Source organism: Peromyscus maniculatus, chromosome 3 (genome assembly GCF_049852395.1).
Source record: "Peromyscus maniculatus bairdii isolate BWxNUB_F1_BW_parent chromosome 3, HU_Pman_BW_mat_3.1, whole genome shotgun sequence".
Classification (NCBI taxonomy): Eukaryota; Metazoa; Chordata; class Mammalia; order Rodentia; family Cricetidae; genus Peromyscus; species Peromyscus maniculatus.
The window spans coordinates 13,897,593-14,041,771 of record NC_134854.1 but is presented as its reverse complement, the minus strand read 5'-3'; the positions used below and the strand labels follow the sequence as shown (position 1 = coordinate 14,041,771).

At 37.8% G+C, this 144,179-nt stretch overlaps 1 protein-coding gene across 1 annotated transcript; it reads right to left on the bottom strand.

Moving 5' to 3' along the window:
• Positions 1-55,011: 55,011 nt before the first annotated feature.
• Vwde (von Willebrand factor D and EGF domains) lies at positions 55,012-123,779 on the bottom strand. Its single transcript, XM_016002756.3, has 30 exons — positions 123,602-123,779; positions 119,168-119,352; positions 115,095-115,326; positions 105,116-105,181; positions 102,465-102,712; positions 101,596-101,685; positions 99,628-99,772; positions 97,828-98,045; positions 97,317-97,390; positions 95,567-95,840; positions 93,146-93,354; positions 92,053-93,002; positions 90,436-90,572; positions 85,989-86,144; positions 85,780-85,884; positions 84,155-84,269; positions 81,984-82,234; positions 80,804-81,023; positions 76,444-76,581; positions 74,031-74,591; positions 72,565-72,660; positions 72,386-72,481; positions 71,135-71,230; positions 70,454-70,549; positions 68,657-68,752; positions 62,260-62,355; positions 62,072-62,167; positions 60,454-60,549; positions 57,896-57,999; positions 55,012-55,991 (listed from the first exon to the last, which is right to left on the bottom strand). The coding sequence occupies exons 1-30, from the start codon at positions 123,669-123,671 to the stop codon at positions 55,977-55,979; spliced, it is 5,331 nt and encodes a 1,776-aa protein (XP_015858242.3). The 5' UTR covers positions 123,672-123,779; the 3' UTR covers positions 55,012-55,976.
• Positions 123,780-144,179: the final 20,400 nt, after the last annotated feature.

The window sequence follows — 144,179 nt, the reverse complement described above, 5'->3', positions numbered from 1 at the left end:
GCCTCTTTCCTGCTTGCCATGCAATGGGCAGCTCTCCTTCATCATAGGCCCATGCACTGTGATATTCTGTCCAAGTTCATAGGATCAAGTGACCACGCATTGAAAACCCTGGAAGCCATGACCCAGGTAAAGTAATTCATTCCTCCCTTGAGTTTCTTTTCTTGGGTACCTGGTCATAGAGACACAAAGGTAACTAACCCAATATCCTTTAAAACTCCAAGAAGTCACTAGGAGAAATATAAATAGTTCCACTAAAAAAAAAAATCATCACTTTCATTATAAAAATCTTTTCACATTTAATGCAAACTTGAATCCCATCCTGACTTCAAAGCTGCTCCTAATTAATCCTAGTTCAGGCCTCATTTCCTCAATCAGAAATTATCTAGAGGGGAGAAGGGGCATCCATCCACTCACATTCTTGATCTACCTTGCTCTCCATTTTTTGGACTTGGAGATGTGGAGATTCAAAACAGGATAGTTAAAGAAAAAAGAACAAACATTTTCATTGTTTTGTTTTGCTTTGCTTCTTGTATAGGAGATGGTATATTTAATTACCCTTGAGTTGGTAGAGATTGGCTATTCATTCTACTTTGGCAGGGATGCATCCACTAGCTCATCTGTGGAGTCAGTTCAGGTCCTTGGGAATACCCATGGGGACCCATGAACTGTACTGTTCCCTGTAATTCCATTCCAGAGCCTGTATCTTAGAGTCCCTTTACCCCAGTAGGAATCTCACCTAGGGAATAGTAGAACAGTAGCAGAAACCATGTGTCATGGAGAAAATTTGTAAATACCAAAATTCGTAAGTATATATACCCATTTAGAACAGTGGATAGCTTAAGAACAGGGATTATGTATAATTCTAATTTTACTTTATTGCCCATCATAGTTTATATTTTTATATGGGTATATATAGTTTTCAAAGTAATATGTTCAAATAATACAAATCAGAAATGTTCCAGAGAAAGATACTTGAACATGTTTAGAAAAAGTGATGAGATAAGTGTATAGATAAGTCAGGTATATAAGAGGCCCTGGATTCTATCTTTAACACTGTGACACCGACACACACACACACACACACACACACACACACACACACACACACACACAAAATGATAATTCAGATAGATGATAGATAGATAGATAGATAGATAGATAGATAGATAGATAGATAGATAGATAGACCATCATTTAGCTCCAGCCAATGTAAGCAACAGTCACTAATGCTTAGTTCTATAATTGCTCATAATTACAATCAAAACTGATCCAAACTGACTATATTGGCAAAATATTTTTTCACATAAATACTTAATAAATCACTAAACTTAGGTTTCATAAGCAATAATATTTAAAGCAATGTAGTACATAAAGCATTTCAGGCATAAGATGGATGTTCTAGCTGAGGATGCTGTAATGTGTGTCCTCCATACTAGGAAATGATTTTCGGAGAGTAAGAACCATGAGATTCACTGGCCCAACAACTGAAGATTGTGGAAAAGCAATTTGATACTGCATGAAGCGTGCTCATCGAAATTAACATGTCATTTATGAATTATATCCAAACAGGATAATGTAGATGCATTATCCCGACACTGTAAAGGTGATTACAGCTTTTGGATTGATGTGAGCTCAATGCACAAAGCAGTTAAGGACTAATAAATCAGCTGCCCTTTGTGGGAATGTCTTCCTGATGCCTCAGTCATCTGTCCATCAGGATTGTCTCAGGAGCAATGGTGCAGCTCCTCATAGAGGTAGTGAGCACTCACCTTGCTGTGGTGAAGATTCTAGCCTTCAGTAGGGAGTGTGGATTGGGAAGGAGATTCCAGGGTTTAAGAAGAGTCCTTTAAGCTTTGCATCTCATCCTTAAACAAGCATGGGCAATTCTCTGCAGTCTTACAAAACTCAGATCCTCAGTGCATCTCAAATAGATTTGAGATTCCACACAATAACAGGGTTCACTGGGAATGAGAAGGTTAAATGAATCAGGAAGTGGCTGGTTGCTCCAATCACTTACTTGTTTCATTAACTAAAATTAAAACTAATTAACATATTTTGTCTTCTACCCCCATTCAGAGATCCCTGTCAGTTACATATTCGAGCCCAATTGGAAAACTATAAATTTGGTTTCTGAGGGGAAAATGACACAAGAAGAAAGATAGAAAGGTCAAGAAGAGACTATAATTGGGGATGATGGTAGGGAGTGGATGCTTGATGTTCATTCATAAATGAGAAAGGTTGGGGGCAGCAAATCTCTGTGGGTGGGGTTCAAACTGTGCTGGGGAGATTAGATACTGAGATTGTGTGGGGGCTCATACCAGGCATTGATAATGACAAGTTCTAGGTGTGATGCTGGGACTGAGTGAAATTAAGGTGGAAAATGAGATTTGAGAAGAAACAATTTAAAGAAGGATGGAAGTCTTCACTTCACATAGACTATTCTAGAATAGATGAATGTGTGTGTGTGTGTGTGTGTGTGTGTGTGTGTGTGTGTGTGTGTTCTTTTACAGTGGTAAGGATTAAACCCAAGGCCTTCCATGTGCTAATCAAGCACTCTACCACTAAACAACACTCCCAGTCCCATGGCATATTATTCAATAAATTGCAGCAAATACATCAATAATTTTCATTTCAAGCACCAAGTACTTTGAATTCCTGAAGCACTTTGCCTCATCTCTGCAGCTCTGAGAGGGGAAGAAATGGCATTTCAACTAGAAGTTTCCTCAGAGCCAAGCAAGCACTATTTCTGCCATGCTACCTGAAGCGGATGAAGCCTGGCATCTCACCAGAGACAATTCTAGGAAAAATGAGTTAATTTTAACAACTTGAATTGTGACTCTCTGATGCGGGATGTTAAAAAGCCAACACTTTCTGCAAGAGTTGTTCCAGACTCCAGGGGAAACTTGGTCTGTCTGAATAATAATAAACCATAATGGTAATAGCAAGTGCAGCTCTCGGGGGCACTAAGCTTTAATGACTCAATATTTGTGGAACCTTTTGAGCACCTCTGAAGTTATGTAAGCATAAATGAATAAGTAGAGACGTCGTATTCCATTGTTATTTCTGCATTAAATCTTTCCTGACAATTTCTTTTACTACTTTATAAGGTGGGCACTATATGAACAGCTATGGGAGAAATAAAATATGAAATAATATGTAGTAATAGTTCCAGGAGAAATAATTATACTATCATATCATTGAAAGAGAATGAGGTCATTAATTGCCCCTCTAAAAAGTAATTTCTATGCTATAAAGTAGAAGAAAATGAGATTCTGGAATGAAAATTTTTGATATGAATGTCTGTAAGACCTTGAAAACCAACTTGCTTTATTTTTCTTATGAGGGAGACAGAAGGGGTTTTTGGCAGTTCTTTGCATTGAGGAAATTTTGTTTTCATTGTTTAATTGTTCACTTGATAATAAATTTTACATTTTTTCCTTGTATGCCTTCCACAATGCCTCTCTATCCATATTCTATCACCAACACTATCTGTATGGTATCATAGTACTCACAGTTTGAGACACATCCACAACCCTATATATACATCATTAGCGTGCTTTCTAAAACATACTATTGAATTACAATGGTGTTTTAAATATCAACTGAGATAGCTGAAAATAAAGGTCAGAGGCCCAAACTATCTTCCAGCAAGCTTTATGGAACACCTAGATTTTCACCTTACAGAGATTCACTGAGGCCAAAACAGTTATCCTTTAACATGAAAACTCCAAGGGAATGGATTCTGTTAAGGCAAGAGCTATCCTCACCTGTACCATTTCCCCTTTCTCCAGCTAATACCATTTACCTCCAGACCAAAAAAAGAAGAAAAGAAAAAAGAAAAGAAAAGCTTCTAGGAGTGAAAAGAAATGGACAAACAGTTGGATCTCCTCTTTGTGAGGAGAAGAATTCTATGTAGAGCAACTCCTTACTCCCTACACAGTTTGGAGAAGGTTTGACTTCCTGTAGGAAGGCGGGTGTTGTATAGTGCTGCCTGCCAAGCCTCACAGCCATTAATAATGGAGCCCATTACCTGTGCTCAGATGCCTTGCTCACCCTTCATGCTGAGGAGAGGCTTGGTCCTGCCTCAACTGACTTTGTACCAGACTTTGCTGACTGCCCATGGGGAGGCCTTACCCTTTTGGAGGAGGGAATGGGAGTAAGCCAGAGGGGAGCGGGAGGAGGGGTGAGAGGGGGATCTCTAGCTGATATGTAAAATGAATTTTATAAAATTTTACATAATTAAAAAAAACCAATGTCATCAGAGCAGCTAAGCCCCCATTCAAGAGATTCTCAACGTTGGGACTGTTGACAGTCCCTCATACAGGGGCCTGGATTCTAGTCCATTTCCCTCCCCGACCCCCTGGGTCTCTTTCCTGGAGTCTCTTGCTGGCTTGCATGCAGGGATGGTCCACATACATAAATCCTAGCAGTAGGCAAGAAACATCTGTTAGTATAGGTGGCCTCTGATCTTGGCACTGACAGTGTCCCTCTGGCATTGGGCCAAGGTCAATCTAGGATGCTGTTGTATGAGGGAAGATGAGTAAATGGTGAATGTGGAAAGCAGAATCTAAAGAGCCCAGCTTCTCCTAATACTCCATTCGGTTATAGAACGAAGAGCCTGGCAATTCTGAAATGGAACCTGATTCCCAGATTCATGTTCCTCCATGATTTTGAAACACAAGCCAAGAATGGGTTGGGAAGTGGAGTCTCCAAGAGGGTAGAGGATTCCATGTGTAGACAAGGTCCATACAGACCTACCACGGAGCCACAGGAAAACATTTCCCTCACCGCTGCGTGTGCGCGCTTGCCCCACAGTGTTTTAGATAGACAATGGAATTAACTTTGGAATTGTACTGTTTGTTACGGATCCTTTGTTCTTATACGACTGTATTTGTTCATATGAAGGTGAAAGACAAACTATTTTATTTAATGTTTTTTTTTGATTCTCTGTGACAGGTTCTCACACAGCCCTAGGCTGCCCCTTATCCTCCTGCCTCCATTTCCCAAGTGCTAAGATTGTCATAGGTGTACACCACAATACCCAGCCTGGTGGTAATTTTAAGTTTTGTTTTGTTTTGTTTTTTATTATTGCTTGTTTCTGTAGTGGTGAGGATTGAAACAAGAGTCTGTCACAGGCTACTTTACCACTCAGCCTCTATCTCAGCCACTTTTCCCTTTTTATTTTGAAACAAGGTCTCTCTATGTTGCCACGCTGGCTTTGAACTCACTCTGAAAGTCAGGTAGGCCTTGAACTTGTGATCTTCTCGCAACAGCTCCAAACCCCAAGCCCAGTAGCTGTGATTCCTATCTGCATCATCAAGCCTACTACATTCTTTTCTTTTCTAAAGACCTGAACCTGATTATGTAAGCAGGTACTCACAGCTTTCCTTGGATCAAGGTTTGGTAGCAGTGAGAGGAAATTATTAGGTATATTAGTAATATTCCATACTACACTATGAAAGAAGAAAGGGAGGTAGAAGCATGTTATGCAGCCTTCGAAGTTTCCCTAACATCTTACTTTAAAATGCTTCCCACTTTCCATTGTGAGCACAGCACTAATCTACACATAAAATAAAAAGTGATAAAATTTCTAATAAGCCTGCCTAGATGAGTGCTTATTATGCAGACACTTGTAATACAGTAAATTTTAAAAATCATTATGTAACTAGATTTTAGGCAATAGAACTGTGGAAAGCACCCTCCATTGTACATGCATGAGGAGGCTGAGAATCAGAGCTCCAAATCTTTCCAGTTATTCTATATCCATGCTTATCCTTAATGCTTTGGTCTTTCCTAGTCAATTTTATGGCAAAAGCAGGATTTGACTTGCATGTCACAAAAATATACTGCTTCAAGAACTACAAGTATAATATAATGCAATATATACTATAAAGTAATTAATATAATATTTATGTGTATGCTGTTTTTGCTGTTCTCTCATGGGAAGTATTGTTTAAATGATTTACTCATAAATGATTTTTCTCTTGTGTATATAATAGTAGGGTTTTTTTATATTCTGACATGAATCTGTTTTGAGTATGTATGCACTGTAAATATTTTCTGTGTTTGACTTACCTTCGGTAAACAATTTAATGAATCAGAATTCTTATTTTAATAACTTTCAACACTTCTATGCTGCATGTATATTTTTATTCTTTTCTAACAAAAATTAGTCTTTTCTTTCAGCTTATAACTTTGCTTAATCATAAATAATTTGGTACAGAATATGAAGGACTGGGGTTTGTATTTTTCAGAAGTCTGACTACTAAGTGACCTAGCATCATTACTGAGAAAGCTGTAATGCTTCCACTGAACTGTGACATTATTATACTGGTCCACCATGTGTTTCCTGGTTCTTTTCATTTGTTCACTTGACTGGTCTAGAGAGAGTGTATGTAATAAATGTAAAGCTGTGACATTCACATTCATCTGGCAATAATAAAAAAAGCCTAATCACTGAAGTTTAACATAGATTAAACCTTCATCCCTAACATTTCCAGAGGTTGAGAGTTTAAGTGTACTTCTGGGTTGACACAATAAATCCCACAGTTTGTCATGTGTCCGCTAAGTATTTGCTGTCCATTTTCAGGCTTGCCAACTCATGTCCATATTGCAGGCAAGAGGAAAAGTAAAGGGGGATGAGGTGGTATGTCTATGAGGAAAGGAAAGGTGTTCTAAGAATACTTCAGCCTTGCTTTTCTGAAGAGAACTCTGTAAACGCAGGCAACAGTAGGGTGATATCCTGTACTTGGGCACACTACTACATGAACAAAACCAAGGCGTTGTGAAAAGGCAAGAAAGATGGAAATTGGGTATAAACTAACAGCATATGTTTAAAAATATATTAACATAGTGCAACACTACTTTTAGCACAAAATAACCTCAATTAGTTATCAGAAGTTCCACTGGGAAAGAACAATGAGTTACAGAAAAATTAATAATGTGTCTATATAATTACACAACATTAAAAAAGCAAAGGGAAAGGAAATAATAAATCTATGTGTTAAAATACTATAAACACAATAACAAATAATACTAATAATGATGTAACATAACTCACCATGTTATGCTATACAGGTACAAACTCAAATTGTCCTAATAACAGATTATACAAAATCAGCTATCACAATGGTAGAGAAAGCACTTAATATGTGGTGCTGTAAAGGTACAAAGAATTTTAAGATAGTGGGTTAAACAGAAGTTTTTAAATACAACTGAAATTTAAAAGAACTTAATTGTTATCATTATTTTTCAATCTCCATTATTATCCTGGAATATGATTTTTTAATTAGAAAGTGTGTTCTGGGTAATGTACAATTAACAAGAGATAATGCTGCATATACAAAACCGACTTTTCTTTAATACCACAATTTGCATGGAAAGCTGCTGTGCAATAAGACTTTAACAGAAAATTGAGGTTAAGCTATTTGTCAGAGAACATCTATTTCTAATTTCAAAGGTTATTAAAATCATTTGAAAAGTTCTCTTTCGCCACATCCTCTCATTCCACTTGGTAGAACTCTTATTGAGCCCCACAGGGCTTGGAAGCTCACGCCAAGCCAGTCCCCATGCAGGAATATTTTATTCTGTTGGCTTATTGCATAGTCATTAGGAAGACTGATACTTTTTCTAAAGTAATTTTCATATTTCTGATTAAACCTTCCGCTAACTTATTTAAGAAGTTGTGGGGTGCATTACAGATGTCTGATAAAGTAAATTAATTCTAAGTTGAAACCTCATTTCAACCACTATTGTATATTTTATTTCAATCCAGTTAAGTCATTAACAAAAAATTTATTAGAATTTTCACTCTAAAAGTAATTTTTTTTTTTTGATGCAGGTCTCTCAAATTCACAAACTTCCTTCCTGAGCCTCCTAATTGTTGAGCATGCAGGTGTAAACTATCGTTTTCAGCAAGAGGTCACACACACACACACACACACACACACACACACACACACACACACACACCAATGCTCCATTTCTGTTGCTATGATGGGTACCTTCTGAGATTCTTTACATGTACCATCTCCATCTTTTTCGCCACCGGTTTTTGGCTTCATTTGGTTAGAAAAAGGCAAGGCGTCCCACAAGTGGAGAGGGTGCCTGAACTGGCCTGTCCCAGAAACTAGATTGGTGAATACCCTAACTGTCATGATAGAGCCTTTATCCAGTAACTGATGGAAGCAGATGCAGAGATCCCCAGCGAAGCACCAGGCCGAGCTCTAGGAGTCCAGTTCAAGAGAGGGAAGGGGGATTTTATGAACAAGGGGGGGGGGGTCAAGATCACGACAGTGAAACCTACAGAGACAACTGAACCAAGCTTGTGGGACTCATGAACTTTAGACCGACAGCTGTGGAGCCTGCATGGGACCAGACTAGGCTCTGTGCATACGGGAGACAGTTGTGTAGCTTGGTCTGTTTGAGGAGTCCCTGGCAGTGGGATCAGGATCTATCACTGGTGCATGATCTGGCGTTTTGGAGCCCAAGAATTCACTCTTATTTCGAGATTGGTGATATGCATTACTTCTTGATGCTTTCTCTCTAAACCTTGTGTATTACACACATGAAGTCACGGTCCTCAGGTCTGCTTCACATCCAACCTTTAGTACACACATGCTCCTTGCTAAGACCCTGCGTCATAGTTTCTCCACAAGGATGTTTTGCTTTTCTTGTCTACTCTAATAGCTAAAACATTTGGTTATAAAACGAAGATGGAAAGCTGAAGTTCTTCACTTACAGGGAGAACACTTTTTGCCCTATTTTCTTAAATCAGTTACACACAGACACACGCACAGACACACATTATTATTATTTATTATTATTGTTATTATTATTAATTGCTACTACTACTGCTATTACATTGGCTTATTTATTTTGTGTGTATATGTCTGTCTGTGTCTGTGCATGCCACCTGTGTCTGTATCTGTGTGTGTCATCTGTGTCTGTGTGTGAGGGGGTGGTCAGAAGATGGCTTTCTGGAGTGGATTCTTTCCCTCACAATGTGGATTTTAAGGATGAAACTCAGGTCTTCAGGCTTTGTGCCAAGTACCTTTAACCAATGAGCCACCTCACTGACCCCTTTAAGCTACATTTCAACACCCTTCTGTTCACAGCACTTTTGGTAATAGGTAACTTTTATAATATAGACTGTATTTTGTCATTTACAAAAAATTGGCTTAGCAAATTCATATAAAGACTTGAAAATTCATTGTTCTTTAACAAATTATAAAGCCATTTCTTACTCTAATTTAAACATATCTTGATGCCTAATTAAAAATAAAGTAAGCATTCTCATGTGATGAATTTTCATATCACTTTATTTGCAGGATAAATAATTTTAAACTTTGTAGTCAACAACATGTTAGCTCTTGTGCTTGACCATAAAATCTTAGTTATAACTAAAATATGTAGAGATTACTTTGGAAAGTAATTGAGTTTATTAAAATTATTTTAGATCTTTTAAAATACAAAATGATTAATATTTTGTCACTCTGGATAAAAAGCAATTCAGTTAAGACATAGATTGCTAAATTTCAGAAAATATTTTTAATAGATCCAAGAGCCCTAAATCAAACATCAAGATGCTGTTTCAACAAAATTTTAGCTATCTATGAGATGGACTTAGTCTTTATTACTAAAAAAATAAGATGAGTCAATTAATATTTGTGTATGTGTATTCATGTGTGTGTTCGAGTGTGTGCTTTTGTGTATGCAAGCACATGTGTTCCACAGCGTAAGTGTGAAGGGCAGAGGGCAGCCGCAGTCTTAGACTTCTACTTTGTTTGAGACAAGGTGACTCTTGTTCACTGTTGTGTCTGCTGGAACGTCTGCCTGAAAGCTTCTGGAGATTTTCCTTTCTGTGCTTTCCTTCTGGTCCGGACATGATAGAATGACAGGAGCTTGTGAGCTACCACATCTAGCTTATTGCATGGGATCAGGCAATCACAAGTTAGATTGTCAGGTTTGCATGGTTTAGGCCTCATTAATTTATGAAGAACAAAAACTTGTATTTTTATGGTTCTGGTGACTCAGAGGTTCAAGGTGAAGGGAATGGGTTAGGTGTCTGGGGAGGGTGTTCTCTAAACTTCCAAGAAGTCACCTTGAGTGTTATGTCTTCTCATCAGGAGGGACAAAGCAAACAGGCACCATCTCCATCAAGCCAGCATTTTAACTGATAAGACTCTACTCAAGAGGGCAGATCACTCATGACTTAGCATCTCACTTCTTCAAAGTCCCTAAATTCTAATACTTTCATGTTGAATATTAAGATTCAACATTAATTTTAGAAAGGAAAGAAATCTTTGAATCATTGCAGAGACAATAAGCAATGCACAGTCTACATCCAGGTAATGATCAGCCTCTTGGGTAGACAAAGTAGGGAGTTATCTATCTGATGAGGCTTGAGGGCATCTCTTCAAAAGCATTCATATTAATTACTATGTTTTAAATTCCAGTTAATAATTTTAACCAAGTAGAAGGGTTTCATTTATATCTTGGTCAGTGTAAGCTCAGCAAAAGAATGGGCAAGAAACATATGGAGGACAATATCAAATCCTACAGCCCCATGTCCAGCATCTAGGGCTTTTAATGTAATGCTCTGTGTTCCAAACCACTTAATAGCACCACTACTTCAGCTCTACTGTCTGAGACATGCACAGAATATGGGAAGGTTTATTACTTGTGGTAGAGAGAAACTTCCAAAGTAATGCCAAGCAAAGAAAAACATGAACATTTTTAAAGGCTTTTATGTACATACGTACATATGTTCATATATGTTTGTGCCATGGATGACAAAGGCATAAGATTCCACTGTAGCTGGAGTTAACAGGCAGCTGTGTGCCATCCAAGCTGAATGCTGGAAAAGAAGTTCAGATCCTGTAACAGAAAAGTCAGTACTCTTAACCACTGAACCATCTTTACAGCTCCAGAAACACAAGGATTTTATCTGGAATAGCCTAAACATATTAATTCAGGAAATGATATTAGAAGCATTCACATGTTAACAATATCTCCAGTTTGAAAGTATGGCAAAAAGAAAACACATCAATTTCTGCGGCTGTTATTTTTAAGTTTTCCAGCCTTGCTTACAAATTTCTAGTTTAACTTCTGATGAATTAAATGATTAGGAGTCCTCACTTCAACTCTTATGGCAATAAAAATTGCTGAAGAAGCACCCCCACACCTTCAATAATCACTTTTCTAGGATTCATCAGAGAATTACAGTTTTGGGCAAACTGCTGCCCACCATCAGAAAGATGAGCACACAGAGTCTCCGGAGCAGAAGTTGCTGGAGCATAAACTGAAGGGAAAATTTCCAGGGTGACTTTGATGACTGGCTGGAGTCAGACCCTTAGCTAGTGGAGGAGTAAGGGATTGTGGCCACAGTCCTGGGGGAGTCCCGACACTTCCCTTAAGCTTTCTCTCCATATTTGCTCAATGCTGCTTAGTGCAGTGCTAATACTACTCAATAATTTATTAGTTTCAGTATATGTGACTCAGACTTTTCCAAATACACTTGGTAATCTGTTTTGGTTCCCTTGAAAGGAGAATGAGACAAGACTCAAGCGCAGGGGGTTATTTGAGATGCTCGGGTGCTCTGATAAATACGTGGGGCTTTAATTTGAGAAATGAAGAGATGATGTGCTTAAAAGAGAACTAATTAAGTATCAATTATCCAGTAAGTTGTCCCCATGACTACTGGAGCTTAATCTTGCTGGGAATATCACACAGATCAGAGTTATCTTCCACTGGTCTAAGGACACATCTAATATGTTCATTCCCTGGTACTTCTGGTCGACTGTGTATGGCAGATAGGATTTCAGCTGCCAGGGGAAACCATCAGAAGAGAAAAAAAGTATAAGAACTGAAAATTAAAGCAGATGAACATGCTTTTAAACAACGAAGGTGGCACATGATCAGCCCAGAGTTACTGTCACTCTAAATGGGAAAAATGAAAATATTTCCTCTATAATTTGGAACAAGACAAGAGTGTCTACTAATCTCTTATCTGACATTGTGCCCAAACTCTTAGACAGAATAGTAATATATGAGGGATATATAAAAAGAATAAAAATAGAAAACAAAGAAGCAAATTTACTTCTATTCAATGATTAAATGGTTCTATACTTGAAAGATCCTATAGACTCTCTATAAAGCTCTTAGACTTAATAAACACTTCCATTAAAGTTATAGAACCCAAAATCAACACATAAAAATCAAGAGTATTCATAAATGCCAATATCAGACTTACTGAGAAAGATATGGCCACTAAGCTTTTGCTCTAGCTGTCTTGCCTTTGCTCTGCCATCATAGAATCTAGCTTTCTGGGATCATAAACCCAAATAACCTCTTTTTTTCCCCTATAACTTGCCTTGTTCTTAGTCTTTTATCAACAGGAAATTTTAGCATCCTTGGCATCAGGGAAATTAAAATTAAAATCACCTTGATATTTTATATTATCCAGTCAGAATTGTTAAGATTGACAAAACAGAAATAAACAAATGCTAATGAGGACATATGCAAAGATAAACTCTCATCTATGCCTGGTGAGAATGTAGCAACTATAGAAACTATTATGGAGGTGCCTAAATAAACTTAAAAGTAGACCTATCATATGACTCAGCTCTAACACTCCTGGATATATACCTAAAAGACCCTATGTCCTACCATGAAGGTGCACATCATCCACAGAATGGATAATGAAAATTTAGCTGACAGCCACAATGGAATTTTACTCAGCTCTTAAGAAAAAAAAAATCCAATTTTTTTTTTTTTTTTTTTTTTTTGGTTTTTCGAGACAGGGTTTCTCTGCATAGCTTTGCGCCTTTCCTGGAGCTTACTTGGTAGCCCAGGCTGGCCTCGAACTCACAGAGATCCGCCTGCCTCTGCCTCCCGAGTGCTGGGATTAAAGGCGTGCGCCACCACCGCCCGGCTAGAAAAAAAAATCCAAAATTTGCAGAGAGGCAGATGAATGGAACTGGAAGGTATTGTATTAGATGAGATGACCTAGTCTCAGAAGGACACAGTTGCCTTTTCTCTCTCATATGTAGAACCTTGCTTTTAATGTTTGAATGTAAGTAAGAAGTTGGGTATAGATGATGAAACTAGATAGAAACCATGAGAGGGGAAGAAGAGGAGTTGAGAATGAAGAAGGACAAGGACACATAAAATGTCACATGTGACATGAAATTGGAAAAGGGGAAAGAGCAGGGATAGGGAGGAGGTAGAAGAAAGAAACAATAAAACAGATTTTGTTTGAAAAATATCATAACGAAATCTAATAAAACAAAATTAATTTAAAAATAGTTGAAATCTGGAACAACCAAGATTCCCTTTGAAAGCCGATTGTATAAATCTCTGTTTTATCCATGCCATGGATTATTACTCAATACTTAAAAAGATATGAACTCTCAAAGTCAAGATAAGACATGAAGAAACATCAATGGCATTTTGTTCAAGCAAAGAAGACAGTGAAAATAAGCTTGCATCTTTAAAAATCCCAGCTATATGACAGTTTTCAAAAGATAAAACAAGAGAGACAGAGAAAACATATGAGGGTGGAGTGGAGTGGGAAAAGGATAAATAAGTGAATTCAGGGATATTTAAGTAATGAAACTATTTTATATGATCCCACAATGATGTTGTGTATGCCATTTTGCATTTGCTAGGCACCTTTGTATACAAAGAAAGACCTTACTGCAAACCAAAGACTTCGTTTTACAACAATGGATAGTAATTATATGAAATACACCACAGCAATCAAAGATGTTAGTAATAGGGAAATGGGCCAAGAGAGAGTAGTGGAAGTGGAGTGTGTAGGTGCAATTCCAACATATACTGTCTGCTCCCTTGTTCTGTAAATAATCAACTACACTAAAAACAAAAACAAAATTAAACTAAGCACGAGGGTACATACATATAGTTTCAGCTACTTATGAAGCTGAGATAAGAAAAGTCCTTACATCCAGGAATGAGAGTCTGATTTGGGAAAGAATGGTACATCTTGTCTTAACTGGAAAAAAGAATTCAAATTTTATGAGAAGCTTTATTCCACTGTTGAAAATTTGAAAAAAACAACAGCATATATTGACATCTACCTTAGAAATTTTCTATATATTTTCTCATTTTTGAAATAAATATATATGACTCTTTTTAGAAATCCACACTACCTGACTGAGGTATTTCCTTCATAAGGACTTGTATGCCACTCCTTGAAGTCTAAGCGAGAGCTAGCTCAAGTTCCCAGCTTCTCTGGAGCTGTAGGAACTTACCCGTACACCCATTGTCCTAAGTTGTGAAACCACTTCATCATAAAGACAGGAGAGGCTTGATTTTCTTCTGAATAAGATCAAATAGATAACGTAACAATTAGGTAAAGTTATGATAAGATAGATGAGAAAGATTGTGCTGTGCAATACTCTTCCTTAAAGACTAGCTTTTGCTCATACGTGCCTGCTTGGTTACATCAAAGAGTGGAATTCCATTCTTGCTTTACACTCTTGGAAGATTGCCTGGGGTCATCCTCCCCTTAACACTTATTTAATTAAAGATGTGTTTTATTTCTCTTTATAGTAGGGATTCTGGTTAAAGACAAGGTTTTGGAATGAAACGAATTTTGTTTTTATTGTGTTTCCTAAACACAAGTCATCTTTTCTAGCAAAAATGGTCCATGGAGGTCTAGCACGAGCAGTTCTTGCTCACTCATGCATTCCAACTTTCGAGAAAATAACACTATCATTAAATTTCTGGCTTAAATTATATACTGCATTTCAAAGGATGAAATACAGCACTCAATCACATTGCAATTTATTTCTAGTTTAATATTGTCACTTCAGAGGCCATTTCAAAGTTTTCTTAGCCTAGCAGCTTTGCATAATGAGAAATACAATAGGACCACTGGATACCGTGCATTGTACTTGCTCCTGTTAAATGATGTCTTAGTATCAGTTACAGCTCAATCCCATCTGCAACAGTTATTGGAAAATCTCAGTATTCCCTTTGCCTCCACTTAGCTGTTACAGATATGTGGGTGACCAGAGTTTTACATTCAAACTCTGAGGAATCTGAGCTGAATATAGGAAGCAACAGATGTTAGAGAGCCCCCACCCACTCTCCTTCCATGTGTCTAAATTGAGTTTGCTTTACAAGACCAAGGGCACTTTCCCTTCTACAGAACAAAGGTCAAATATTGAAGACAAATTTAAACTCTCCTAGATATGATACCAGAGGAATTGACATTAGCTAGCTTTACTGGCTTGTCCTGTCTGTCATGTATTTGCCCTTTCAGAAATTGCTGCCTGAGAATCTGTGACAGAACAAAACAGTGCAAAGGTTCCCCCTTTGCATTCTGTGTTTGTTTACTTTGTTTTGGTATTTTAGACAGGGTTTCTCTGTGTATCCCTGGCTGTCCTGGAACTAGCTCCATAGACCAGGATGGCCTAGAACTCACAGAAACCCACCTGCCCCCACCTACCAAGTGCTGGGATTAAAAGCATTTGTATTCTTGCTGAGGCCATTTCAGGTTTAACTAGAATTTGATCTCCTTGATGGAGAATCCCATGGGAAATTAACCAACTCTATTCTAAGAACCAAAGGTCAGAATGTCCTAATTTAGTTTATGCTAAATTCTTTGATTCTGTGAAGCTTCCCTTCATCTGCCAAGTACAATATGGTTTCTGTCTTTAATACCTGTATTCTGGAAACTTGGGGCCACACATAACTCCCCAAACCCTTGGCTGAAGTCTCAGATGGCTAGAATAAAGACTTTTAATTGGCTATAAACTATGTCAGAGTGGTGTTCTTTGGTGGACTACCTCTAATATTTTGGAGGTCCCACTGAGATCCCAGGGAATGGATCCAGACACTTAGGGGGCCTCAGAACCCCTGGAGTAGAGGGACATGTACAGGCTAAAGAAGACTGTTAGGAGGCATGTGACCTGAGACATTCCAAGGTCCCAGGAAAATTGTGTCTGACCAATAGCTGCCATGTGCTCTGCAGGCACCTTGACACTTCCACACACACCCTCCCTCCAAAAAAGGTAAGTTGAAAGCCATCTGAACACCTCTGTAAGTAAGTTTGGTCTATAAGAGGCACCATCTGGTTAGGACTCAAGAGAATAGGCTAGATGCAGGCACAGATCTTGTGTCCAGAATTTGTGTGAGATGTTACCAGATCCTCTGGTCTGTTCAGGTGTATGAAATGTGTGGTAGCCACTCCTGTCCATTGTTTGTCTTTACTGTGTCTCTGTGTATGACTGTGTCTCCCTGTGTGTGTCTCTTTGTGTTTCTGTCCATTCTGTTGGTTGAAGAAGCAGATCTAAAATGGAAGGAGTGAGCCATCCCAAGACCACAGCCGCAGAGGTCCCAGAGGTGGCACACAATTTCCTGAAGGCTTACAGGCCACACCAGGTGCCCTTGTGGATATGTCAGCTGGCTCCACGGTTGCTATGGCTATGCTGGCTGTCAAGCAGTGGCTGTAGCTACCAGTTTCCCTCTAATAACCAATAGTTTCCCTGCTATAATCAATGGCTTTCTCTGCCACAAGAGACCCAACTTGACTTAAGACCTGTGTCCTCTTCAACCTGAATCCTTTTGGCCCAACCAGGTCACCCAGACAAACCTCAAAACTCTGCCTGTTCTCTCAGCCCTGCCTGTTGCAGGGACAAGAAGAGTTCCTGGAGCCATGCTATGGGATGATCTTTCTGTACACTGTGAATATGTGTTGTTGTCATTGGTTGATAACAAAGTAGTTTTGGCCTATAGCCAGGCAGAATAAGGCTGGGCAGGAGATACGGAGATATGAGAAGAAGGGAGGAGTCGAGAGAGATTCCAGCCAGCCATCAAGGAATCAACACATGTAAAAAATAGGGTTACAAACCATGAACTATGTGGCAAAGCATAGATAAGAAATATGGGTTAATTTAAATGTAAGAGCTAGCTAATAATAAGCTTGAGCCATTGGCCCAACATTTATAAGTAATATAAGCTTCTGAGTGTTCATTTGGGACTGGGCAATCGAGACAGAAAAGCTCTGCCTCCATTTACATATGGCATTCCAACACGATGCACGTACATCCACATAAATCCTGAAAAAGCTTAAAATAAAGGGTTCTAGATACACAGAAACAGAGCCGAGAGCAGCTTCATGGTTCATGTCTCTTTCCCTGGCTACCGTATATGAGCTTGAGCTACAGCTTGGCAGATTCCTGCTGAGATACACAGAGGTATCTCCAAGCTGAACAGAGTGCTGCATAGTGGATTTAGTTTTTGCTCATATGGACAAAAAAGTTTAAAGATACACAGTAAAGGAGTAAAGGCAAATTCAGATGGGAAAAATCTCTAAATGGGTGACAGTATATTTGAAAGATGTTCATAGGCTTGTAGGAGAGAGGAGAAAGGGCATAAATAGACATAAACTTAAAAAATAATTTAAATAAAGTCCTTGGGAGAGAAATAGAGTAATAAAAATTATGATAAGCCATGTAAGAATGAAAAATGTACAGAGTCTGGATTATGTATATATTGTGCTGTTTTGAAAATTTTTGACTGCTATAGACATTTGATTATGGAAGCCACTAGACTAAACCAACCTATATACTTAAAAAATCTTTACTCCAAAATTTAAGTCAGAAAGTATGTCACCTCGGGGGGAAGGTTATATTTTTGTTTCTGCAGGAAATGAGAGACTATGGATTCATTCTAGATTAAGAAAAATTAGGTTTGATCAAGGAAGACCCCCTGAAATCCTAGCTACAGACATGAGATAATAAACCCAAAGTAATTATAAGACACGTACATATATTTTACCTTCTCAAACATAAAATAAAAATTATATTTGACTGACTTATGTACAATACATAATTTATATTTGTATTAATACAGATATATGCTACCTTTAAATGTTTATACATTTTTCAGAACAAGGGGACAAAACACCAATATAAATGGATGGCCCAGATGATCTAACATTTCAATACACCTCTGTTACACTTTCTTCTGAGCTCTGCATCTAAAACAGCTTCCAGGTGCTGACAGAAATGAACCAACCACACAAAATACCTGAGTCAGGACTTGATTATAATTCCAGATTTTCTCAGGGACATTGGCCAACCATTTGTAATTAATAAAAGCCTCTGTGTGTTTATTTGGGACTGGGCAATCTGGACATAAAGGCTCCATCTCTGTTTACAGAACTGGTGGTTGTACAGGGGAAGAGAAAAGTAATTCCTTAGTCTTATGGCCTATGGTGTATGTGTGTGTGTGTGTGTGTGTGTGTAAGTGTATCTTCCTCTCCATTCATGGTTTATGTCACCAGTGACTTGTATAATTGTAAGACTCCAAGCCCTCTATTTTTTTTTTTGAAGAAGCCATAGGCTCCCATCAACATATTGAAACTATTTTAATGTAAGAGGGCATTGGACAAATTTTTCAACAAGTATTATTTGGAGGATTAAAGGTGACATCCGGAAAACCTAACAGCTAACTTAAGGCAACTCAAAGACTTTCTGGGTTTATGGAAAAGCTCTGAAGAATATCAGGTATTTACGCTCATAGTCTCAGATGTTCCCCCTCCTAACCAGTGAGCCACTAATACTGCCTTTGTCCTGCAATCAGCTCTAGGCATAAGAGGAAAGCTCCAGAAATTAGAGGGATTTGAAGGAATGAATAAATCTCTTTTGGAAATTGCTCAGAAAGTTACAACAGCTAAGATGAAGCCAAAAACAGACAGAGAAAGAAACTCTTCCATGCAGTGACCACTGCTCTTGGGGAAAGAGACAGCGTAGGAAATGTGGGAAATAGAGAAGGGACTGAGGGATTCTACAGCGTTATGGGGCCCTGAGTGCAGATCTGTTGGAGTTTAGAAAAAAAATATTCATGGAGCACTCTGCTCCAGTGGTGGATGACTACCTCACAGCTCCAACCACTGAGGAGGACTGTAAACAGTGAACAGAAAGCCTCCTTAGCAGTCCACATAGCCCTGTGTACAGAGTCTCATCCAAGAAGGCTGAGTTCTGTGTCCCTCAGGTCATGTACCTAGGCTATAATCTTGAAGAAAGAAAGCAAAAGCTTTCCCACGACTGTATTTCAGCAATCCTGCAAATCTCTGCTCCCACATTGACTTGGGCGTGGCTGGATACTGTCGGCTATGTATAATGAGATTAACTGAGATAGTCAAACCCCTCTATGCCAGCATTGCACTGGTGGTACACAGCCTTTGAAATGGTGTGAGACTGAGATTACAAAGCCCCCCAAAAGGCCCTAGTGTTTGCTCTGGCCCTTGCCTTCCCAGACATTACTAATTCATTACATATGTACAGGGATGAGGTTAGAGGCATTGCCTAGCAGGTTCTCAGGCAAACTCTGGGACCCTGGAAAATATCAGTGGTATATTTGTGTAAGAGACCTGACCATAACCAAATGGCCAGCATGCATAAGGGCCAGAGCAGCCACTGCCCTGCAGCTAACAAATTAACTTTAAGACTGGAACTATTCCTGACAGCCCCACACTCTGTTGAGTCTCTCTTGAGGTGGGCACCTGAGAGATAGTTATCTAACCCCCAGGTGACCCAATGCCAAGCTCTGCTTCTAGATCAACCCTGCATTCAGCTCCATAAGACCTTAGTCATCAGCCCTGCCAGTCTGCTGCTGGTTGACACTCCCACAGAACCCCTGCATGACTGTCTTGAAGTGACTCTCTTGATCTAGTCTATCAGGCCTGACCTGACTGTTGATGACACCAAATGAGGTATTGTTCACAGATAAGAGTAGGATCAGGTATTCAGGGTCAGTGGTGATGACCCATCCTAACACTATCTGATCACAGTCTTTAAGCAGGGTGGACCTGAGCTGAGCTTTTAGCTTTAACCAAAGCACTCCACTAGGGGAAAGGCAATGCTATAATCATATAACCTGATAGCAGAGACTCTTTTGCCATGGCCCATGCCCATGGGGCTCTGTATAGGGAGAGAGGATTGCTATCTTCATTAGGAAAAAAATTAGAAATAGAAAAGAAATCTTAGCCATATTGGAAGCTTTCTGGTTATCCAAGAGGGTGATCATTGCAAAGGACACCAAAAAATCAGAGACAATAAAGTTGTCTTAGTCACCCTTAATACAAGTCTTGGTAGCCCTGCTGCACCCTAGCTTATTAGACTTCCCAGAACGTAGGAATATAAACCCAGGGCAAAACAAGAACTGGCCAAACAGGAAGCACGAGGATTGTGGATGCTGCTGGAGGATAGACTCATCCGTACCTGAGTTCGGGAAGTCAACTGGTTAGGCATCTCTACCAAGCTACCCACCTAGGGGCCAGGAGAATTGCTTTACTTCTCAGACCCAGGTATCATGTTCCAAATTTGAAAAGCCTGATTAAAGACAACATTTAGATGTGCCACCTGGGCTCAGGTAAACTCCAAAGGGGGAAGGAAGATCCCACAAGAGATGCAGGCTAGAAGAAATGGGCCTGGGGAACATTGGGAGCTAAATTTTACCAAAATCTGGCCAACTATTTTTGGCTATAAGTATTTGCTAGTGTTTGTAGATACTTTCTCAGAATTGTAGAGGCCTACTCTACCCAACCAAGACTATTATTAAGAAACTTCTTCAGCAAATACTTCCTAGGTTTAGACTGCCCCTAGCTTTGGGATTTAATAATAACCTGGGCTTCATAGCCAGTGTCTAAAAATCTGATAAAGATATTAAATATTCACTGGAAATTACCTTGTGTGTATAGGCTACAGAGCTCAAGAACATGGATAGGATGAATAGACCTTGTAAAGAGAGACTCTGACCAAATTGGTCCTGGAACCCAGTGCAAAAATTGGGTTAGCCTCTTCCTTTTTGTCCTGCTTAGGGCCTGATGTATCTTATTGGGAGTAGCTTCCTCATTTTTAAGCTATATTTGAGAGATTGCTTCCCATCCTCCCCAAACTCCCAGGCATAAATGTCTAATCACTCCTTTCTCAGGTCCTTGGAGGCTTGGCAGGAAGTTCACTGGGCCATTAGCCTCACTTCCCTACTGTGAAGGGAACCCTGCCATCTTCCAGTTCCAAACCCAGCCACCAGTTTCAGTCAGGAAACTTGGTTGAATAAAGACAATCCCTGACCAGACACTGGAACCTGTCTGAAAGAGATCCTACCAAACATCTGGTGTTATCCCTTGAAAAAAAGACACTGAGGATTATGCATTATGGACCATCACTTGGACTTCAGGCCTGTTCAAGACAAGACTGGCCAGAGTTTATTAACCTGAAATACACAATTCCTATCAGCCCCAAACCTGGACATGAAAATTCAGATAAACCAGGAATGGGAAATTCAATCTTTCGGGTGGACCTCTGTTCTCTTATGTTCCTTACAGGAGTAGGACAATATGGGTCTAGGAAAGGGATGTGGTCAGTAAATTAGGTAATGTATAAGGCAGCTAGAAAAGGCCTTCAGAGACTGAAATTTTATGCATGCTTTTCCAAGGACAAGGTACTTGCATTGTGTCCTCAAATTACCTGTCTTGCTTATAATAACTAAATGAGCCTCCTCCAACTTACTGCAAAGTCACACTCCTATTCTATGTACACTGGTCTATGTTACCCCCAGGTATATGCCTATAATGGAGAAGAAGTGAGAGCTCCTATTGGCCTTGACTCAATGTTAATGAAGGTCAAACAATTATGGTCCCAATTCAATTAGGGGCAGGAATATTTGGTGAAATTGACATAGACACTTAAGCTTTGATATTTTGAGGTGATGCCAAGCTTTATGACCTGAACTGCAGGAGCAGAAAACAGAATATATTGCAATTTTTTTGGTGTGACTTTTTCCAGTTTTATCAACTAATTGGTTGCAGGAAGCAAAACCCTTGCTGAGTGACTGTGCAGGGCTCTGGATCTTCCCACAAAAGTTTCATGTCTTCTTCACATGGGAATTGAGGTTCCTGGGAGGTGATGGGGCAAAGGCTGGGCCAAATCTAGCTTTCAGGAGGCTTCCCTTGGGGATCTGTACTCTGTTGCTCTAAGGTAGGTGGGAAGAGTTGGGAAGAGAGCTTATGGGAGCTGGATGCCAATGCCTTGGAGTGGAGTATGTGCATGGGCAACTGCTTTAAAGAAGGAATGGAAAGAAGTAGTGAGGGATGATGAGTGAAAGAAAGGGGAGAGAGAAAGAAGTGGCTGGAATGGAAAGAGAAAGAGTGTGAAATAGAACAGATGAGAGACAGGAAAGGGTAGAGAGAGAAAGGAAGTGAGAAAACATCAAAGAAAAGAAAGAAAGAAGACAAAGATCAGATAATTGGTATCTGTGATAGCTATTCTTGGTTATCAACTTGACTACATTTGGAAATAAATAAAACTCCAAAAATGGAGGGACATACCTGTGAGGGAGTTTTGCTTAATTTAAAGTGGGAATATCACCACTTCTAATTATTGGAGTAGGAAGATAACTTTTAATCCAGATCTTTTGAGGTAGAAAGACCCACCTCTAATCAGGGCCACACCTTCTGTTAGAAGCCTATTAAAGGTCATGGAAGAAGGAAGCTTGGCTCTTGGCCTGCTAGTTCTTACCTCCCTACCAAGTCCCTTCCTTCACTGGCATTAGAACTTTTTTTTTTCTGGATTCCAATGTATACTAAAGACCAGCTGAGATGCTTGAACTTTTCATATATTGGCAGCCATTGTTGGGGTAGCTGGACCACAGCCTGTAAGTCATTTTGATTATATATATATATATATATATATATATATATATATATAGAGAGAGAGAGAGAGAGAGAGAGAGAGAGAGAGAGAGAGAGATTCCTTCTATGAGTTCTGTTTACTCAGAAAACCCTGAGTAGTCTCTGTTTATGTGGTCCCCATGGATGACAACATTAAGGTCAGCATTAGCTGAGTCATTGACTCTTATCCTGATGGAGCTAAAAATGGGAAGTTTTATCCTCAATGGTATGACCAACCACATCAAACATAATAAACCCAGTTAAGCTACTGGTCTCTAAGACCAACTATGAAGTCCTAGAACAGGTTGAATGAACAATTTGACTTCTGTCCATAGGATCAATGGGGAATATGACAAGGCAAGACAATGCAAAGATTCCCCCATCTTGTATTCTTGCTGAGGCCATTCAGATTTAACTATAATTTGATCATATTAATGGAGAAGCCCATGGAAACTTACCCAACTATAGTCTAGGAACCCAAGGTCAGAATGTCCTAGCTAACTTAGCCTCCATTAAACTGCTTGCTTCAAACTGCTTGCTGCTGTGAAGCCCCCTGCAGCTGGTAAGAAAGATAATAGGATATGGTTTCTGTCTTTAAAATCTTTAAGTTCTGGACACTTGGGGTTTCACCTTGGTCTCCAAACACTGTGCTGTATTTCCAGCCAGCTGGAACAAAGAATTTCAGTTGGCTAGCAATGGTATCTGGTTGGGCATCTCTGGTGGGCTCTCCATAACAACTGGAAATCTCTTTCACTTGTCTTGTCACTCTCATCAACATGTATTTATTTTATAAGGGGTTATACAATCAGAAATTTAAAGCTACCTTAGGTAACGACATATTCCCTAAATACCTATTGTGTATATATAGGATATATGTGTAAGTAAGCTGCTTCCTTTATTCTTATTAATCTTTTGTTACAGGGGTTCATTTTGACTAAGAATCTACAGAGGTTGGAGTTAAAAAATTATTTTCCACACTTATTAAACCCTCTGGTGATAGACTCCATAATAGTTCCTGTACCTTTTATGCTATCATAGGATTTTTTTCTCCCTTAAAGACACCAATTATCCCTTTCAACTGAGAGAGAAAACTGACTTAGGTCTAGAAATGAAGTAATAAGTCAATAATGTATCCACAGTGGCAATTGCTATCAGACTTGTATCTACCTGCTCTTGATTTGAAGGGGTTACAAAAGTCAAGAAACAACCTCATGGGCAGCCTTTGAATCTTGCTTCATGGACTCAAAGAGTACATTAACCTGACTTTCAGTTGTCAGCATCTACATTTTCTTATTCCAGAAATATTTCTTGCTGCTCTCCTCTCTCTATACAGACTGAAATGCTAGCGAATAAATGCCCTCTCTTCCCCCAAAACATTCCTGAATGATTAATGGAAACTTATGAATAAATTCCATGGCTCTTTTCAATTCTAAGTAACTTTAAGGCAAATATATAATACTGTGAGAGAAGGCTTCAGTTAAGAACAGCAGTCAATGTCTTAGCTAATTTTTCATTACTCTGAGATGCTTCCCAGGGTCATGTTATTATAATCTATCTGTGTTCAAATTCTTATTTGTGGGAGGGGTTGGGGAGGTACATAGAGTAGAAAGAAGCAAAATTTAGATTATTTGTACCCAAAGTAAGAATCAGGTATGGTAGTGTGTACGTGTAGTGCAGCAGCTACCCAGGAGGATGAGATAAGAGCATCACTTGAGCCTTGGAAGTCTAGACTTTGTATTTTCATTAAAAAAAATGACCATGGGTACCTAAAATCAATTCTTATGGTGATATAATAGAATTGAATAACTCAGCAGCTTAATGTCATTAAGGTCCCCTTACAATTGTCAAATAAGATTGTCTAATCCCTTGGGATTCTGCAGCATCATTAAGATCATTATCTATGTTAAGTAGGTATAACACATAGATGAGAAGTGATGCACAGGTATATGTAATGCTAGAACCTTAGGGGTATGTGGCATCACATTAAAAAGTTTGTTTAGCTAATTCATTAGAATTAATTGCCTGAAGTTCTACAAAGAAAAATAGAAACAATTGCCTTTGGTTGTTCAATTCACCAGTCAGTATACAGAAAGAAGCCACAGATATTTATAAAGATTTTATCTCCTAAAAATTCACTGTGAGCTCCCTGACCATCTTGAAATGGAAAAACACTAATGGACACTAGTGGATGCCCCACTAAGCATAAAGGTCATGAAGATGCCCATTCACAAGTCAAAATAATTTGAAAGAAAAAATCATACTGATAAATTTGTCTGGAATATTACTCTTTATTCCACACAGTCTATCATAAAAACACAGGATAATTGTTTTCTTTCTAAATATAAACTCAACTTTGACCCATAAAATCTGTCTATACTATTTTTGTAATTGTATACCCCTGAACAACGCAGAAACTTGAAAAAAAGTTCAGATTTTTTTTTAAATGGGTAATATTTCAAATCACAGTGAGTACATGATTCTAGTAAATGACTTGCGTTCTGGTCTCAGAGCTTATTTATGACAAAAATCCTTACACTCTTCAAACTCTTCTGTGGGACCAAAAGTGATGCCCTGAAAGTTGCTCCTCATTGAATAACTGAGAGTCATACTCCTTCATTCATATATATATCCAAGTTTGTTGGAAGCCTTGTGGCCTACTTTCAGACCAGTATATGAGTGCTTATCCAACAGGTTTCTAGAAGAGGCTAAAGCCCACAGGGACAGTCTCACTCAGCAAGGACCAGTGGACTTTGAGACAGCACAGAACACTGCTGGGACTGCTTGCTTGGCCCACATGCTCTTTTTTCTCTCTCACAATACTGATGATTCTTTTGGCAGTTTTAGTGTCATTTTGTCAATCATGTATGGGACAAATGTGATCATTTCCTGGAAACTCATTTTTTTTTCCTGCAGATTTTCCCCATCTCTTGTGTGAAACTCAGCTAGTGGTTGGGCTGACTGTAATGAGTTGGTTCATTTTTTGTGCCGACGCCCCTTCTCCATCCCAGGACCTGACCCCAGGCCGCAGTGGCACAGTGGCAGCTGGTAGTACTACCACTTATATTAGTTCTTCACTGTAAATTTTACATCTAGATTTTATAGTCTATGCTTTTATAATGTGGTTCATAGTATGCTTTAAAACTATATGAAGATGATGACCACATTTAAGAACATCTAGAGTTACCTTAATTCACATATCAATTTATTCTGTGAACCGTGTGTCAATGTAAAATTTGAATAGAATGAAGTGATCTGTTGATCCTTTCATGAGTCCACAGATGTTTCTGATCAGAAAGCATTAAGCTAAGAAATGATGAGCCTCAAAAGGAGGACACTACCCCTCAGGACATGATCTCAGAGCAAGACAGACTGGACGGTGGCTGGCATCCTAGAGAGTCTATGATCCTCTTGCACTTGTTGAGGTCCTGTATCATCTCAGTGCTGTGACAGGAGCATGAGCAGTTTCTAGCAGTTTCTGGGGTTTACCAGAAGACATTTGCTTATGTTTTATTGATACCTAAGTAAAGTAACTCTACTAGTTCCATATGTTGATCCACTGATGTTCCTACCATACCTATTCTGAGAAATGTTTCTCTACTGTCTCCTAATGTGCAGGCCACTTGTTGATAGATCCTGATTTCTTTTTTGCCTATGCCTTGATTTATCAATATAATTCTCCCTCTTAGGAAACAATGTGTTTGCAATTCTGTGTAATGTACTCGCTAATGTATACACAGTAAGTGTGGTGGTTTGAGTAGGTATGGCCCCCATAGACTCCTATGTTTGAATGCTTGGCGAATAGGGAATGGCACTATTAGGAGGTGTGGCCTTGTTGGAGTAGGTGTGGCCTTGTTGGAGGAAGTAAGTCACTGTGGGGGCAGGTTTGAGGTCTCATATATGTTCAAACCACACCCAGTGTGGTAGTTATTCCTTTGAAAAACTGTAGATCAAGATGTAAGACTCTCAACTCCTTCTCCAGCACCATGTCTGCCTGCCTGCTGCCATGCTTCCCATGATGATGATAATGGACTAAACCTCTGAAACTGTAAGCCAGCCTTGATTAAATGTTTTCCTTTATAAGAGTTTCTGTGATTAGTAGTTTCTCTTCACAGTAATAACCTTAACTAAGACAGTAAGAAAAACAGTCTCCATAGCTGCCACTCACAGCCTTCCTGTTGAGAAATTGCCACTATTAAAGATGAGATCATGGTCAGGTAAATAGGGTGGGAGGTCTTCATGGAAACCAAAATGGGAAACAAGGAAGTTCAGCTATTCTGAAGGGGAGAAAAGAATCACAAAAAGAAGAATTTTTACTCTGCTTTTGTAAGCAGAGAAAGAGAGGAAGAGAGGGAGAGAGACAGACAGAGACAGAGACAGAACAGAAAGCCAGGAAGCAATGGGAAAGTTGCAAGGCTGAGTTCTAGGTGGGGTAACAGGTAGGCTCAGAAGCCTTAGTGGTGGCAGGGGGTCTAGAAACGTTCAAAAACACACACAGCTAAGTGAAGGTTAGTGTTAAGAAAGTGTAGCACAAGCAACTAACAGAATTTCTGCCCATGCAAATCTTATGTTATTGGCTCAGATTAAAAAGAAGAGATAAACCAATGCAGTGGTGGTTTAATGTCATGACACAATGAAGGAATGATAAGAAACAAACAGTAACAGCAACAACTACTGTCCCTTCTACCCAGTAACTTGTACAGAATATTTGATGTTGGTTTGGATTAAGTTTGTGCTTGTACCCAACAGACTCAGGCAATAATTGACACACAGGCTAGAAGACTTATGATGAAAAGTCTGAAATTATTTTCTTTTGTTCTATAAATCAGAAGACATTTCACATTGATTCTTATTGAATACTATAACCCATTAACTTTCTTAATACAATTATCATGTTCCCTTATATTAGAAGTAAAAAAAAAAAAATGATCAGCCAGCTTATGCCTGTAATCCACCACTTAAGAGACCAAGGCAGGAGGATTACCATGGGTTTTGCAGAAAAAAAACTTGCAATGCCAAATGAAACAAAAAGTCAGCCAGTATCTGATTTATATGCTCTGTCCACATCAGAAATTGTAGAATAGATCTCTGTGCTTAAATGTTCTCTGGAGAAGCCACTCTTGTCTTGAAGATGATGCAGACTGACTAATTAGAATTTCCTGTTGTGGAGGTTGGGATGTTACAGAGTGAAAGCCCAGATTATTTTGGACAAACTTTCAGTTAGCTTTTTGTTACTGAAATAGGGGCTCACTTTCTATTTCAGATTGGCCAAGAACTTACTATATAGCCCCAGCTGGCCTGGAAATTGAGGCGATCCTTCTGCCTCAGCCTTCTGCATAAGTGTTGGGATTGTGACTGTGAACAACCAAACCTGGTTGGGTAATAGCGATTCACATTTGTAAGTCATCTTTGCATCTGACCTCATGTTCCCATTGAGTATCAGGTAAAAGCTTTGCAATGTCTTCTTAGACCACTACCATACACTGAACAAAAACAAGCCAAGGCGTCCATCATATAGCCTCTGAACCTGGAGCAGTTTCCTTTGATTTGCTGTGACTGCTGTCCCCACCAGTGTTTCTTTGTGAGTGTATTTGTGCACGAGTGTCTTTTGTTCCGAGGCTACAAAAGTTCATGCAACCACTTCCATGGTGGAACATGTCATTGTGGTTACCTGAATCCATATTCCATGCCATATCTCATTACATTTGATTCAAAACAAACATGTCTTCCTTATTCTTTTCTGTGTGAGAGCTCTGCTGGATGTTGACACATTGACAATTTTCTAAGAAGTTTCTGAAAACTTTTTGATGCTTTAAAACCTCATGACACAGATGGGGCTGATGCACACAGAGCTTTGTATGGGAAGTAGAAATTTACCCTGTAAATGTCGGGAACATCTGGGGAGACTCAGTTGGAAACAGAATGCCACCGTCAGCTTATAAGACAAGCCAGTACAAATGGAAAGAGGCGAATCTTAAAAAGGAAACCCATTTTGAGAATAAAAGCATACTAAAAACCTACAATTTATTCCTAATGGTGCTTCATTTTTCATTTTCTTCATGGCTGTGTTCCAGCCAGGGGCAAATACTGACAGACTATTCCTTACTCCCTTAATTTTAGCTGTCCCCTTTATGATGACTCTGGGGCTAGAATGCACAAACAGAACAATAAATCATACTTAACACAGAAGGGAAATGCTGAAAAACTGCACTGAACAAAGTCTCTTTCCATGCCTCCTTAATAATTAATAAAACATGTCTCATTTTCTGAATCCAGTACCATAATTTTCAAAGCATATACGTTTTCCTCTGGTTTTCCATAAAAGGCAGCAGTACTATTTCATGAGGTCATGCTGATGTTATTATCTACTCAATTTATTTAGAATGAGAATGAACTGGATTTGGTTTTAGAAATGTTCCTGCTTGCTATGTCCTCTGCACTTCGGAAACAGCACCTGACTTGGTAGACTTGAAGCAATTACTATGCTGTTGTATTAGCTAGTAAGATCTTGAATTTCGGGTTCCTACCTGGATAAATCTATAATTTCTAAGGTAAGTGTCACTTATCAACTCTGACATGTCAGTCTCATCAATCCTTAGCTTTTTAGATTGCTTTGAGTCAGATCTCACTGACTAGAAATAGATTTCCTATCTCTAAGGACAAAATTGTAAACTATTTAGATTAAAAGTCTTAACTAATTTAGATTCACAATTCTAGAATAGAGCAGTGTTTATATCACTTGTATAGATCCAAGTACTGCTGGGACAAAGCGGTCACATAACAGTTTAGACAGTAAGTGGAAGCACCATGTGGTCAGCGTAATTGCCTGCACATGGGTATTTACTCTGTTGGATCAACCCATCTAAGGTTGGTCCAAGCCCAGCAACTATGACTAAAATTCAACTATTTGTACCATTAATTTGCAGTCTAGTATGTGTCCACACAGTCTATCTACATAGGTATACAGGGAACTTGAGGCTTCAACTGAATCAATAGTTCCCTTAAATGTGTGATACTTTTGACTGGTGAATCCCATCTTATATTTGCTGAAAAACTATAGACAGTGATTTTCACATAAGTAGTAAGTGACATTTAACCTAGCACTAGAACTAGGCATAAAAGCATTTATTGCTGTTTATTTTTGGTTGTTTTATTTATTTAAAAGTGCAGTTAAGTCAGGGAAAAAAGCACCCATGGGGGCTACCTAACAAGGTTTGGATTCACAAACTGGCCTGGTAGTTTCTTTTCTCATGTATCAGTAACATAGATAGGCCTTTGGTTTGGGTTAAGCTCCTGCCTAACAGATAGAAGCAGAATGGAGTTCCCTGCTGAAGGCCTATCTACCAAGTGATATGCATTTGTTTGAGTTTCTAAAACATCAGGAGAGGGAAGGAGCAGGTAAGCATGTGTTTCATGTGGTGATCTGTAAACTTCGAGATTTTATCTCAGCTCAGTCTGAATGTCCAAGATTAACAAAACAATGAACAAAAAGTGCTGGTGAGGCTGTGGAAAAAGAGGTTCCTTCACTCACTACTGGGGGATGCAAATGGATGCAGCCACTCTGGAAATCAGGATGGAGAACTCTCAAAAACGAAAAGTAAATCTACGACGTGACCCAACTCTACCATTCACTGGCTTATGAAGAAGCAATTCAACATCCTATTGAGAACAATGAAAATGTGTTGTAAAGAAAATGAAGTCATGAAATTTTTAGGTAGATGGATGGACCTAGAAGAGATTGTATTGAGTGGGGTAACCTAGGTTACCAGAAAGACAAACATAGCATGCTGTCTCCCACTTGTTCCTAGCCCCAAATCCTGAGATGTGAGTATATAACTTGGGGTCAATTCTGCTTTTTCTTGATTCTATCAGAAGTTAACTCAGAACTTTTCAACTTTACTTATGTCCTATTAATATTGTGGCAGTTGCACATAAATAAACAATAAAAGATATAAGGAACAAGGAATGAATTTTTATTATCATCGTCCATATTTTATCTGAGCAAAATGAGAAAACTGATTTCAAAACTTGCCCCTCCATCTGTCTGCATTATTTCCTTTCGGGAAGCTTTTGATCACATTCTACAGTCACTGAACGTTTTTCTTTTTCTGTAACCGGTTTCCCCTTCTTCACTCAACAATGGCCATTCTCTTTCCAGATGTGGCGCATCTAAAGAGAATTGCTCTGCCTCTCATTTAGGGTGGAAAGAGTTTATTTATCTTTAACAGTTTCAAGGCAATTTCAAATAAAATAGTCATGATGGGTATGGTAATAGAAAAGTGAAGCAAAAATGTTTTCTGTTTTCATGTTTATTTAGGAATTGGTCATGATTCTGCAGAATTTAGCCTGGCCTTATTTCAAGTAAAGTACTCTTTGTGTCTTTCATATATTAAAAAATAGATCACGGCTTCTCAGTGAAGTATGTGTTAACTCTTAAAACACAAGCGTTTTGCTAACACAGTGTTAATGAAAGGACTAAAGAGCTTGACCCCTCCCTTCCTGACTTTGTCTTTGGGGATGTCTTTGGGGAAACTTAACTGTTTCCACCCTAGCAGGAAGTACAGCTGAGGCACTCTGAAAAAATCGGTCTGAAGAGCCAAGAAGCAGGTGCAGCGGACAGTGAGTTCATATGGCTGACCACCATTACAGAGGGGCCAAAGAGCAAACAGACTCAGCTTAAAAAATGAGGAGGAATCTGAAAAATAGATGTAAAGAAATTGTCCAGTCAATGTGCAGAGAGTGAGAAACGTTGGTGCACTCAATCTTAAAAGTTGTCTTCATCAAACCCTTCCCCTCCAGGCTTAAGAATCTCTACAGAAGAGCCTGCAAGTATGTAACAGCAAGAGTACTAATGCATATAAAATCACAGAGTCTATGACCATGCAGAAGACCTGTACAAGTTCAAACCAGACAAAATTCCAGTATTGTGAGGGTCAGTGATCATTAGGTCCCACCACTAACCAAGAAGTTTTTTGTAATAGATACCTGCTAGGAAAGGAAAAATCTGTTTTCTCCAATGGAGTGTCACTGGGTATACAAACACCATTCAAGGGCAAGTCCTGTGCCTAGAAGTAATTGGCCAATACAAAACAAACTCCACTTGTGTGTGTGTGTGTGTGTGTGTGTGTGTGTGCTTGTGCGCTTTGTATTCATTGCTGCTCTAATTATAATAGCCAGAAATTAGAAACAATCTAGATGTCCTTCAAAAGAAGAATGGATTAAGAAAACGTGATACATTTATACAATGGAGTATTAGTCAGATCTTTAAACAAAATGACATCATAAAATTTGCAGACAAATGGATAGAACTAGAAAAAGTCATGCTAAGTGAGGTAACCCAGACCCAGAGAGATAGAGTATGTATTCATTTATATCTGGATATTAGCCACTAAATAAATGAAAAGCAAATTATAATACATAAACCCAGAGCAGTTAGGCATAGACAAAGGGACTAGAGAAGCCTCTCAAATCTCCCTTGGATGGGGAAGTAGAATAGATTTTATGGGTGGACTAGAGCTGGGGGCTGGGGGGATGATAAAAGGAGCAGGTGGGAAGGGAGAGGGAAGATGGGGTTGAGGGAAGGAATGCGGACAGAGCTAGAGCTGAAAAGCATTTCAGGGGAGGTATGGAAACCCAGTGTAGTGGAAACTTCCTGTAATATATGAAGGTAATTCTGATGAAGTCTCTAAATAATGGAGACAGAATCTCTACTGGCCATCTCTTATCACCAAACAAAGCTTCCAGAGTCAGAACTGGGTTTCATCCAGTTGAGTTGATGGCCAACAGGATCCCATGGAAATCTCCAAACAACCCAGACTGCTGCCAAGACATTAGGTTGTTCTCCACAAACTGGCAGCAAAACCCCATTGCTGAAGACAACACCCACACAACTCATTGAACATGGAGAGATCATGTTGGTACCTGCATAGTCTCTTCACCCCTAAGTTCTAGTGTCTATGACATGGAAAGGTACTCTGCAGGATACCAAAAGAGAAAAGCAAACACCAACCTAACCATAAAACCTTTGATTTATAATCTCCCCTGCCTGCAAAATATGCTAGGGCAATGGTGGTAAAAACCTTGTGAGAGGAACCAAACAAAATCTGATTTGACTTAGGTCTACTCCATGAGATAGAATGCATACATGACACTGCTTGGGTGACCAAGAACCAAAGACTAGATAGCCCAGAGACCTAGGGTAAAACCAAGTACTACTGATCTAAAAAAAAAAAAAATGTATTACTAAAATGACTCCTAATGATACTCTACTATATTCATAGATCATGGGGAAGCTTCTTCCTGCAGCAGATGAGAAGAAATACAAAGACCTAGAGCCAGACATTTTGTGGAGGAGAGAGAGAGAGAGAGAGAGAGAGAGAGAGAGAGAGAGAGAGAGAGAGAGAGAGAGAGAGAGAGAGAGAGAGAAAGAGAGAACTTAGAATCCACAGTTCTAAATGTTATGTCTGTATCAATTCCTTCCCTGCCAAAGCACAGGAAGCCTGTGAAAGAGGAGGAAGAAAGAGTGGGGAAGACAGAGGGGATGGAGAACACTAGGAGAACAAGATTCTCTAAAACAATTGAGCAAAGCTCATATAAACTTACAGAGACTGAAGCAGCATGTACAGAACCTACACAGGTCTGCACCAGGTCCTCTGCATACATGCTATAGCTTTCAGTTTAATACTTTAATGCCTGAATGTGTAAACAAGTTGATCTCAATTCTTGTGCCCTTTCCTTGGGGCTGCTTTAATTTTCTGTTGGCTTGGCTTGTCCACTTTCAATATGATGGTTTTCATTTTGTCTTATTATATTTTATTTTGTTGCAGATATCTCCTAGAAGTCTGTTCTTTTGTAATGATGGAGGAAAGGAGTAGATCTGGATGGGAAAGGAGGTGGAGAAGAACTGGAAGGAGTAGAGAGGGAGGGAAAACTGTATTCAGAATATGTTTTATGAGAAAAGGATCTCTGTTTCATAAACAGGGGTGAACCATGAGTCCCAATGACCTGTTCTTACTGTCACATGTCATGTGATTTATTGGTCTCAGGGAATGTTATTTTATTCCTACACACTGAACATAGCCCTCATGAACTTAACAGTGAATTTTAATTCTGCCTCTTCATTGAAAAAATATTGATTAGTATTGCTATATTAGTGAGTCAGTCCTTTGAAGACATTAGAATTTGCAGTGAAAGATGCTCTTCAAGCTTACTAAAAAATACTGGTTGTGGTTTTATTTATGCCCATAAGTTTATATAGAAATGAGCTTCTGCTCAAATTGTTTGACTAGCTACTTAACTCTTTGTTATAATTGAGCACTTCAAACACTAAAACAAATGCAAACAAAACTATGTCATTTTGATTCCAAAGTCTACATATTTTTCTCCTACTAGTTATCTCTTCTAACAAAATATAGCTTAGTGATTTTAACCATGATAAAAATACCAGCCTATAGCTGATACTTGTCCAGTTTGGTTTTACATGAAAACCAAGTAATAAATCATAAGCAACTTCTCTTAATTTAGATAGCACAGTTTCCAAGTTTAAAACTTTTCAAACTAATATCCTAATGTTTGGGCATTATGCATCACAAGCTAAAACTTTACACAAATAACATTCATTTTAATTTATTAAGCTGTTTCCTTTAAGAAGAACAGTGTGGCTTATTGGTTTTTTGTTTTATTTTGTTTGGTTTGCCTTTAAATTTATTTTATTCAGAATGTGTCTAATTTTATATTTTCATAAAGACATCCCCATTATATTGGTCTATGGGCAAACCTGTGGTAAATTTCCTTTCTTGATGGATTGATGTGGGTTGGCATATCCCACAAGGTGTGGGTACCATCATTGTTCAGGTGGTCCTAGATGGTATAGAAATGGAGGCTGAGCCATCCACAGGGAGCACGCTAGAAAGCAGCACTCCTCAATGGCTCCTGCTTCAGTTCCTGCCTTTAGGTTTCTACCCTCTTTTGAGTTCCTACCCTGACTTCCTTCAGTGGTGGACTCTGAAGTGAAACTACAAGCTGAAATTAAATCTTTCCTCCCCAAACTCCTTTTGCTTATGGTGTTTTATCACAGAAGCAAAACACCAATTAAGAGAATAGCTCTAATTAGAGATGGGGGTGGGGGAAAGAAAGAAAAGGAAAAAAAAAACTAATTTAGGACCATGGTGGGTCTAGAGATATAGCTCAGTGATGTAACTCCTTCTAAGATCACACAAAGCCCAGAATTCAATGCCCTCTCCTTCCTTCCCTATATCAATATAATATAAAAATGTAAGCAATCAAGGTTGGAGGGGAGATTGCTCAGTAGTTAAGAACACTTTTTCTCACAGGAGACCCGGATTTGATTCCCAGAATCCACATTGTAGCTCAACATCTGTAGCTCCAATTTCATGGGATTCAATGGCTTTTTCTGATCTTCTCGGGCATCAGGCACCATCACAGTGCACGCACATACACACAGGCAAAACACCCATACCCATAAAATGAAATAACTAACTTAGTAAGCAATACAGCTATATATCAAGTAGTATGTCTCCCCCATTTTCCATGGTCTCACAGTCCTATTCTCTTGAGATAACCAAATTTCAAAGTTCTTTTATACATTTACTATGACTCTGAGAAAACTATATGTGGTTACATATGTGTACATGTGTGCTTTTCATTTTGCAACTAATTTTCATGTAGTTCAGGCTGACAGGCACTTGCTACATAGCTAGGATAACATTGAATTTCCAGTCCTCCTGTCTGATTTCCCAAGTGGGAGGATTGCAGGACTGTAGGCGTGTGCCTTCCTAACTGGCTGAAAAACATGTTCAGAATTAACGTGTATTTTTACTATGTCTAGAAACTTTCCTCTATATCTGTGATAGTTAGGCATCAACTTGTCTGGCTCTTGGGTCAAAAGAGAAGCGCCTTCCCCTGCACATGCAGCATCAGACTGCTGCTGTCTTGATACAAGAGGTCTAGAAAGAAATCAGTGTCGCTTTTGCCAGTTGGCCTTCCAATCCTTGCTAATGAGGAACCCAGCTTCTTTCACTTCAAGTACAGACTGAAGCTCAGTCACTCTCCACAAGCCCTCCCAAACTTCCATGGCAGATTGACACTCCTGAGGCAGCCAGCCTTGGGGATGGAGCAGTTGCCAGGTTTCTCAGCCTCAGCCTCTGCAGTGTACAGTCATGTAGCCCTACCCAGATCGTATTGTGTAAGCCAATATAATGCTTGCAATATCTATTCATTCTTTCAGTTCTGTTAATCTAAAGAAACTCGGATTAATGCCATGTCTTTTTCATCTAAATTAGCACAGACCTCTTTATTGGTGAAATTATTAAGGCCACCCCACGTAGTTAAAAGGGAGGTTTATTTTCTGGGGTAACTCACAAATGAAGGGATAGGTATCAGGATCTGGGAGAGGTGTGACACAGTCCAGCAGTGTTCTCTGGAGAACTCTGCTCAGTCTACCTCCAGCATCCAGGGTCCAGGAACCAAGAGAGCCGGGGCATCCAGATCTCGGGTCTTCAGGGTCCTCTCTTGATCCCGCCTCGTAGGTGTGACAGTTACTGAAGCCTCAATGGGGGTTGGAACTTCCAGATCAAAGCTGGAATGGCTACCCACTACACCTCTTTGTCTGATCAAGCCAGTTTTACTTTGTCGTTGTTGTGGTAGATGCATAGAAATTCTGTTGCTGGATTTATAATTAGTTAACTACTTTCCACTTGATGGTTATTTAAAAGTCTTTGATACTTGTCAGTTTTCATTTTGTAAGTTTATACTACTAGTTACATTAATTTTGTTACTTGTTCATTTTTATTTTATATTAAAATGAACACAATACTGTTGGTAATACAGTTGTCATTGTAAGAATAATATTTCAGTGAGTGTGTCAATAAACATATGCATATGTATATATAAAGAGTTATATCTCCAGCCAATTTTACTATAACTTGTGGTACTAGAGATTGAGGTTGGAGCCTCTCACCAGCTTAAATTTTTTGTTCCCTCCCTAAGTAGTCAGAGTTTCCTCTGATGGGTCCTTCATAGCATTGAACCCATAGTGGTCTTTCTTCCTAAATTGATCCATAACAAAAAAAAATTACAAATCTTAAATTTAGTTTTCAGTTGTTAGTTCAAATGCTGGTAAATATTAGACAAAGGATTTATAATATTATGACACTTTTACTCATACCAACAGCTGAATAATGACATTAAATAAATCTTATAAATAGTTCAGCACAGAAATTGTAACATGGCAGCTTAAGCAGGCTTACTTAACGTGCACACATAATAAAGAATTTATGCAGTTTTCTTTTTAAAAAGTAATGAGTGGCAATCATTTTAATTAATTGCAATGTGGCTTTTAAGAAGAACTTGGGGCCTAATTAGCTAGAGATGTACATGCATATTTTCAGCATGAATGTTCTGTGGGATGCTACAAACTGGTTATTCATTTTTGCTTCGAGCATGCCTGTCAGGTTAGCAGTCCCTGAGGGAGGAAAGAGAACATCTTCCTAGCAAGTCTTCTCACTGCTGCTTAGTAATAGAGACTGGCAGAACTGTGTCTGCATTTGGAGGATTTTCACAATGAAGTGGAAGTCAATGCTTATTCACCTGGAAAGCAGTCATGATGTAGAAAACAATTAGAAACAGCCATAAGATTGGCTCATTTGAGTAGGAATGATAGGCACAGCTCTTGATTCTGTTCTCTTATTTTAGACCAAAAAATGATGAAGGATTGCTTGGCAACCCACTCCCTTCAGACCTATGTTTGGAAGCTTTTATACCTATGTTGAGCATCTACATTTAACTGTGATCCATTTTCTTTTTTTTCCATCCCCATGTTCTTCTTGATGCAACCTTATGGCTTTAGAAAACCCCATTCATAGTGAACAGAGCCAAGCACACAGCTGAATGACAACCTCAAAATGCAATTCAGGCTTTATGTTTGTGTAGTGCAAATTCCCATCTCTTACAGTTGCTTTGTCCTTTACAGTGAGGGACTGAAAATAAAATTGTTTCAAAACATTCGCTTATGAGTCAAAATTTTCTCAGCAAGCTCTCTGGCTTCCTCCCAGTTTTCTCCTAACTTAAACCACTCGACTCAAATCCTCTGAGCAGACTGCTTCCTACCATAAATGAAGTGATCATAGACGATGTAAACTCGTCTATGTTATCTATTTCATCTGTAATGGTAATGTTTGGATAATGTATTGATGCTTCAATATAGGGAGATGGGTCTCGGTTGAAATCTGAAGAAAGCATTGTCCTAGCTCAAGAAGGGATTTAAAGTTTGTTGTTGTTGTTGTTGTTGTTGTTGTTGTTTTCTCTTGAATCCCGTAGTCACCAGAAAATTCCAGTCATCAAAGGACCAGCAGTGAGGGCTGACAGGGCATAGAGCAATAAGATAGTCGAGTGGAACTTGTGTACCTCCCTCAACTCAGTGGACACAGAGCCTGCCATATAAATTAATTGATAGTTCTTGTTCCCTAATAACTCAACCTTGGTCCATGCAGTATGAGTTAACCCAAGAATCTGTGTTTAATAGTCATCAGAGCTGTTAGCCAGGAAAGGACCTCAGCTTGAACAACATGAAACCAAGACAGTGAAGGAAAACAGGAGTTTGTGCTGAGCTCCCAAAATAGAATAGCAAAGTAGACAGTTACAAAAGCTTTTGACCATACTAGGCAAGAGTTGTCACTGATGCTTTGGTGAGGATAATTCAATTTGATATCATAACTCTTCATATATTTTATCTAGATCTATCATCACTTAAGTTGAAGACTAATAGCTAAAGGTTTGACTCAGTAGTCAAGGCCTTTCCTAGCAGGCATTAGGCCCTGCTTTGATCACTAGCACTGATTTTAAAAATTACATATAATTATTGCTATAATAAAAATGACTGTAATTTTGCTAGTTCTTAAACTCATAGTGTCTCAAATCAAAGACTCCCCAGACAGGAACAGTTATCCATGGGAAGTGCACTTACTTTTGACCAAAATGAAGTGACAAAAGCTAGATATATTGATTCACGTCTTTAATATCCTGAGACAGGAGGATTACCTTGAATTCACTGCCAGCTTGTGGGCTACACTACAAAAACCCTGTCTCAAAATAAATGAACAAACCACAGTAGAGGGGAGAAACACATCTAGGTGCGCACTCTCCTTTATAGAGGTTATTTTCATCACGATGTCATACATATAGCCGGGATTATATTCTTTTTTAATGGCACCAGAAAACAGACTCTCAACTTCCTGGAACACTGTCACTTTTCATGAATCAATGTTTCTAAATTGACAGGATAAAGTGGAAAATACAGTCTGTCTAACTGAAGATTACTCAAGACCATGTAAACCTCGGATGACTTCAAAACATCACTGCATCTTTACATGGACCCAGCATCCCTTACAAGCAAAATGGGGATTGTGAATTGCCAAGGCAAGTGCCTACAATTATCAGGTAATCACTAGCTGTAATGGAGATGTCTAGGCTTGTAAATAATTTTCTTATTGAAAAATGTCATGTTTGCATTAAATGCTGTTATCAAAGGGGTTGCCTTGTATTTAGGATGCATAATATGAGAACTGTGGCTCTGGCACCATCTGCAGGGCAAATCTGCTAATTTCACTTCACCATAGAAATACATAAGGTAACAATGGAGATTTAAATGGTGTGAAGAGTGGCAGACATGGCTGTCTTACACACACACACACACACACACACACACACACACACACACACACACACATTGGAACAGCACCTAGTTTGCTCTTCTTTTTCATTGCTTGAAATATCTTCCGTGGATGTATAAAGAGTGCTACACAGAAGGGGCTTTAGTGTGAGGCTGCCTTACGGTGTGAGACTCTTTCCACAGAAATAACACAGCATGACACCAAAGAAAAGCTGCAAAATCTGTGAAGCCATGTGCTTAAGTCTACCTCACTCTTGCAGCAGGACCCTTCCTAATCAGGAGAAAGGAGCAGCAACTGTGGCTGAGGATGTCTTAAAAGGCCTTGGGGGCTAGAAGAATCGAACTTCAGGTGTAGTTCTTTAACACAACACTGATGCAATCATCTTTGTATCAACATAACTACACATCATAATTTTCTTTATTTTTGGTGCTGGGGATCAGAACCACAGCATCTTGAATGCTATGTTTGTACGCTCCCTTTGAGCGCCACACCCAGGGTTAATTTGTATTATTTTTAAATAGAGAAAGCATGTGACATCAAATGCACTTACGGCCCACTAAAGCCACACAGGTCTCACAGTTCAATTACTAAATGCTGATAAACTACACAGGAAGCCTCATGGATCCATGTAGTAGAATAATTTAAGGTGTGTTACTTTTGTTTATGTAGCATTGTGATACCTCAGTAAAACCCCCCACTCTATCCCCTACAGACAAAGAGAAGCTTAAACCAGGATTCCTAAGTGTAGAAAAGAACTTAGACCCCTTTTCCCCAGGTGGCTGTATCTGCTACAGGGACTTTGGAAAACACAGACAGGATATTCGACCAAAGGACAAAAAGGAGAGGCGGCTTAAATAAATTATATGGTCTGTGCCTTTAAGAACTAGCCTCACAAAGAAAGGGGAGCGCTCCTTCCAACCTTCCTGCTGTGAGTGAGTGATTTGGAAGAGCCTCCCTGGAGGCTTGTAAACTTAGAAAACACCTTACTTTTGCATTCTGTACCTAAAGTCTCCAGTGGCGGCTTTGGGGACACATCTAGGCACAACAAGACCCTCACTCTATTGTCTCAAAAAGGGAGCCTTAGACAAAGATATCTCAATATAGATAGACCCAGGCCAGTTTCAAGTCCCCAGAAATGATGGCGCCAGCCCCAGGAACAAAAGAACAGAGTCAGGATGTCTGATGGTAACCAATTAACCACAAGATGCCCCTCTCTGGAGATAACATGACCAGACCCTGGAGAGGAGTTGTAAAACTCCTGACAGGGCAAACAGATAAGCTAGAATAAGATAAAGTCCAGGCCTGGGAAAAACTGGACCAATCAAGGATGGACCCGTTCTAACCTCCTCCCCTCTAAGAAATTTTATGGGTTTTGCCTATAAAAACTAACTTCCCCAAGAAAGAGTAACTCTTCCCTGCCTCACTTGAGATGGCTTGAGTTGAGTTCCCTGTCATGACTTGTAACACATAAACCTTGCTTTTGCATTCTGGTATGCTCGTTCTTGGTGGTCTCTCTGGGGGTTACAATCTGGGCACAACAGCATTTGTTTAACTCTGTGATGCTGTATTACTGTGCCTGTATAAAATACCTGATGATCTAATAAAGAACTGGCCAATAGCAAGGCAGGAGAAAGGATAGGCAGGGCTGGCAGGCAGAGAAAATTTATATAAAGAAAAATCTGGAAAGAGAAACAAATCCAGAAGCAGCCAGAGAAGGGAGAACTCCAGGGGCTAGCCACCCAGCTACACAGAGTAAGAAACAAAGAGAGGTATTTAGGAATAAAAAAGGGAAAGCCCAGAGGCAAAAGGGAGTCAGGATGAGTTAAGTTAAGAAAAGTTGCCTAGAAACTGATCCAAGCTAAGGCTGGGCATTTGTAACTAAGATTAAGCCTCCATGTGTGATTTATTTGGGAGCTGGGTGGAACGCCTCTAAAAGCATAAAAATCAACAATAGTCAATACAGCCTCACAGACTACTACCGCCAAGATTTAATTGTAATTCTTAATTGTCTCAGGATCCCCATTATAGATTACCTAGGGTCTGGGGAAGACACTATGTCTGGCATGGGATATCTGAGGGAAAAAAATCCACATATACAATACTCCTATGTCTGTTGACTTTATTCCTCTATGACAAAATTTTGTCTACACAGTTACAGCTCCATCAGCATTCAGGGCAGTAATAAATCTAGATATACCAAGCTCTTTGTCCGTCTACTTTATTTCTCTGGGATTGTTGTGCCCAGATCGTGACCCCCAGAGAGACCACCAAAGACGAGCATGCCGGAATGCAAAAGCAAGCTTTAATTCTGGATATCCAAAAGCAATACAAGCCTAGGTAGGGACTTCGTCCAATACATCCAACGCAGTGGAGGCTGGAGGAAGCGCCCACCTGTCTGCAAGCTCAGTTTTTAAAGGGAAAAGTCACAAGGTTACATCATTTAGGGGTGCTAGTACAGGTACAATTCTGATTGGCTCTTTTCTAGGGACTTCTAGAAATTACTTCTAAGGGAGTGGTTGCCCGCCATCATTTCTCATTGGCTGCCCTCAGGTGGGGGCATTTCTGTGGTCAGTTACCCTGGAAACCAGGGAGAGGACATTCCATAGTCTGGCAGGCATTACCTCGTGACTATCTTGTGGCTCTGTACTTTTATACTTCCTGGTTTCTGGACTCTGAACTGACTGGTCTCAGTAACTTATGGCCTGTTCCAGTAACTTATGGCCTGTAGCTAAAAGGAGCAGTCTTAGGCCTTTAGTTTTGGGGTGAGAGCATTTTGGTCTTATTTCTAAGATGGCTCATTTTGGTCTCACATTTCCCCCTTCTCATGTGCCTAATGGAACCCAATCATGGGTTTTGGACAGTTAGCTCCTAAGTATCCCTCTCTAATAATGGCCATGTATAGTTAGCCATCTTGTCTCTATGCCAGGGAGTTTTCTTTTGACCCAGCATTTCAGCCTTTTCTGAACAGGGAACATGGGTGACGTTCTCTTCTGGAACTGCTTCGAGCTGGCATTGGGGTGCCGATATCAGGGGGCCCCAAAAGGCTGAAAAGCTAGTCAAAGACTGGGCAGAAAAGCTAGTCAAAGACTGGGCAAGGGGGCATTTGTCAGAAGCATGTAGCTGCCTGACCCCATAGGGACAGGGAAGAACCATGTTAGCTGGGCTGGTCAACGTCAGCTTTTAGCAAGTCTGGAGCTCACAGTCATCTGGAGCAGTGGAGTCAGCGACTGAAACCTAGAGGTGACTGCCAGCTGAGTAGAAATCTGTTGAGACAAATTTAAACTAGGAACAGAAGTTAAAATTTATGAACTTATTTGGAACCCTTAGGTCCATACCCTTAGTAATGGGAAAAGCAGTAGTCCCAAGACCAGGAGAGAGGAAAAATACCATGTTTAGGAAAACTTATCTGGGGTCCTTTTGACCTCTGTGAAGTGGGACTAGGTTTTTATGACTCTTTTGATCCTTTGAGGCCTACTTACAAAATGACATAAAAGTTTTAGATACTTTAATTACCAATCTGTACTGAAATCCATATTGTAGACAAATCAGGTAATGGGTATCTTGTAAAACAGCAGAAGTGGACTCATAACTTTGAGTCCCAACAAGTTACATTTAAATATGACATCTAAAACAAATCCAAAATATTGAGCTTGTGACTGAACAGTAAGTAGTCATTGCTCTACCAGCTCATCAGGACTCCTAAATGTTAAGCTCTGAACCATAGAACAGGAGAGTAATCTGAAACTTATCTCATTTTAGACTCATATCTGAACCTTTATGACTTAGAACATTTTCCTAAAAGTGAGCTAACAAGATAGCTATAGCCTTGCATGAGGATCTGGTTGATGCTGCCATGCTGACAAAGTTAGAGCTAGCCCAGCCATCAGTACTATCAGAAATCTGAGAAGGATAAACTATATGTGAGTGCAGACCAAGAAGCTTCCAATCCTATAAATTACAGGGACAAATCCCTACCCAGGTCTTCATAGCATTGGAGGCACCAGTCAGAACAGCATCAATCTTCTTCCACCATCAGGTCCATAAGGCAGAGTATTTTTCCTGTGGAATAGGGACATGGAAGACTGACCTTGATCAGGCAAAAGGGTGCAATCAATTCCAGTGTCCTACTGCTCGTCCACAGTCTGGGCTGGGTCCTGGCGGCAGGCGTTGCACTGGGGCATCTTGCCCTGTGGTCAGCGTTGTCATATTTCAGGCAGAGACGTTGTGGTGCCTCATACGTAATCTTCTTTGGAGACCTTGGGTCACTGCTAGGATCTGGAAGCCTGTCTGATATAGTAAGCTTTTAGATCAACATTTAAATGCCATATTCTTCAGATCTCTGAAGTATGAGGGCTGTCCAGGTATATCTGAATAGACAAACTTTGTTTCTAATTACTTGTTTTAAGCTCAACCCTAAAAACATATGCAAGAGACTGAGTAAATGAGTAAACTTACATCAGTACTTACTTACCCTGACTACAATTAAAAAACTTGATTACTTATGACTGATTATTTATGTTCTCTAACAGCCTACAATAAGTAGCCTAAAAACAATGCTTTTAAGTTGAAGCTCTTCTAGCATCAAATACAGGTTCAGTAAAGAAACCAAAACAAAATATCAATATAAGGAGAAACATTTTTTCAAGCCATTGGATTTTAACTATAAAAACTGTTCTTAAAAGACTAAGATCTCTCAAATGTCTTCTACCACTGCAACTAGACTCTTTTTGGAACTCTAGTCCTGCCATACATTTGCAAACCTCAGGTGTTTCCTATGATTCCTTTATGTTGCAAAGTTTGGCTGCCAGAGCAAGGTATATTCCTGTGTATAAAAGCATTGATGTGCAGCTTTAATATTAATCAAATACCTTATTTATTAAACATATGTTGCTATCTATTTAAATTCTCTAGACACTTGCTGTTGAACACTTGGTAAAGACATAAGTATTAGGTGTTAACCCGAGTAGATCTTTATAACCTTAGTAAAAGATGGCTACCAGCCACATGGCTGCCCATGAGGTCACCAGCCAAGATGGAGGGAGCCATGTGGTTGCTGTTTAAAGCTCGTTTTTCTAAACAATAATTACTTGCACACATACACACAGTTGGATCCAAGTTATACACATACATACATACAATTAAAGCTTGCTTACATTTTCAAGTCACATGCCTGTATACATACACACATAAGCAGTTTGCAGAATCATTAGCCATTTTTAAGATGAAAACCAATAAGAATTAACTTTCAAATTCAGTATTTGCAGGTATAAGAAACCATAACAATTTACATCACATCCCCTCTGACCTTCTACAACCTTCCATGTACCCTCAGTCCCTTCCTTTGATCCCTCAGACATTTACTCTAGACAAATTCCACCTTTTCTTTTCCTTCAAAACAGAAACTCTTACCAAAGTCTTTCTTGTGATTTCCCTCAGTACTCTAGATTATATTGTAAAGTTACAATATTTTAAACAACAACAGAAATACATGCATATACCATAACAAGAATAACTCTCAATTTGCATCCGCACTGTACCACAGACGAGAAACTGTTGGTGACATTCCATTCTTGGAGCCAGACCTAGATCAGGTTTTAGCCCCAGGGCAGGTCTTGGGAGCCCCACCCAACAGCATGGAAGAGGAGGATGGGGAAAGCGGGGGAAAGCATGCACCATGGAGACAAAAGATGACTCCACGCCCTGGCTAGGCCCACAGACCTGTAGGCCACTCCTCAGCTGTGACCCTGGAGGGACAGTTAGTTCTCCACCAGCCCCCACACTGAGCTCCTTGAGGCTCCTGCTGGCTCCCGCCAGCTCTGCCCCATGTCCACACAGGAGCCCAGCCAGAACCTGCCGGTCATATCTGGGCCCCACAGTGCTCACCGCCCGCTCTAGCACAAAGCCATGCCTAGTTCCCATGCAGCCAAGCCTCTACTCCACAGCTTTTTGAGCGAGCTGGGGCCCCGAACCCACTGCATCTAGGCCCCGTGATGCTCACGGGCCGCCTAGCCCTCTCAGCAGCACCCTGGGTCCCCGAAGTAGCAGCTGTGCAGCCGCTGCCTGCACTCATTGCAAGCTTTCTGCTGCCTGCTGCCTGTGCTCTGGTCAGACAGAGCAAGGAAGCAATGTTAGGTTAGTCTGTGCCAGTTCAACCACCGAAGGGGTCTCCATCCCTTCGGCTGGCAATTGGCCCACAAGTCCCAATACACACACAAGCTCAGGCATAAAACACTCACACATGTGGCCACAGTTCTCACACATTTATACATTTATGAAGGTATAACAAATAACACTGACGAACAAGATAGGCAGACAAAAAGGAAGAATGGCCAGATCAAACGTGCCCTCCGCTGCCCAGCCAACATTAAGAGTTGGCCACTCTGCAGAGCAAAATCTCACCCACTTGCGCTTCCTGGCATTCACACTGTTGTTCGCCGTGTCTCGCACGTCCTGCCAGTGAGCAAGGGTTAAATCCAAGGGGGAAGATGGAGTTGTCCCCATGGTTAGTTTAGAAAGCTAATGAACAAAGGGGAGAGAAACAAAAAACAAACACAAGAACAGACAATAAAGAAATGACAAGGCCTTAACAGATTCCTGGGTGCAACAGAGGGTCTCTGGAACCCGTGTTGATGTACACGGATCCAAAAACCATACAGACGGGGCCACAGAACTCTAAGATTGGTTCCTGGTCCCCTTAAACGGATGGACTCCACACAGGAGTCCTCTGACGGAGGAGGGGTCCTCTGAGGCTCCCCCCCACGTCCTGACGAGGGGTCGAGACGTCTCTCGACTCCTCCAGGGTCACCTTACAGGCGCGTCCGCCAAGGTGAGCCTGTCAGATTCAACCGCTGGCTTCGGATAAGAAAAGGAAAGCAAAGACAAGAAAACGGAGCGCTCTTACCGATCGGGGCAGATGGACCTCTGGAGCTCTTAGGGGTCCCGGCGGGGGGTCTCTGGGGATCCCGAATGAGCCCCCAAATGTTGTGCCCAGATGGATGAAATCCTGTCTATATAGCTTCAGTTCCATCCTGACACTCAGTTCCTCTTTGTCCCCTCATTTATTGCCCTCTCTTAGTCCTGCTAAGACTAAGTTCTTATGTTTCCAGCCTCATCTTCGTCCTCTGTTTCTTTGCCCTCCATCTCTACCTGCTCTCTACTCCTGGCTCTGATGAACTCTACAAGAGTTCTGCCTTACCATCTACAGAACCTCTGTGTCCTGTGGGAGCCCATTCTCGGGTTCCTTGTGGCTTTACCCAGCAGGTCCACATGGAGGATGATTAAGACCACGGGCCTGAGTGCAGGTGTCTGAGATGCTCTGCACTTGGCTGTGCTGGTGGAGGAGGTCTTTTGCTCCACCCCTTGGCGTCTCTATAAAAACCCTGGGCCAGAGACAGTTGGGGCCCATTGGAATAGGTTCCAGGCCCTCTTGAGGCTATCCTTTATTTTCTATCTGTTTATCTCTGCGATATTCTCCGCAATAAATCCTTCTATCTAATATTTCCTGCTGATCGCACTCAAGAAAACTCTGGGGAACTGTGGGGGTGGTGGGTAAACGCCCCACAGTGTCCTTCCCTTCTCCCTGGTCATAATTTGCCTGCTTCTACAGAAAATGCCTGTTCCTTCTTCCCCTAGTCATGTGGTTTTCTGCCCCCTCAGGAATGTTGCACCACCCTACCTTCCTCCTTGATATGTAAAAACCTCTTTTGTTCTCAGTCAATTGTTTTGGAGAGCCACTGGGCCTCAAGGCAAGTGTGAGCTTCATTAGCACAAGAAACAAAGCAACAAAGCTATGCATCTCCAGCCAGCTTGTCTCCTAGGCTCAGGGAGGGAGTTAGTTACCTAGAAGTTCAGTAGGTCTGAGGAGCTGAACTGTTTGCCAAATGATTTGGGAATATTTGGGCCTGCAAGAATTTCATAGCAGAAGACAGCTGAAATATTAAAAGCTGGATAACACCAAATATTCATAATAAATGGCTTGCCTTTTGACAGACCCTTGGCCAGTCAAAGTATAGCTTTAATACACAGCTGAACTCCTTATAACAAATTCTTGTGGCTCATCACACCCCATAAGATTGGCAGCATCCCCAACCAGCAGGAAGTAGTATGAGAAGCTATGCCCAAATTACCAAAATATTGTTTATGAATGTTTGTTTTTATTTAAAGAAGGTTGATTATAAATGCAATCTCTTTCTAAAGAAGGAAAGGATATATTATAGATATGATGGGATGAAAGGGTAGATTATTAAATCTACTTTTAAAGAGCAACAACTTGTTTAAAATGTTTTACATTGCTATGGATTTTGGTCTATTGATGCAAATTTGAAGTTAATTTTGTTATAATGTATTTTTTTCTACTCTTGTTAAGAGTATTATGTTTGTGCAGCTCATTTGAAATTGTAGTGTAGCCAGGCTTTGGTGGCGCACGCCTTTAATCCCAGCTCTTGGGAGGCAGAGCCAGGCAGATCTCTGTGAGTTCGAGGCCAGCCTGGTGTACAGAGCAAGATCCAGAACAGGCACCAAAACTACACAGAGAAACACTGTCTCAACAAACAAACAAACAAACAAACAAACAAACAAACAAACAAACCAAAAAAAAGAAAGAAATTGTAGTGTATATGTAGTGTATAGTTGAGAAATGCAGATTAATAATTAGTCATCTACAATAATCAAACTTGTAGTTGTGTTAGTTAAGTTTTCTAAGTATATATATAGATATATTTCAATTAGGTAGATAAACTTCAAACACTTCAAAGACTTATAGAATATGGCATTTAAAATGTTTTAAAAACTTACACTTTCCTGGACAGTGAGACATGCCTGCTCCTGGCAGCATCTGTTTACTTCAAAGAAGAAGATGGGCACTGAAGACACTCCATACAGAGTTTATCTTCTTATTGGCAAAGCTGGCCATTTGGAAAAGAAACTACTCTTGCCTAGACTGCTTGACAGTATGTTATATAGACTGGACATGCAGTACCCATGGGAAAGTGACCACTAAACTTTGCCTAAACAGGATGAGATGGTCCTTTAGGTTCCTGCTTCACAGAGGAGACTGCCAGATATTCTGCAGGACACAGAAGAAAGTGACTGATGAACTTTGTCAATAGGCAAGATAATCCTTCAAATTTTATGCTTCACTAAAATGTCTGTCAGAGACTCTAGGCCTGTAGGCTGAAGATGGATATCCCAAAGTTGCAGAGAATTTTGAGTGACTCTCCAAGGCACCAGATGTCTCTGTCATTTCTAGACCTTTGGAAGTTGCATACAATGCACTTTCTGTTTATTAAGGTAATATTATATCCTTCTGGGGTCTTTGATGGAGTTGAAGATTAGATAGTTATAATTATAGTCTTCCTTAGTTATGATAAAAGATAAATTAGATATGAAACTTTAGACTCACAAAAATAAGGTAGATGATAGAGTATTTTTTTAATTTTGCTAAATACAAATAGACTAGATGTTGTAACTATAATTCTTGCTTAATAACTATTTTGTTATATGTAATTTTACTATGTTAAAGTTAAAACCTTCTTTTTTGATTAGACAAAAAGGGGAAGTGTCTTTCTGTATGCTGTGAATATGTGTTGCTCTGATTGGTTAATAAATAAAGCTGTTTGGCCAATGGTGAGTCAGAATAAGGTTAGGCAGTACATTTCAAACTAGAGAGAGAGAAGAAAGGAGAGTAGAGATATGCTGCAAGAAGCAAGATGTGAAAGTATCAGAAAGTCACAAAGCCATGTAGTAACATATAGATTAATAGAAATGAGCTGAGTTAAGTTGGAAGAGCTAGCTAGGAAGGACCCTGGGTCATTAGGACATACAGTTTGCAAGTAATATAAGTCTCTGTGTATTTACTTGGGTCTGAGCAACTATAGTACCTGGCAGGAGACAGGAAAACTTCTGACTACAGATCCATCAACTGAACACTTGTCAGCTACACAAAAAAGCTCAGTACACACTCAGCTCTTCGGTTTTTCTCCTTATGTGTCAACCCTTGTTAGTCTTTTTGTTGTCTAGTTACTATGAATTGTGAGATACTTTTTCTGTATACTTTAAAGATGTGTCTCTGCCTAAGGCACCTTCTGATTTGTTTAGGCAAGATTTCTGGGGAGAGAGAGGAATTCTGGAAGAAGAGAAGAGGAATGATATCAGCAAGACACAGAGCAAGTAGGACATACAGAATGGGAGAAGGTAAAAGCTACACAGCAGAATGTAGATTAATGGAAACAGGGTAATTTGAGTTATAAGAGCTGCTTGAGAACAAGCATAAGCTAAAGGCCAAGCTTTCATAATTAATGATAAGTCTCTGTGTCATTACTTGGGAGCTGGCAGCCAACAAGAAAGACTAGCTACATTTGATGCCCAATATGTGGCAAATAAATTCACATAGGGCCTGAAATGGCCAAGGAAAAGGTTCCAAACATGGAGTCAGCCATGGCTTCCTGGTGACCTCAGTCTCTCAGGTAGTTCCTATGCTTGAGATGTACAGAGGCAGGACTCCTTCAAAAGGCCCTGCTGTGCAGCCAAGCATTCCAGCAGCTGGTGTGCCACTCAGCACCAGGTACATATGCCTGCCTAGTGCAGACCCAACTACCCAGAACCGGAAAGGTTAGGTGCTGCTGAGATGGTTAGACATGGCCTTTGCTGCTGCCTGCAGACCTGAAAGGGGTGGGGCCAGCCACAAGTGCCATGTGCTAAGCTAACCACTAGGAGGAAGGCCTAGCTACTTAAGGTTTGGCTCACACAGTCAGAGAAGACTGCAAACATGTATAAATTCAGGTCCAGAAAACTTCCAAATAGGTACAATATGTTTGAAAATGTATCCATGTGCTAAAGAAAAAGGAAATGGGTATAAATAGTCATAAAAAGATAGCTTAGAAATAATAATGTCTTTAAAGAAAGAATAATATGGTATAAACAAAAAACCATGTAAGGATGGAAAATACACAGGATATCTGAATCCTTTATGGTACTTAACTTTAAATTTTTTAGATGCTAATAAAAACATTACAGCTGATGACAGACATTGGATTGTAGAAAACAACTACTAAATTAAACCAGCCTATATATTTTAAAGATCTCTTAACTTTAGAATGGGAGTCAGAAAATGTGTTACGTTGGGGATGAAATTATGCCTTTATTTCCACAGGTGAAAAAAAAAGCTATAGATTCCTTCAGAATTAATAAAGACCAGATTTGATCAGGGGAGACCTCCTGAAAATCTTGGCTATAGTCCTAAAGGAAAAAAAATAAAACAAGAAAAATACAAGACAGGTGACATATAAGCTGATCCCTCGACATGGAAACAACTCTGAGGCTGGATGAGACATGATAAATCTTGTTGGCTACAGTGCCCTTATTACTTATTATTACATGCCATCCTTTCATATGGCATGTCTAAAATTTTATATTACAGTTTGGTTATGCATACCAAATTAACTTATAAAGTTACAGATGTCTTTTACCTGCTTTAACATAGAACAAAAAAATCATCTTTAACTGACTTCTGCATGGCCCAAATTCCATACTTATGTTAATATACATATGTATGTTACCTTTAAAAATTTGTGTGCTTTCAGAAAAAATAAGAACCAGATACTAATGAACTAGCCCATGTGATCCAGTTTCTAGAATGTCTCTGTTAGTTTCCTCAAAAATCTACATCCAGAACAACTTCAAAACTGATAGCTGAGGTGGTCCAGCCTCTTAGACTATTCCAGTTGGGATATCAGATAAATCCTGCATTTTCCCATCACACCAAGACTGGAAACAGCTAGCCCTCCCAAGACTTGATCGTTATTCCAATTTTCTCAGGGTCCCCCAAAGATGTCATCACCCCCAGACAACAGGAAGCAGTCTAGAGAACAGGACACAAACATTCCCAAGAGGTCGGGTTGGTGTTTTTGGTCATCTGAGGGAATATCAATGCTTGTCATAATTTGGGGTATGGGGGAGTTGGTTGCAAGTTGTTATTGGTCATGGTCATGGAGGAAACTAAGCATAGGAGATTAGATTCAAGGATACCTTTCTAAAAGACAAAAAGGGTGGGGGATATAGGAATGATAGATATTGCTGCCATGAGGACCAGGCTTCAGTAGCTCAGGGATTGAGGGGAAAACCATAGAGTCAGTGAACTCATCACTCAACTTGACTTTTCTATCTGAGGGAGTACAGTTTCATTTTTCTCTGGGGCCAGTTATGTGGGCTAAACAACTTTATAGGGTTGGAGAAAAGGGGAAAATACACACACACACACACACACACACACACACACACACACACACACACATCTTTAGGGTATCTCCATCATCTTCTCTCTCTGACTTTATTTCTTTTCTTACCTCTATCCAGATGTATCCCTTCTGTCTCTCTTGATGTCTTCCTTCTAATTTTATTTTTTCTTATAGCTTATATACCCCAGCAAAATCAATCAGTATAAAAATTACAATGTGATTACATTTTATTTTTAATTGAATTACTATAAAGAATACAAGTAAAAAACATGTTTTACGTTCCCCTTACATGATTAAACACCTACATATTATAGATGAAAAACAAATTATCACAAGAAGCCACATATATTCACACCCAAGCAACTTGTTATAGATTAACAGAGTGTAAGCAAGAAAGATATTTTTCTTAACCAGTTCTTTTTCTGGTAGGCTGCACTTTGTGGTTACAAAGAAATTACCAATCATTTTATTACTTATCTCAAAAGATAATCACATAAGAAATCTTGAAAGAATCACAAATCTAACCTTTTATATATGAAAAAGAATCAGTCATCTCTATTTTAAATCCTCAAGGTTCACACCCATTCTTCTACAGGTTTTTATATAAGGAAGCTAAGGACAAAAATGGGTATAAGGAATTAATCATCACCTTTGGTCACCAACCCATCCTAGCAAGAAATGCACATCAGCTAGCAGTAGCCAGGCTACCATTGTTCCTGCTCCCTGATATCTATGAGTCCCTCACTCAGCTATTAAAAGTATGCCTTTAAATTGTTTTCCAAGATTTTTTTTACCTCAAATCCATTAACAAAAACATCTTATTCTAACCTTAAGTTATTTTTTTAAAACTTTGTTATATCTATGATGCACATTGAAACCTGTAAGCACATCTCTCAACATTAAGATTAAAGTAACTTGAGCTAACTTAGCTTCTGGGACACAATTGTTTTTCTTAATCATTAACCAAAGTCACACTCTATATGGCTCCTCAGGAGAAACTAGATGTGGGACATTTCCTTGCTTTAATTTTCTATTCTCTGCAACCCCTGTTTTACCAGAGGTGGGGGAAACACTATATCTTACTTTTACCTATATTAGTTTTCCCTCTAAGCTAACTTTTATCACAATCCCTTACTATATTTATTAAAGATCCTCAATCATCAAAATTCTATTTAAAGTGACACTATTATTATACAAAAACATTGGTACAGTTAAACAGTACAGCTTAGAAAGAAATCATCTTGATAATAATCCATAGGTAAAAATGTCCAGTAAAATGGGATGTTTCCATGAGATTATCTCACTACATTAAAAGCAGTAGGACTGTCCCCATGCCCATTCACACCTTGTCAGATACCAGAGAAAAATGGCAGTGGCAAACATTTAAAGGCACAGCAGTAGCAAGACACATTCTTGGGCCAAAGCCCTCGGGGCCTTGCCTATCCAAGATTCACCCATCAGAGCTTTGCTTCCTGGTGGGCAGACCTCTCAAACTTAATTGCCACATGCTGTTCCTCCCACATGGCCACTGGCAGATAGAATAAAAGACTAGATTGAATCTACATTTAAATTAAAAAGCAACTATTAATCTCAAGTAGTTTATATTGGTTTGGATTTTCGTATATTGACACAAATTTAATGTTATTTTTGTTATACTGTATATGCTTTTACTCTTGTTTAAGATATTGTACCTATGCAGCTCATTTAAAAATGTAATGTATAGTTCTAGTCTTTAAAAGCTATTATTACAAATTATTTAGGATAATTAAGAAATTCAGGTTAGTAGTTAGTCATCTATAACAATCAAATTTGTGGCCATGTTAGGTATGTTTTCAAAGTCAAATAGATATATTTTAGATAGATGGTCTTCAAACACCTCAGAGACCTACAGACTATGACATTTAAGATGTTTTAATAACATAAGGCTTTTCATGACAGTGAGACATGCCTGCTCCTAGCAGCATCAATTTATTTCAAAAAAAGGTTCATGGACATTGAAGACCCTCCATATGGAATTTGCTTTCATTGTGGCAAAGTTAGCTACTAGCCAAGAAACTGCCATTGCCTCTACTGCTGGCAGTAAGCTGTCCAAATTGGACAAGCAGGACACAGAAGTATCTGTCAGATACTTTAGGCCTGTAGGCCAAAGAGGGATGCTTCAATGTTTCAGAGGAACCTTGGGTGACTGTCCAAGAAGCCAACTGTTTTTGTTATTTCTGTAGTTTTGGAAGTTGCTTGTTCTGTATTTCTTGTTTACGCAGGAAATATTATAGTTTTATAGTTTTCCTTGTTATCAAGTTCAAAAAATAAATTTACATAAGAGATATAAAGTTTATAAGGTTGAGAAATATAAAAGCTTAAGTTGTTTATCTAAGAAAATGTTTTAAGGTCTAAAATAATAATTTTCTATTGGTAATAAGTTATAATTGAAAATGGTTTGTTTAGGTATAAAACTTTGGACTCATCAATATAAGATAGAGAAATTTCTCAAAATTTGCCAAATACAAATGGACTGAACAATGTGAATGTAATTCTTACTTGATAATTGTTCTTATTGAATATGGTTTTATTGTGTTAAGGTTAAATCCTTTCCCTTTTATTTAGACAAAAGGGGGGAACATTATGGAAGAATATTTTCTATATACTTTAAAAATTTGTTTCTGCCTAAGGCACCTTCTGATTTGTTTAGGCAGGATTTCCAGGGAGAAAGTGGAACTCTGAGAAGAGAAGAGGAACTATGCCAGCCAGGCACAGAATAAGTAGGACATACAGAATGGGAGAGAGATAAAAGTCACACAGCAGGATGTGGATTAATAGAAACAGGGTAATTTAAGTTATAAGAGCTAGTTTGGAACAAGCCTAAGCTAACAGCCAAGATTTCAAAATTAATGATGAGTCTCTGTGTCATTATTTGGGAGCTGGCAGCTGACAAGAAAGACCAGCCACAAAGAATTGTCTGCTTGAGTCGACTTAAAGTGTGTGCTCACTGGCTTTACTTGTGTAGCTCACATATTGCTGACTTGGTTCTTCTAAGGAGTAAATATTTAAACTTGGCAGCAAATTATATCTACTAAATGCAGTAATCATTGAAAAATATAAAACCAAATATTGATATCCACGGATGCCCCAGCATATTTAACTGATACATTTTAGCAGTAATATTAGTAATAACAAGACTTAGATGCATGTGCTGGGCTTTGTTTTTCCTTTTTAGTGCTGACGATTGAACTCAGATCTTCATGCATGATAGGCCAGTGTTCTCCACTGAGCCATACTCTAGCACTTTGTTCAGTTGCTGTATGCTAGTCACTGTAAAATTGACATTAACCACATTTTAACTTTAAAATTACCCAGCAGCCCTGGAAATAAGTATGATCACCATTATGTTATAAATGAATAGATTCAAGAGTACAAGACGGTTAAGTTTTCTATATAAGTCCACATGCTTTGGATGAAGTAGAGCCAGGATTTGGAGCTGAACTGCAACCATGGTCTGCCTGTCACAGGCTTCTGCTAGGTGTGTCCTCTCATGACTATCCTGTCTTAGTCCTTTACTAACACTGTGATCTTAGTAATACATCTTCAGGTGTGAAAAGGTATTCTGCATCTACCCCCACTTACACTTTCCAACTCCCAACATTCTTCCCAACAACACCCCCACCCCGCCCCCACCACCAACTTTCCATCTTTTTGTTTCGATAGCCCAGTCTACTTAGCACTCCCCATGTGTGTTCGGGTCTGGAATGATCCACTGGAGCATGAGAAGTCTAGCAGTGGTCAAACCCTTGGAAAGAAATTATTCCCTAGCAACTATCCACTACCAATAGCTAATCAGAGGTGGGGCCTGGAACCCATCTGGGCCATCCATGCTGGAATTTTGGCTAACTTGATCATCTGTGGCTTGTGTGCAGTGACTGCAGTTTCTCTGAGTTCATGATTGTGATACCAATGTCTTGTCCAGAAGACAATATTTCACATCTCTCCTCCCATCCTACAGCTTCGATGTGTTTTTCACCACCTTCTTCTTGGTGTTCTATGATCCAAGCTACTATTAAGCTACCATTTTCTTCCACTGGTATGTACCTAGGAGCTGGGATAGTTGAAAGCCTCTTGGCAGCGATGCTATACATGCTTCAGAATAACCCACTGTGTCTGAGAATTGGTGCTAGAGTTTGAGGATGATCAAGGACTGCGTCAGCAGTAGCAAGGCTTCTAGAAAGCACTGAGTTGGTGCTTTATGCTGGAATCTTCAGTATCAACCTCTCAGACCTTCAGCAGCTGCTTTCCCAATCACTACCTCTCCATCTTCATGTGCAGTTCTTATAAAAGCCTTGACAGTCTCTCAATTCCACATTAAACACTGGGTATCTAGGAGACATCAAGTGGCATGTCATTCTGACTGGCCTCTTATAAAGACATAGTCACAGCTAGAACTGAGAAAAACACAAATTTGCAAATATGGTGTCGTATCAGAAACATCAACTTAATGTGTAAATATCAAACCACACTTCAAAGCCAAATTCAAAATACTGAAAGTAATTATTTTGTTTTCCTCTAATATTGACAACTTAGATCATTCCATATTTTATTAGGTTTTCCAGTTTTTATAATATTTTAAAACAATGTTCAAATAAATTTCAAAAATTATCTTCAACTTTTTCTAAATCAAGTTTCATATCTAATGGTAAAGGCCTTGTAAATAGAACATGTTTCTCAATGATGTTTCATCTGTAATAAAGTCAAGTTCCAGTATGACCTTTAATAGCTATTTATTTTCTCTTCCCCTGACATGACACACAAAGCCCTTTCAGTTCTATTAGCTGCTCCACTCAGCGCTGTTTTCATAAAATAGACCTTAACAAGAGCAGGTGTGAAGGTAAACTGACTTACATATAATGTGACCCATTCTAAAAAAGTATCCCATTAAAATACTCAGTGTCCAATAAAACTGCCTTTTATATCATTTGGGAAAGGCTACATATTCAGAGTATTTTATGCATTTCTCTCCAGTATTTTACACATTCCTCATTCCACATCCTTTTCTTTCTCCTTCACTCCCCTCTCCTTTATTCAGTGGAACACACAATAGCAGTCTTATATAGGGCTTGTTCATATCTAACCAGGTCAGCATTGAACAACTTCGCGTTTTGAATTTCACATCACGGCTCTATTTTGTTCCTGCTATTTTCAGGACAGGACCATACTCTGGTGCCTGGAGAAAAACGTACAGAAACTGACATTTCACCCAACACAGACTGATCCAGTTTCAAGCTTCAAGAAGATTTTCTTATCATTTCCAGCATTATAATATTTCAGTATATTTAGATCTTTCTGACCTCTGGGCTGTTTTTTTGACATAGTGTCGCACAGCTAAAGATGAAGTCAAGCCTCTGATCCTCTCATCCTTGCATCTGAAGGGTTTGCCCCTCCAACCTTTTGAAGGACTAAGTAGCATATAATGGCTTTTACATTAAAACTCACAGGGAAAGACATCTTTGAGGAGACTGCCAGATGTGCACACGTATGCATACCTGTGTGTCACCACTACACAACTTTATGTATGTATATCAGAACCAAACAACATCTTGATAGTCTGGAATCTGAGCAGTTACTGAGCAGGTATAGTGCAGACTTTTAGAGAGTTGCTTTGGAATAAATGTGCTACAGCAGCTGCCTTACAGGTCAGTGTGAGGCCCTGTCTCATACATCAAGGAACCCTGTTCATGCCTTGGTTCTTCAGTTTCTGAAATACAAAATTCAGTGATTCTAGAAGGCCTGATTCTAGGGATTGGCACATTTCTTTTCTTAGAAATGGATTTTAATAGACAACAAAAAAGAGAAATATTTTTTGTCAGGGAAAATTATGAGAACAGACTTGATTTTTGTGGTACATGACCACTAAAAATGTATAGGGCTGGACTTAAATAAGTGTGGCAGTGACTTCTTAATTTAAAGTGGTGGGAAAGGTGGGGCTGGCTTTTCAATTGCATTTGACCAGAGCATGAACTTGTTATGTCCTGTGTCCTACTGCGGAGTAGCTACCTGCTGGGGTCTTGAACCCTGCATCCCACTGTACAGTGGGACACAAACGTTGCACTGCATTAGATGCACAGAAGGTATTTGTGTGAATGTAAAATGGCATTAGCTTTGGCTTTGGAGGCAAATATTGAATGTATGCATGCTCTACTTTGGGAATAAATGTTAACAGTAGTCAGTTACCAAGTAGAAGACTCACAGAGATGCTTCTATCTAGTATTTGTACTATCAGGTACCTGGATCTTCCTTTCACATTTGATTCCAGAGTATCCAGTGCGGCAAGAACATACACCAGGAAATGCACATCTTCCTCCATGAAGACACTTCTGGGTACAAATGGCTGCAATATACAAATGTTTTTTTATTCACCGTGTGAATCCTGTAATACACAGTATTCCACTGGCCTGAAGCTATTTTGCGATTGGAGCCTTTACCATGATTCCCAAAGTCATTACTTCATATGACACATACATGAACTGAAACACCACACAGAGATATGTATAATTTCCCTGTGCTACTTAAAAATAAATAAAATAAATTATAATTTTACATAGGAAAGAAATGCATGGGAAGCAAATGCGTAACTTACATTTTCTGGTGGGTGCATTAGAGTAGAAAAGAAACAGGTAATGAAAAGGAATCTGTTGGTGACCTGACTATGGGCAGATCTAATTCATCTATGTGCTCTCTTACTTTAGAACCTACACCCCCAATTCAAAGTATACTTTATTAAATTAAACTAAAATTGTATTAGTTATGTTTTAAGGTATTTGAAATACATATATATATTTGGTTTTTTGAGACAGGGTTTCTCTGTATAGCTTTGCGCCTTTCCTGGAACTCACTTGGTAGCCCAGGCTGGCCTCGAACTCACAGAGATCCGCCTGCCTCTGCCTCCCGAGTGCTGGGATTAAAGGCGTGCGCCACCACCGCCCGGCTGAAATACATATATTTAAAGGATTCCAAAGAGACCATTGGTACTAGCATGTTTATGAAACAATTTATATCCTACTTTGGGCAGTATCTAGTTGGAGGCTCCCTGACTTCTTCCCTCCCTTCCTGTTGTTTCTGGAGACAGGCTCTGGCTATGAGCCCTCACTAGCGTTATACTCCCGGTGTAGCCTGAATTGGCTCAAACTCATCGCTGTCCTCCCAGGCCAGCCTTTCAAGTGGTTGGATTATAGGTGTGCACCACCATGCCCAGCTCATTCAGTAATTTCTTAAACATATTATCCCTTGCCCATACCAGAAAAAGTTTCATGGAAATCTCTCTTAAGGTAACTTTAAAAATACCTATATTTATCTCAGTATCTACTTGTGCATCATCATCTATAAAAGTGTTTATAATAAAATAATCACTTGTAAGTAGGTAAAATGGCCACCATAAAGGGAAAGGTCATTGCATTAAATATAAATACCATGCAGTAGCATTAAAAATTTTAATGTAATACTTAAAATGATGTTTTAGGACAGGTAATATGTTTTTAAGTAATACTGAGTAAAAATAAGCATACCATAAAATTTTATATATGTAGTTATTTTTCATGGGAGTCATACTGTTATAGTATGTAATTTTGAAAGTTCATATAATTCAAGAGTTGACAAGCTGTTTTTATCAGGGTTGCTATATGTGGTTGGGTGGGAATGTAATGTTCTACACTAAGAAGTTCTATAATCTAGGTATAATAAAATTGAATGGGCATTATCAGCATTTTCTAGAAGATAGCAATAACATTTATGTTCAGTTAGCATTGTCAGTACATTAGATAGTTTCTGGACAATTGGAAAGAAAGCATTTTGAGGAAAAGGGTTTGTTTTTTGAGTTACATAAAGGCCCTGCAGTGTGCAGAAAGCATATTCCTATCTTCAGGCTGTGCTTAGAGACCATCAGTCTATAACTACGGGAAAAGCTTCCAAATTCATGCAGGATCATGAGGAACTGGGGGGACAAAAGAAGGCAATGGGAGGGAATATGATCAGAAGACATTATACACATGTGTGACACTCTCATAATGAAACCCATTATGTGTGTGATTAATATGCTATTTTAAAACTTTAAAAGGAAATAAGAGAAATAAACCACAAATAAATTTCTCACTTATTTTAAATGGGTGTAACATTAGCTAACATTTACTTTTACTTCTAAATTTTTAATTATATTTATTTTTATTTTGTGTGTGTGACAGCCGTAAATGTCAGTCTTGACATGACCTAGGACCGCCTGGGAAGCAAGTCCTAACTAAGTTTTGCTTAGATCAGGTTGTCCTACGGACATTTCTATGGGGGATTATCTTGATTAGGACTTAAGTGATGTGTGAACACCCAGCCTGACAGAAAGTGGATGGCACTATTCCCAGGTTTAGGACCCTAGACTGTTGAAGTGAAGAAAGCTATCTAGGCATTGGAGTATTGATTTCTCTCTTCACTGTGGATGTGATGTGAGCTTTAAGCTCCTGCCACCATGACCACTAGATAACAATGAAATGTGACTTGTAATTGTAAGCTAACATAAAAGATTTCTTCCTTAAGTTGCTTTTTGTCAGAGTGACACAATGAAATTAGAATAGTATATTGGCACATATCAAAATCAGAAAACAACTTCTGGTGTTCTGTTATTTTCAGCCTGGGTGAGAATTGCCTCTACCCACTGAACCATCTCGTGGGCCCATCTTTTCAGTTACAAAGGGATCAGTAATCTAAAATTTTATTTTTACTGTGGATTTCTCCATGAGCTACAGATTAATTATTCCCATAGGTTCATACTCAGGCCATCACGTAGAGAAAGGCTCCTTACGTTTCTCACACTGTACCCCTTCCCAGGCAGAAGGGCAAAGACACATGCTGGGAGCTATGCATTCACCACCGTTTTTACATTTCTGAAGGCAGATTGCTGCAAATATAAAGGTAAACAAATTAAAAACTTAAACTGCTAGTCTAATTTTAACATAAACTACAAAAAGCAATTTTAAGAAAGAGAAAAATTTGTAAACCAGGAATTAAAAGATCTTTGCCTAGCTGGGAATGATGGAGCACACCTATAATCCCACCATTTTGGAGTCTAAGGCAGTGGGATCAGGAGTTCAAGCACATCTTCAGTTTCATAACAAGTTCAAGAACAGCTTAGATGATATAAGACCCTGCCTTAAATAAAACAAAAGAAAAGAAAACACATTTATCAATACCGTTTTATCAGTTAATCATATTCTTGAAAAAAAAATCTCATCAACATGTCTTGCTAAACAAAAGCTGACCAAGGAAACAATAGACATGCCAAGATGGATGGGGGAAAGACCAGAGGCCTTAACTTTACATAAAGAACTGTAGTCAACTAAGGCATGCTGAGAGTGGGAGAAATAGTCTTCCCCAGAGAAGAGCACCTGATTCGTTATCAATACCAATTGGTCATCCCTGAAAACATACATACAAGAAATACTATACAGACTGAGCAGGTTGTATTTAGAAATCCATCCATCCATATCTGTCTGTCTATCTATCTATCTATCTATCTATCTATCTATCTATCTATCTATCTATCTATCTATCTATCTATCTATCATCTATCTACACACACACACACACACACACACACACACACACACTCAACATCAATGATAGAGGCCATGAGTTTGGAAGAAAGCAAGGAGGAGCACACATATGGAAGGGTTTGGAGGGAGGAAGGGGAAGGAAGAAATGATGCAATTATATTATAATCTCAAAAACAGCAGAAAAGAAAGAAAAGAAAAATGTGATTTTAATGATCTCCAGAGCACCATGGTTCATCCTAACTTCTCCCCCAATTGTTGGGGTTTTACAATGATTTACATGTTGAGCAATATACTATAATAACTGTTAATTCAAAAAAAATTAGTTTATTTGGAGACAGAGTCTCATTATGTAGTCCTGCCTGATCTGAAATTCACTGTGTAGACCACCTTGATTTAACAGAGATCTGTCTGCTTTTGCTCCTGTGTTGGGATTAAAGGCATGCGCCATCATACTCAGATCAAATAACAATTTTATACAAAGAATAAAGAAAACATTTGAGGGAAGATTGTCATCACCATCTCTGCAGCTGATCTGCTGGAATGGGTAGAATCCCACCCTGGAAAGGCCTGAACTGCTGAGCCAAAGTGGAGCTAAGAAATCAGTGCTTTTTTTCAATCCTTTCTCTCAACCTAACTTCATACTATGAGTCCAGACCTGTAGCTTATGCTAGCATATGTGGTTACAAAACTGTCTTCCTGTGACTCCATCTTTCACTATTCAAAACGCTATCTCCCAAAAGTGAGAATGATTGAGCAGAAATAAAAGTGAACAAATGAAAACAAAAAGACTCTGTCTCAAATCCTGCTGTACACCGTCATGAAAGCAGGCCTTCCCACTCTGAGAGTCATAGTCTTTGTTTTACTTACGTGTGTTACACCATTTCCCACTCCAACCAGAAGCACAAGAACAAATATTTGGTCCCACACATTTTCCTCCATTCATGCACATAGGCTCACAGATGCCTTAGGGTTAAAAAAAAGAAAAATGGGGGACTTGTGAAACAGCAAAAATTCAGTTTTACCTGTAGTATGTAAATATTTTAGTGGTGTCTTACTTTTTTGGCATCTCTTCCCGGTGTACCCACCACGACAGGTGCACACATTATTTCTCATACAGTGGCCACCATTCTTACAGGGAGGGTGACAGACAGCTAAAAGAACACATGACAGTAATGTGTGAACAGTCCATATTCAATTATTATATACTGCACATTGCCTCATGGGCTTGTTATCTATGAGGCCATAAGATAGAGGAATGTGCTATAAAAATAAAAGATCACAAGTGCAAGCCATTGCAGCTGTCCTTTCTAAATAATAAAATGCAGAACTCAGAGCCATCAGCCTCTAGCAGGTTAACACCATTAAAATGCCTTAGCATTGGAGTCTTCACTATAATACTGCATGCATTATGAACCTCAAATTACATTTACCAGTGTGAAAGGAAATCATGAAATGATCTGGACGGAACCAAGAAAGTGAATCAAAGCTTAGCTCAACGTTCGAATATATTTCCTCCTATGCAAATTAGAATGACGCCCACCATTTGCTACATTAATTCATAAAATCATTAGGATATACTTTAAAATGGCTTCAATATGATCAAGCTATGAGGCAGCTTTATATGACTGGTTCCTATGAATGTTGGGTAAAATCTTTTAAATGATTAGTCTTTGGCTTTGTTGGAAATATGTGTTAGCTGTTTAGTGTACACTTTCCTGGTATTGACACATGGGTGTCTATACTAGGAAACAAATCTGAATTTTGTCATTTTAATGAGATGATAGTTATTGTTTTGTGTTTTTTCCATATATTAAAATTAAATGGTATTTTATTTCTTTTTTTTTTTTTTAAAGATTTATTTATTTATTAATGTATACAGTGTTCTGCCTGCCTGTAAGTCTGCAGGCCAGAAGAGGGCACCAAAGATCTCATTACAGATGGCTGTGAGCCATCATGTGGTTGCTGGGAATTGAACTCAGGACCTCTGGAAGAGCAGTCAGTGCTCTTAACCTCTGAGCCATCTCTCCAGCCTGGTATTTTATTTCTTATCCAGTGCCAAGGACTGAGCCAGGGTCCTATAAATCTAAGCAAGTGCTCTACCATTCAGCTACTCTATAGACCTTAAATATTGTGTTTTCTTTTCTTGTTTATTTGTTTTGTTTAATTGTACCCAAGCTAGTTTGCATGAACAAATTTTAATTTAATTTCTCACTGGACACACTTCTTCCAACAAGCCCACAACTACTCCAACAAAGTCATACTTCCTAATAGTACCACTCCCATTGGGGGCCATTTTCTTTCAAACTACTACATTCCACTCCCTGATCCTCAAAGGCTTGTAGCTATATCATAGTGCAAAAACACATTCTGTCCAACTTTAAAAGTCCCCGTAGTCCATAACAATCTCAACTTATTGTAAAGTCTAAAGCTCAAAGTTCTCTGTAAAATCAAAAGCAAAAAGCAGGTCACATATTTTTAACATATAGTGGCACAGCATATACAGTACCTTTCCAAAAGGGAGGAAAGAGAGGATAGTGAGGAAATACTGGACCAAAGCAAAATTGAAAACCAGCTGGGCAAATTACAAATTCTGTATCTCCATGTCTGATATCAAAACGCTCTTCAGATTTCCAATTTATTTCATCCTTTCCCTGCAACACACTTCTCTCTCTTCTGCTGGTCCCACTCCTTGTTAGCAAGTTTCCCACCATTCTGGCATCTCCAACATCTTGGGGTCTTCAGGGCAATCCAGGCTTCAACTTCACAGCTTCATGCAATGGCCTCTTTAGGCCTCCACTCAGGAATACCCCTGACACATGCCTGGCCTCAGCAGCTTACCTTAGTCATGAAGGAAGATTCCTTAACACCTTTCTTCTTTCCTTGATTCTAAAGCCAGAACTTTAACTGCCAAGTTCTGCTGCTTCTTAGGGCTAGAACATGGCCCCTCATTCAACTAAATCTTTACCACCTTTCTGTTTTCAATAGTTTCCTTTACTGCCTAAGCTTGTATGTCCTGAAATTTGATCTATAGACCAGGCTGGCCTCAAACTCAGAGATCTCTTGCCTCTGTCTCTAGAGTGCTGGAATTAAATGTGTGCACCACCACATCTGGTTCTAAACTTTTCTTTAATTCCTTTTCTAAAGTTGGAAACATGACTGTGTGGGATCTAGCCCTGAGGTCACAACTCCCTTTATTCCAATTCTTAACCTGTTTATCTCTTTGAATACAGGACTTATCTCCATTCCACCTCCCGGTGCTCCTTTTCTCCTCAAATTGTACATTTTTTATTTTTCCTTATTTAGCATGCTCTTTTCCATTATAAATCTTCATTTATAATAACCACATGACAGAGACTATGCTAGACTGTTTTGAAATTTCCTCTGCCAACATAATTATCCCAAATCTCTCCACATTAGCCTCAGGTAGACTATTTGAACAAGGGCAAAAGGCAACCACATTCTTTAACCAAAATTGGCAACATATTAAAATTCTTCACCTTTGAAACCTCTTGATCCAGGCCCCCATAGTTCATCAAATCATACTCAGAACCATTTTCTTCCATGTTCCTACTAATATGGCCCATTAAACAGTGCTTGAAGCATTCCACTGCTTTTCTAACACAAACTCCTAAATTCCTCCAAACAAAAGTATGGTCAGGCCTATCACAGCAATATCTGAGTCCCTAGTATTTCTTCTAGAAGTCTTCGTTAGGGTTACTATTGCTGTGAAGAGACACCATGACCACAGCAATTTTTTAAAAGGAGAATATTTAATTGGGGGTAGCTTATAGTTCAGAGGTTTAGTCCATTATCACCAGGGTGGGTGGCATGCAGGCAGACATGGTGCTGGAAAAGGAGCTGAGAATTCTATATCCTGATCCTCCGACAACAGGAAGTAAATTGTGACACTGGGCATTACTTGAGTATATATGAGACCTTATGTGTGTGTATGTGTGTGCATGCTTGTGTGTGTGTGTGTGTGTGTGTGTGTGTGTGTGTGTGTGTGTAATGTATGTGTGCCGAGGGGCATGCAGATCAAATAAAATTTCAGGAGGCAATTCTCTCCTTCCCCTGTGTAGATTCTTTAGACTGAATTCTGTTGTGAGGCTAGATAGCAAGCACCTGTACTCCAAGATCCATCTCCTCAGTTCTACTGGTAGATTTTTTTTTAATATGTATCTAACATAATTTGTTAGTCATGGAAAAGAAAAATATAAGGTGTGTTTAAACATCTGTGGTGGTTTGAATAAGATGGCCCTCATAAGCTCATATATTTGAATGCTTTGTTACTAGGGAGTGAACTTTGATAAGATTAGAAGGATTAGGAAGTTTGGCCTTGTTGGAGGAAGTATTTCACTAAGGGTGGGCTTTGAGGCTCATGGCAGGCCTGTGTTTCTCTCTCTCTCTCTCTCTCTCTCTCTCTCTCTCTCTCTCTCTCTCTCTCTCTCTGCCTGTGGATCAGGACACAGATTGTAACTCCTTCTCCAGCACCATGTCTGCCTATGTGTCACCATGCTCCCTGCGATGATAATAATGGACTAACCTATAAAACTGTAAGCAAGCTCCAGTTAAATGCTTTCTTTTCAAAAGTTGCCTTGGTCATGATGTCTCTTCCCGGCAACAGATAAATGGCTAAGACTACATTTCTCAAGCCATACATTTGAAGCCATGCTTATTGAGAAAGTAATTTTTATGTGATATTTGCAGCTTAATTTCACTCTTCTCTTTGAAATTCCACAGTGCCTATGCCAATCATATTTACTTTCAACCATATCCTGTGTAATTTGATTCAGTTGCTCTCAGTGTGTCATCCACCTTTTCTTCCCCCATATGATCAAATATCATGAGGGGATACAATCTCATCACATCAGGCATGACAGCCAGAAAATCGGAGCCCTTACAGTAGACTTATAGTAGATTTCTAAGGTCCCAGCCTGCTCTGTTGAAACTAGTTTCCAAAACCTGCTTTCATTTCACAGCAAGTTGTTCCCCAGTCCATTAAAACAAGACACATGTTTCTTTTGTTCAACTTAATAGATTAGAGATCATCTCCTTTATTACTCAGTGTTGGTACCCTTTTTGGGGAGGAGTATTTTTCTTACAGCCCTACCCCTACTGCAAGTAGCTTGGTACTGTGAGCTTGTCATTTCCCCTTCACTTCCTCTGCTCGAAACTATATTTATAACTCTTTAGCATACATTTAGTCATAATCCCTTAGTTTTCAAGATTTTCCTTAACTTAATCCTCTTTCTATTTCACAAACTGGTTCTTCAGAGGAAATCTGAATTAAAGGAATACTATCCCAATGCCCATCTCTCTATTGTTTAAGTGATATTTTCTTCTTTGTTCCAGTTTTTTCCTGTGAGCCTGAATCAACTGCCCGACAAAAGATATGATGGTAAATCACACCATATAGCAGAATGTCATTAGGAGTCATTTTATTACAGTGTTCCTTTAGCAGAACAGTAGTATTTGCTTTTCTTCTAGCTCTCTAGCCTATCTCACTTCTGGTTCTTGGCTACCCAAGTAGTATTAGGGTTCTGCTATATTCATGGATCAGTGTTTTCCTCAACTATTATCAGACAATCTTCCTCCTTCAGTAGATGGGAACAAACACAGAGACCCACAAGCTTGACAATGTGCAAAGAAATCTCAGAACATTCTATCTTAAATTCCATATCTCCACAAATCTCTCTATTCAGGGCTCAGGGAACCCTGTGGAAAAGGAGGCAGGAAGACTGTAAGAGCCAGAAGTGATGGAGAACACCAAGGAAGGTCTTCTAAACACAGAGTGACCAATGCACATATAAACTCAAGGAAACTATAAAAGCATGCACAGTGCCTGCAAGGATATAAGACAGATGGATGGAGTCCTAGCGCCTCTCATTCCTAACCCAGAAGATATGTCCAAATGATAACTAACCACAAAAGAAAAATTAGTGGTTTTGTTTTTGTTTTTTTGTTTTGTTTTGTTTTTAGTGGAGTCTCACTGGATATACAAACCACTCTTAAAGTAGGGCCCCTTGCCCAGCAGTAGATGACTAACATGAAATTAACTCAATGGCATCTTTGGAGGTCTTTTGTCACCCGGTGTTTTGTCAAGGCATTTTCTTTTCTTTTTCTCTATGGGTTTGTGTGTGTGTGTGTGTGTGTGTGTGTGTGTGTGTGTGTGTGTGTGTGTGTCTGTGTGTGTGTGTACATCTATATGTGTTTCTTGTGCTTTTATTTTTAAAGTTCTTTTCCTTCTATTTCCTTGTTTTTTCCTATTCAAGTTTATTTTTATTTTATTATTATTTTCTAGATACTTGTTTGTTTTCTAATAAGAGAAAGAAACAGTGTGGATTTGGGTGGGAAGGGAAATGGGGAGGACTAGAAAGGAATCAGGGGAGAGAAAACTGTAATCAGAATATATTGTATGAAAAAATTATTTTCTACAAAAAATCAAATTATATCACATAAAAGTGTTAATTTTATTAATTTAATTGTCAAGATGTTTAAATGTGTTCTAAAAAATGTTTGGTATAACTCTAAGACTAAAGTTAAAGGAAATATTTGAAGCATTTAATTTACTGTCATTAGTTCCTAGTTCATACCTATATTCTCATGCCTGCAACATTTCTATTAACTGGAGAGAGAGAGAGAGAGAGAGAGAGAGAGAGAGAGAGAGAGAGAGAGAGAGCAGTGGTTTTCAACCTGTGATGTAAGTCACAACCTCTTTGGTGTCTAATGACCATTTTACAGGGGTCACACATCAGATATCATTCATATCAATTCATAACAGTAGCAAAATTAGTTATGAAGGAGCAATAAAAGTAAGTTTATGAGTGGGGATCACCACAACATGAGGAACTATATTAAAGAGTGCCTGCATTAGGAAGGTTGAGAAACACTGCTCTAGAGGGTTAACTAGATGGGGAAAGGCATTCAAACATGGTGCAGAAAAGGAAAATGACCCTTGTGTCTCCACACCATTTTGCATAGTGTTGAACACAGATGCACTTCACAAATGTTTAATAAAACTAAAGTCAAGAAAACATTAGACGTTAGATAAAACACTTACATGGGAAAACATCAGACATTAGATAAAATGCTAACATGGGAAAACATCAGACATTAGATAAAATGTGTCAACAATGATTGAATTGAAAGCAATGGAAACTCCACTGTTCATTATAAACTGCACTAGCATGTTGAATATTCACATCTTAGCTTGACAAAACTTTAGAGACAGTGCCCATGCTGTTAACCTAACATATCTTGAATATTTGGCAACTCTGGCACATTTGCTTGAGTTGGCTTTTGTGGCCTTATCTACATAATCATAAGGAATAGAGAGGGAACATAGTCTTCTTTCACCTGAAACTTGGTATGTATTTCTGCAAAACTCACTTTCTTAATTTGTATTCCTAGTTTTCCAGTGCCCTTTTATACTTATGCAGAAGGAATACTTACCATTCTGGCACTGTGCACCAAAGAATCCATCAGGACAGAGGCAAGTGTTTGGTTTATAACAGGAACCACCATTGAGGCAAACAGGATCACACAGAGCTAATTAACAACAGGAGGAAGAGAGATCACAAAGTGCTGTTATTTTAAAACTAAGTGTGGCACAGGTGTATGGAAGGAAGCACAGTGATATACTTTAACTACAAGTAAAAATAGCCCATATTTTAGGCTTCAACAAACAAAAAGAAGCAAAATAACTTTGTAATTGCTTTGAAAGTATGCTCATTTGTGGTGGTATTGTGTTCCCCAAAATATTGTGTACTCTAATAAATTTATCTGGGGTCAGAGAACAGACAGCCACTAGATACAAAGGCTAGAAAATGGTGGCACTCACACCTTTAATCCTAGCATTCCAGAGATAGAAATCCCTCTGGATCTCTGTGAGTTCAAGGCGACATTGGAAATAGCCAAGCATGGTGACACACGCCTTTAATCCCAGAAAGCCAGCCTTTAATCCCAGGGAGTGGTGGTAGAAAGCAGAAAGATATATAAGGCGTGAGGACCAGAAACTAGATGATTTTGGCTGGTTAAGCATTCAGGCTTTTGAGCAGTAATTCAGCTGAGACCCATTCCTGATGAGGACTCAGAGGCCTCCAGTCTGAGGAGACAAGACCAGCTGAGGATCCGGCGAGGTGAGATAGCTGTGGCTTGTTCTGTCTCTCTGATCTACCAGCATGGACCCCAATAACTCACCTCAGGTTTGATTTTATTAATAAGAACTTTTAAGATTCCTGCTACACTCATTTGTTGCATTAATAATATTAACAATAAAGCGAAGAATGTGGATTGAGTGTGATTAAAATTCAGAATGCTTTTGGTAATGATCCTAGGCTACGAAAGGGAGAGTCAACTCAACAGCACTGACAAAGGCACACACTTGATCCCTCTGCAAATAAAACAGGGGTACTTTACTCAAGCTCCTCCATGCTCAAAATGGCTGGTGCTTCATCACTTTGTTTTGCTTTGATAGTTCTTCTAGTTCTACTTTTAGCCTAGATTTTATCCAGTCTCCAAGGTGTACTACGGGTACAGTTCTCTTCCAAATTCAACTTGCGAGGATTAATTGATGTCTTCACTTCTTGTAATATGTGGTCTATTTACATATCCTATCATAAAACAACTTGCTTCACAGTCTTATTTTTTTTAAATAATTACTTCTCATATCTTTTTCATTAATGATATGAAACATGAAATAATCTTTGTTTTCCTTTCTAACAGGCTCCATGTATAACCAGCACATTATAAATGGTGGGTTAAATTTTCATTGAGAAAAGTCATTAGATCATAGCAAATTAGAATAGACAGACAAACTGCAAACCTCTCTTTTAAGGAAACACATCTGATACTGATAAATGAATGGATTGCCGTGATGGCTGTGCTTAACAACCAGAACCAAATAAATGTTTAATTAAGTAGCATATCTATGACCTGATTAGAAAAAGAGAAAGAAATTTAAATGAAGAAATTGCCCCAAAGATTTGTGTCCCTATCAGGTAAGTGAATGACGGAAATACAAAGACAAGACAGTACTGATTAGGAACATAACATGTAAGACAGCATTAAGGTTCTGGATAACAGGAAAACATGAAGATGAGATGTAAGAATTTTTAAAATGCATCATACATAACCATCTCATATCTTTCTTGTCAGTTCAGTTTTGTTTTTGTAGGTGTGACTCTCACACCTGTATTTGAAGTTTCTTTTTGTTGATGTGTTTATTGTACACAGTTCTGATATTTTTACCTGTACTGCAGGTGGGTCCATACCAGCCAGACTTGCACTGGCAAATATCTGGTGCAACACATTCACCTCCATTTTCACAGTGCCTGTTACAGACCACTAAGATCAGAAAGACAAAAGACAGTCAAATTTAGCTCACAACTGCCAAATACTTCTAGTAATGAATCAGATCACTGAGAAAGATCAGAATGATTCCTACTCTGGCTTGGATGCATTCCAGTTCTCGTGTTCAGTTATTTTCTTACTGATAGAGATGGAGAAAGTAGAAAATCATTAGCGCTGAATGAGAATTAGTTATTTAGGGAAATTATTAGTAACTGGTGAGCATAATTAAAGATAAATTAAATAAAGTTACATACGAGGTAATAAGTCTGATTTTTAATTATTTCAAAGAATAAGGTAAGTTACTATTCAGAACAAACTTCTTTATCCATTTTCTTGAGACAGGGTTTCATTATATGTAACTCAGATTATTTCTCAACTCATGATTCTCCTGTCTCAGCTTCCCAAGTAATAGGATTACAACCATGCCCATCCAAACTTCTTTACCTCATTTCTGGTCACTCCTGGTTCCTTTAGTGAATCAACTCTATTTGGGGTTGGGATTGTTTTATTTAGCATTAAAACCATCAACTCATCAAGGGAGAAGTTTATTGTACCAGATTGCAAGAGAGCTTTACTTACATGTTTCACATCTTGGTCCCACAAATCCATAAGCACAAGAGCAGAGATTGCCAGGCAAGCATGTGCCCCCATGTTGGCAAGGAGGGATACAATGTTCTGTAGACACAGATATTAAGTCAGGTTTTACTAATCAGTATACATGCATATATACAAAATGGCCACAATAAAGCCCCATTATAAAAGAAAAATTTGGGGTAAACCCTTTTAATGTGTAGTTGGGATCCACTACATGAATTCACAATTCCAAAGCAATCATCAATCAGCACCATGTTTTGGTTTATAAATGAAATCTATAAAACACAATGTAGGTGTGTGAAACGTTTATAAAACTTTGGTTAATTGGATAATGATACTTGAACTTCAGCTTCTTTTAAAATGTGAGTCTAGACTTATAAATAACTGTCCTAAAAATAAATTTTAATATTTCTATAGTTATTTTCATTTGCTATTAGTGTTGAAGATTTCTGTTAGTTCCAGATTTATCTTGTTACTCTGTGGTTTCCTTTGTCATCAAGGTAATAAACAGGACTCTAAGATCATTCACAATTATATGTATCCTCTACTAGAATTTAGTCTCAAAAACTTTTTAAAATAGCAAATTCATTTTAAAAATTTACACTTATTTTATCAGCTCTGTTCTGTAGATTCTTCATTTAATATTTCAGCCTAAACCATGCAACCTGTATATGGCTGCAGATGTTTTGTTTTGTTTTTTAAGACCACCTTTTAGGTTTCTCCTTACTACACAAAAGTCATTTAATAATTACCTTTTGCCAAAATATTTGTAGGGATGTGTTACCTTACACCTAACTCTCAAAAAACAAAGGTTTTGAAAGACAAAAATTTGCTCTTTGGATCTCTAATTTCTGAAGTTTTAGTGATCCAAAATTAGGGGCTAGAAAGATGGCTCAATGGTTAAGAGCTGTTGACTGCTTTCTAGATTCCACATATCCCAGCACGCACCTTATAACCGGCTGTAAATCTAGTCCCAAGGAATATGACACCATCTTCTGGCCTCTACAGGCATTGCATGTACATGGTGTCCGACATACAACCAGGCTAAACACCCATACAGTTAAACCTCTAAAATGAATTATTATAATAAATATTTTTTAGGACTGTGAGCTTTTATACAAGCACTGGTAAATACTTGTTAGCAAAAACACAGTATGAATATTATCTTTCAAAATATTTTCAAGGCAATAACACCATATTTAGTCCCATATTTGAGATTTTATTTGTAATTATCACCTTCACTGCAGGTTGCTCCACCAAGCCCTGGAGGACATTCACAGATGTTAGGCTTAATGCATTTTCCATGTTCTTTGCAAACAGGGTGACAGATGGCTACATAAAAATAAAGCCCATGGCTTAGAAATATTGATTATCAAATAAAACTTATTATACAAACTAATGAATCACATACCTACCAGTTTGGCAGTTGGAACCAGTGTAACCGGGTTTGCATTTGCATATGTTTGGGGCAACACATTCCCTGTTTCTTCCACATGAATGTCTACAAAATGCTGCAAAAATCAAGGAAGAAAGTCTGATTTGTAGATGTGATATACACACACACACACACACACACACACACACACACACATATATATATATATATATTGCTTTCAGATTCAGTTGTATCAAAAAAGTTTTTTCTAAAGTTTTCTAACATGAACATTTTAATGAATTATTAAACCACAGCTACTACATTTAATTATAATTCTTTTCCTTATACTGGCTTAATGATTAAAATAATTGAGAAACACGATTACTAGACTAAGAAAAAAGTGTACTGTGTGGCAATTATTCCAATAGCACTAGCTCACAGGGTAGGAAGCAGCCAGCCATGCACTCATGTTGTAGAATGTGATGGAGTTTCAGAAGCTGTAATGTTGATGATAGGACAGTGATGGTCAGAATCCCAAAGAGCAAGGTTCCAGGAAGTCAAAAGTTAATGGGGCTGGAATCCTTGGATATCTTCAGCCACTTGACATATACCATGGCCATCTAACACTTCTCATGTAACCATAACACATGAGATTACTGTGTTTTATTTGTTAACAATAAGCAACTTTATGTTATAAACATACAAGTCTTGAGACTTCATATTTTTGCAGGAAAAAGAAAGAGGATTCATTTTTTGTTTTGGGTTTTTTTGTTTTGTTTTTGTAATATCAAGAACATAGAAGTATTGAAATGTTTCTTTTCTTTAATTTTAGTCTCAAACCAAAATGAACAATAACAATAAAACTAACAAAGAAATTGACAGGGACAATGACAAAACACCTAAATTTTTATTTGCATTAAACAAAAACAATGACTATACAGGGCAAAGATATAAACAGTGCTTGTAAAATTAAAATGACAGAACAATTGTTTAAATGTCAAAAGCATTTGAGAAACTACAGAAAATTGCAGTTTGTGAAAATAAGCAGGTATGTCAGAATCAGTAATTTGAGGTGTTAACTGGCAATGGTGGACTGAAAAGAAACTAGACCACACAATACTGATCAGGTTTGTACTCACAGCTGTGACTTGTCTCTTCAGCTGATTGGTACCAGACAACTAGACTCACAAAGCTCTATTCTCTCATCAGTACACATGGAAAACAACACTCAGTATATGAGGTTACTATAGATTACATGATGGTTAAAATAGAATGTTGCTATAGAACTTCGAATAGAGCAGGTATCACTGTATTAATAATACCTATATAGTAACAATATTTTGTAATAGTAATGGTATTTTTAAAAAAGCATTTCAGAAAACTCACATCTTCCAAAAATGTATTAAACTAAACAGAATGAATAGAAATCAGCAAATATGGAAGGATAACTGCTAATCACTTAAGTTCCATGTTTTCATTCTGTGTTCTGAAATTTTTTCACAGTACCTCTGCAATTGATTCCATCTCCATAATACCCAGAGGGGCAGCGTCCACACTTGAAATGACCGTCTATGGTTGGCTCACAGGAAACACCCGGGAAACAAGATGATTCTGTACAATTTGATGTTTTGATTGATTCAAACTTCTTTGGCAAAATAGTGATTTCTTCAGTAGTCGATGATGTAAAGTCATGCTGAGTGAAACGTTGGAAAGGGTTGCTGATTTGAGCATTATGCCCCCCTGTCTCGGTTTGAACAGTGCCCTGGAGAGCATCTCTTATTTGCCCAAAAGAATTGTTAGGATTGATGCTTAAAGAGGTACCATTATGTGCAGGAATTTCTAGCTCGGTGAGAGTAAGATTTGTACTGAGAATGTGATCCACATGCTCATAAGCAGGTATCTGATGAGAAATTTCCTTCTTTGTATTATCCATTTGAGTTGTAACTGGTTTTACTGAAATGTGAAAGGTGCCTATTGAGTTTAAGGACTCGGTAGTTGTAGCAGGACTCTGAGTAAAGCTTGGACTTGAAGGTAAATGCTCCTTTGATGGCAATTGAAAGCTTGAATCTAAACAATAGCAAAAATGAATAGAAATGTTCATCAGAATGTTTATTAATTTCTACAATATCCACAATTTTGTGCCAAGTTATTCATTCCTTTATGTGGGGTTTATAACATGTAAGACTAGGAATCATAAAGTAATGATAAGTCATCCTAGTGTTCCAGCCTTCAAGGATGGTGTAACCTATTTGGATACACAAGGTAACACAGGAAGTAAGCTAATTTGAAAGTAAATTCTAATAAGCACCCCTGAAATTCCCTTTGTTCATTTTTCTATAGTATATACCCAAGGATTCAGGAGATTAGCAAGTATAAAAATGTATTTCAAGTTGCATTATATAACCCTTAAGTTATCTTCCTAAAAATTGTGAGACATTTGATTACACTGTAAGATGTGTCACTGTGATTGGTTTAATAAAAAGCTAAAAGGCCAATAGTTAGAAAAAGGTTAAGCAGGACTCCAGGGACAGAGAGGACTCTGGGAAGAAGGGCAGAGAAGGTATTGAGGTATAACTTGTTAGTCTTAGGAAAAACTATTGTGAAGTACTCCGCATTAGGCTTCAACCAAGACCATGACTTACTGGGGACATTTCCATCTATTGGCCTAACATGATTTTATGTTTTTGGCAGTTTTACCATCCTTTTCTTCAATGACACTTTTATCAAGACTCAGGAGAACCGGAGAACCATAGTTTTTGTAGTAAATCAGTACATGAAGCACATCAGAGTTAAACTTTTGCAAACTAAACCCAATGAATCATAATCTAGGATTCATGAGTCATTTGAATTTAATTCTTTCCAAATTAGATCAAAGACACAGTTAAGATATTATTCTTTTTCACCAAATCCTCAGATGTAGAATGAATTGTGTGCCTAAAAACTCATATGTCAAAGTGTAAATCCTAAACATGGCTGTGTTTAGAGAGAAGGTCTTTGTAAATGGAATTCTGGTTGCACAAGGTGAGAAGAGTAGATCTGTGATCTAAGTTGTTATCCTAAGAAGAGGAGGAGGTACCAGGAAAGCACAGGCAGGCAAAGAAGAAAGACTTCATGATGACATGGCTGTCTGCCAGCCAAGGAAACAGTTTCCCTGAAGCCAACCAGACTAGATCCTTGCTCTTGAACTTCCAGGTGCCATATATATAATATGTTGCATTATACAATTCTTAACTTTCTGCAAAATAAAAATACCTCAGGGGTAATTTTTTCATGGAAAACTAATGAAAGGTTGATATTGACTTCCTCACTTGTCACCTCGACAGACAGGCCCATCATGATATAAAGATTGGGTGATCAATTTCCCATCAAAAGCAGATCATTATTCATTTAATTGTACCACAAATATAGCTCTCTAATGCTGTCTCCTAGAGCTCACTTCTAAAATATTGATGCTGCTTAGTTTCTTTTGTCCCCTTTCCTCTAAAATCTCTGTCTCCTTGGATAATAATCATAAAAGTTGCATCAGTCACTCAGTCCTCTCTCCTTGACCTTCACATGAATATTACATAGTCTCTCTATATCCATACTCAATCCATGCCTCTTTTAGGGTCTCTGTCCTTCCTGGCAGGAATGATGCCCTGTGTACTACTCCTGTGTGTCTCTCAGGCACATCTATCAAAATACACAAAACATCTTTTTGGCACCATGATGCTCCTAATCACATTTCTTTCTACAACATGATGATCTATTAAGTGGGAGGACATATGTGATATACTTCTGCATCCTGTGCATCTAGTTCTACATGCAGCATGATGCATGTGTACCAAAGGAACATGTGAGTAGAAAAAAAAAAGGCAGTTGAATGACCTGAATTAGATAAATGCAGCACAAAGCACAGCAGCAAGCAGGGGCTTTTTACCATGACATGTGTTCCCATCACCATGGGATCCTTTAGGACACGAGCCACAGCGATAGGAGCCAAAGATATTGAGGCACTTCACTCCTGGGGAACAAGGCCAGGAGTCACACTCATCAACATCCTTCTCACAGTGCTTGCCTACAGGAAGTACAAATCAATAGTTCAAATTATTTAATTTGAAATACATTATATGTCTATCATCCTGTTGTTTGGTTACTTATACTCCTGTTTTATTCTGTTGAATTCTTAGAAAGAGCTTGGTATGTAGGCTAGGTTGGCCTGGTACTAGCTATGTACCTCAGGTAAACCTAAAATGTGTAACACTCATGCTTCTTGAGTTCTGGGATTGCAAGCACATGCCACCACATTTGGCAGGTTCTCCCACTCTTTATTTAGCCAATCCAAACCTCTGCCAAGGAAATAATTTAATCTTTATTTAAGAACTACTATAAAATCAAGGATAAAATTATTTATACTTCTTTTAGTAGTAAACTCAAGTCTTCACACACAAGAATTTGTTTTTCTATAAAGAAGGTGAGTAGTCTCATCACTAGGGAGGGCCAGGTAGGAGGACCTTGAGTTGGTTGGCATAAGTAACATAACCAGATCTGTCTCAAGAAATAGATTATTAAAACTGAGGTGAGAATTACAGTATATAACATATAATTATATACAATATAATGAGAGAATTTGCACTTTTCTTTAAAAACTCTGTAACTTTTGGAAAGGTTGTTTAGAACATTGCTTGCTTAGCCTAAGGGTAATTTGTTCAAATTACTGCACTCTGAAAATTTTAATTTTACATGTTAAAAAAGTCAAAGTTTTCTCAATAAGGTATTTTGAAATTATATAGTGCCCTTTGATAAGCTTAACATCTTATTTGAATGAATAAATTCATATCAAGAATAGATATTAACCCTTGTTTTATACATATGTTTAAGGCAATTAATATTTAAACATTTTCAAATATAGTCTATAACACAACACAAAAGAGATATCTACATTTATATGTCTAAGTGGTAATTTTAAAATAATAAAAAGATTAAAAGACAAGAAAATATTCAGCTTGTTCATATATTTTAAAACATGTATTTCAGAAAAGTCAGCTCAATGACTGTATATTAATCTCACAATTACATCTATATAATTGAAGAACTCTTTATATAAGACCTTTGAATTTTTGATTTAAAAAAAAGGTACAGCTGGGAGTTTTCCTGTGTCCCACCTGACCCATGGTCAGGAAAAATCTCTCACTCACAGTCCCACAGCCTTTTATAAAATAATCACTCAGAGGCTTAATATTATTTATAACTGCTTGGCTATTAACTCAGGCTTATTGCTGATTAGCTCTTACATTTAAATTAACCCATAATTCTTAGCTATATTTAGCCACATGGCTTGGTACCTTTTCTCAGTTCTGCCTTGTCATCTTTCTTCCTCTGTGTCTGGCTGGAGACTCCTGACTCAGCCTTTCCTCTTCCCAGAACTCTCCTTGTCTTCTCGCCCCACCTATACTTTTTGCCTGGCTACTGGCCAATCAGTGTTTTATTAAACCAGTGTAGCAAAGCATTATCCCACAGCATTTCCCCCTTTCTGTCTAATCAAAATGGAAGGTTTTAACTTCAATATAGTAAAATTACATATAATAGAACAGTTGTCAAGTAAGAATTATAGTTACAATGTCTATTCTATTTTTATTTTGTAAAATTAAAGAAAATATTCTATCATCTATCCTATATTTGTGAGTCTAAAGTTTCGTATCTAAATTATCTTTTATCATAACTAAGGAAAATTATAACTATCTAGTCAACTAGATAGTTCATCAACTACATCAAAGATCCCAGAAGGATACAATATTACCTAAGTAAATAGGAAATGCATTGTAAGCAATTTCCAAAATTCTGGAAATGACAGATAGCTGCCTGCCTGAACAGTCATCCAAAGTTCCTCTTCAATGTTGAGGCATCCATCTTCAGCCTATAGACCTAGAGTCTCTCAACTGCTTCTCTCTGTGTATAACATATTATCAGCAGTCCAGGCAAGAGCAGCTTTTTGTCCAAATGGCTATTTTTGCCAAGAAGAAGATAAACTCCATTCAGAGTATCTTTGATGGCCATCTTCCTCTTTGAAGTAAATCAGTACTGCCGGGAGGAGATATGTCTCACTGGCCAGAAAACCTAAGTTTTAAAAACGTTTTAAATGCCATATTCTGTAGGTCTTTGAAGTGTTTGAAGATTACCTACCTAATTGAAATATATCCATGTATATCTAGAAAACTTAAGTAACATAACTATAAGTTTGATTATCATGGATGACTAATTGTTAATCTGTATTTCTTAACTATACATTATGATTTCAAATGAGTCGCACAAACATTCTACCTTAAACAAGAGTAGAAATATGCATACAGTATAACAAAATTAACTTTAAATTTGTATCAATAAACTAAAATCCATAGCACTGTAGAACATTTTTAAACAAGCTGTTGCTCTTTAAAAGTAGGTTCAATAATCTACCCTTTCATCCTATCATATCTATATCCTATATTTCTACATCATATCCCTTTCTTCTTTTAGAAAGAGATTGACTATGACCAATAACAATTTGTAACCAACAACGTAAACAAACAAAGAAGTCAGGCAATAGTAGCACATGTCCTTAATTCTATCACTTAGAATGGAGGATCTCTGTGTGTTCAAGACCACACTGTAAATAGAGCCAGGTGCTGTGGCACATACCTTAATTCCAACACTAGTTAACCATGCAGGTCTAGAGGTCTATATAGACAGACAGAAAGTACCAGAGCTGTGTAGGAAGAGGAAGTGATAGCTTGACAGAGAGCAAATCAAATGGCAGAACAGCAAGGCATATGTGTGTGGGTAAGACAGGAAGTAACTTGCATTTGAAAGCTGCAGAGTTGATGAGTTAAAGTTGGCTGGTGGCTTTATCTCTTTCCCTGGTCTCTCTAAGGCTTTCACCCCTATGTTTTTATTTAATAAGACCATTTAGAAATTAGTCTAAAATTGACACCCAACATTGGGCGCCAAATATAGTTGGAAGTTTTCCTGTGTCCTGCTTGGCCCATGGTCAGGACAAATCTCTCACTCACAGTCCCACAGTCTTTTATAAAATAATCACTCAGAGGCTTAATATTATTTATAACTGCTTAGCTATTAGCTTAGGCTTATTATTGATTAGCTCTTATATTTAAATTAACCTATAATTCTTAGCTATATTTAGCCACATGACTTGGTACCTTTTCTCAGTTCTGCCTTGTCATCTTTCTTCCTCTGTGTCTGGCTGGAAACTCCTGACTCAGCCTTTCCTCTTCCCAGAATTCTCCTTGTCTTCTTGCCCCACCTATAATTTCTGCCTGGTTACTGGCCAATCAGCGTTTTATTAAACCAGTGTGCAAAAGCATTATCTCACAGCATAAAGGCATATTTTTTATATGTTTATTTTTAGAACCAGACATTTTAGGGCAAGTCATGAATTAGTGAGTAAGCTAGCATTTCATTTGTTTTCAACTCTGATTTAACCCATGATATTTCTAAGTTAGTAAATTAGTAATAAAGAATTCCTTATGTGATAATATTTGTTTTCTCCCTGAAATATTTTTGTTATTCTATGATATATATGTAAATGTTTCTCTTTTTAACAAAATAAAATACAGTAAGATAAAACAAAAATCATCACATTGAAGTTGGACAAGACAAGCCAACAGAAGGAAATGAGCCCCTAGAAGAAGGCACAGAAATCAGAGATCCAATCATTCATACATTCAGAAATCCCATAAAAATACTAAACTGAAAGCTATTATATATATTCAGAGGACTTAGTGCAGACCTGTGTAGATTCCATTCTTTCTGCTTAGTCTCTGTAAGTTCATATGAACATTGCTCAGTTGATGTAGAGGACCTCATTCTCCTAATGTCCTCCATCCCCTCTGGCTCCCACATTCCTGCCTCTTGTCCACAGGGTTCCCTGATCTATGTCATATTTCAATATCAATACATTTAAATGTATTTTATTGCAAAATAGATGTAACAATTATTATAGACATACAGTAGAGTTCCTTGATTGCTGTTAGATTTAAAAATTGGACTAAATTGCAAGAATATATAAAAGCAAAAGTATGTAAAAGTAATTGAAAATAATTAAATAAATTATAATTAAACAATTACAAATAATCAAGATATAAGCAGTGTATTCATCTGTGATACTTTTTGCCAGACTTTTAAAAATATGCATCACAATCTTAAGAACGTAGATTTGCATGGTTCCACAAATAATATTCCAAGGAACTTTTCCTTTTAATTCATTCACGTTCTCATTTGGTTCATAATGAACCCATACCAACCTGATAGCCCAGAAGGACAGTCACAAGAGTAACTGTTTAAGTTACTAATACATATGCCAAGACCACAAGGGTTTGACTGGCACCCACTGGCATCAACTTCACAAAGACCACCATGGAAACCAGGCAAACAGACACACAGGTATGCTCCACTTCCTGGAGGAAATTTCCTATCAGACACACATGAGCCACCATTCAAGCAGTCACAAGACTTCACAGTTACCTGCAAAAGACAAATAATAAATGCCTTATTTTGAATAAAATTATGTTTAGTTAGTACCAAGTGAAATCATGACAGGCATAAGGGCTTATGTACTTGTATAATCAAATTATGTATCTCTGCAAAATGCTTGTTTAAAAAATTATATCCACTCTCAAGAGCACAATTCAAATATATGTACTTAAAAATATTTCAAGTAGAATAACTTAGTTTTGTTTTCTAATTTTTAAAAAAGATTCTATTTGGTTCCAAGTGGCCTGTGACTTATATTCCTTCCTCAGCCTTCCAAGTACAGATTTTTTTAGGTATGTAACACCAAACCCCATGGATAGAAGGATCAACTTCTATAATGCAAACTGAATACTAGGAAACAAAATCAGAAATGTTGAAGACAGTAAGCACTCATGTATCTCCAATTTAAGGACAGACCATGACTTCAGTTTCCAGGCAAATATGGCCAAATACAATTATCTTCCATCACATGTGTCTGTGTGAAAGCATACATGTCAAACTTTAAACATACATGCACATCACAAAGAATTTATAAGAATTCAAGCCTTATGCCTGACGTACTACATATATCAATAAAGGAAAATTGTCAATTAGTTATTTATGTCTTCTTTCTATACTTTTAGTTTCTAATTCAGCATCCAAGATTCTTTCATTTGAAGGAAAAGGGTGTAATTGTCAATCTTATTTTAGTCAGGATTTCCATGGGAGTGGAAAGGAATGAGATTCTCATCCTTGTCTATCAAGTACAAAGTACAACGTCAGCTATCAGTTTAGATCCATGATTGTGACTGTCGCTAAGGTGCTTTGCTGCTACAAGCAACAATCAAACATGGAACATTTAATGACTTCATTGTTCTTTGACATTAAGACCGTGACTTGTGCTTGGATTTAAAATGAAGTGGTTGCATTTATAAAAGAGCCAGTGACATTTAGATAATTATAAGCTATGACCTCAATTGTGACTGTAGTTTCAGCCTCACAGTCATCCTTAAGACGGAGAGTGAATCTCTGAGGAGTCAGTGACTCTGTTTTCCATGTAAGAAGTCCTTTGGAGGAAACTCTTGCCCCATCAGGACCGGAATCCAGTGTAAAATGTATCTCAGAGCCTTCTGGATCCCAGGCCATGAACTGGTATTCAAAGTCTTCTCCATAAAATGCCTGTAATTTATTTTGCAGTGCTTGAATCACAGGAGGATGGTTGTCTGTACCAAAGTAAATAGGAAGGGAAAGAAGCATGATTCTGATAGTCCCCATAGAGACAAGTGTCTAATAAGGACTTAATTCTGCTTAAATTTCTATTAGCTGCTTTTTTGTTGTTGTTGTTATTTAAATGTTATTCCATTCAGTATAAATGCAAAAGTAACTGACAGGTTCAGGGTCAATGTTGTCAAGCAAATCTGTAATATTTTGGACACTGCATAAAACATATAGGCAGCATTGCACTCTGTGTTGGAGACACTCCTCTTTTGTCTTAAATAGCTGTGTTGATCATTCCACTTCTTGGGGAGCCTGGCACTCTCAGACTCTCTCACTCTATCTGTGCATACTTGCTCTTTCAGCCTCACTTTCTTCCTTGGCACCTCCCATTACTTTCTGTGATTATACCCCTCCATCTACATCCTTAAGTTTTCTTTATTCTACATACTTCCCCATTTGTAACAATTGGTAGGGAACAGTCAGACCAAATTCCTGTTCCTATGAGCCTCTTCCAGTGGCCAAGCTCACACCCTAGTGAAGCTGTGTCAGGAATAGGGGATGTTTCCTTTATATGCAGAAAACATTCCAAAATATAATTTATACTGTCTTATATTTTAACATGTGTACTTCCCTCGCCTGCTAGTTAAACACAAGTAAGAAAACCAACTTCACTACGGCATCTGGGCTGCAAGTGCATTATGTGTACACAGGATGCACTGATGCCAGGAGACCCCAGATCCAGCTCCCAATCTATACCTGTATATCTTTAAAAGCAGCCTTACTAGTGATCTTATTTCCCTCCCCTTCCACACGAGGCTTAAGACTCCTCATTTCATTGAACGCTATGGCTTACTCACAAATCTATCACACTATAGCCATTAAAAGACAGACTCCAACTCAGAAGGTGGTCTCCATTTTCTTTATCTCTTTCATCATTTTTCCTTAAACTTTCATTCGCTTTGTCTAGTATTCTGTAAATCTTGTTCCTAAACAGTGAATAGGGACAGTTATCTAACAAAGCAATGGAGTTTACATATAAGATGGCATGTATATCACAAACTACTGTGTAAATGTAGTTTTATATAGAAAAAGTTATACAGTCTCTGAGAATTGTGTCTTGCTGTATCTCACTTACTAATCCATGTAACTAATAACACCGGATCAGCACATGAGGAAGGAATTCAGACACTCATATGAAATCACTGTAGTACTTGGGAAAGTGAAGAAGTTATGTCATGTGACCACACTTTGTGGTACCATTTGAATGAAAATTCATCTGTACACAGGATTATATTCATAGAATCACAAAAGAAGGGTACTAAAAGGCACTTTATTGAGTACTGAGTATAAATACCATAAATGAAAAATGATAAATTCATGTCTGTTGGAGATGAAATAGCTGAATTCTTTGTCATAAAACTGAACAGAGTAAAGTTAGATTTAGAACATGATGTGTACCTGAATTAAGAATTCCCATTTCTTTCTTCCATGAACAGTTCAAATATTGTTTCACTATTAAATGTTAGAATATATATCTTATAATCTATTTCAGTATGATAATATAAATTATATGTAGTCATGTATCATTTAACATTAGAACAAGTTCTAAGAAATACATTGTTAACCAGTTTTATGATGGTATCATCATGTAGTATATAGTCACAAATTAAGACATCTATGAAACCACTTGGTGATATGAACACATGTGAAGCCTGTTGTTAACCAAAATATTGTTATTTGGCGTTTGGGGCCATGTATTAAAACATATTCCTGTCTTTTTTTTCTTAAGGCAAAGAAACTTATAAAGTAATTATAGCTAAATTAAATAAATTGTTCATCTATCTGAAATACATTAGTATCAGTTATGGCTTAGAATCACCTTAAAACTTTTGTACAAGAAATAGTTGCAGTAATAAAGAACTTACTGTCTAAAAATGACCAAGTAGAATTTGATAAATGGGGTCTACAAATCAAACAAGAGCTGGTAGAGTTTTTATCGCCTTCAGTGTAGCAGAGACCATCAATAACACAAACATTATCCTAGTGGAATTTGAACAAAGAAAATGTCAATAAGACATCCTTACGTCTAACGTCTAATACACAGAAACTAGAAACAGAAAGATGGCAGTGTATATATTTGGATTTGGAAAGAGTTTTTATAAACAACATGAATACATCTTTGAAAACAAATTATTCATTTTACATAAAAAGCAATGTAACTGATTAATTTGGAGGAATAGGAAAATGCAGGTAAGCCATGAGATACTATTGCATGGTTTCTGAGTAACAAACAGAGAGTATAGCCACCATATCTATCAGTCCAGCCCTCCCTGTCAGTGTTTTATTAACAAAAGTGGCCTTTTCCTGTACATCTGGAAGAATGACATTAATTTATAGATATCTTCTGTTTCCCTTTGTTGCCTACTCTGTCCTTTGAATTCCACTACCAGCCCAGATTCATGATATAATTACCTGTACTTCATAATAGATATAGTTATAAGACATCCCTGAAAGAGATGCTGCCAGGGAGAAATCAGCAGAATGCACCAGTTCCTCAACTCACTCAGAAGATTCACATTTATTTATCATTTTTGCTCATTTTGTAGCAACTCTTTTGATACCACTTACAATGCTGTACAAAATAGACGAAATAGCTGAGAGGCCATGACAATCTTGAAAGTCATCATTGAAAAAAATTTTAAACTAGCAGAAACAAAATATTCCAGAGAAAATAAAAACAAATCACTCTTCTACAACACAATTTCTTGTTGACATAATCTGAATGCTTATATCATGAAATAATAAAGTATATAGATTGTTTTATTTTCATATGTATATGTGTGGATACTTGTTTTATGTTCTTTGATTTTGAAGAGTCAAATGATATTAGATCCATTGTGTTCATCAAGTCATCAGTTTTCATGTGAGAAAGCCTTCTAGGTAACCAAAGAAAAAAAAATAAAACCAGCTCAAACAAGCAAAAACAATACGGCTTTTTCTAAAAGCATTAGATACATTTTATAAACCCTTTTCAAATACAAACCACTTCCTACAAAAAAGGACTAGTTAATCACAAGGACAAATCTTACTGAGAAAAAATACTATTACTACAGAGGAAACAAGGTACATCGGATCACATGAGTGAATGATCCAATATGAACTCTCTTCTCCGATTCTTTGGGAGGGGTACAGAGAAGAGGGGCTGGGTCTCACATAGCAGGTTGTCCTCCATGATGGGACATCCTCAAACTTCTGATCTTCCTGCCTCCATCTCCCAAGTGATAGAATTAAACTATCTTCTACTTTTATATAGTTTCTCCATCAATGCTTCAGGTAGAAAATATTCTGCCACTTTAAAATGTTAAAGGGAGAAACATCTTCCTTGCTACACCAACAAGAGTTACAGGAAGATGATTAATTTTAATTAGACTAACACAAATGTGAGTTAAGAATTTGTCCATGCCATTCTAACATAAGGTTGGAAAAGTACAGCAATATGCCAAAGACATGTGAATATATGTGTTATATGCTATGAAAATAAGAAACATACCTTCATGATGCATGAGTCATTTACATAGGGGTCACAAACTTGACAAGCACCATCATATATGATTATTATCTTGGGATTACTGAATGCATAACCATCATTAGATACCTGTGAAATATAGTTTTACAATAAGATTATTTCTCCTAAACATTGCCTCATCAATTCACCATGAAATTTTGTTTATGCATGAAATGATATCTTTTATTTCTTACCTTTAATTGAAACTTTGCAAAGGATTTCTCCCTCATCAGATCCATGGTATTAGAATGCTGGCCATCTGTGGGCAGGTGACAATCAACCATTCTGCTGTCTTGAAAGACTGTCTGTGTGTAGACACTTGCTCCGAGCACCCACTTACTGTCATTATACTGAAGATATAATGGAAAACCAATTAACTACTTCTACATTGTGATGTCCTTTTGTTACTAAATTATATATAACCAACTTAGAAATTGTAAAATATCTATACCATATGATGGGGTAAATAATTTTTTTAAATCACATTAAAGTGGTAAAAATATACATAATTTGGTAATAAAAAAAACCTCTCTCAAAGCATACATTACTGATAGATTCTATCAAAAAAAGTTGCCAAGGTTGGTCATGAATAATGGATTTCAGAACAAGAGGGAAAGTAGTGGAATGCATAGCTGACACATGATAGATGGATTTTCCGTGTCAGAGTTTCTTTTCTGAGAGTTCCCACATTCATCCTCCTGGAACATGTCTCTAGTTGGTACCCACTGGGCTTTCATGCTGTTATATGATCATTGAATGGTCCAGAGGAACAGCTAAGTTGCATCAGTGCTTCAACTATTTGAAAATTTTTTAGCCTTAAAATAAAGTCTACAAAGAATAATAGGACGAAAATCAGATGTGCACATATATAATTGTGTACACACTAATTTTTCATGGCATCCACATCCCAAGTTAAAGATTTTTTCCCATGAGGATTCAGCCACATTATTTTCTTTAATTCTCTAAGAAATATACTCTCCTCAGTAAAATGTTTCATTTTGCTTAATCTAGTTTTTGTCATTTGAGTAGAATTCTAGCCAGTTTATCCTACTTAATAACAGTGGGATGTCATGCTTAAGTTACACTTTGGGTATTATTTAATGTACTGTAAAATGTCTTGGAGTGTGAAAAGGAAGAGGCAGAATAATTTTCTGAGCACTGATAACTATATTGAAAACTAAAAGGATATATTGTGTTGATAACATCTGAATTCATATTTATAAAAATATATTCTGACTGAACAATGATTTTCAAACATGTAGCATTGGTCATACAACTCGATAGTGCCTCAGCATTGTTGGTCAGCAAGAAAGGGCAAGGGCAGAGACATCACTCCAGTTTGTGTAGAACAGAGTCTACTGAGATTTGAAGACTTGGTGATTGACAGACTAAAGTTGTTCAGATATCTATAGTCAAGGAGGAGCAGTCCGTTAAAGCAGATCTGTCAATGGGTTCCTCTAGCAGAGGAGGAAAGAAAGGAATGTCTCAAGGCTATCATTATAGCTATGCTTAAGGAATGTAGTATCTCTTGTTTTCCTGTGTGAAATCAGTCTGCAGCCAATGACTGGTCCTTAAGATATGAATTCTACTCCTCTATGAAAAGGTAGACCCAAAGTTATAAATAAATATGGTTCTACGTCCTTTATATTCAATATTTTGTGAATGTTTATTATGTGCTGAGAATATTCTTTTTAACTATTTTAATTTTTCAGAATTTCATACATTTGTACTGTACCTAAATGATATCCATCCAATCCTATGTGGTCAGTCCTATACACATATACACACTAGCTGTTGGTATTCTGATGAGGGAAAACACAACAGAAAAGACATAGAATATATCATTTTGTTGTGATAACTGAAACTGAGGTTTAATACAAAAGCACCAAGTCTAATCTAGTCAAGGAAGACATCAGAGGATGGAGGTTATATATTTCTTCCTGAAGGATAAAGAGAAATCCAACATGGCTGGAGAGATCAGCATTTGAAAAGCAAAAAGGTGTAAAACTTCATGGTCTGTAGTAGAGCATGAAGAGAATGAGGGGGATGTCTAAGCTGCCCACAAAAGGAGACAAGAGCTAGAAAGCCATCTGCCCACAGGGTTGCTGGTTGGACTTAATCCTGTGCATCAGCAGCTTAAAAGCTGGGTTTGGCTTTTAGAGGAAACAATGAAGAAAATGGTGGCTCAGGTGGCTGAATTTCTAGACCAAGGCTTGTTTAAAATTGCTACTATAATAGTAGAAAAGAGCTGTAAGTGGTGATAGTCTATTCTCTACATAAAACAGGAAATGTGTATGTGTGCCTTTGTGCAAAAGAAATATAGTAAGGGTTACCTAGAAAATGGCAGTGGACACATATGTCAGTATATGGAGAGAACAGTATAAAAATAAGAGATAATGGGAACCCATTACTCAGGACAATAAAACAGACAATGGAAGAAAATGGGTGATATGGAAGAGAAGAAATGAACTGTTCTCTGTACATAACTTTCATACAGATCCAACTATTAGAATTATGAATTAGAAATATTAGAATTATCTATTCCAGATATTCTCTGATTATTTTTAATGTAAATCAAGTAGAATGTATAGGAAACTCAAAAAGAAATACAAATACAAACATTCAAACTAATTGTATGAAATACATAACTACTATGAAGAGGAAGGTAAAGAAAATAGTGTACATCATTTTGGGAACATCACTAGCTGGTATATCATTATATCATTTTATACATTTACTGTTCAAAGGTAGAGGGTAAAATATCTGAAATTTATATATATGTATATATATATATGTAACTTATATGTATATATATATGCAAAGAATGGAAAATAGGCTTATATATTGGAATGATGAGAACTGTTTTTTACCTGCAAAGAAAAGAGACACAGATAAGGAAAGGAGACTAGAGTGAACCTGTGCCATTCCATTAGAATTAGAGACATTGCTGTCAGCTCATGAAGATGGTAGATTAGATAGATGAAGATGATGAAAGTAGATGATAGATACATAGATGACAGACAGATAAATGGATAGACGATAGGAAGATGATAGATGATAGAGAGACATGTGTGCATGCTCTATCCATTGAGAGCACTTACAAGCAATAACTAGCCTGTAATAAATAATCAAACTAGGAGAAGACATTAGCTTAGTTTAAACATAGTGTCATTCATACAGATGAAGCCTGGGGCTTTCAACAAATAGTTGCAGTATTTTTAAATTTTGCCAATTTATGCATGATAAAGAGTGAATCAAGAAAGTCCTTAAAACCCACGTTGGACAGGTTTTCTGTTTAGATGTTAAGATTAGGCCTAGTTAATTGGTTTTTCCAGTACCAAGTGGACAGTCTTATACATGTATACATACAAGCAACATTAAATGAACTCTTATTTGATTGATATGTAATAATAGTAATTAAAAAATAAGAGACTAGGAATTTGAGAAGGACCAGAGAGAGGCACATAGGAGAGGTTGGATATAGGAGGAGAGGGAAGTAATGTAACTATATTTAATTTTTTTAATTAGGCATAGCAGAGATTGATTCAACTTAATGTAACATAAATATTTGCCATGTAGGCCAATCTTGGGTTTGGCAACTAAATTTCTTTCTTTCTTTTCTACTACAAGTCATTATAATGTTCAGGGAATTCCAAAATTCCATGTCAGATGTTTTGAAGGGAGAGAAGTAAAAATCACAACGCATAAAACACATCTAAGAGTAAACATAATATGTACTTTCCAAGAGAATATACATTTGTAAAATTTTCTTCTGATTAATCATTGACTGGTAGCATGATCTCATATTATCAAATCTGCTCAGGCCACATATCTACTTCACTGACAATGAAATTCTAGAGGTTCTATGAACAACATAATGTAATGAGCATACTTATGCATAACTCGATAAGTAAAATATATGCAACAATTGTTTCCTTCAGCAAATTCTCAGTATCAGATTCACAATTCACTTCATCAATGTAGAGATAAGGTAAGAATGCAAAATATGATTGACTGTTTTAAGCTTTCAACTTGTCCAAATTTCAAAAAACGGCCTTACAATAAATGTTTTACTTAAAAAAGAAAAGGGGGATCATATAATTCACAACAATATGTATAATTGGATGTGACACATTTAAATTGAATAATGTTCTGCTTTTATAACCTTGAAAACAACTGAAAGGGGATGGACTGGGATTATTTTAAAGTCTGAAATCCGTAGTACTAGTGCAGGAGTTGTGAACAAAGAGCACAACAATCCCGTTTCTGCTTTGAGGGCATATTCAGACATCGCCATCTCCTGCACTCCCTGACAGATACCATGGCTGAAAACCGTTGCCACTCATTGTGTTTACAGCTCAAGAAAAGAAGATGCTTCCCTAAACAAGCTTGATGTTCTTTTAATTTTTATTAATCAGGAATGAAAATCAAGACCCAATATCTCAAAAAATAATATAAAATACTTAGTAAAGTTCACAGGGTAGCTTTTCTGGAGAAGCAGCTTGGTCATTTTCCTGTAACTCTTAGTGGGTCGAACACCCTGAGATCATGTTGGTAGCTAGTAGACAAAATTAACCTACAGAAATCACAAATTAAACCATTTTCAACACTGCACCTGCAGCCTGTGCTTATCATACATACCTCCAGTTTAGTAACTTCACACCTGATGGAAGGCGATTCTTTGAAGCCTTGACCAAAAACTCTCACTGTAGCACAATTCTGCTTCTGAATATCACAGAATCCAGAATTCTCAAGTTCTGTAACTTCAGGAGCTATGTCTTTAGAAAAGAAAATGATAATAAACAGCACTTGCCTTGTGAATTGCAGTAAAAACACAGCATCATTATTTTGAAGGTCTAAATTAAAAGTACAAGTCGAATAACATTTCAAAGTATACTGAAAATAATATTTATAGTAATTAATCAATTAAATATTTAATAATCTTGTTTTTAAAGAGGTACTGTTAACCATCAAAATAAAAGCATTGTTATAACTGATAACACTCAAACACAAATTTCACTAATATTTCAGTAATATTTGTTATCGATAAAGGGTGGATGTCAATAAAGTATTACTATCATAAAATAGATCTCTTTGGCCACATTCGTCTGTATCAAATAGATGGATTAGAGGTAAAATATGCTTCTGTAATAAAATAGTTCAGTCAGCAGTACAATATTTACATTTCAAAAATTATTTCAGTATTAGAAAAAATTATCGAAGTGTACATACACTCCTACTCCAGTATCGTCCACATTTTTTACTTTCCGATGAGCATAATTATGAGTTTATTAATCACTGGCAGGGAAGGCTTTTCTTAGCACTCAGAGTTAATTGGCTTTCATGTGGCCCCTTTTCCAGCTGTGGTCTTAGGAAACACATCTCACCTGCCTCAGGGAGAGCGGCTTGTTAAAAGGAGTGTGTGCACGTGAAACAGCTCCGAGCCTGCTGAGTCCTGCAAAGACCTCAGCGAGTTAAGCAGCCCGCCTCAGGGGACAAATTGTGAGCATATGGACTCAGAAGGCTCAAAATCCTCATGAAAAAAAATTGTATTAGTTTATCCTGTCACGTCTGTAACAAATGTCTGTTGACCGATGTATTCGTTACATGAGGCACAGTAATAAACCAAATGAAGCCCGCATATAACTTCAGTTTTTGTCATGGAAGGACAAAGATGGTTTAAAAAGTGAGAAAACATAAAATGTAGGAATGTGTGTTTTGCAGAAATTTTATATTAATTTTATATATTATAAGAAGAAATTTTATATATTATAGGAGATAAAAATATGGGGTTGCGTGAGAAAAAACTACTAGGAATTTTTTAAGTTAATACTGAGATAAAAGAGCTCCCAAAATTGACTTAAAAATTTTTAAGCAAATTAGTATACTTAGTAAAACAATAATAAATTGTGCTTAAGATATACTGAATATGCATGTGGTCTAGGCAAAAGGTTATTCTCTACAGACAGGAGCACCCACTGTGTACAAAGGCCCTGCTCCTGGGTGGGCCTGGCAGTTCCAAGGGACAGCAAAGGAGATGAAAGCAGCTGGAAAGAATCATCAGCTGTCAGAAAAAGGCCACCAAACGGCAGGGTGCCAGTCAGGAAGCTACAGGGACATCTGCCTTGACTTTGAATAAGATGAAGTAAGTGTAGTAACTAATACACTTTTCACTAGAGACTTAATAAACACTATAGACAAGGGCATTTTAGTATCAGATGTCACCCTCAATATTAAAGTTTCAGAACATTTGCATACCATATGAGTCACTGCAGTCATAGGAACTGTAGCCTGGGAAACAGGCACAGCCCCAGTCCATACACTGCCCATTGCCGCTGCACAGATGGGGGCATTTTAACACTTCGAGAATGCCTCCTATTGACTTCCTATATTCTTCCATGTTGTGTTTTCCTTCCTCTAAAATCCCCCTCTCGCACTCATTCTCTAACAAGGCCACTCCTTCATCTGCCCAGCTCACATCATCCTTCAACAGAACATCCTTCACACACATGTTCACGACATGGGTTAGCGCCCTGTGAAGAAAGGGAAGGCAGAGCCTTCCGATGCTGGAGTTAGCTAATGTCTGCTGACAGAGAGCCAAGATGCTCAGTTCAGTGAGGCCCGAAGCTGTGGGCCATGAGGGGACAAACTCATGATGGCTGTCCTCGGTGTGGTCCTCGGGGAAAAAATAAGAAAACTCTTCCAGGTTGGCTTGTCCGAGACTCTGGAAAGCAAATATGGGAAGAAAGTCCTTCAAGTTTTGTCGTTTCCATCTGTTTTGTGGATTCTTCTTCATCTCCCGGTCCTGCGCGTGCCTCTCATTACTGAAATACTTCAGTGGGTTTTGTGTCTCATTCCCAGGATGCCGCAAACCTAACTCCAGTTTGGTTAGGTTTGTATGGGCTTCTTCTCGTAGTAAGAAATTCAAATTATCTTCTTCCTTGGGTGCATGAGTGCTTATTTTTCTAACAAGAGCTTCTGAACTGATATATTCAGAGGTGATATCTAGGTCTGGTATCAAGGAAGAGAACTGGATGTGCTTGAGGTCTTTGCAGCTGGAAGCCATTTCTAAGTGAGATCCACTGTCCAGATGGTGAGAAAGCAGTTGCTGCGAGGCAGTACCCAGCAGGCAGCCGCAGTAGGAGGGTTTCGCCGGAAACTGTCGGGAAGCTGGTATTTTGTCAAACATGCTTCTTCCTGGTAAAAGCCTTCCAGATGAAAAACAGGATGGTTATTTGAATAAGCATGTTTTCAGCCACTAATATATTGTGGAAAAGGCAGGATGTTGAGTGACCCACTGCTTAAACTTCATATTAACACAGTAACAAATGAATAATAGCTAAATTCTCACCTCCATTCATTGATAAAAGCAATATAATTGTTGACGTCATGTTCAATTGTGATCCCGTTTTTGTCATGGAAATCGTTTTCCGGGTTTTCATCGAAGGTGCCACAAAGCCCCAATGTGTTTCTGTAGTCTAAACTAGGGGCCCTGAGCGTTATACTCATACCCCACTCACTGAGGTCAGCACGGATGAACGCTCCGGAGGAAAACCAAATCTGAAAGCAGAGAAACCAACCGTAGGATGGAAGAGGCTGAATTCAGGCGGTTATGAGGAGTGCCACGTATGATACAAGAGAGTTATTTGTCCGTACATACAAAGAATGAAACACTGATTTTTTTCATGAAAACTTTCATTTAATATTGCATTTCAAAGCAACTCATTTTTACATTATGCTAATTTGAAATTTGGCCACAATTTCAATTTTTTTTTAATTTTAATTTTTATGTGAATGGATGTTTTGCCAGCATGTATGTCTGTGCACCATGTGTGTGCCTAGTACCCTCACAGGCAAAATAGGGTGTCAGATCCTCTGAAACTGGAGTTGAAGACAGTTGTGACCCACCATGTAGGTGTGGGGAATTGAACCTGGGTCCTCTGGAAAATCAGCCAGCACCCTTAACTATGGAGCCATCTCCCAAGACCACATCATTGAAACAAATGGTTTGAGACTACTTTAATAATTAAAATGTGATGTTTTATGTGAATGAAACAGTAAAAACCAGTAAGGGCAACGTTAACAAAGTCACATTTTGGATAGTAGTAATGCAATATAGAACTGCATTGCTAAGTCGTTAATTTACACTCACAAACGTAATTTGAGAGGAACACAAGTCCTCATAGCGATCAGTCTCTTTTTGCTGCCACCCGGCAAAACAGAATCAACAGCCAAGTTATATGGTGGTCTGGGAAAGTGGAAACAGAGCAAGCAGAGAGAGATTAAACGACCCCAACAGCCTGTGCCATCTGATTGGGAGCCGCTCTTGGTCCCACAACATCCCGAGGCCAGCCATCTGGAAGTATAATTGGCAAAATGACTTTTCCTAAGAACACTAAAGACACATCACTGTGTTTCTTTTTTAGTTTTAACATACTCCTTGTCTCTTCATTTAAAAAAAAAATGGTGTGAACTCATTATGGGAATTTCTTTTCAAGAGTAAACAAACTTTACATTCCTACTCACTGAAATAGTTAAAATCATTACAAAGTCTGCATTTTGTATTTTTGCCTAGCAATCAACAAATGCCCACCCCTTCATTTTCTTGACCCTAATGTTTTCTACTACGTGTCTCATTTTATTTAGCTTTCATTAAACTCTCCTATAGGTACCTGTAACTCTCCCCCGCTACAGGGGGAGATGCAATGAACGTCACTGGTGTTAACCACATCCTTAATTACTTCACTACAACCAATTCCCAGAGTTGAAAATTTTGATCCGATGACGTATACATAGAGTCCCTCAGAAAGGCTGTAATTTTTTCCGTTGTCCCTACTCTTGGCAGTGTTATATGAAAGCTCGTGCTTTTGATTTATTTAATTACTGATGCGGTATTTCAAGGTTTTGTTGATTATTTGTACACTTAGACATATTTCAGTGTTACTCCTTTGTGAATTATCTTTTTGTTTTTATTTATTTGTTTACTTGAGACAGAGTCTTGCTATGGAACCCCGGCTCATTTTGAGCTCACCATTCTCTTCCCTTGGCTTCCAAAGTGTTGGGCTATCAGGTATGTGCCACAACACATGGTGCCTTTTGATGTTATTCTGGTTTATAATTGTTTACTGATTTTATATATATATATAATTATATATATATTATATATATATAATTCATCTATATATGTATCAGATATACAAATGTTTTGTATACTTACTATGTTATACATATAGCAAATGATTTTCTAGTTCCTGATTTACATTTTGGCTTTGGATGAAAAAATTCAGATAAATAATGCTTTGTTTGTAAATTATTATTCAGTAAGTGTTATAAAACCATAACACATTTAAATTTTAATTAAATTCAAATATAGCTACCAAGAATTTACTTTTTGAAAGATGAAAAGGTGAGCATGACCTTAAGATGTAAATATCTTGTTCACTGGTATGAAACAGTATCTTTAAAAAGGTAAATGAAAAAAAATTTTTTAAAATGTGTTCCATTTTGAATAGCAGGTTATAAAAGAAGCTTTCTTTCAATATATGAGTCAATCGAAAGCCATTTTCTTTCCCTTTTCATACCAGTGAGCAAGATATTCTCATACACATATATATTTTAATCATATTCATCCATTATCTTTCATGTGCTATTTTCTTCAACGACTAATATCAAAACATAATAGTGCCTAATTTTTAAAGATGAACAGAAGTTCATCCAAAATAATAAAAGGAAAATTCTTTTTAATATTAAACTTTGACCTCTGTTCACATACCGTGATCTTTCTTCCTAAATAAGATTCAGTTATTCTGATATTGCTTGATGATGAATCTTGGCTCTTCACAAATAAATGTGGTGGAGATTCATGTAATTGACCACTGCACATATCAAAAGTAACTACATCGGCTTCTTCTTTTGCAACAAAACCACAGTTACATGACACAGGGTAGTGAAGTCTTCCGCAGTCCCACTGACGTACATGTACTTCAAAATCACGTGACATACTCTTATAAAGCACAAATGTCCCAGTCTTGAAGTTATCATATATCCTAGTATGAACAAAATTTAAGTACATTAAGAATCAGGATAACATATTATAACAATATAAATGTAATTTTAAAAAGTTCTTAGATGTATGTATTAGTAGTCAATGTATTTTGGCCTGAGACTAAGAAATTTGTATTTCCAGTACCTTTATGGCTCTGAAGACTGATTTGTGTTCATGAATGACTCAACAGGACCCTAAATACCTTAACTCTTCCCCACATGTCTCTTTCTCTTTGCCCACTCAACAGACTCCCTTCTTAAGGGAGAGCATGCTTGCTGAGTGTGCGTGCACTTGGCTGTCTTTCTTACCAGGAAATGCTTGTCCAGCTAGCCCGTTACTTAATGGCTTTTGATAACCAGACTCTTTAATAAATCATGAGCTCTACTTCCATCCCTTCTTCTCTACCTGTTTTAATTCCTGGCATGTATTTCCTCACAACACTGTTTTATTACTGTTGCTGTTGTTAATAATGTTCCTGTATCTCTTCTTCTATCCGAAGTTCAGCATCAGGGCAGAGAGAGTTACTGACTTCATTCACTGCCTTACCCTCAGCACTCAGAATACGGCTTGTCACCTGGATATTTCACAACTAATCTCACTGAATGAACACAGATTAAGTACATCACACTATGCTTTCTTGAGGATTCCTCACCACGGCTGCTAAATCTCCAAATACGGCCATAAAAGATTTCTGCATAAGTGATCAGTGCTGACAACTTCTCAGTACTCTCTGAAGTCTGTACAGTGCTTTTTATAACAGAGGGTTCTACAACTGTTCACTCATGAATCATTTTGCTGACAACTATCACAATATGTTTAGAACACCTGTCAGGTATCATGAAGACAATTTTTTACTAGACAAGGAGTTGTCTTTCTTAAGAATATCTTAGACTCATGAGCAGCATCACCAAAATGAAATCTTTCTATCCAGACATTAAAAGCAGTATCATTTTGATTTTTTTCATTACTTTGGCCATTTTACTTAAATTCCAGAAATAACCACCAAGGCTTTTATGGTAAAAAACCCAAATTAAATGAATATTTTTGTCATCAATTAAAAGTAATCAGTATTAAGATAAATTTAATAGATTAATCATTTCACAGAAATCTCAAAGATTATTCTGCTATTATATAAACATAGAACATAGTAAATATGCTTAATGAAAATAACTGACTCATTATCAAAAATAAGTAAACGACCAAGCAAAAATGATTGTGTGCATTTGCAATAATCTTCATTAAATCTTCACTTGTAATAATCCAAAAATTCAGGCTCACTAGTTGTCTACATTGTTTATCCAGACTGGAGTTAAGATAAATTATTCAACACAAATACAATGTCTAGAAACAAGCCAAAGAAAGTACAAATCATTGACAAAGACAAAAGTAACAAAGAGTGTGGCATTTAAAACAAAACAATAATAGCAAAACTAAAGGAAATAAAGACCACTGAAAGAAGAAAGATTCTGGACATTACCTGCCATCAAAGGTTATTATGTGTGGGTCAGTAAATGAATAGCAGTAAGCAGATGGGACGTCCTTGACTTTTATCTTTGAAAGAAAGATATGTTTAAAGATTAATATTGATATGTAGATAGTGATATGCAGTAAATTATTTTGCAATTACAATTAATATTCGATAAATAATTTTTATAATTGCTGAAAATAAAATTATTTTAAAAATAAAAAATATCAAGTAATTTTTAAAGATTTATTTATTTATGCAATGAGTCTGTATGCGTATGCATGTATATATGCCAAGTGTGAGCAGGTGATGACAGAGACCAGAAGGAGCCGTCACAGGCAATTGTTAGCTGCCTCACATGGTGCTAGGAACCAAATTTGAGGCCTCTAGAAAAGAAAACCGTAAACTTAGCCCTTGAGCCATTTCTTTGGCCCCATCAAATAATTTTTAAATAAAAAAATCGCAGCACAAACATATCATTTAAAATCTTAAGTTACAAAGGTTATTTTTCTGATTAGTCAACCTGGATGCTGTCTGGAGTGTATCTGTCCCACAGGAAATCATCATTGACTATGGGTTCCACAATGATGTCTGTAACTCTGTCTCCATCTGGGGAAAAGTCTGTCACAGCCATGTAGTGCACCACAGCATGGCTACATATTCCGCTGTCACAAGGAGAGTTCTGGTGAAAGTCCACATGGCAGGAAGATAGTGCCAAATTTAAACCCAGGTGCTCTTTACCTATTTAGGGAAAAAGAATTTCAAAGTCTTTTTGCAAATGTATATACAAATCAAATATAGTTACTTGACTAATGTGAAACATTAAGACTAAAATATTATTCCTAAATAATTGAAAAATATGTTGTAATGTTTGCCTAAATTAAAACAAAGCCACTGATTCTACTTTATCTTTATAGATAAATATTAATTTTGTGTATGTATACATATATACATACATACTTCTATTTTCAAAAAGCTACAAACAGATGTGCATCTAAATAAAATTCAAAAGCAACTAATAACACAGGTACAATAAGGTAATGAACACGATAATACCATGATTTCATCAACATAAACTGTACACATGTTCTGATGTATAAATATATACATTTAGTAAGAACATGATGTGGGTCTCTTGGTCATGAGTAATCTTATTTCTTCTCATAAGTGTTTGAATATATTCAGAAACTGAAAATGATTCTTTGCTTAAGTAACAAAGAAAAAGGGAAAGAATTTTGAGAGGAAACAGTAATAGAAAATAAAAACAGAACTTTGAAAAGAGGTATGGCGGTTGGGCAGTGGCAGAGGCAGGAGAATCTCTGTGAGTTTGAGCCTACCCTGGTCTACAAAGTGAGTTCCAGGACAGCCAGAGCTCTTATGCAGAGAAACCACATCATAAAAAACAAAACAAACAAACAAAAAGGCATAGCTGATTTACATAATTTCTGTTCTTCCCGTAAACAAAAACAACCCACTACCAAAATGGATATAAAGAAGCATGCTTTCAAATCCAACTCAGGATGGAAAAGCCATCCTGAGACAAAAAAAAAAAAAAAAGAAATGAGTTCCTAACGTGGTCCTCTTTTCACCCACATGGATTTAACAGGTATGAAATTACAGTGGTCACATAAAGGTTAACTGTGCTCAGTTCAAGATCCTGGGGAAAATGTTTCCCTTTTTATTTTCCTATAAAGATATTTTCCCATACATATAAAATATAATGGAAACATACAAATTCCTTAGCCAGCTCTCTGAGGGGAAGGTGGAATATGTCTGGCTTAGGTACACTCTCTGACTTCATTTCCCAAGTTTAAGATGTGAGGGCCATGCATCATGATTCCCATGTGATTAGTCATTTAAATGGAAGAATATTAAGACAAAAGATCCCACATGAAGCTTACACTGGGGAGAGACGTGTGAAGAATTCATTATGAGACCCGTGTTTCATATGCTTGAACTCTTGGAAAACTGTAAAAAACTGGTTGTCCCCCATCTCTGGAAACAAGACAAAGGGAAGAATAAGAGGGAGGCAGAGGATAAGGGAGATGAGCAAGGAGGAAGAAATGGAGGGATAAGAAAGACGACAGATGAAAACACAGAGAAGGTGGTTCCATAGTATGTTTGAGTCCAGGAAGAAAAACCATGAACTGCTTTGCCAATCAACTCAATCTTGCATCAGATCTTTAACACAATTGAGCTATTGCTTGATATAAGCATGAAACATTTTATTATCTGAGTACAGTGCATGGATTTTTTATAAAGGAGGATGAGGATCAGTTATTATGTGAAATGTAATGAGCCGAAAGGAACTTTGGTGTGGTACCTTGTTCGATGGTTCTCAGTTTTAATGAGATTTTGCACCCTTCATCGAGCTCTCTAAATTCAGAGCAAGCAATAGGAATTGTACTCTCTACCCTCAGCTGGTATTCCTTCCCATCTTCTGATATAGTGCTCAGTTCAGGTTTTAACTAGTAGGAGAAAAGTTATGTGTCAGTTATGTTCAAATAGAATGTATTTCTAAAGATCAAATTTGAAAACACATTTTTTTTCTTGACAAATCCTCTTCTGCTTAGTGAGCTGTTAATAACTTGATCATTGAGTTTCATTTAACTAAACAAGGCCAATTAACATCAAACCAATAAAAATATATAAGCCACATGCAGTAGCATCCACAGAGTTCCAGCACCACTCAGAGTTTATGCTCAATTGCTTCCTCAACATAGGTTGGACAGCTTGGTGACTATCATTGAGTCTGAATAATGGAGGAAGAGAGGTTGTGCTTCCCACCCTCACCCATTTAATTACTGGTGGTTATTGACATAGCCAGAGAAGAACCTGGTTATTTTCAAGTATTTAATGTCGCCATTGTGATTTATGTACTACTTAATCCATAAATCCACATGGTGTTGTCACCTGCAATATCCATCTCCTCAGCTTGTTTGTGAGTGTGTGCCTTCTAAGTTATACTTCTGAGATGCACTGCTACAGCCTGAGTCACTCCAGTCCACAGGGCAGTCATGTGTGAAAGCAGGGATCTTTTGTTGTCCCCACAGCATCAAGTCTTGGCTGTTTCTCAAAAGAACTGCTTCTTAGTGCTATTTCTCTGTTCATCTTATTAGAAACAGTGGGTGACCACTGACATCGTTTAACGATATATACCAGTGCAGAGCAAAATGTTCCTGCATTCTCAGGGTCAGAGCTCTGCTTGCTCTCCTATCACTAGCTGTTCTGACAATGTAATCCAGTCTTCCTGGACTCTGTCCAAGTGCACATGGACTTTAGCTCGACAAAGGTTTTTATCCTATTCCTAAGGCCTGTCCTCACAATTGACCAATTTCCTATATTGTCCTTGAGCAAGAACTGAAGAGAACACAATCTCAATTCCATGAGTGAGGTCCCCACAGTGTTGCTCTCCAGCTTCTACCTCTTAACACTGCCCAATGCCTTCCACTGATCGTGATTTCCTGTCACTTCTGCTTACCTGTTGGAATTACTCATCACTCTCTGGATTCAGTGAGACCATCAGTAACCAAAAGAATGATGCTGCTTAGTTAGCACAATTATGGCAGTCCAGAAAGCCCAGAATTGTGAGTCATATCTGCTTAAGTCCCAGGTGCTAGCCCTTCATCTGGTGCTTGTCTTCAAACATGAGCAATAACCAAATAGTGGCATGCTTATAATACATAATAGAGTATCTGGTAGAGTGACTCATGAAAAGAGAGCTTTTAACTTACTCAGATTTGGGCTATTGCTTTAGTTCCTCCTTCCCACAAGTCCGTGCATTATAATGGCTTGACGTGTGAAGTTTTACATTCACAAGTAATTCAAAATTGACTTGTGTACAATTATTATACCTTAAATCTTTGTCTTCCCTGAAACTAGCAATATTCTGCAATATACTTTCTCATGATACTAAATAGTAGCAGCCATCTACAGCTCCCAGAAGTCAGCCATAGGTCACAAAGCGTGAACATCCTATACTCCATGGTGTGCTTATTGCAAAGATGATGCCAGAAACTTAGTTGCATTAAATACATTTTTGACTCACTCTGTTTTCAATTTATGATGAATTTACCAGGATACAATGACATCATAAGCCAAAGGACACCCCAGATTCAATCCATTCACATGTGTCTTAAAGCTTTGTTGTACATGACAATTACTCAGTCAATCCTCAAAATTGCTGATTATTCTGTCTAGACTTTCTGATTCAGTCAATGATGAGACCCAAGAACCATCCTGGGCAACTTACAGTAAATAACCTTTCTAGATCATACTCACTGCCACATACCTTAATTCCTGCAAAAAATCCCTGGCTTTCCACAGCTATGCTTTGGACATCTGGTTTCTCCAAGAAAAAGAGGGAAGCACTGCAGAATATCTATGAACACAGTTAAGAAATAATCATTTAGTGGTTGCATTATAAAGAAGCATGCAAATTATTATCCTTAAATCCTTTGTTCAATTGTTAGTAAACGATAAAATTAAGAAAAGGAGGCTAGAGAGATGGCTAGCGGTTAAGAGAACTTGTTGCTCTTGCAGGGGACTCAGGTTCTAGTCTCAGCACCTACACGGTGGTTCAGAGCTACCCAGAAGTCCAGATTCAGGGGATCCAATACACTTTCTGACCTTTATGGACATCAAATGCACCTGTGATACTCACACACACATGCAGACAAAACACTCATGCATAAGCTAAAATGAATAAAATTAAGTAAAAAATAAAGAACCAAAACATTTCACATACTTGCCTAAAGTTTGAGAAAAATCCTATCATAGAATATTAGTTATTTGAACCTCAATATAAAATACAGTGTACTTTTTATTTCAAATATATCTATTAGAAAGTAGATAAAATGGTATGAGGATTGAAACATTAAAACATTGCTTTCCAATATATGAAGGTTATAATTTTAAAATCTGAAAGAGACATAGAGTTTTAAAGATTCGTTGATAATCAGCAGATTATTAAAAGGAGATACCTAAACACAGTCACCAAAAGTACATTATTGACACTTCTGCTACTAGAATTAGCACAGTTACCAAGCTTTATATTCTGAGGACAAGATAAGCTTTCAGTGTTTGATTTAAAATCCAATTTTGAAAATCAATGTATGCACGAAAAGAAAATGCAAAGTTTTTTGGTTTTGTTTTACATACCTTATCTCCAAGTCTGACATTTATGCCATCAAGTTCTAGAAGAGAAAATGCCTGAAGTGTGCTCTCTTGTTTCAGCTCTTCTTTGATTTCTTGGGAAGAAAGCCTAGACCAGGCTATGAGAAATCCTACTGAGTTGTTTGTGGGGGAAACATCAAATGCACACCTACAAAACACCTGGGAGCCAACCAGCTCTACTGTAACCTTTGGCCTGCCTGGAGGTGGAGGGGGTGATATGGTGGAGAGCTGGCCTGGTGGGAGAAACACAATGAGGAAGTCAGGCATCCTGAAGAAAGAAAACAACCGTGCCAAAAAGGAACTCAAAGACTATAAATAAAATGGTGTTAACATTGAGACTTACTTTAAAAAGACAGGGAAGCAAGTTTGGAAAAAATGATTATTTTCTAGCAGACATCAAAGGGAAACACTCATGTTTAAACTATTATGAATATTGATTGACAGCAGAGTAACCTAGCTCATGCATAGGTCAATCATGCAGAACCTTTGCAAAGCCTGGATTGTGAAAAGAAAAGTGGTTGATGTTCTTTAGGCAATCATCTTTTCTAAACTACAGAACAAACAAAATTTAGTCACTACACATTATAATCTCTTGTTATAAAGATAACTATTCACCATAGCATCAAACCAAATATGTATCTTATAATTTGCTTTGAACTCAATTCATCATAATTTTGGGTTGAAAGAGTTGCTCATTGAACGGTGGTTATGCTGGCAGTGAACAATATGAAGTGCTGAACAGATCTCTTACTCTTTTCATTTTTCTGAAGCTAAAGATACATCTGAAGTTTCTTCTAGGACCTATATGAAGAGTTCACAGCTTGCTTATTAATTCTAGGCATTTGCAAAGTTAAATCTAAAGATCTGAAAAAATTGTTTTATTTTGTTTTAGAAACGGAAAAAAATCTTACTGGTAAAATTTAACAAGATGCTTTACAATATTCCAAAATATGCATCTTTCTATGATATACATGATTATTTTGTGACAATTGCAAAGCTAACCTTGTAGATCTGTCATGCAGACTCTGGAAAATTCTGAGAAACTTTGTCTTAAGTCCTTTCTATAGAGAAAACATACATTCATATTCTTTTCAAATATCATTTTGTTAGACACCATATCTCAATGACTAACAGCAAATAGATTGTTTTACAGTTAACATAATTAATAACAACAAAATGTTGGTGTCTCTTGAAGAAGGTTCTTGTACATAGCTCAAACTGGCCTCAAAAATCTTGGTCCTTCTGCCTCTGCCTCTCAAATGCTGAGATTAAAGTGTGCCCAGCTACATATATTTTAGTATCCTTAATCCAAGTGTCCATAGTCATAGCAAGTTTTTCACTCAGGTTGGTTTTAATTTTCTAGTTTTGAATAACTTGTTTTTCCTAAATAATTACACAAATGTTCTAAATATCACAATTTGAGGAAATAAGTAAATGAAGAAGTAAGTAAATGAGTTTGTCTGTTGCTTTCTGTGGTGCTGAATTTGAACCCAGGATTGAAAATCTCGGTACCACTCAGTATATCCCCAGAACCAGCTGAAATGTATTTAGTCACAAAGGAAAATAGTTTCTTTTTCTTTAATACAGATCTCTAGTTAGGAAAATCCATGCCTAATATCCATAATAGATCATTAATCATAATATGTACTTATTGTTACAATGACTAAGGAATATCGTTTTATTCTTTAATATTATAACCTAAAACAGTAAAAGAAATAATAAACATTTAAATCACAGGCTCTAATGAAGCTAAGACTTTCAGACAGAGTAATGGTTTGGTAGCAGAATTACTGGGAAAAGTGCCTGCAAAATTGATCTGCAACTGGAGGAATGCAGAGAAGCCACTCAGAGCTGTTAATTATAGTAACTACATGAAAACCCTGCCTCCTAATTTTAGAGAATCATGTTTGTCGGTAGACACAATGAAATGACTAATTTTTGTTTTGTCTGTCTGTCTGTCTGTTTGTTTTGAGAGAAGATCATCCCATGAAGCCAAAGCTGTCCAGAAATTTACAACAATCCTCCTGTTTCAGCTATGACTGAAGATGCATACCACTGTGCCTGGCTTATTTGTAGTTTTATGATATTTTTCCATATTATAAAAAATATGAGCCAGGTGGTAGTGGTGCATGTCCTTAATCCCAGTACTCAGAAAGCTGAGGCAGGCAGAGCTCTGTGAGTTCAAGACCAGGCTGGTTTACAGAGCTAGTTCTAGGATAGCCAGGGCTACACTGTCTCAAAACACACACACACACATAAAAAAGAAAGAATGAAAAGGGAAAAAAGAAATACTTTTGTAACTATTGTGCTTCACACTTCCTTGAACAGTTCTAGAAGGTTGATTTTTGAAGGTAAAACAGTAGGTACATATACATTTAAATTTTTATGAAAATTAAGTTCAAATGTTAATTTTTCTTGTCAATTGATTCTGCCAATATTTACACTTGTTTTTAACTCTATAGTTCTGCCAGCATCAAGGATGCATTCTATTCATATATTAAATAGTTTATTGTTATTGCTGACTTCTACCAAGCTGGTGTGCTTGAATAATTCAACATTTGAAACCACAGAACAAACTTATTCATAGAAGTCACTATCTTATAACTACATTATATAAAAACCAATGCCATACACACCAACACAGTCACCTCCAATTTCTATTTCTCCAGGGCCACATGTGTATAACTTGACATCAGAAATAGCTGCAAAAGGTTAAAGTTTGTATATTTAATTAAATAAACACAAGTGTGTAAATCCACATATATTTATGAGCAGTTCCTTGAGAAAGTATGTTTTAACATGGATGTAGAATTTCTTAGTTGTTCTCTCTGGGATTTTTCATAAGGATTTTTCCCCTTTAAGGATAAGATGAAAAAGAGATGATCGATGATCAGTGGTTGTATTTTGAAGTACTTGTAGCTTTAATACCTCTTTTGCGGTCTGCATTATTAAATATCAGGGCACAGTGATAATTTCAAATTCTTGGGCTGCAGGAGTCTATTTCTTATAGAAACATGAAGTGGCAAGTCACTTTGAAGGACAATTTGGCATTTTCATATGACACTAAATATACTCTTACCATAATGCAGACTTTTTTTATCTGATTTTTTTCCCCAAAAGCCTTTCATACAAACTTCCTCAAGAAAAATGAACACAAATGTTTATAAGGGTTTTAGTCATAATTGACCAATTTATAGGGATTTTGTGCAGACAATAATTTTGATTTATTGGCTTAGAAGATATCTGCAACCAGCTCATAATTTTTTTTCTTTCTCAAGATAGAGTCTCACTTACTAGTGCAGGCTAATGGGGAAGTTGCTATGGGACCCAAACTGGCCTCAAATTCATAAACCTCATGTGATCTGAGCCTCCCAAGTACTGAGAAGATTGCTGAGTATTTTCACCCGTATAGGTGAAAATACTCTACAGTATAGGAAGCTGCTATAGTTTCCTTACCTTGTATGTCTGTTTGGTTGTTCTGAGTAACACTGGCTCCACAGGAGTTTAGATCTCTCTCAGGACTATATAACTCTTCCTTCGTCATTTATTTGGAAAATTTTTGCATAAGATTGTCATTATTTCCACTTAATATACTTGAAAAATTCCAGGATCTGGATCCTGGGTGATCCTTTTGAAATTGTATTTAACTAGAAATATAACTTCTTGAATAGGACTATAACCCATGTCTTTAAGTGTTGTGGCTGTGTGCATAAGTTAACTAACTTGTCAAGTTCATCTAAAGATATCAAAGTATTAAAAGAATTGTTCATAATTATACCTTTGTTTTGGTTCTCATATTATCTGTGGAATCTTTTTTTCTGGGATTCTTTCCCTTTATTTTTATTTTCCTTTTTTAATTCTTTTTTTTTTTGAAAATATATTCTTCACTCATACAATGATCCTGATAATAGTTTCCCTTCCTTCTACCCCTCCCTCTTCTGCCCCACCTTCCCTCTTCCCTGGATCCACTCCCTTTCTGTCTCTCATTAGGAAGGAACTGGCTCTTAAGAGATAACAACTGAACATGACAAAATAAAATATAATAATAAGATGAAAACTATCATATCAAAGTTGGACACAGCAACTCAACAGGAAGAAGGGAATCCAAAGAGCAGGCACAAAAGTCATAGACCCACTCAGGGGGCCTCATAATCAGGAGTTCCATAAAAATATTAAGCTAATAGCTATAATATACACACAGAGGATGTGGTGCAGACCTGTGTGGGCCCTCTGCTTGCTGCTACAATCTCTGTGAGCTCATTCTCACGTTGCTTAGTTGGTTCAGAGAACCTTGTTTTACTGTATCCCTAATATTCTCTCCCTGAACCCCTCACATGTGTGTTCCTAGAGATTGAATCTATGCTTTTCATCGTGCTAAGCATATACTTGTTCTACCCAGCTACTCTGCATGGCTGGTCCCAGAGCTTTCTAACCCGAAATTATGGATAGAGAATTTCATTGAATTAAAGAACTAGATTTGGATTAATTAAATTTCTGTTGTTTATGTGAATTATATTTTTTGATTTATATTCTGTTCATTTTTTTATTTTATTGTTCTGAATCTCATTCATATTTATTTTAATCTCTCAATGTGTAAATTGTGGTACTTAACATATAATTTTTATTTTCTAAAATAAATGCCCCATGAATACTAATTTTAATTAGTTTCATTTTTATAACATATAGTTTCTTTGATTTAGGGCTCATGAGGTGTATCATGATAAATATTGCACATCCACTTACAAAGAATGTTTATTCTGCTTCCCTTGGGTGGAGTTGCCTTGAACGTCACCTAGATCATGTTGGCTGACAGAGTTGCTCTAGTTCCCTTTGCTTCTGCAGATTTGAGTCTTTACTCGGTGGTGTTGGTAATGTGTAGTGCTACCTGATGGCTTGTCTATTTCTCTGTGGAAATAAGACCGACCAGTTTTGCATCACACAGCGTAGGTCTGGTTCTGGCGCAGTCATGTAAAAATGTTATGCCCTGTTATGGAACTGGTATTTTATCGTAAGGCAAAAAACCTTGTTTTTTCTGTAACTGCCTTCACCCCTGCTTTCTCCAGTAGTATCATTACCACTCCCAATGTCGCTTGTTTGGTGTTACAGTTATAATTCTTATCCTTATGCCCTTGAATTTGTTTCCTTTATATATGATGTGGGGTCTTCCAAAGTTTTTTGTTCTTGTTTTTGTTTTTTACCAATAGTGGAAGCTCTCTCTTTCACCCTTATCTGATAGAACAGAGGACAGAGCTCTCAGAAGATAGCCCTGCTGCCCTGCCCTGGAAGCCTCCTGCACTCTCCCTCACTCGTGGCACCTAACAGTTCTGCTATGCTTTCACTCTGAGCAGACCTTACTCACCCCCCCCCCCCCGAGACTCTGCTACTGGCTGTTGCCTTTAGCTGATAGTGACCCACTTGCTGTGACTTCGGACTGTGTGCCCTCCGGAACTCAGTGTCAATGCCATCTGAAAGAGGCTTTCTTGTGGGCTCCTGATTGCCAACTACATCCTTTGCTTGCCTGCAGTACTCTCTTCCATAGCAATTTTTAATCTTCTGTTAATACAATTAATTGTGATTAGTAAATGTGTGAATACCCGTGGCATGATGGAGAGCTTTAAATTTATTTTATCTTCTCAACTATATTAAGGACATGCTTTATTTGTTAGAAGATAAATATTACTCCAACATTATATACAGGTGAGGTAATTTATATGTACTATGTCTGAACATGACATCTAAGCTTAATGTTCTCTTTCCCATGCCAGTATTCCAATCCATTTCTACTCCTTACATGCTAGCCACTTATGCTTCTCTATGGAACTAGTGCAACAGTTTACAAGAACCTTTCTCCAGGAATAATAATTTGTGCCTTTAGCATACAATCCTCATATTGCATTATTAATCTGTTTGAAAACCCCCTTAGACTTTATACCATGATTCTGATTTGACCTAAGTTCTTAAATGAACCGAAGATCCTACAGTTCTGTCACCTCTGTCTCTCTAAAGTCATCTTCTGGGATGTCCCTTTACTCTATTCCCTTCATATTTTTTCATGTCTGCCTAATTCTCCTCATTCAGGTATGAATTCAGACTCATCAGCTGTTCAGAGGGCATTTCCAGGGCTAATTTTTAAAGACATCATCCCTGTGCCAGCCTTTACCTGTTTTATTGACTGGCTTTCTTTAATTAATAAGACATTCATTTCAAAAATAATTTTACTTTGCCAGCCCAGACTATTACTATACCCAGCAAAACTTTTAATCATCATAGAGAAAACAAGATATTCAATGACAAAAAATTTAAACAATATCTATCTACAAATCCAACCCTACAGAAGGTACTATAAGGAAAACTCCAACCAAAAAAATTAACTATACCCATGAAAACACAGGAAATAAGCAATCTCACACCAGAAAAATCAAAAGAAGACACACACACACACACACAATAACAACAACAATAACAAAATAACAGGAATTAGCAATCATTGGTCACTAATATATCTCAATATCAATGCACTCAATTTGTCAATAAGAAGACACAGATTAACAGGAAGATAAAAAACAATATCCATTCTTCTGCAGTAAATAAGAATCATAGCTCAACATCAAAGACAGACATTACCACAAAGTAAATGGTTGGGAAAAAAGTTCCAAGCACATGGACCCAAGAAGCAAGCTGGTATAACTATTCTAATATCTAACAAAATCGACTTTCAACCAAAATTAATCAAAAGAGATGGGGAAGAACATTTCTTATTCATTAAAGAAAAACTCCACCAAGATGACATTTCAATTTTAACACCTATGTCCCAAGCACAAGGGCACTCACATTTGTAAAAGGAATATTACTGAAGCTTAAATCACACATGGGACCTAGCACATTAATTTTAGGAGACTTCAATACCCCACTCTCACAAATGAACAAGTCATCTAGACAAAAACTAAACAGAGAAATAATGGAACTAAGAGATGTTATGAACCAAATGGACCTAACAGATATCTATGGAACATTTCACCCAAACACAAAAGAATATACCTTCTTCTTAGAATCTCATGAAACTTTCTCCAAAATTGACCACATACTCAGTCACAAAGCAAGTCTCAACAGATACACATTAACCCCTGCAGCCTATCAGGCCACCATGGATCAAAGGTGGATTTCAACAACAGAAAGCCTACAAACTCATGGAAATTGAACAGCTCTCTACAAAATGACAACTGAGTAAAGGCAGAAATATAGAAAGAAATTAAAAACTTCCTAGGAGTCAACAAAAATGAATATACAACATACCCAAACTCATGGGACACAATGAAAGTGTTGGTAATTGGAAAATCTAAAAGAAATGAACAAATTTCTTGGTAAATGCCATTTGTGAAGTTAAATCAAGATCAGGTAACAATTTAAATAGACCTATAGCCCCTAAGGAAATAGAAGCAGTTATTAAAAGTTTTCCAACCTAAAAAACCCAGATCCAGATGGTTTTAGTGCAGAATTCTACCAGACTTTCAAAGAAGAGCTAATACCAATACTCCTCAAATCACTCCACAAAATAGAAGCAGAAGGAACATTGCCAAATTCAGTTTATAAGGCTATAGTCACACTGCTACCAAAATGACCCAAAGATTCAACAAAGAAAGAGAATTACAGACCAATTTCCATCATGAACATTAATGTAAAAATACTCAAAAAAAATACTTGCAAAACACTGAAGAATACATAAAAACATCACCCACTATCCTAAAGTAGGCTCTGTCTCAGAGATGTAGGGCTAATTCAACTTACAAAAATCTACCAATTTAAACCATCATATAAACAAACTGAAAGAAAAAAAAACACATGATCATCTCATTAGATGCTGAAAAAAAAAAAAAAGGCTTCGACAAAATCCAAACTCTGTCATGATAAAAGTCTTGAAGAGATCAGGGATACAGGGACATACTCAAACATAATAAGAACACCAAACCAATAGGCAACATCAAATGAAATGGAGAGAGAAACTTTAAGCAATTTCACTAAAATCAGAAACAAGACAAGTTGTCCACTCCCTCCATATCTATTCAATATAGTACTTGAAGTTCTAGCTAGAGCAATAAGACAACTAACAGACATAAGGGGATACAAATTGGAAAGAAGGAAGTCAAAGTATCATTATTTACAGAGGATGTGATAGTATACATGAGTGACCCCAAAAGTTATACCAGAGAACTCCTACAGCTGATAAATACCTTCAGGGACGTGCTTGGATACAAGATTAACTCAAAAAAAAAAAAAAAAGGAGCCCTACTATATGCAAAGGACAAATAGACTAAGAAAGAAATCAGGGAAACAACACCCTTCACAATAGCCACAATTAATATAAAATATCTAGGGGTAATGTTTATCAAGCAAGTGAAAGACCTGTATGATAAAAATCTTCAAGTCTTTGAAGAAAAAAATTGAAGAAGATATCAGAAGGCAGAAAGATCTTTCATGCTCATGGATCAGTAGGATTAGCATAGTAAAAATGGTCATTTTGCCAAAAGCATACTATAGATTTAACTCAATCCCCATTAAAATTTCAACACAATTAACTAGAAAGAACAATACTCAACTTCATATCAAAAAACAAAAACCCAGGATATCTAAAACAATGTGTGCAATAAAAGAACTTCTGGAGGTATAATCATCCCTGATTTCAAACTCTATTACAGAGCTATAGTAATAAAAACTGCATGGTCTTGGCCTAAAATCAGACAGGTTGATCAATAGAATCTAATTGAAGATCCAGCTATAAATCCACACATCTCAGGACACCTGGGTTTTTTTTATAAAGAAGACAGAAATATACAATGGAAAAAAGAAAGCATCTTCAATAAATGGTGCTTGTCTAACTAGATGTCAGCATGTAGAAGAAAGCAAATAGATTCATGTCTACCACCCTACACAAAACTCAAGTCCAACTGAGTCAAAGATCTCAACATAAAACAAAATGCATTGAACCTGACAGAAGATAAACTGGGGAACAGTCTTGAATGCATTTGCACAGGAGACAACTTTCTGAACAGAACACTAATACCAAAGCATTATGATCAACAATTAATAAATGGGACCTCATGAATCGAAAAAGCTTCTGTAAGGCAAAGGACACCATCAATAGGACAAAACAGCAACCCATAGAATGGGAAAAGGTCTTCACCAACTCTGCATCTGACAGAGGGCTAATTTCCAAAATATATAAGGTACTCAAAAAACTAGACATCAACAAACCAAATAATGTAACTAAAAATGAGGTACAGATCTAAACAGAGAATTCTCAACAGAAGAATCTCAAATGTCTGAGAAGCACTTAAAAATACTCAGCATCCTTATCCATCAAGGGAATGCAAATCAAAAGGACTCTGAGATTCCATCTTACACCTGTCAGAATGACTGAGATAAAAAAAAAAACACAAGCAACAGTTTATGCTGGTGAGGATGTGGAAGAAGGGGAACACTTTTCCATTGCTGTTGAGAGTGCAAACTTGTTCAGCCACTTTGGAAATCAATATAGTCATTTCTCAGAAAATTGGGAATCAATCTATGTCAAGATCCAGCTATACCACTCTTGGACATATACCCAAAGTATGCTCCATCATACTACAAGGACACTTGTGCAACTATGTTCATAGCAGCTTTATTTGTAATTGCCAGAACCTGGAAAGAACCTAGATGTCCCTCAACCAAAGAATGTATAAAGAAAATGTGACACATTTACACAATGGAGTGTTACTCAGCTGTTAAAAACAATGACTTCATGAAATTTGCAGGCAAATGGATGGAATTTGAAGAAAATAATCCTGAGTGAGGTAACCCAGACCCATAAAGATATGAGAGACCCACTTATGAGTAACTATCAGTAAAGTAAAGGATTATCATACTACAATCCACAGATCCAGAGAGGCTAAGCAATAAGGAGGGCTCAAGAGGAGACACATGGATCTCTCTGGGAAGAAAAAATGGAATAATCATTGCAGGTGGCCTGAGGGTGGGTGGGGATGGCAACAGGAGAGATCAGATGGGAGTGTGGAGAGAGAGAGATAACTGGAAGGGACAACTGGAATGGGAAGCATTTTGAGAGTGAGGTAGAAACCTAGTGCAATGGAAATTCCCTGGAATCTACAAGAGTAACCATAGCAATGACTCCCTGTAATGTGGGATATGGAACCTCAACTGGCCATCTTCTTTAACCCGACAAGGCTTCCAGTGGAGTGATTGGGACATCAACCCAGCCACAAAACCTTTGACTACAATTTGTCCGGCCTGCAAGATGGGCTGGGGTAAATGTGGCACAAAGTTTGTGGGAGTGGCCAAACAATGACTGCTCCAGCTTGAGACCCCTGACCCTGACACAGAGAGGAAGCCCATTCCTGACACTACTGGAGGGCCAGGAACCAATCTGGATAGCCCAGAGAAACTAGGATAGAACCAAACATGATATATATATATATATATATATATATATATATATATATATATATATATATATAATATATATATTCCTTCCTAATGATACTGTACAGTCTGAGTTAGGTTCTCTGCATATATGTTATAGTTGTGTACATTGGTGTTCTTGTGGGGCACCTAACAGTGGGAGTGAGAGCTGTCTCTGACTCTGTGGCAGTTTCAATGTATTTGGCCCCCATAAGTTCACAGAGGTGGAACTATTAGGAGATGTGGCCTTGGAGGAAGTGTAGTCTTGTTGGAGGAGGTTGGATGACACACTCCTTTAATTCATACCTTGAGACTGGAGGGCATACCTTTAATCTGGGCCACACCTTCTTTTGGAAGTGTGTTATTGTAGGGGTGGGCTTTGAGGTCTTGTCTTCAAGCTTCACTCAGTGTGACAGGCAGTCGACTTCCTGTTGCCTCTGAGTCAAGATAAGGCACTCTCAGCTCCAGCACTATATCTGCCTGCATGGTGTCATGCCCCACTTCATAATCATTACAGACTGAACCTCTAAAACTAAGTGAGCCACCCTAATTAAATGCTTTCTTTATAATAGTTGCTGTGGTTATGGTGTCTCTTTACAGCAATAGAAACCCTAACTAATACACACTCTTTTGCCTGCTTTTGGGACCATTTTCCTCCTCCTGGGTTGCTTCGTCTAGCCTTAATATGAGGAGATGTGTGTAGTCTTATTGCAACTTGATACGCCATGTTTGGTTGATAACCCTGGGAGGCCTGCCCTTTTCTGAAGAGAAATGGAGGAGGAGTGGATTTGGGGGAGGGGAGGAAGGAGGAGCTAGGAGGAGAGGAGGAAGAGAAAACTACAGTGGGGATGTAATATATGAGAATATATTTTTGCTTTGTTATAAGTATTTAGTTTAAAGTAATTTTATATTCACACAAAAAATGAACAAAAAACATTTCTATATACACTTCTAAGCTGTGTTCTGCAAATCTTAGCACTTTCTAAGACCAGGATGTATTTGTCAAAATTAAGAAGGTGATTTTAGAACTACTTTAGTTTAAAAAAAAAACAAAACAAAACATAATTTGCCTCACTGATGTCATCTTCTGTTCCAATATTCCAGGAAATCACAGTGCATCACTCAGAATGATTTTCTCCAGTCTGTGACAGTTTCTCATTCTTTTCTATGTTGTTCCTGCTCTTGTTACTTCTGAAGCACATTACTCATGTATTCTCTGGAATGTTTCTTAATCTGGACTCATTCAAATTGTCTCATGAGTAGGCTAAGCACCTCTGGGGAAGATTAACATATCTACTGCAACCTCCCAGATGATGCATGATATCCCCCTGTTCTCTCACCAGGAATACTACTAGCATTGATCAAATACAGTATCTGCCAGTCCTCTTTGCTATGAAACCACTGTTGTTTTTCCCTTCCATACATTATTACTTGCAAGTAACTTCTGAAATCCAGATCACAACCAAAATTAAGGGAATAATCTAGATGACACGGAAACTAAAAATATTATTTGATGTTGTTTTGTTTGTTCTTGTTTTATAATTTTTATAATACTGAAGATTAAAACTATGTAGAGGCTAAGCAAGCACTCCAACATGGAAGTGCATTACAAATATGACTGCAAACTCTTCTTTAGCGAAACTGTGCATGTGGAATGCATAGATATTTATTCTCTTCTTTGAGAGCTATGTCTAGTCTATTTTTATGACTTGTTTGAACTGTCCCACTAGAGAGCACATTTATCTTGATCTTTACAGTAACTAACAACACCAGGGCTTAAGGTAAGTTTAGCTAATTAAAAATAAAATAATACAGAAGTCCAAAATTTCACAACTTTGCTTACTATCTGTCATGTCTTAATTTTAGAGAGGGGAAGGCAAGAAGAAATCACATTTCTTAAGCCACTCAGGAGTTACATGCAGTAAGTCTGCTTTAATACTTTCACCACAACATAAACTTTTGAGCATTCTAAGAGACTGATAAACATCTGAAAACTGACCTGGCCAAACGAAGTCAGAAAGTTAGCTTCAGTTTAGCAATAATGATAGACCAAGTCACCTGCTGATATTAGCTCAGTACAACCCGTCCAGAGTGCAAATGCACTCACTCACGTACATCTATCTCCACAACTAGCAGTTCAAAGTATTACTGATGTTGTCTTACCTTCAGCACAGTAGCCCATACATCCCTGAGTGGGCTGTAGCAAGTACACAAAAAAATCTCCGCAGTTTCTAACAGACACCGGGATTTGAAAGAGGCAGCAGTCTTTTTCAGTGCTGAACAGAAACTGCCATGTGGCACAAGCTGTCAGTTGCTTGATCTCTCCAGGAAGGGGCAGTGTTTCTGAATCACCCAGAGACAGCCACATGGGGGCCTGTGTTCCACAGTGGTTCATCTTTTATATCAGAGAAAATAAAGGTTGAAAATCCAATTAATTTCCTATAAATAAAAAAAACTTTACATTTTTGTAATCTTCAAATCTAATATAATTTCCAAAATAGTAAAAATTAATTTGTTTAAAAATTAAATAAATTGGGGCTGGTTATGAGGCATTGCAGCTAAGAGCACTTGCTGTTCTCCCAGAAGACCTAGATTTGGATCCCAGCATCCACATCATGACTCATAAACATTCTTAACTCCAGGTCCAAGGGATCCAACACTTTTTTCTGACTTCTCTGGGAACCAGACATGCATGTTGTATAAGCACATACATACAGACAAAACACTTATACACATCAGTAAATCTTTAAAAAAAAAAAAAAAACAGCTTATATGTCTATTGCAAGAGAAATTAAATTTAGAGAAAACTAAATTAATATATTAATTAATACTAATATAACCTGTTCAATGTAAATACTTTAATTTTTACATTTGTATTATAAATGAGAAATTCAACTTCAAATAATTTACTAAAACAGTGAACACATCTGTAGGTGAAATTCTAAACGGTCTTAGTAAATGAGAAACACAGAACCAAATACAGAGTTAAAGCATAAGAGATCAGAGCAAGAGCCATGACTCCCTTTAGCTTACCACTCGCTGCTGTCACTTCCCCTGACAGAGAGACCTGTGTGACCTGTCTTTTTATTGTCTTTTGTTTTGCCTTCTCATTGGCTCAAAACCCAACCACATGACTTCCTGTCCTTCCATACAGACCTTCAGGTCTCTATGGTTGGTACTGGGATTAAAAGTTCAGGTCACCTTGCTTGGCTGTGTTCTTGAACACACAGGGACTCTGCCTGCCATGTGATCAGATTAAGGGCGTGTGCCACCACCGTCGGACTGTATCATGAAACAAGACAAGCTGTGCAATGGGCGAGAGAGTGGAGGGATTATATGAGCGAGAGATATTGAGACCATGATTGGAAAAAGCACAGGGACAAATAGCCAAACTAGTGGAAACACATGAACTGTGGACCAATAGCTGAGGAGCCCCCATGGAACTGGATCAGGCCCTCTGGATAAGTGAGACAGTTAATTAGCTTGAACTGTTTATGAGGCCCCCAGGCAGTGGGACCGGGATCTGTCCTTAGTGCATGAGCTGGCTTTTTGGAACCTAGGACCTATGCTGAGACAATTTGCTCAGCCTTGGTGTAGGGAGGAGGGGACTGGACCTGCCTAAACTGAATCTACTAGGCTGAGCTGAATCCCCAGAGGAGACTTTGCCTTGGAGGAAGTGGGAATGGGGGGTGGGTTGGCGGGGGGAAGGCTTGGGGGTGGGAGGAGGGAGGACAGGGTAATCCATGGCTGATATGTAAAATTAAATTAATTATAAAAATAAAATAAAAAAATTAACAAAAACAAGACAAGCTGAACTGAAAGTGTGTTAATATGTAGCACAAATACCAACTGGTCTCAGAAATTTTTGCACAATTGCTGGAGATGATATATATTTGATGATAATTCAGAGTCGAGATGCGGCAAAAACCAGGAGAGAAGAAAGGTGCTATTTACAATCTGATACAGAAAAATTATTTAGCAACTTGAAAAACTAATATTAAAACTTGGTTTGAGGTCTAATATCAACATTATTTCTGGGTAGAAAAGTGTAACTCAATGCAAACTATGCTGGAAGAAAAGACACATTTTTTTAGAAAAACCAAAAGGCACATGAGTTTGGACAAGGTGCCCAGCATCCTTCCAGTGGTACTTAAAAAGCTCAGCTAAAATGTAAATGAAAATGCAACATCTAGGCAGTAATAACCAATAATCACTATCCAGGGCACAGTCATTAATCATGCTATCTCCACATTTAAAAGTAAAGAAAAATTTTAAATGAAAGGTTGACAGATGCAATTAAATAATAATTGTAAAATATAAAATAAGTAAGAGTTAAATGAAAAACTATTTGTAAGAGTATTTTTCAATATGCTGTTATTTGTTGTTACTTTACTGTATTTATTTTCTTATATTCAGGTCATTTTATTCATTTACAAACTCTAAGACCACAAATTCATAATTCTCAGAACAAATACAAATGGCTAATGTTTATGTGAGAATATGCAGTATTAAGAGATGTATTCTTATCTATTGCTATGATAATAAAAATTATCATTATGCTTTTAATAGCTTAAATATGTTCTAAAGCCTTAAAAGATATCATCATTAATTTTACTTGTCAAAAAATCTTATTAATCATACTAAAATTACCCTGATTATATACGTTATTTCTAAAATCACTTGAAATAATTTGTAATATAGGAACATGCTAATAATGTAACTAGCTACAAAACCATGTTGCAAAGAAAAATAAATAAGAGGAAACAGTAGGAACATGTTAGTGATAGTTACAAGTGAGGTGGACTGTGAAAAAAAAAAAACACTGCTATGATCCCTGATGTTTCTTTGTCATGTTTCCAAGGAATCATGTGTATTACTTCACACCAAACAAACAAATTTCTTTCAATGGGCTAGTATCATCCTCCGGACAAAAAGAAAAAGCTATTGACTGTCCACTTGAGTGTTGAGGCCATGTAGACAGTGGACACTTCTTCATCACCAGCAGTGTGATGGTATATGACCATATACTGAGTTTCAGAAAAAAAACAAGGGGAGCCATTTCATCTTTACATTTCTATAAGGTTCTAGAATCAACTAAGTGAGTCAAAGAGAACATAAATAGTTAAAAATGTTGTGATTTCCCCCAATTTTTTCTCAAGCTTTACTTTTAAATTATAATGGCTTTTAGTTTCTTTCTAATAAAATGTCACAAAAGTGATTTTTTAAAAAGGTAAATAAACAAAAAGAAAAGAAAAGAAGATAGCCTGACATAAATTCACATTAAATATTAGTAAAACTGAGTACTTTTTCTGAGGCTTTTTTTTTTACATTATTTTTGAAAAAGGAAAACCCTGCATCTAAATAATTCTCAAATATGAATGACAATAAGATAAACGAGTGTTCTGCTAAGACATAATTTTACATAATGTATTCTCACTGCAGGTATTAAATATAGCTCTGTGTCTTCTAGGTTAAAAAAATAAGAATAGTACAGTACAGAGTGACACAGAACACAGTCATTAGTGTTTATTATCAACTTGAGCATATTCTTGAATGACAATATTATTATAAAGCTACATATTTCAACCAAAAGCTGCAAATGCCTGCACAGTCCTTAGAACTCTCCATTAAGCTATCTGAAGGTTTGTGATAAGGCAAAGGACTCATTCTGTGGTAATATTATATGTGCACACACACACACACACACACACACATACACACAGACGCTCATGCACATGCCCAAATCACACGTGCTACATTGAAAAACACTGAAATTTCACTGATAGTCTGAGGATTTTTTTTACTTATGGAATAGAAGGTGATGGATTTGTAGGTTTTGAGCTGTCAGAGTCCATAGTTAAGAAAGGAAATGCCAGGTAGAAACTGAGAAGCACTGAAGCAAAAATTCAACAGCATTCTTTAAGGCAGTTTTCTTGAAGTTATATACCTGGATGTATGTTCAAATTTGACTCTTTGGCCTGCTAATGGGGTAACCAGAAGACCTATGCATAGGAATATATGTATTGCACATAATTTGGTGAATAATGATTTCTATTACATTGTGTTCCACAGCTGTGGAAATTATCTAAGATATTATGGTTCAAAACACTTGTTGCCTAAATGGAGCATAACATTACTATCATAGCCATTACCATTGAACTAGATATTATAGGAATATTTCAAATTAACTCAATCTACTAAAATGAAGATAACACTTCAGTAAGGGAAAAACATACCTCAATACATTTGGTTGGCATCTCAGCAGGTCTATCAAAGATGAGAAATCGGTACCATCCAGGAGTGAGAGAATGGTCACAGATCAGGTCTTGAGCAACTGACTGCTGGAGGTATACTGAGTCAAAGTGGACACTTCTGTAAGGACTCTGAAGAAGCTGGTAGCCCCCAGGAAAGCACTCAGGAGCTAGACAGAAAGATGAGAATTTTCATGCCATATGTTTTATTCATCAGCATAGCTGTCTTCAATTAAAAGTTGATTCTCTTTCCTAAAGAAAGTAAATAAAATCACTATTGCACACACACACACACACACACACACACACACACACACACACACACGCCATCAAAATATCAAGGACTCCTAGCAAGTCAAAGATGATTTAGCTTGCACTTTCTAGAGATGCAAGGAGCAACTGAAGACCTGTCACAGTGTGAGCTTGAGACACTTAAGCTTTGGGGTTTTTATTTTCATTTAACTTGAGCAGAGAGAGCAACAGGGTGCTCTTGAGTTAAAATGTGTTCATTGTGACCACAAGTCACCAGTCCTGAAAGGATTCCTCTTGGGTCAAGTCCTCTAGATTTCAATGTCATTACTGGCCCTCTTTGAACAAATTTTCCCCAAATCAGGCACTAAAATCCGACCTCTGCTGGATAGCAGAATGCAATACGCTCAACTAACTTTTTAGTGACATTCTTATCTTTGTAATTGTGAAGTATCTGCTACCTAAGTTTCCTGTATTTACTACAAGATTTTAGAATCACTGCAAGGGCCTTGCTTTTCCATAGATGTGCATTTTCTAGGAAGAATTTCATTTCTGTATTTCCAATTATATTGATAATTATTATAAATATTAATGATAAATATTTTATTAAGTGTATATACCATTATTTCCATTTAATTTTAAAAGAATTCTAATATCTTTCAATGTAAGAACACTTCACATGATTAAAATTTAAAGACCTGATATTAAAGGGTAATATGTTGATGTATGTTTGCATGTGTGTGCAGGCATGCTTTATGGTATTTACATGGGTCCTGGGCATCTGAACTCAGATCTTCACTCTGGCAAAGCAAGTGTTCTAACCACTTAACAATTTTTCCAACATATAACTCTATTTTGATTCTATGTATTATTTCTCCTTCAGTATCTTTATAGTCCTTACATTTCTTCTTGTACTGCTTTAAATAATATTCCCTAATCCAAAGCAGCATAAGGAATAATTGTAGGGGACATTACTGTGTGACATTACCAGTTTTGGAAGGGTATATAATATTTAAATGAGAATTTTATTTCACTATATTTTATTTTATTGAGAAAATTCTTAGCAAATAGAATTTTTAAGTCATTTTATAATTTCTTTCCTAAAAATGTACTTGTCTCATACAGAATGTTGAATAGAACATTTAAAAAACATTAGTAATGTAAAAGTCTCCCCTCTTAAAAGTCTTAGTCCACCCTTGGCTCTAGAATATATCTCACAGTTAAGCAAGCATTGTGATGATGTCTAGACCCTCACATAAGGACAAGCTTATCTTGGTCAAGTACTGAACAAATAGCTTTACAAATCTTTCGTGATCATCAGTGTTCTGACTTGACACACTCTCTAGAAAAGCCTCAGTATATTTCCCTGAAAACAGAAGCTCCTATAAATTTACACTCCCTTTTGTTCATCTGCTTTCTGATATGATTTAGGTCAACTAAGCAGCTTATAATAAGATCTTCGATACTTGGATTTCAAATACTTTGACAGAATGTGCCAGGTAATATATAATAGGTACAAAGTGGCAGAATATGCAAACGGGCTTTCCATATATTTGTTACTTATTGTAGATTGTTTTCTGGCTTACAAAATAGACAATACCATGGTTATCTAAAGCTGAGAGTTCAGAAATATATTAAGACACTAATTAAATTGAAATCAAACTTCATTAAAATTAAAGATTTGAACTCCATGTGGTGGTACATGCCATACGGTGGTGCATAGCTGTAACCCCAACATGCTTAAAACGAGAAGGAAAGGAGGAAAGGTTTTAGGCAAGCATGTGCTATATAGTAAGACGCTGTCCCCCCACAAAAGCAAAAATTGCTTGTGTACTGAAAAGCATACAGAAAACAAAAAGACAATCCACTGGACCTAATGAGAAAAATAATTGCATATTATATAAGTGATGAGAGATTCGAGTGTAAAATGTGCAAAGAACTCATACAAGTCAATAAAAAAGCCAAGACATTTTATTTTATTTTATTTTATTTTATTTTTTATTTTATTTTATTTTATTTTATTTTATTTGGGGGAAAGATCTAAGTAGGGCTCTTCCCAAAGAACATATGAAAATGTCAATATACAAATGAATAGGACATGCTTGAAACCATTAATCATCAGGAAAATGCACATCAAACCACAGTAAAATAGACCAGCTGACATCCACTGGGTTGACTAAAGTCAAACTGTCAGGTAATGCCAAGTGTTAGCAGGTATGTGAATAAATTGAAACCTTCATATGCTATAGGAATATAAAACAGTGCAGCCACTTTGGGGAGACACTGGCTATTCTAAAACTGGTTAATCATAGCTAACTTCTGACCCAGCAAATCTCCTTTTTGTAAAAATAAAAACGTGTTCCTATAAATACTTGCATAGAGATGCTCATAGCAGCCTTATCTATTAGAGCAGAAAGACAGAATTAACACAAATCCATCAACAGAAAAATGAACACACAAAATGGACTGTCTCCTTACAGTGGAATGCTCTCCAACCTTACAACAAATGAAGTTCTGAGCCATACTGTACCATGGTAGATCTTTAAAACATTATATTATGAGCAAAATGATAGCTTTAATATGATCTTGTTTATATAAAATACACAGATTAGACAAATACCTAAAACAGAAAGCAGAATAGTGATTACCTATGACTGGGGAGACAGAAAGGCGGATGGAGATAATAGCTTTGACATCAAAGGGCACAATTTTGTTTTTGATTCTAAACTTGACTACACATATCTGAGGACAGGTGTATGTAACACCATAGTGCCCTTCAGGTGAGTGATATGCATGCTCTATGAAACATCCTAACAGAGCTGTTAAGTGTGATCTACAGTAAACTTAGAGGCATCATTCTAAATATTTGAAAATGTTAAAATATGTTCACAGGCCTCTTCTGGAAACATAATGGCTGCATATGTAGTACTTATTACACATGAGTTTTTAAAGTTCTTTATAGCATTTGTCCTATGGGCTAGGAAGGGTAAAAGGAGAAAGAAAAGTTGATCGAATAATGAGCTTGCAAATGCTTGCAAGGCGTAGGCGATAGTGTTCCACAGCACAATAAGGTGACGACAGTTGACGCAAGTGTGCCATACACTTTGTAAAGAACTAGGAAGAGAAGAATTCAAAGATTCTCAGGAACAATGGCTACGCAGCTTTAAGAAGACAGAAATAGTAATGACTGGATGCCTGTAACCAATCACATAGTTCTGTGCCTATGAATATGTACAACTATCGTGTTAATTTAGGAAAGATCTTTTTGGAGCACCTGCTAAGTTCAAGCAAACTTAAGAAGTCACAGATGAATGAATGACACCTGGTTAAGGAAATGCATTTCCAGAAATAAATTGAGTGTGGATGACCAGTTTAAAAAGAAATTCAGGTGGGGAGATGCCTGCTTCTCCCTCACCTCTGCTCTTTCAGACCTAATTTATGTTAATAAAACTGCTCAAGATTGACATGATGATGCAAAGATAATTTTATCTTCAACCTTTAGAGATGTTGCGCGTGGCTTTCCTTCAAGCTGCGGATAGCTGTATGCGTCATTTACTTCTCTAACAGAATAAGTAACATACAAGACCAAGTGACCTTTTGTTTAATAGTCTTACCGCTGGGAGCACAAAGAATCTCAGAAAGGCTAAGAGATGTGGCTCTGTTTTGTGTCATTAATGTCACTCTACTGTACACTTTTCTGTCATGGTTTGATGAAGTTTGGAAGAGGGTATTCTTCCCATCAAGTTCGCTTGCGCAGCAGAAAACTGACTGTACCAGATGATGGGAAAGCTAACATACACAAAACTAGCCCAGTGGTGTGTGTGGAGATGTAACTTGCACCAATTGTTTCCAGAGGTGGCCTGGGAGTGGAGATCATTAGTTTCTAACTAATTCGGATCACTTTCCTGTATAGTAGCCGGCAGATTCGGCATAGGTTCTTGAAGCAAATTAAACGCAATTTAAATATCAAAAGATCAGCGGGGGTGGGGGTGGGGCGCAGGACCAAGCGGAGAGAAGGCTCAGGCAGTCTGAGGGTAAAAGGAAATGCAAGGAGCAGTTGTCTGTGAAAGGCACAGAGATGGTGCCAGGTCAGCAGCACGAGTCAGCAGAAAAGTCGGTCCTCATGCCCAGGTCCAGGCTGCCTCTGTGCTGCCCTCTCCAGCTACCTACCTTGCTGGCCTTCCCCGATGACCAGGAGCGACAGCGCGGTCACCAGCCGTGCCCAGGCTCCGCCCGACATCACGTGCGTCCCAGAGCGTCTCACAGATGGGAAGAACCTGGCCTCAGCCCTCCAATCCCCGGACTTTCTCCAAGTCTGCTTCTGCTGCAAGTTCTCTGTCTGCAATGTCCTTCTATGGGAGACTTCTGGTCCCTGGCGCCAGCCTCAGACTCCTCCTCCCAACCCTGGCTACCCTCCTCTCTGAAAACCACGCCCAAACTGTGCCCGGGACCTGGAGCATCTGGCAGGCTATCGATATCTCTCACCTTGGGTGTCACCTGCATTACCATAGCCTGCTAGGATCTCTGGGATGTAGTTCTGACACATGGGGTTTTACTGTACTAATAAATACTGAGAAACTCCTCCAGCGTGCACTCTCCAAGAAGTCTAGACTGTTCTGCTGGGGTCTGGAATGAATTTTGTTGTTGCTGTTCTTTGGCCGCAGGGTGCCACAACTTAACTTAGGTTGCCTTTGGACTAACAATCCTCCTACTTTGGCCTCTTGAGTTCTGAGATTACGGGAAAGAGACATCACCATCTGGTTATAAACTTTTTGTGTGAAGACCAGATGTCAACCTAAGGTGGTGTTCCTCAGGACCTGTCCACCTGATTTTAAGATAGAGTCTCTCGTTAGCCTAGAGCACACCAAACAGGCTAAGGTGGCCATTGAGGTCCAGGGGTCCTGACCAGTGCTATGATTACAAGAAGGCTTTCTTGAGTGAGTTCTGGGGATTGAAATAAAATTCTTATTTCAGGGAAAGCATTTTACTGCTGGAACTGTCTCTGACCTTGTGGGTGCATTCTTAATCTTCTAGCAGTCTCCGCTGCTTTGCTTTGCTCCTCTGGGGGAACTAATTTCCCAGAAAAGGCCCTTTTCCTTGTCGGGTCTTAGGACTCACTGATGAGTAGTGGAGGCAGGAAGGAGAGAACAATTTGATAAGAGTGCAGTGCCAGCAATTTGTGAGTTGAGGGACTGATGAATCCTAGAGCTGACTCGGTTGTACAGTGCTGACCCAGGATTCTTCAGCAAATAACCACATAACCTTCCTCATTGCCCTGAGAATGATGTCCCATCCTTTGAGTTTTCAGAAGTGTAGTTGACTCTGTAAAGAAAGCAGATCCTACAGTGTGTGTTTTAAAATAAGTCCTTACTCTTCAGAGATTTTTGTCCGGAAGGCTGAAACCCAGAGTCTTCTGCCCCATCACCTAGGATTTTACCCTGACAGGCCTTTACCCAAGGGGAAAAGAAACATTGGTTAACAAAGGGTGTCCTGCAGGGATCTGCTGGACACCAGGTTCAGATCACATTCTCCCCTAGAGAGCTGTATAGTCAAGGTGGTATTAGATGGTAAAGACAAAAGATGCCACAAACATTAAGAAATTCTGTTTTAAATGCTATACACCTTTTTTAAAATATAAATTTGAAAGAAAAACTGTCTCTAAAAGTTTAAACCATTTCTCATAATTGAAGGCATTAACCCGTTTTGGAAATAAGTTCTCTCTGGCACAAAAAACTTGCTTATCGGTTCTTTTTCTGTGGCAAATGGGCACCTAATCTTCCAAATAAAACAAACCTAACCTCTTAATCTATTATGATTTGCATGATAAGTTTTAATACAGGCAGAAAAAAACTCAGAGATTTCTGAATTTGTGATTTTTTTGTTTCAGTTTACAAATAAAATTGAGAAAGAAAGACAAATCATCAATCATCTTTTTTTTAATCTTCAGGGATAATATAATAAATAAAACCAGGATCAAATCATAGCTAGTGCTTTGTGAATTAAATTAGAAATAGCTGTAAAAAGAATTCTAATATATCCTTGAAGAAAAATACCACTTATATGATTTCCAGCAAACATACATATACAGTAGAGTGGATCTTTATTTTCCTCTCAGGGAAAGAGTTACAGCTGTCAGTCTATGAGTTTACAGTAGGCTTGGACCAAAAACCAATTACCCTCTAGTAAAATTAACTAACATGCAAAGCATTAAACATTACTTAGAAATGTTTCTCACCCCTCAGTGAAAATTAATCTTGGAACTTCAAGCATGCATAGAAGGGTATATTGAAAGAAACCAAAGAGCAATAAAATGTTCTGTCATGTGTCATGGTATTAATAAAACTTAGTATAAAGCTCAATTTCTTATAGTTTTATTGTTGAAAAGACAAAAAAATAATGTAAGTGTGATGGCCTCATCAATACTCACACAACTTGTAAAGTTTATTAACTATCACTGAGAGAGAAATAGTAAGAGGCAGTTTGGCACAGTGAGTGTGGGAGCCCAGGACTCCTGGGCTCTGGTTCCAGGTCTGAAGCACACTTCTTGTTTTTGTAGATTAAACATCATGCTCATGTCCACTTAACTTCATTTTTTCTGTACAGCAAAAATGAAAATAATACCACATGGAGTTTAAGAATTAAAAAAGTATGTGTGCTTGTTCGTGGGTGAAGGGGTGGGAGGAAGGAGCACTTTGACTAGCACCTGGTTCAGAGTAGCTATTATGAATAAACATGATAATTTACTGTTATTAAAACAATGGATGAAGCCTAGGTAATTATGCCTTCCCTTATCTCTTATTATATAAAGACATGCAGTTTCTCTTTATTACTCTATTATAGTATACTGTATCCTTCAGGGCACAGTGAAAAAAATCACATTTATATAATATGAATTCCATATGTTTTACTAAATAAGAGCACTCTTGTTTTTTCTGAAAGTCATGTTAGCCACCGTACTGACAGGACAAAGATGAAAGATTCTCTTTCCCCCAAGTGAAAAAATGATAGGGCTGCTTGTGTGGTTCATTGTAGCTGAACATACAGACACTCAACAGCAGATGTGAAGTCATAATCACTCTGGGAGTGGTCAAATAGTGAAGACTGTGAAGAGAAGAAAGAGCACAGTGAGTGCTCAAAGAGAACAAAAGATGAGGGAGAGCACAAAAGAGTGATAGCCAGTAAATCACACTCCCATGCAAACATCAGAAGGGCACACAGTCAGAGAAAGAGGAAGACAGAAACGATCAGAGCAACCCAGAGAGAGAGAGAGAGAGAGAGAGAGAGAGAGAGAGAGAGAGAGAGAGAGAACACCCTCATAATTCTTTGCAGTGTCTCCTCTTTATCATTCTGTGATATCCCCCTTGTGTTGTCCATGGACTTGGTTGTGAGTTTGGACATTGTGGTGGTTTGAATGTAATTGGTCCCTATATGCTCATAGGGAGTGGCACTATTAGGAAGTGTGGCTTTGTTGGAGTACGTGTGGTCTTGTTGGAGGAAGTATGTCACTGTGGGGGTGGGCTTTGAGGTCTCCTATGCTCAAGCCACACCCAGTGACACAGACCATTTTCTGTTGCCTATGGGTCAAGGTGTAAGACTCTCAGCTCCTTCTCCAGCACCATGTCTGCCTGTAGGGCACCATATCACACCATAATGATAATGGGCTTAACCTGTAAAAATGAAAACCACTCCAATTAAATGCTTTTTCTTTATAAGACTTGCCTTGGTCAAAGTGTCTCCTCAGAGCAACAGAAACCCTAAGAGAGACATTTTGCTTCTGCTGCCATTCTTTGCCCTAAAATTGTTCTCTGAGGTCAGAAGAAAATATAAATGATACAATTATTAGTTTGTATCATTTATATTTTGTTGCTCATGCATTTTGCTAGTGAAAGAATGGGAAAATACTGTCATGTTTTATATTTGAATAGTCATCTGTTGAGAGTCAGATAGACTAGTTATTAGGCCACATAGAAAGTATCCAAAAAAATAATTGCAGAGACAAGAAGTTTGGGTTTTTGCAGAGTGATGATCATAAATTACTGTAATGGCACTATAGCAATTATATTACTAATAATGGTATTGTCAGTTATAGAGAATGTAGCTGAAATACCATAGGAGAGATGGCCCAACAAATACTCACTCACAGACTGTGTCCCCTTAGTCTTTTTCCCACATTTAAAACAGTTCCTATTTGTTAATTCCTTAAAAGTTAATGAGAAAAATGTGGATGAATAAAAAGAAGACCAGCTTTATTCTATTAAAATATATTAATGAAGAAAAGCAGCTGGGAGAATGCCCTCAAACCTGCATTATAAAATGTTTCAGTCATAATATTCCTGCTTCATGTAGATTGAAACAGTGTAATGCTTGTTTCTAAGAGGAAAAAGCTAAAGCCATTCACTTACTTGCCCTGAAATTTTATGTTTGGATCTTCTTTTGGTCTTCCCTGCTTTGGAAAATGGCAGTACTTGCTGTTCCTTCTCACACATAGTGTGACTCCTCCACACTATGTTTAGCCCTTCCTTGACAAGGTTTGACAAGAAACTTAAAAATAACAATTGCTTTGTTGCTCCACTGGTCCAGGACACCCCTACAAGCCCCGTGAACCACTGCAGGAAAAAACACACCCGGGCATTATCTAGGCTTGGGCCAATTATGTCAGTTTTAGAATTTAAAGCAAACTCAGTATTTATTCTATATCCTGAATTTTTTTTTCTTCCAGGGAGTAAATTCCATACAGTAGGGAACGGGGTTCTTCATGCCTGCATCTGTAGTGAAAATACATCTAGCATCAGGAATTCTTTAGAAAAATTATTTTACACACACACACACACACATACACACACACACACACGTACATATGTGTATTTACAGATGCACATGCATGTATGTGTAGAGACAGAGAAAGAGAGAGACAGAGACAGAGAGAGTTTATATGCATTTGTTTGCCAAGAAGCACATCAATGTGTGCCCAGGTCTGTCAGCGCTAACATTATTGGCATGAGTGGTGAGCCTAGCTAGTTAAGTGAATTCTGGGATCTGAACTCAAGTCTTCATGATTATGCAGCAAGCTCTCTTAACTGCTGGACAATTTTCTCAGGCCCTAATATAAAGATCTTTTAAGAATAGCACATGTATGATGTTCACATGGGGTGGAACAATGCTCTGAGTGTAGTTTGGTTTCTTTAAATGTCAACATCCAAATACCTCCAAATGACCAGTATCATTTTATTTTTCAAAATAAGTACAATAATTCTTAGGGTTTCAAATATTGCTGGGTTTCAGTTGTTTAACAAATTATGAATTTAGTGACTTAAAATAGGACAAAGTTTTAATATAATTATTTAAAAACAGAAGTATAAAATCTGTTGCTCTGTGTTTGACATTGTTGACTTGCATTCTTTGCAGACTATTTCTTGTCCCCACCCAACTTTAAAGATATACAATTGACAAATCAAAATAGAGTTAATAAATATAATAATGTGAATTTTTATTGCATTTATTTATTTGGGATAGGCATGCACATGGTATAGCACAGGTTTGACTGTCAGAAGACAACTTGTAAAAGGTAATTAATTCTCTTTTTCCAGGAGTCTCTAATTCAGGTAGTCAGGCAAAGCTTCCCTCCTATCTCCTAGGCCCAATGTAATATTTGCTTTGCTAAACATAAACCTTATGAAGTGACTACATTATTAGCATGGCTAACGTGTATATTGTTTTCCATAGTTATCTTTTTTCTTACAGGGAGGATGCTTAAGATGTACTCATAGCAAGTTTCAAGCAAGTTGTACAGTGTGATTGATGTTAATGGGCACACTGATTTAGCCCTTCTAAGATTTCCCAGCCCACCTAGGTGAGACTTTACATCCTTTGACCAACAGCTCTTGGGTTACTCAGACCATTGTAAATGTAACCAATCGTATTATTAAAATAAGAAACACAGAGCCAAGGTAAAAGAGAAAAGCCGAGAGGTCAGAGCTCAGAGATAAAATCTTACCTCCTGCAGTGCTCCTAGCTTCCCCGAGAGAGGGAGGTACTTCCTGTGTCCCTGTTTAAATAATCTTTCTGTTCTGCCTTCTCATTGGTTGCAAACCCAACCACATGACTGCCTCATCACTGCCTGTAAGTACCGCCCTCCAGGTCTTAAAGGCGTATGTCTCCAATACTGGCTGTATCCCTGAACACACAGAAATCTACCTAGCTCTTCTAACCACCACGCTCTTACTATGGCTCTAATAGCTCTGACCCCAGGGCAACTTTATTTATTAACATAAAATTAAAATAACATTTCAGTACAAATAAAATATCACCACAGACCATGGTTGGTAACCATCATTCTTCTTCCTGATTCTATCAATTAGACCTGCTTTTTAGATATTTACATGGATGTGAGATCATGTAGTGTTGCCCTTTCTGTATTTGATTTATCTTACTTTAAATGATGCCATCTAGATTTAATCACATTGACATAAATGGCAATGTTTCCTTCTGTTTATGTTGAATAATGCATATAGATATAATATTTTCTTTTATTCACTCATCTCTCAGCAGACACTTGGATAAATTCCACCCCACAGCTATTGTGAATACTATGACAATGATCATGGGAATACAAACCTCTCCTTAAATTTTTGTTTCATTTCATTTTAATACGCCCAGTAGTGGATTGATGAGTCATATGGTTTCATTTTAATTTTTGGAGAAACTGCTATAATATTTTCCACAACAACTGTATCACTACTGTATGAGTTTCATTTTCATCACATCCATGTCAAATGTATCAGTCTTTGTCTTTTTGATAACAGCTATTCCAATAGGTGTGAGATGCTAGCTATCTTATTTTGGTTTATATTTGCATGATGTTGGAATTTTTCTATATGCTTTCATACGCATATTTTTCATGTCTTATTTTAAGATACACATATTTATTGAATATCATCAAACTAGAAGAACTAATTTTTAAAAACATTTATTCACTTCTGTGATTACCTTGGATTCTACGAACAGCAGGACTAATCAATTAACATCATTATGACAAGTGTTTGGAACTACACAAAAGCAGTGGCACACCTCATTGAACAATTTACCCCATAGTGGAAGCAATAGCCTCAAGGAGCTAGAGCGATCACCCCCTGGGAACTACATTGCTCCTCGACAAAAGTGACATTAGTAACACCTGTAGAGACCTTTAGGGAACAAAGCTGAAGTTAATGATTATTCAGACCACTAGTCTAATCAAGACTATCAACTCTCAGCTGTGCATACCATAACCATCTCCTTTGTTTCCTTTTCCTATGAAATCTAAAAGTTCCTGCCAGTCCTTTTAGGACAGATCTAAGGCTAGTAGACATTTATTTATTTCACTGATTAAGGCCCTTTTCTATGTCCTCACTACAGCTCATCTCTTTGACTAGCATATTTCTAGACTCCCAGAACTCAGATCTTTGTCTTAAAAGTTCAGTGACAGTCCCACCACTCAGAATTCTGAGGAGAAACATCATGACTTCAAGACCAGACTAGGCTATGGAGTGAAATCCTGTTACTAGGAAAGCAAATGAGAAAAGGGGGAACAGAAAAGAGAAAATTCATTTTAAAATCAACTTGTTTTTAAATTCCTTCTGGAGACTCAAGTGGGGCAGGGGGAGGGCTGTTTTGTGGGCCTTTTCCAGCTTGAAGAGGCCTCCTACATCCTTGACTTCCATGCCCTATAGTCACCCTGAGAGCCAAAAGGGCAGCAGCTTCTTATCCATCTCACCTCTGTTTTACTCCTTTAATCTCTGTTTATCCAACTCCTTTTTATGTATTTTTTTTTCGGAGCTGAGGACCGAACCCAGGGCCTTGCACTTGCTAGGCAAGTGCTCTACCACTGAGCTAAATCCCCAACCCTGCTTTTTAAAGAAGAGTTGGGATTACAAAGAAGTAATGGGAGTCAGCCAGGATAGTCTTCCACAAAGTCCCTTTACCATGTCAAATAACGTTCATGTGAAATAACACACAAATTGTGGATTAGGATCCTGACATATGGGGGGGGGGCACAGTCGTTACTACAGCTGGGATTTTATAACTTCATCTATCTTTCTCTAACACACTAATGTGTGACTAACAGCTAGTTCCAAAGTAGAAGCATAATTTCTACATTGGTAAAAATATTGATAATAGTTTTTAGGGCATTGTTTTCTCACCAACTAGATCAGAGAATTGTACTATATAATTTCTGTGAATTCTTTTGTTGCCAAATCTGAGACTTGGAATGTGGAAAAGTAACTTAATATTACCAAATAAATTCTGGAAGACCAGGAATTTACATTCCAAAAGTCCAATTTTTGCATGTTAATACATTAAAGGCAACTTTTAAAATATTTAATACAGAAAATAAATGTTCTTCAACAATATGATTTTAAAATGTGATTATAGTGCTGCTGTTCCTTTGAATGAAACTGAAAAGGGTGAGCAATTTATTCTTTCAACAAGTAGCCATACAAAGAAGTAACATAGGGAGATCTCAAGTACACATTAGACAGTTCCTTTGAAATCAAAGTGTCAGCCAGTAATGGCGATGGCTATGTTTTAATGTATTTAGAATCTTTCAGAAGCTGTAAATGAAATGTTCTAGCAGGTGGCGATGCTATGTGACACTTCTGGTTTTGTCGAAGTGATTTCTGTATTCAATTCTTTCTAAATCACAGAGCATTTGAGCTCCAAGATTATAACTTATAACATAATGCATGGTTTGTGTCTGGAAGTGGGTAGGTTTGCAAAACAGTCTAAAAGATGTTTGTAAATTGGATTTTGTCCAGCTATTCTGGACTCACAGTACTTCAGTTTGAAATATACAGAAACAGGAGATATGAATTCATTTGAAGACATCTTGATGGGAGCATAGTTTAGATAACATAAAATTCAACTATTTTTATTTTTAATATTTTTTTAGAATTTCATACCAATGTTTATATATACACAGTATATACGTAGGTTCACCTACTTTTAGCTTATAGCTTGATGCCCATCAGCATATTTGGGGTTCTAGCCAATCACTAACATCTAATTTGAAGACATTTTCATAATTCAAGCCGTGGTTCTCAACCTTCCTAGTGCTGTGATCCTCTAACACAGTTCCTCATGCTGCAGTGACCCCAAACATAAAACTGTCTTTGTTGCTACTTCATAACTGCAATTTTGCTACTGTTATGAATCATAATGTAAATATCTGATATGCAACCTACTGGATAGGGCCGTTCGGCCCCCAGAGGGGTCACTACCCACAGATTGAGAACCACTGCACTGAAGTGAATTCTCATGCTCTTCACTTCTGGGTTGCTATGAAGGGGACAGGCCCCTCTGCCACCTGCTTGCATCATACTGATTGTGTTACCATCAGCCCAACCTTGCAGGAGTGAATGTGCATGGAGTGAAACCCCTGAAGCCAGGATGCAAATTCACCCTTTTAAATAACTTGTTTCAAGTGGTTTTCATAGGGAGGTATAGCTGACAAACACTGTGGAAAGCAGTTCTGGCCATTATTAATATTTAAATGTTATACAAAAGTGTATGTATGCTCATAATTTTTTTAAATTTTATGTTATCCAATTGATAGGCACTAATATATTATTTTCATTTTCTAGATAGTTTAAGTAGCATGCCCAATGTCAAATTTAAACATGGTGTGATGTAACAACACACTGAGAACTTCTGGAAGCATATTCTAAGAAGGGATCCCTTACCAAGACTTCAAAGTTCAGGGATGATAGCTAGAGGTGCTTCATTAGCTAAACTGTAAGGAGTGTGCCAGAAAAAGACAGACGTGCCGAGGAGGGCAGTCCCTAAATGTCCTGACAATTTGTTGAGATTTAGTTTTCCTCAATCTTGGTGAATGGCACCTTCCTCCTTATTAAAACTTCCTCTCCAGGAGGAAGAGTGAGGCTCATGAAACCCCAGAGATAAACAAAAACGTCAATCCTCTAGAAAAATTGAAACTTCCAAGGTTCTCTAAGTTCTCTCCCTAGCTAAAACAGAAGCGGCAGCGGGGAGGAAAGACTGAGCAGCCATACTGAAGAGAAGACAGAGCTTGTCCAACCACTGAGCTGCCGGCAAATTGTGCAAAGAGCTCCAGGGTTGCCCTGCCCTGAGTTATCACCATGTCAGGTGCTGACACCTTCTGGTGATAGGGCTGCTTTTTCTGAGTACTATCTGTAAGTAACCTCTCACTTCTGGTACTCACCCCTATGAAGACTCACTAGTTCACCAAGTTGGACTTTGGTGTAATTGTTACTTTTGTCTGTTATGGGTAGCATGTGAGGGTGTGATGTGTGTGTGTGTGTGTGTGTGTGTGTGTGTGTGTGTGTGTACTGCATCTTCCTAGGAAAAAATCTCTCACACAACAAATAAACATTAAATCAACAAAGACACATTTGTAAGACAGTGAAAAATAATAACACTAGCAAGAACAAAAGCGAGTTCCACATGCCACATTTTGTAAAGACCTCCCATGTATTATTCAGTCTAATCCCCCTAAGCAATTTTAATAGGCAAATGCTAGTATTAACTCTATCTTAAAAATAAAAGCCATTCCAGGCCAGTTAACCAGAGTTACCTAGATAAGAAGGGGTAAAGCCAGTTGTTAAAACATGTCAGTCAGGGAGTGGTGTGATACCTCTGCAGATTAAGGTGTCTGCTTCCAAACTGGAGTTGAATTCCAAGGACCTCCATAATGGAAGGAGAGAAGCAGTTTCAGAAAGCTGTGCTCTGCTTCTCATTTACATGCCATGGTACTAACATGCACACAGACGCTTGCACACACAGAGGCACTCATGTAAATACGTAATAACAATATTAAAACAAATCAGTCTATTTTCAGAACTGCCATGAAGTGAGTTGGTTTGAGATTTCTTTTTAATCCTCTATATCATCATCTACCTGTCTTCTGTGTAATGAATTTCCATATCTGATTTTCAAATTGAATTTGGTTCAAAACTCCCTTAAATGTCAATCATGCCTCACAGAGAGCAGCTAATCTGAAAGACACTTAATCTGTTTTGCTTTTTACCATTGTGATACTTAATTTGAAAGGGGAAGGGACAATGCTGTGAAGTAATCAAAGAGAGGAATATCATTTACTTCAAAAGGCTGCCAAAAATTGCTATGTTGAGGAAACACGCAGCCTTTGTAATAGCCATGTTTAACGTGGCCCTAATCATAGACTGCAGGCAGATGAAAGCTTTGCAAAGATGTTGCTTCTTCTATAACAGCAAAAACAAAAGGCAACACCTCTAGTCCTCAGGAATCCAAGCTTCCTGGCTCTTACTTCGTAGACTCACAAATTATGTCTGTTGAGTGACAGCTGCTACTCTAGGCAGTTATGAAAAATCAAATGCATCTAAACAACTATAATAAAAGGATTCAGTAGAAATGACAGAGGATATGATATGGATTCAATAAAGACTGCAGGAAATTATAAACCACTATGTTTAGGTTTCATTTCTTTAGAACACGTATATCATTCACTCCATACAAGCTTCATATGGCATGACTTCTCAAAAGACTTGGTAGAAGCATCTCTTTTCAAAGGGTTCTCCTGACATCCCAGTTCCAAAAGAACGATCAAACTCCTTTAAGAAATTAATATGAGGCCGGGCGGTGGTGGCGCACGCCTTTAATCCCAGCACTCGGGAGGCAGAGCCAGGTGGATCTCTGTGAGTTCGAGGCCAGCCTGGGCTACCAAGTGAGTTCCAGGAAAGGCACAAAGCTACACAAGAGAAACCCTGTCTCGAAAAACCACAAAAAAAAAAGAAATTAATATGATTAATTCTTATTAATAATAATAAAAAATTCCCATTTATAATCTCTAAAAACAATGTACTAAGAACCAAACTAGAAAACAGCTGTTTTTTACTATCATAACATTAGCATTAAAAGTCTATGAAATTAAAAATAAACATTTGCTTATGGCAGGCATGATTTATTTGGTATATAGCTGAAACAGAGACAACATATATGTGACATTAAGATAGAAACTCAGTTTCAAGAGGTCCCATTGATTAATTGTTTCTCTCAGTGTCTGTGCTACTGGTGTTATACTAGATGTAAAACAAAGAATGACTAGACTGCTACTCATAACTCCAAGGAGGCTACCTAGTAAAGAGGACCCTAAGAAAGAAACAGGGATCGCCCAACGACAGAGAAATGGATGAGATCTACTTGACCAAACTGGACATGAGGGGGGGTGGCGTAATGAAGGACAAGGGTCCTGGGAAAGAGAGCTTAGGGGAGCGGGAGATCCCAGTTGGATCAAGAACAGAGAGGGAGAACAAGGAAAGAGACACCATGATAAATGAAGACCCCATGGGAATAGGAAGAAGTAGAGTGCTAGAGAGGTCCCCAGAAATCCACAAAGATACCTCCACAATAGACTACTGGCAATGGTAGAGAGAAAGCCTGAACTGACCTATTCTGGTGATCAGATGGCCAAACACCCTAACTGTCATGATAGAATTCTCATCCAATGACTGATGGAAGCGGAAGCTGAGATCCATAGCCAGGCCCCAGGTGGAGCTCCGGGAGTCCAATCGGTGAGAAAGAGGAGGGATTATATGAGCGAGAGATGTTGAGATCATGACTGGAAAAAGCACAGGGACAAATAGCCAAACTAGTGGAAACACATGAACTATGAACCAATAGCTGAGGAGCCCCCAATTGGATCAGGCCCTCTGGATAAGTGAGACAGTTGATTAGCTTGAACTGTTTGGGAGGCCACCAGGCAATAGGACTGGGACCTGTCTTTAGTGCATGAGCTGGCTTTTTGGAGCCTGGGGCCTATGCTGCAACACTTTGCTCAGCCTGGGTGAAGAGAGGAGGGGACTGGACCTGCCTCAATTGAATCTACCAGGCTGAACTGAGTCCCCAGAGGAGTCCTTCCCCTGGAGGAGATGGGAATGGGGGCGGATTGGGGGAAGGGCGAGGGGGGCAGGAGGAGGGAGGACAGGGGAATCCATGGCTGCTATGCAAAATTAAATTAAATTATAAAATTTTTAAAAATATAATAAAAAAGATAGAAACTCTATATTAGTCAGTATGTAGAAAGAGATTTAGTAGAGGAATTGAACATACATGATTTTATTGTAAGGTTTGGACTCAGACATTACAGAATACAAAAGTCTGAGCAGAAAATGGAGAGAGGTGAGAAAGCTACCTGCTGTGGGATGTTCTGTATGTCTTGTGGGAGCCCGTTCTCAGGTTCCTCGTGGCTTTACCCAGCAGGTGTGCATAGAGGATGATTAGGACCACGAGCCTGAGTGCAGGTGTCTGAGATGGTCTGCACTTGGCTGTGCTGTGGAATGATCTGTATGTCAAATTGCTCTGATTGGTCAATAAATAAAATACTGACTGCCCAGTGGCTAGGTGGGAAGTATAGGCAGGACTAACAGAGAGGAAAAAAGAAAGAACAGGAAGGCAGAAGGAGTCACTGCCAGCCGCCGCCAGGACAAGCAGCATGTGAAAATGCCAGTAAGCCATGAGCCACGTGGCAAGGTATAGATTTATGGAAATGGATTAATTTAAGCTATAAAAACAGTTAGCAAGAAGCCTGCCATGGCCATACAGTTTGTAAGCAATATAAGTCTCTGTGTTTACTTGGTTGGGTCTGAGCGGCTATGGGACTGGCAGGTGACAAAGATTTGTCCTGACTGTGGGCCAGGCAGGAAAACTCTAGCTACAGCTACCCATGCCCATGCTGAATGGAAAATAGAACCAAATGTAGCCATACCCTGATTAAAATACTCCTGGACATACACACACACACACACACACACACACACACACACACACACACACACACACACACAAAGGATTGGACATTGGCATGAAGTGCTGCTACTAGAATATTCTTCACACTTTTCTCCTAGAAAGCAACATACAGCTGGCACAAACTTGGATTTACATGACTCTTGTCTTTCAAACCCTCAAGGAATGTCTCCTAGTGGGAATCAAATTCCTAACTTGGAAGCTACTTAGAGTGGGCTGTGGAAGCATTGTTTGATTTTTTCTATTTATTGTATTAAGTGAAGGTATATGCTCAAGGGGATGGAGATGAATCTCATGTCAACAAACAGTTCCCAAGACAAAGTTAAGAAGTCAGTTAATTCTGTTAGACCAATATTAACTATACAATCACTCAGCTGTCCACACCCTTGTTTTAACTGGCTTCCCATTTCTTACCAGTCATCCTTCCCAGCAACTGTGTTCTCTGAAACAGAGTGTTATAATTGGTCACATTTAATTTTCAGCTCTGTTGAAATCCCACAGCCTTTCTTCCCTCCTTTTCTTCTGTGGGTCATACTATATAAGAATAGTGCTCTATGTCCATTCTATGTAGTTGAAAAAAATCATTCAGTAGACCAAGTTTGAAAAGTTAATGTAGGAACTTTTCTTCCAATCATTACTACAATGTTATTAACTCACAAGTTGGCTGAGTTCACGGCCTAAACAAGCCTCAGTACTCATTTTCACTGATGACCTTCGTCCTACCTAGCAGAGACATGGTGAAGATCTGAACACAGGTGCAATGTCTTGTCTCTGTCCATGGTCCTGAAACCTCTCTGGTTTAGTCTAGAGATTTTTTCTTTCTTACTTTTCTAAATTCATCATCTTTCCCTTCACCTGCTTCAGTGGCCATCATCACATTTCATTTCAGCATAATACAATATCACACTTTTTCCTGATGGTCTGATATTTTAATTAATACATAATGGCCTTCTTTGCTCTGATACCATTTTTATTGCTCTTTCAAAAAGTTTTGTTTGATATCTTTATACTCACTTCTGATCTCTTTGGTTCACTATATGAATGGAAGTCTTCTTGCAAAAATGTAGTTTCAACATTTCTGTGGCATTGGTTATAAACAAGAATCTGTTTAGATTTCAGACAATTATGCAAGTTTTCAAGTTCATCCTGTCAATAGTTGCTTTTCATTAGAATAGTTCATTATTTTATATTAAAAGTAGTTGCTGGTAAGAGACTTTTTTTATTCATTTTCTGTATACCACTGATTCCTCCACTACTGCTTACTTTTTTATTTTTGTAGTGTGTTTTGAGTCTTTCTTCTACTTCCCGTATAGTTTATTATTTTCTGAGTGAATGCTCTAGAGGTTAGAATTAATGTCTTAGGAACATTGTTGCAATTAATGCCAGCTGGTTTCAATAGTGCTTAAAACTCTGCCTGTATATAACCCATTCCTTGCTCTTTATCTAGTTGAAAATTATATCTTTATATACTGTGAATGTTAATTAGTATTTTATGTGTTTTAAATCATATAAAAATACAATACAGTAATATATCTTTAATTATCTTTGGTGTTTCCTTGATACATGCTTTTGAAAACATTTTCTCGAGTTTATTTCTGACAATTTCACACCTTTATAACATGCACTGATTATTACCAGTCAATCCCAATTTCCATCCCACTTCTATTACCGTCTTTCCAATTCATGCTTTCCTATACCACCTCTATTCCTTCTTCCCAAATTCATGATTTAGATGGTATTGTTTTGGTTTGGTTTTTTAAGACCCACTGAGTTTAACTGGGTTCATCTGTGTTACCATGGATTTAGAACTATCCACTGGGACTTCTTTGGCTCCTTATTGGGTATGTCACACACACACACACACACACACACACACACACACACACATTGTATACTATGCATATACAATATATATGTAATATCAGACAATGACTGTCCCTCTTGAAGAATCCATCAGAAGCCAAAAGTTAATCCTATATGATCTTCTTCTATTCATGATTGACTGTTGATAGGCCTGATCTTGAACAGTGTTGGGGACCATGGAATAGGAACAGCAAGTTTCTTTAGAAATTATGGAAATTTGCCCAGTAGTTATCATTATTATATTGGATGAGCCTTGGAGAGGCAGAGACTGGAGGAATACATTTCCTGAGGACCTCATGATGTTATTGATTGTAGCTCTGCTTATTGCTCTCAAAGTCACATGTCTTTCATAAGTTGTTTGAAAACTCTAAGCCCCTTTCTAGCCCCTCAGTAGGCATTGTCACTGGTACTTACAATAATAGTGGTTGGCTTTTTCTAAGCATTGCTGCTGAAACAGACTAATGAATCAACCACCACCCTTAGAAAGAATTTAGAGATGTATATTGTTAGTAAAGTTAGGTTAAGATGTTTTTGTTAATTGCTTTGGTATAGAAAATCTTGGGATACAATTTAAAGTTTAGAAAGGCAAACTTTTAATAGTTGAGCGGGGACTCATTGGGGTCAAGGAACAAGAACAAAGGTAGCCTGGTTATTACTATCTGACATGCTTTTCTTGCTAAAGATGGGTTGGTGACCAAAGTTTATGATTTATTTCTTGTACCAATTTTTGTACTCAGTTTCCTGGTAAGATTTAATAAAAATTTGTTCATGAGTGGGTATGCACTCTGAGGACTTAAAGTATAAATGACTGATTTTTTTATATATATAAAAGTTTAGATTTGTGATTATTCTAAGATTTTTTTATAAGATTACTTTTTAAGGTAAATAATAAAATGATTAATCCTTTCTTTGTAACCACAAACAACTACCTGTCAGTACAAAGGGAACTGGCTGAAATACATTTGGCTCGCTTAAAACTTGGTTAATCAGTTATAAAAGAATCATTGCTTTGTGGTGAAGATATTATGGTGGGAAAATTAATACAAAGAAAATATTAACTATTTGTGGGCTTCTAAGAAAAACATGTAACTTATGATCATAATATGATTTCTTCCTGTATAAAGACTTTAAATTGTTTTTTTGAAAATATGTAACTTGTAGTTGTGAGGTAATCTTTTGTGTACAAGATTTTTTCTTAGGATGTATAAAAAGAATAAGAGAAAAATAAGAGAATAGAAGTAGAAGAAAAGATGTAAAAGGAAAACATCAAGAAAGGTATAGGAGGAAACATCAGGAAAGATGGAGAAGGAGATTATCAGGGAAGAAGAAGGAAAACAACAGGGTAGAAGAACAAAACAGAGAAAGAACAGAGTGGGAATTAGCAACAGAAAGAAAAATAAAATGAAGAATTAAGCTTTGCCCCTCAGATAAAGTTCCCTTGTGTATCTGTGCATCTGTCCAGTAGTTCAATGACTCCATGCCTCCTCTTCAATACCCAAGCTGCTGAGGGCGGTTCCTCAGCAGAACAGACCCTCTGAAGTCAGAAGATGACTTCACTGGTGATTCAATGTCCAGAAGATACCATTTCACAGCCCTTTCCCCATCTTCAGCTCTTAAATTCATTCTACCCCTACTTTTGCAATGTTCTCTGGTCCTTAGAGGGAGTGGTATAAATGTGTTGTTTAGTTCTGAGCACTCAGCAGTCAATTACTCTCAGCACCTTGAGCAGTCATGCATCTTGTATTCAATGCTGTTCATTACAAAAAGAGGCTTCTCATATTAAAATTCGGGTAATGTTTGTCTATCAGCATAAATATAAATATTTAGAAAGCAGCTTGGAACCATGAAAATTTAAATAAACAGTTGTAGTAAGTAGGCTTCTAAGCCTAAGACCTCTATGGCCATGGGTTTTTTTTTTATTGGATTTACAATACCAGATACAATTTTTGGGGGGGAGCCATCCTCAAACCCAAGTAGAGAGCAGTTGGTTACCAACATAACAATCATGTCACTTTTTTAGCAAGAGGAAAATCTTGCATAGAAAATTGATATTGTCAATTACAGGGTTCACAGTAAAACCACTGATGTCTTTTTTCTTCCAGAAACCTGGGTAGCACCTTCCAGCACTATGGAAGCTAGTCAGCAGGGAGGAAGCTTCCAGTTCAGTTCCAGCTTAACTTGTATCCAACTTATACATACATACATACATACATACATATATATGTGTATATATACATACATACATACAACTTGTATCCAAGTTATATGATGTCTTCAGCAATAGAGTCTTCTCAGATTCTTCTGGTGAAGAGTCAAGATGAGTAGCAGGAGTCTGTATTGTTTGGAAGGTCCCTAGGGCCACCCAGACCAACAACCAAAAACAGTTACCTCATACCTGGAATTGGGCCTTTGTTTGGTAACCCTTGGCTTTCAGAGGGCAGCATTATACAAACATGCAGGGCCTCTCCTACTCTCCCCGTCTCTTTAATTATATTTTAAAAATTTCCGTGAATATATTTTGATCATATTCTTTCTCCAGTCACAAGTTGCTCCAAGTTGTCCCCACCTCTCTACACACTCAACTTCACATTTTTCTCTCTCTCAAAAAGAAAAAAAAATGAATAAAACAAAACAAAAAACATCTCCAAAGCATAACAAAAGAAAGCACACACAAACCAAGAGGTTTATTTTGTGTTAGTCAAGTACTCCTGAGCATGAATCCTGCTCTAGAGTGTTGTTAATACACCTAGTTTAACTCCTTTCGAGAAACCTGATTGTCCCCCTCCCATGAGGTATCAATTGCAAATAGACTCTGGGTTGGGGTGAGACTTTCTGCCACTTCCTCTTCGCCATGCTCAGATTTTTGTCTGGTTTGAAACTGTGCAGGTTTGTGCATGCCATCATAGTCTCTGCCATCAACACATTCATCAAACACACTGGTAGAATATGCACACATATGGGGACATACTCCTATTAACACAGACTTGTGTGGCTTTGTGATTTTAGGAATTTATAAAAAATGAGGCTATGTTATATTCAGATGTAGTGTTTTTTCTCAAACACACTGTTCATTCTTCCAGGCTCATATCTTAGCTTTTATTTCATAACTACAAAATAGTGCATGCTCATGACTAATACATTTTTTAACTCAGGAATCTTTATTTCTTCATAATATTTTTACTGATTATTTAGGAATTTCACATGATGAACCCTGGGTACACTTTGCTTTAACATAATATTTTCAAGCTATTTTCTTGTTATCTATTAAAGAAGCAAGGTGGTTGACCTGTTCATTTGATAGTGGTTTATTTTTTTTTTTTTTTTTTTTTTTTTTTTTGGATTTTCGAGACAGGGTTTCTCTGTGTAGCTTTGCGCCTTTCCTGGAGCTCACTTGGTAGCCCAGGCTGGCCTCGAACTCACAGAGATCCGCCTGGCTCTGCCTCCCGAGTGCTGGGATTAAAGGCGTGCGCCACCACCGCCCGGCTGATAGTGGTTTATTTTACAATAGCAAAAAAAGGAATGATTCTAATCAATGTATCAAAATTTTCATAGATAAGCATTTGAGGGGTTTTGAAGACAAAATATTGCCTAATGAACAATTTACCATGGTAAAATACTGCCTTTGGAATGAAACTAATAGTCTCATTAATTAAGGCCCACTTCTCTGCAGTCTGCTTGGCAGTGGGATGTAGTCTGTGTTTCTTATATGTAGCCAAATACCAGCAGAAAAACAAGCAAGCTTACTTACGAGAGTGAGCCCACCCCTGACAGGGCCTGAAGGACCAGGAACCAGAGGCTGGGTAGCCTGGAGACCTAGGATAGAACCAAACACAACTGGCAGAATAACAAATAAATAAGTCAATGAAATAATTCCTAACAATACTCTGCTGTACTTGTAGACTAGAGCCTAACATAATTGTCATCAGAGAAGCTTCATCCAGCAACTGATAGAAACAGATGCAGAGACCCACAGCTAAATATTAGGTGGAGTTCCAAAAATTCCATGGAAGAGGAGGAGGAAGACTTGTAAAAGCCAGAGGGGCAAGGATACCACAGGAAAACAGGCCACATAATCAACTAACCAGGACTCATAGGGGCTCACAGAGACTGAACCAACAGGCAGGAGCCTATGTGGGTCTGACCTAGGTCCTCTGTATATATGAGATAGTTGTGTAGATTGGTGTTCTTGTGAGACACCTAACAGAGAGAACGGGGCTGTCTCTGATTCTTACGCCTTCTTATAAGATCCTTTTTCTCTTCCTGGGTCTCTTCATATGAGGATGTGCCTGGTTTTATTGCAATATGATATGCCATGTTTGGTTGATATCCCTGAGAGGCCTGTCCTTTTCTGAAAGGAAATGGGAGAGGAGTGGATTTTGGGAGAAGAAAGATGGAAGAAGAGGAGGGAAGGGAAACTGCACTGGGATATAATATATGAGAGAAAATAAATTTAAATATGTAAATACAAGCAAAAAATTAATCAATTGTCCAGTAAACAATAATACAGGCTGACTTTCAGACCATCAGAGAAGGGGTTAAGAATTCATCAGTGTAAAGAAAAACCAAAGAACACAGCTTGTAAAGTGACCATGATATCAAGGACAAGAGCCCTTCAGGACAAATAGAGATCCAGCCTAGATGCCAGGTGCTGCCTTCAGGATAAACAGGCACATTTCCTATGTTATCTAGAGCATCACCTTCTGAGCAATGCTTGGGATTGTTTTCAATCTCTGTACTTCACTTCCTTCCCTATGAGCCAAGACCGTCATCATTGTCCAGGCACAGTGTGTCATATCTATAGCCATGCTCCTCCACCCCTCACACAGTCACAGAGCACAACTCTTCCTCCTTTCCCTCTTTCTCCCCATCCTCCTCCTCTTTCCCCTCCTCCTCCTCCAGTGAAGTAATGCAAGCTTCAAACCTCCCTCTGTCCTGTGAGAAGGCAAGGTCCCCTGATTATGCCTACAAACAAATTCTTAACCTGTCATACTGATATGCTCCTGAGGGTAAGTGTGCTTCCAAGGACAGTTGTGCCACATCATACCTCACTGAGCACAGACCATAAGAGGGAATAGAAGTGAACATTTCAGTA

What these genes read in the sequence shown, in the direction of transcription:
- Vwde (XM_016002756.3), bottom strand. Translation starts at nt 123,671, where the DNA reads ATGTCGGGCGGAGCCTGGGCACGGCTGGTGACCGCGCTGTCGCTCCTG. An exon ending in TGACTGCAGTGACTCATATG is followed by an intron (nt 90,573 to 92,052) that starts GTATGCAAATGT and finishes TCTTTTCTAAAG; the next exon opens with ACATAGCTCCTGAAGTTACA. An exon ending in TGGGAAATGGTGTAACACAC is followed by an intron (nt 60,550 to 62,071) that starts GTAAGTAAAACA and finishes TTATATTTGCAG; the next exon opens with CAATCTGCCTTCAGAAATGT.